The 111,081-nt window shown below is 40.6% G+C and overlaps 5 protein-coding genes and 1 non-coding gene across 16 annotated transcripts; 3 read left to right on the forward strand and 3 right to left on the reverse strand.

Moving 5' to 3' along the window:
• Window positions 1–1,536: 1,536 nt before the first annotated feature.
• On the reverse strand, window positions 1,537–4,974 carry mlnr (motilin receptor). The gene is made up of 2 exons (XM_044354547.1): window positions 4,145–4,974; window positions 1,537–1,961 (listed from the first exon to the last, which is right to left on the reverse strand). The coding sequence occupies exons 1-2, from the start codon at window positions 4,926–4,928 to the stop codon at window positions 1,654–1,656; spliced, it is 1,092 nt and encodes a 363-aa protein (XP_044210482.1). The 5' UTR covers window positions 4,929–4,974; the 3' UTR covers window positions 1,537–1,653.
• Window positions 4,975–8,531: 3,557 nt separating this feature from the next.
• On the reverse strand, window positions 8,532–61,885 carry fndc3a (fibronectin type III domain containing 3A). Of its 4 annotated transcripts, XM_044355010.1 has the most exons (26): window positions 61,208–61,883; window positions 56,639–56,782; window positions 39,806–39,881; window positions 27,819–27,895; window positions 27,482–27,728; window positions 26,986–27,285; window positions 26,330–26,388; window positions 24,895–25,061; window positions 24,740–24,799; window positions 24,514–24,652; window positions 23,265–23,318; window positions 23,043–23,167; window positions 22,641–22,815; window positions 21,902–21,988; window positions 19,727–19,865; window positions 19,067–19,135; window positions 18,813–18,931; window positions 17,355–17,460; window positions 16,943–17,118; window positions 16,665–16,778; window positions 15,992–16,141; window positions 14,856–15,214; window positions 14,258–14,470; window positions 13,788–13,954; window positions 12,612–12,736; window positions 8,532–11,125 (listed from the first exon to the last, which is right to left on the reverse strand). In XM_044355010.1, exons 2-26 carry the CDS (start codon window positions 56,747–56,749, stop codon window positions 10,802–10,804), a joined length of 3,738 nt encoding a protein of 1,245 aa, XP_044210945.1. In that variant the 5' UTR covers window positions 56,750–56,782; window positions 61,208–61,883; the 3' UTR covers window positions 8,532–10,801. The 4 variants fall into 4 exon arrangements, with proteins under 4 accessions (XP_044210945.1, XP_044210946.1, XP_044210947.1 ...); XM_044355011.1 differs by lacking the exons at window positions 56,639–56,782; window positions 61,208–61,883 and adding an exon at window positions 45,361–46,171; XM_044355012.1 differs by lacking the exons at window positions 39,806–39,881; window positions 56,639–56,782; window positions 61,208–61,883 and adding an exon at window positions 28,990–29,091.
• Window positions 61,886–64,156: 2,271 nt separating this feature from the next.
• Window positions 64,157–74,224, forward strand: rcbtb2 (regulator of chromosome condensation (RCC1) and BTB (POZ) domain containing protein 2). Of its 3 annotated transcripts, none has more exons than XM_044355015.1 (12): window positions 64,157–64,179; window positions 65,878–66,012; window positions 67,846–67,996; window positions 68,507–68,673; window positions 68,769–68,927; window positions 69,176–69,283; window positions 69,383–69,525; window positions 69,741–69,931; window positions 70,588–70,714; window positions 72,051–72,190; window positions 72,290–72,420; window positions 72,534–74,224. In XM_044355015.1, exons 2-12 carry the CDS (start codon window positions 65,887–65,889, stop codon window positions 72,672–72,674), a joined length of 1,584 nt encoding a protein of 527 aa, XP_044210950.1. In that variant the 5' UTR covers window positions 64,157–64,179; window positions 65,878–65,886; the 3' UTR covers window positions 72,675–74,224. The 3 variants fall into 3 exon arrangements, with proteins under 3 accessions (XP_044210950.1, XP_044210951.1, XP_044210949.1); XM_044355016.1 differs by lacking the exon at window positions 64,157–64,179 and adding an exon at window positions 64,270–64,612 and having other exon boundaries at window positions 72,518–74,224; XM_044355014.1 differs by lacking the exon at window positions 64,157–64,179 and adding an exon at window positions 64,349–64,612.
• Window positions 74,225–85,022: 10,798 nt separating this feature from the next.
• On the forward strand, window positions 85,023–87,624 carry lpar6a (lysophosphatidic acid receptor 6a). Its single transcript, XM_044355179.1, has one exon. It carries the CDS (start codon window positions 85,932–85,934, stop codon window positions 86,976–86,978), a length of 1,047 nt encoding a protein of 348 aa, XP_044211114.1. The 5' UTR covers window positions 85,023–85,931; the 3' UTR covers window positions 86,979–87,624.
• Window positions 87,625–98,515: 10,891 nt separating this feature from the next.
• On the reverse strand, window positions 98,516–104,093 carry nek3 (NIMA related kinase 3). 6 transcript variants are annotated; one of them, XM_044355325.1, is made up of 15 exons: window positions 103,990–104,093; window positions 103,686–103,809; window positions 103,217–103,310; window positions 103,006–103,103; window positions 102,829–102,912; window positions 102,372–102,439; window positions 102,194–102,280; window positions 101,258–101,312; window positions 100,815–101,015; window positions 100,395–100,509; window positions 100,050–100,217; window positions 99,824–99,955; window positions 99,550–99,667; window positions 98,677–98,928; window positions 98,516–98,644 (listed from the first exon to the last, which is right to left on the reverse strand). In XM_044355325.1, the coding sequence occupies exons 2-14, from the start codon at window positions 103,800–103,802 to the stop codon at window positions 98,862–98,864; spliced, it is 1,404 nt and encodes a 467-aa protein (XP_044211260.1). In that variant the 5' UTR covers window positions 103,803–103,809; window positions 103,990–104,093; the 3' UTR covers window positions 98,516–98,644; window positions 98,677–98,861. The 6 variants fall into 6 exon arrangements, with proteins under 6 accessions (XP_044211260.1, XP_044211259.1, XP_044211262.1 ...); XM_044355324.1 differs by having other exon boundaries at window positions 103,984–104,061; XM_044355327.1 differs by having other exon boundaries at window positions 103,923–104,003.
• A 684-nt stretch (window positions 104,094–104,777) lies between these two features.
• trnak-uuu lies at window positions 104,778–104,850 on the forward strand. The gene has a single exon. It is a non-coding gene; the product is annotated as a tRNA-Lys (tRNA).
• The last annotated feature ends 6,231 nt before the right edge of the window (window positions 104,851–111,081 follow it).

The raw sequence follows: 111,081 nt of genomic DNA on the forward strand, positions 1-111,081 counted from the left end.
GAGTCAAAACAAGCAAACTAATGCTGAGTGATTTGAGGTGGTGTGAAGATGGCCTGAGGGAGGTGTTGACAGCTCTGGACGAGCTGCTCGCGGCCACTCTCTTCATTGTAAAGAAAATAACCAACAGAGGAGCCGTGCTGCTTATTGATCTTTCCCCGGGTGATGGCAGGATGGTCTGTGAGAGATAAGCTTTTACTCGCTGCTTCAGCTCATCTGGCAGAGATGAATGGCTCGGTGAAAAAAGTGTCATGAGGATGAGTCAGCCCAGAGCGACTTTGTCTCTTTGTATCTGTGCAAACCAAGGCCCCGGTGATTCATGGGTAAGATCACGACAGTTCCTTTTAAAAGAACAAGATGTATGGCTGACAGACCCTGAAAAAGTCTTGGGTTTATTTTAGGATTAGACATTCTTCAGGTTAAAAATACATAACTTTGACGTTACTTTTTCTCGCATGAGTGCATGAGGCGGAAAAGTGTACGATTACTGATCCAAAATGCATCATCAAAGAGGAATTGTACAGCGGTTTCAAGATTATGCGAGTGGAAGCAATAACAGCAATAAGCTCTGCCTCTGCTGACAACCTAATATCCTTTTTTTCCTCTTTGAAATGCACTTAGAGCAGCCATTACTTTGAATATGGTGATGCAGGGACGTTGGCTGCCAGCGTAAATCCAACTCAGAGCCCAGGTAATATAATAGCCGTGTCAGATTACATGTGATGGTCGGCACGTACGCAGCCCCGAAACCTCAGGGCTCAGGTGGCTTCTGTATCAAACACACAGACAACAATTGGCCCATTTTCATACTGATCTGCTTTTATCAAGTTTATGTTCCATCTATTCACTGTGAAGATGGCACACAGCCCCTGCTAACATCACACACACACACACACACGCACACACACACACACACACACACACATGCTAGAATACCCGATTTCAAATCTGCACAACTAATGGCCCACAACTAATAGGTTTACTTGTTTTTTTTTCATGACTTACGAGAACAGCAAACAAACAGTATGATAACAATTGTTCACCACACACTGAATAAATTCAATCTTGTGACAGAAATATAGCTGAGACTATAATAAAACATAAATGAACAGTTTCAAGTGTTGGCCGTTAACAAAGAGGGATGACTTACTAGTCAGTGCTGCGGATTGATGATATTTGTGAGTTGAAATGGTTTATGTGTTCAATAAGACGACAAGCAAGAAAAACATGAAGCAGCACACAATGAAGAGGTAAGTACTTTTTTGCACGAGGTATGTAACACTGAAACAGGAAAATGTAAATGACATAAAATCTGTTTTCTTGGAAAGAACATTTTTGCTCAGAATCCACTAATATCTTCATGACAAAAAAAAACAAAAACAGAATGTGAGATGGTTAAAAATCATCATCCAGTCTCTGTGAACAAAATGTCACTGAGTAGTAATAAAACTGACTTTGCATTGAAGTGCAGTGGAGCTTTTAGCCCTGGTTTGCCCCCCCCCTCCCCCTCCTCAAAGATATAGACCACTTCAACAGCGTTTCTGTTTCCTCTTCATCTGCAACTCCTGAACATTAAAGAAGCCTGCAAACTCTCCCCCTTTGGTGGTGAAGCCCATAAAAAAAACAACAACGCTCAAAGTGCTGTGTTGATGCCCCTCACACCCCAGTTAGGGTTTCATTTATGGTGGAGATGTGGTCAATTACAGAGAGCTGTCTCTGGCTGCGGTGGGCCTGTCTGGGCCGCTGGTGCAGCAGGAAGAGGCGTTTGGCTGCCGCCCTGTACTTCCGAGACATCAGGTTGTAGACGACGGGATTGATGGAGGCGCTGAGGTAGCAGAGAACCATGGAGGCCATGTTGAAGTTCTGGCTCAGTATGGCTGTGTCGTAGTCATCCACCTGAGCGAAGAGGTTCCTGCCGATGTGGTAGGGCAACCAGCATATGATGAAGGCCAGCACCACCACCACTGAGGGAGAAATAAAGTTAAGGGGAGGAAATTAGTTTCATTTAAAGGGGCATTAAAGGAATAGTTCCACATTTTGGAAACATGCTTGTTAGTTTTCTTCTTGAGTTAGATAAGATTGATACTACTCTTTTCATGTTGAGTAATATAGGGCCAGTTTACCTCATCTACAAAAATGAGACTTGAGATTTCTGCCTCAACACTAAGACACTGGAGGTTAATCCTTTAGTTAGATGCCACTAAAAGTAGGTTAACAGGTTTGGTAAACAGACTCTTTTAGTATTTGTGACTATGTACATAACAATTCCAATCAAAAATTTAAAAATATATATCTACCTCATTAGGACTGTGTGGGAGCTGTTTAAACAGATTTAATTTACAGTTCTTACAACCCATCTTAGGATATCTTCTTACCCAACAAATGTCATCAGATACTGATTGTAGTTCTTGTTAAATTCTGGTAGGTGTGCAAAAATACCCTGTCCATGTCAAAGCAGTGAGAAGAAATGTCTTATGTAAAATAACCAGTATTGTTCTGACTTTGACAGATAACAGTGTGTTTTTGTTGGGGCTTTATCATTTATAGTGAGAGGCTGATTAAGAAAATAGGTTTCCAGGGTCTTTAACTAACCAATGATCTATGATCACCCTTGACATATATTAATGACCAGCAGCAATTACAGCAACATCAAAAGAACATCACTCTAAGCCCACGCACAAACACTCTCACTCAGGTGCACAACCTCTCTTGTTCCCTTAAGTGATGGTGACCTGTGATTGGCTTCAACGGTGAAGTCACACTTTCATAATACAGGCAAGTGAGCGAACTAATTAGAGCATATATCCAGCAAAAATGTCCGCTGATAGGAAAACATATCACGATTTCAGAAAAGAGCAAAGCTTAATTTAGCTTTTGAAAGCCAGAAATCTTAGTGGCTGGGTGAGTCACTGGTATTGATCAAAAAGCCCCTGCGGATAAAATTATCATAAATCTGTGTGATGGGGACAGCCATCTCTGCAAGGATAAAACATTTCAATTCAGTAATTAAAAGAGAGGTATATCAGTAAACAGTTAATTGTAAATGGAGGAGCTACATTGTGGATTCACCGTGAGAAGGTGACGCAGTTTTGTCCACGATCGATCATGTCTTGCCCTACTGGTGCAGCTATCAGTGACTCAGTGACACCGACAGATTAAAAAGATGCCGGGGACTGTGAGAGCATGTAAATTTCCATTAAGGTGATTTATAGAGATGTCTGATGACAATCCAATTTGGGATTCAACAAATGTGGATACAAACGGCAGCAGGTCTGACAACATGAGTTCTGTGCAGTGTGTGCTCAGATAATGAACAGCGTTAATATCTTAATGGAAGCATCATGATTAAATATTTGGTTAATACAGATTGTCCTGGCTGCTGTCTTTTACTGTAAGACAGGGTTTCCTGCACAATATGCCAGGGCTGCAAATTAAGCCAATCAGTATGTGCAGTGGTAGGACATGATTAGCCTCAGACAAAACAGAATCATTTTCCCAGCTGATATCAACAACAACACATATGGAAGCAGCTTTCTCCTCTTTAAACTTGCGGGACAAAAAGCAACACAATGGCCTGTGATAGAACGTACAGACAGCTGGATATTTTATGATCCACAGAATAGGTGAAACTACTACAAATCACGTCTTGAAATATGTGAAAACAATAGTTAATTTTGCATTCGCAAGTACACACAACTCGGCTAATGCAGGAAACCAGAAATCCCACGTTCAGATCTGTCAGTCTGCCTTTTTGCTTCAGCAACAATGAAAGGCAGACAGACAAAAGTCTGATGGATTTCTGGTTTAAGCCTTTAACCAATAGAGAGAATTCTGTCTTTGTTTTTTTGCTGTCATTCCTGAATCTGAATTGTCTGTTATAAGTCAGGGGCAACAAAAAAGCGGAGAAAGGTAGAATCAGAGGAAATCCTTCTGGGTGATGTGAAATGTCTCTGAGCTTTCGTGAATAATTAGGGATGAAGTTTAATTGCAAATTGAAAATGTGAAACTCTGAGTCACAGTGCTGTAAGAGCTGTCTGTTAATTTAACAGTTTGACAATCTTAACTAAAAGGGGCAAAGCACAGTATATGAAGGTCTGCCGTTCAGTGGTAGTATTTAAGGTGTGTTTTTAATCCATTTTCAACTCACCCAGGATCTTGACTGTTTGTCTGTGTGACCTTTCTCTTGCCAAGGCGCAGGGGCCTTGCAGGTCATTCTTGCTTTTCCACAGCTTGCACCCAATGGAGCCGTAGAGGAAGATGAGGCAGAGCATCGGACAGAAAAAGTAGGTGGTGGACACCCAGAGCATGATGTGCAGCTGTCCAGAGCTGATGGCGTAGCTGGTATGTTTACACTGGCCCGTGTTGTAGTCCGGGTGCGTGTCATTGTCGTACTCCACCCCGACCAAGAAGAGCGTGGGTGCCGCAGACACCAGGGCAAAACCCCACAGAGCGAAGATGATGTACTGGACCCTGCGTTTGGTCACCAGAACCTTACTCCTGAGGGGGAAGCTGATGGCCAGGTAGCGCTCAATGCTCAGAGCCGTGATGTGAAGGATGGTGGCCGAGGTGCAACCCTCGAAAATGTAGTGATAGAAGCGGCACACCGCCTCCCCGAACAGCCAGGGCACGTACTTCCACAGGCGGTAGAGGTCAAAGGGCAGGCAGAGGAAGATGATGAGGTCAGACACTGCCATGCTGGACAGGTAGAGGTTGGTCGTGGTCTTCATGTCCTTGAAGTGCTGGATGATGAGGATGGTCATGGTGTTGCCTGTCACCCCGACAATGAAGATGAGGATGCAGATGACAGTGACAGGGATGAGGGTGGAGGTGGGGAACAGGGAGCCCTCGTAGTGGTGGTCGTCTATATTGTACTGGTCCATGGCCTCTGCTCCACCAACATGAAGCTCCACCTGGGGTCTGGTCCAGGGCATGCCAACCTCCACTATGTGCTGGCAAACGAAGTGTGAAAGACTCAACAGGCAGCTGTGGAGAGAAGAATGAGCCATTAAAGGACCAAACCTGTGTTTTTGAAAGTTTTATTTTTTGAGCTACAAATGATGTAGATTTTATATTATATATTATATTTATATGTTGACATTCTTTGGGGATTTTTAAATCTCAGGCAGCTGTTGGTTTCCATTCATTTATGTATGTTACAAGCATCTTTTAGCAGTATCTTGAAGCTTGCTCCAGATGATACAGGTAATAATCCATCACAGCGTAAATAAAATCAGCAATCATTTTTGTCATTATTGTTGCAATTTTATGTTGTAAATGGAGACTGATTTGAAAAGATTGCACCTTGTAGAGATAATGAAATGTGACAGAAATGAACAGAAAACAGAGGCTGTCTGGAAAAAAGAGAGCAAGACGATTTCTAAAACAATTAGCTGCAACATAAATCACACATAGGTTGTAGTTAACGGGCTAAAACATGCAAAAAAGCAGACATAACATCTTGATTGTGACTTTACCTTTGAAACTGAGCTGGATCTCTCAACCTTTCAACTTTTTCTCTTGGTCTCTGTTACTGTGTGTGTCGATGAAGAGCAACAGCAGGAGAATCACATGAAGTGGCAGAGCCGGTCCCTGATGCTCAATAGCCAGTCAAGCTCTGGCGAGAGACGAAGAAAAGAGCACCTCCTCCACAGCACCCTGAGGAGTCAGGGAGCAACCGGGAGGTTGTCTGTTGTGTGTGTATCTAAGTAATCTTCTTAATCTAATGATGACGGGATAGATGACGCTAAAAGGCATAAGATGGAGAGAATAAGATTTGAGGGAACCCCCTCCCTCTCTGCTGCTTCTCTGGGAGAATAAATGCAGATTGAGGATCATACTAATCTGTACCGAGCATAAATACACAAGAAATATACTTAAAAAGAGGGATATAACTTTAATTAATTAATACATCAATCACTTAAATCCCAGCGTGTTTGCCAAGCTGTCTGGAAGTAGTCACTGAAAAATGAGTTCTGTGTTTGCTTAATTGTCCACCAGCCCCATCTGTCTCTGCGCTCAGCTTCATCACTCCACACTCCCACCCGCTCATCTCTTCCTCTTCACCCTCAACTTACCTATCAGGCTTGTTATAACAAACCTAACTTCAACAATGCTCCGATGAGTAAAAAGGAATGCCATGTTTTTTTAGAAAAACATAAAGTTTGGGTGTAACCGGGGCCTAAAAGGGTCAAAAGAAGTCAAAATCTTTATGTCACTTTGGTGTAAAATGTTGCAGAGCTTTATAGATAATGAATGGATGTTTGAATTGGGGCACTGGATTTGTTGATTTAGGAGATTTTTGTTTCTTCTTCTTCTTTCTCCTGGTTGAGATTGAAAGTCTAGTTTTATATTAGAATTTGGTGTCGTGTGAAATTCATTTTGGTACTTTATGATCTCTTATTGTGAGTATAGTGACTTCATATCCAACTGAATCACAAACTCAAATGTTTTCTGTTTGATTTTAAAGCTCTGGAGTGAGACAAAGAGTGGTGCAAACTCTGCAGATCAATAATGAGAACTGGATAACTGATGCCTCTGTGTGAAGTGAATCTCCCATATTTTTTAAATGGACGGCATTCCCCAGTGAGTGCATCGCACATCATCACAGACCTACGTCACGGACATGCACGCAGGTGTATTTTTAGTTCCTGATCTACAGGTTTTTTTTTTTTGTGTCCAAAGTAACATTAATCACAGCAGCCTGGATGACCTGCTTGGATGACCAACGGTGTGCTTTGTTGGTTCAGAGCCACCATATCCATTAGATCTAAATGAACCTTTGCAACAAGAGTCACACTGACATCGGGGTGTATTTGTGTGTTTACACTGAGCTGACCCGCAGCCGGATGCAGCACTCAGACCTCAGAGGGGCAGCAGGAATGTCCCTCCTCTGTCATTGTTTACTCCTCTCAAAGCTACGCGACAGGGAAAGCTTGTTTGCCTGTTTGTTTCTTTTAAAAAAAAAAGGGGGTTTCCAACCTGTCTCTCAACAAGACCGATGTTGTACACTGAGCGTCGACCAAGACGAGCGATCCCACTCTCACCCTCATTAATCATGGCTTTTCTTGCTAACACCGCTTAGGTGTGCTTGCACAGTGGACAGGGACTCCTATATCTTACTTTAGAAGCTTTCATTCAGCCGTATCTCTCGACAAGCTTTCTCGTCTTGAGAGAAACGGGATGGAAGAGGAGAGAAGTCGAGCAGACAAGAGGAAAGAAGAGGATAAAAGATTTTCTCAGACTACGGCCAATCATCTGAGCTGACAGAATGAGAAGACAGGTGTATATCTTACTCACAGATCCTTTGACTAGACAAATGTCAGCGCTGACTCACCATCACAGATTCAGCTTTGGGCCTCAAGTCTTGCCTCTGAGAAAGCCTTTGGTATTTTAATACTGGTTCGGGAGATTGACTTTGTGACTACCTGTTTTTATCATCTGTGAAAATACAACAGTAACATTTGAGCGATGTAGATGTCCTTTATAAAATGAAAGCAGTTGACAGGTTCAGTCTGTTTGTTTACTTTCTGTGTGAAGACTCCATTTCCTGGCATTGTGGGTCCATAATATATATACATCTTACTAAAATATGGTCAATATAGATAAGACTTTCTTTACGTGAGATTTTAATCACTGGTCAAACCGTTCAACTGCCTGCTCAGTCAGAAGGAAATGAAATGTTTAGTGTTAGCTTACTGCGTCAAGACTGAGACATGATTTTCCCCAAAACTTTTCAGATAATTTGCCTTATTACAAAGGTTCTGAAGACAGAGAAATAAGTAATATTTTTTATAATGTTCCCAATCTTTCCAGACCTGTGTGGGAACACGTTCTGTCCGCCAGATATTAAGTTGTTAAATATGAGATAAGGTTCACTAATATATGAGACTAACAAACAAGGCATAAGCCCACCATCCCATAGAATGACAATACTTTCTATACCAGTACACCTCAGTGTGTATTATCACACTTCTGCTGTACAACTATAAGAGATGTGATGCCCCCCCAAGTTTGTTTGGAGTCAGTGTAACTCAGGGTTAGGTCTGTTTCACTAGTGAGGGTTGGATTAGTAGTCTTTGCGAGTCAATTAATTAAAATTTTGATTAATTGATTGAAAGTTGAGTAATTAAAAGTCTATTTATATTCAAAAATTGTGAAAAATGTCTATCACAGTTCAACCAAAAACACTAAATATATAAATATAATATAAATATACACCAAATATACAATAATAAAACTAAGAAATGCACCAAAGCCTCACATTTGGTAAGTTGGAACCAGTGAATGTTTCGTATTTCTGCTTGAAATAGGGGTTGAATAATTAATGGATAATCAAATAACTGACAGTTATAACTGATCAGTTATTGATTTAGAACAGGTGGTTAAACTGTTGATTGGAACTACAGATTGAGGTGTTGTGGTACACATGCCAGCCAATCAGAAACAAGTATTTCATGACCATGTATGTATGTATGTATGGCCATATAAATGATGAGTAATCCGAAGACACACATACGTCCAAACTTCAAACATGATTAAGAATTATAAATCTTTTATTGTGCATGGATCCTTTGTAGATATCATGGCTATACAGATACACTTTAGATACATTTCTATGATTATACATTTTTTTCCCATAACGAACATTTTAAAGTGATATGTCTGGTAGTATGTATAGTATAACAAATTTTCATTTTGGAATGTACGGTGTATGAGGTAACTGCAAACATTAAAATTACATAAAAATGGTCTCTATTTTTGTGCATATTTTACTCATTTTTGTAGCATTTTCTTAATCTCCCCAACCAAAGGTAGTAAGCCCAGGGTGAAGAGGTGTTAAAATGGCACACATTGCAATTGCTATCAAAAATAGGAATTTGAATTCTTTAAATGACAAAGAGAAGACATTTGCAGAATGTCTGAAAGACCAAATCATGTAATTATCCAAGACGTTTTGCAAGGTACCTGTATTTCATTTTTACGGTTGCAACAGCGGTTATCTGCCCAAAACCAAACAACAATAGACCCTACAGCAGATTACTACTGAAAAAAATCAGCGTTAGCAATCTGTTACGAATACTTAACACACAGAGAAAAAGGTAAATTTAGATTCACAGGAAGTACATGATATAACACATGTTGTATCTGCCATTTGCGTTCCATGATTCATGAGTACTCAGGATTTATTATTTTCTCTGGAGAGTATTAACTTATATTACTTCAATATTATAAAAAAATATACTTCACACATGTATAACCTGACAAATCAAAATAAATCATAGTACACAGAACTACTTTCCATTTCGCTCATGATTACGTATATTTACTAACATCAAATAAATGTTGAAAAAAATAAAAGTAAATAAAACACGTTTTAGAGTTTTCTAACACTAAAAAAAAAAACATGAAAACTTAGAGAAATTAAGAAAATTCTCCCGAGATTTTTTCCTCTCCAATTAAGGCCTCTGAAACAACTGGTACATACTTTTTTTTTTCTCCGTTTTTTTTTTTTTTTTTTTTCTCTTTTGCTGAGATAGATCAGCTGTTTCAGTGACATATTAATGTGGTACTACAACTTTTAAAACACCCAAAACACAAGTAGGGCTCGCACAATCTCAAAGTGTGTTCTATAAAATGCATCACAAGACCAAGACGCAGTCAGTCGAGGTTTTTTCTTTCACTAAGGTGCAAAATCAATTACTGGGGAAAAAAACCAAAATAAACCAAAATAAAACAGAACATACAGGTAAGCATACATTTTTTGTGCTGAACAACAATATTTCGGAGTAAAGCAGCTGCATGATTGTAAAAACAAGCTACAGTATAACTATATGATAGTAAAAATAATTAGAATTCACTGTTAGTTTGGTTTTTGTTTGTTTTCTAACTTTATACTGAGCATTTTTTTTTTTTCTCAAACTTACAGGTCCTTGTGTCTTCACTGTACAAAAATATACTAACATTTCTCCAGTCATTTTTGCATCCTTAAACATTCTGAACATCAAAAAGGTTGGAAAGTGCTAAATGAACGTTCTATAATGTGAACAAGAATTTCATTTTTCGTTTTCTTCTCTCGCTAGACCCCTTAAACTCCAGCAGGGGGGTTAAGTCCCTTCATCTGGCCCTGAAGCCCTCCCAGCCGTGTACCTTTTTGTGGCACCAACTACATACAGTATACACATCTGGACACACACACACACACCCCAATGTGCAAACACTGGCCCACCAGGTCCCAGGATCAAATAGCACATAGGCTAATGACACACCTACGTACTATTTTTGGAACACATCTATCAAAAAACAGTTTCATACTGGACACGTAAATGGAAATATAAATAATGACTATCTCTATACACATATATACTGTTTTATATATATATACTGTAATCAACAAGTACATGAGTCGAAGCGCCCCTTCCCTCCCACCCTCTCCCCCGAAAATTAACCGTATCCCTGCTCTTTCTGAGTTCCTTTTTGCACAGGAAAGCTGATCATGATGGAACAGAAATCTCAACTGAACAACAAGATACCACAGAGTCGGGGCGGCAGGGTGACAGAGGCAGGAGAGGAAGGTATCACAGATGCCAAATAAGGTGTTACATCCTCAATTTTTAAACTGCTATTAAGCCCACGCTCACCGGCCCTCCCTCCCCCTGAAGCTAATGCGATTACTCTGTTGACAAGAGAAAAAAACAGTAAGTACAAAAATGAAGAAAACAAAACAACAGAGAGAGAGAGAGAGAGAGGAGGGGGGGGGTAAAGAATAAAGCTATAACCCTGCAGCTGGGGGGGGGGTGCGCACTGCTCATTTAATGACAAAGTACTGGATGACAAAAGCGATGAGGATGGCGATGACTGCGAAAACCATGAGGAGGAGGAAAGCGCACTGCTCGTCCGTCAGGCTCCGTCTGGCGCGGCTGGACTCCGCGCCGGCTCTGGACCCCGAGCCGGCCGCGGAGCCGCCCGCCGCCACGTCGTTCCGCTGGGGGGAGAGGGTCACTGTGGGGCTGTAGGGGCCGCTTAGCTCCGGGGCGTCCTGGCACTGCCTGATGGCACACACCCGGAAACGGTAGTCGCTGTTAGGCTGCAGGTTCTGGACGTGGAAGGATGTGGCAGAGCCTTTGTAGGCCTGAGAACGGGAGAGAAGAGGAAGTGTGATTAAAAAAAAAAGGGGATACAAGACAGGAAGAGAGTGGGGAAACGGATAAAACGACAACAAAGGAGTCAAACAGTCACTTGGTTTACCATTTTCTCATCTACTTGTTCTCCCATTTATATCCTTAATATCCAATTCAGTCATATGAAGATCTTGACTCTATGGATGTCGGTCGAACAGTCGATGAACCACGCTGGTCCAGACTGAATTATCTCATTTGCTACTGGACTGCCGTGAAATTTTGTACATTCATTGTCCCTAGAGGATGAATGTGAACAAACTTCATGCTGCTGAATTAATGCATTTCCTTGCATCTCAAATACTGTAATTCAGCTGCTTTGATGAGGAATCTTATATATATATATATATATATATATATATATATATATATATATATATATATATATATATATATATATATATATATATAAGCCTAAATCTGGTTATCAATACTGGTGAAATTGCGTTTATTGAAATGTGTGTTGAACCTGTATTGGCCGGTAAAGCTGATGAAATCCTTCCCGTCATTGTGCTTCTGAACAAACGGATGTTATGGCCTTTCAGCTCTTTCGAGTGTCAGGCGGAACGTAAAACATTAGGCGTCCTCTCTGTTAGCTCGGAGTAGTTTTCAATTTACAGACTATTTTTCTGATTTATTTGTTAGAGTTGTGTTTGTTGCCTTGGACGAAGCGGGAAGCCATCTGCCTTAGCTGTTTGCCCAGCTGACACACACAAACACACACACACACACACACACACACACACACACACAGACAGAGGTTTTTAGAGCACCGTGTCAACCTGATCTGTTTGGTTGCTAGAATGGTACTTTTTTTTTTTATTATTCTCTTTATTGAGTGATAAAACTTCTCATTTAAATTGTAAAAGTGAGACTAAAAGTGAATTCAACACATCCCCGGCTTTTCTTGTTTATAAATTGAGAATCCATTGAAAAAAAATACTGCAACCAATAATATTGGAGGAGGGTCTATCTCAACCAAACGAATAATCCCCTCTTAAACAGAGCAATTCGAATCCCAGCCGGAGAGACGGACGATAAGGATGGACACAAACTCAAACGGGATGGCAGCCACATATTTCAACTCACAGACTCGACGTCTTGATGTGGTGAGATTAGCATATGCCTGCGGCGGCCATTACTCCACGTTAACGCGGCTGAAGGCCACCGAGAGGGATGAATGTGCTAGCAGGGGCCGGACACCTGGGATACCCTCATAGATCAATGACCTTTTGCATAATGTGCAATTTAAAGCCGGCGGTGACTAATACGGAACTCTGCAATGCCGCGGTGAAAACATTAAGTCCCCTTGGATCCATCTGTGTCCTGATCTGCATAAAAAGAGCGCTGTGATGAATGGCAGGTCAGCTGCGGGTGAGGAGTGAAGGACACTAAACACAAAAAGGAGTAGAAAAAACCTTCACGGAGTAAAGTCTTTACCTGTTTAAAGTCGGAGTTTCCCATCATGCACTGCAGGGTGTAGATGACTGGGTCCCCTTTCATGGGTGGCAGGGCCTCCCATGTGACTTCGCAGGAGTTGTCATCCAGACGCTCCACTTTAGGGACTGGAAGGGAAGGTGGGGGTGGAGTGAGAGAAGAGAGTGTAGATGGAGTGAAAACTACACTGATGGCAGGAAGTAACCGCATTAACTGAACTTCTGCCACAATTTAAAACAAGAGATCCAACCAATCAGAACAATTTGCATTTCTAATACTGAGGAATTTCCTCCATGTATCATTATATTAATAACACTTTTTTTGCTTTGACCTCAGTTTAACATGCATTGTAATCTACAAAACCTCATTGGAGCTTTAAATTCTTAAAAAAAACACAACATAAAAGACAAAATTGACATCCAACTTCCCAAAAAATGTCAGATATGCTGTGAATATGTGGATGTTTTTGAAAGTGGGACTGCTATAGAAACCGTTTTAATAAAAATGTACTTACTTTGATATGTACAGTGACTCAGCTGACGGATTAAGTGTGAATTCTACACAACTACATGTGACTTTTCCCCATTAGCGGAGTGCAGCAACTATGAGTCATGCTCTTCTTTAGGTAGGTGGCATTTGAAGTAAAAACAATAAAATATACGGTTGTATTCGACAGTCAGAGTTCCCTGGTAATCATGAAGAAATACAGCGGCGAGGGAGGATTTTTAATTCTTTGTGGCATTATGATATCAGTCTTTAAACTTAATTATTCTGAATTCAAAACGGTTTATATGGTTGAGAGTCCACTTCACCGTGTAGGGAGACAAACACTGACAAAACCGGCGACTGACGTGATTCAAGAAGAGGTGCTTCTCTGAGAATAAAACCCACATCCTCATTACTGACTTCAATATGTAGGATCAAAAGAGGCTTTGCAGAGGCTGGGTTGAGACCGGACCGCTGAGCTCAACGAGGCCGACTCATGATGACAGCCGACGAGTGAATATCTGGCTTCTTGCCGGGTCTTAATCAAATGCGAGTCAAACTTGGGTCGGCTGAGGTTAAAAGCTGAGTACTGGTTGTATGTATGGCGGGAGTGAGTGTTTGTAAAGATAAATAGGAGCTGAAAGAAAGAAAAAGAAAGAAAGGAAGAAAGAGAGTAAAGGCTGCCAACTGTACCTTTCACAGGGGCAGGAGGAGAGCGTGGGGTGGTGAATGTGTAAACATTGGAGAAGGGCCCTTCGCCCGCCTCATTAAAGGCCTGGATGCGGAACGTGTAAGAGGTAGACTCATTAAGCCTCTGGACTTTGTGTGTGTGGCATGGTCCTTTATACAAGGATATAAATCTGCAATGACAGGAACATGAGAAAAAGAGAGAGAGAGAGAGAGAGAGAGAGAGAAAGGATTTAATGAGCAAAAGGGTAAAGATGACAAAAGCAAACAAGACGAGCGACTCCTCCGTCAGGAAATGTACAGTAACATAAAGCAGATCATCGCTTCCTGTCTCCATATGAGGTTGCTCCGTCTGGTGCGTTACTTTCTATGTACCCCCGCCCGCCTCTATACAGTTATCTGAAGCTTTTGTCTCCTCTTATCAGTTTCTCTCTTGTCAGGTCGCTTCCCCTCTCCTGACTAATGGGGCCACCGACCTGCCGCTCTTATCCCCCATCTGCAGCTGATACTGGAGGGCGTCTGAGGTGGCGGCTTTGGCTGGACCGTCGCCCCACTTGAGCCTGAGGGTCTGGTGGCTGAAGGCGGTGCACTCCAGGCGGGGTGGCAGCGGGGGCAGAGGCTTCGTCTTCAGCTTAAAGGTGTGACTGAATGGGCCTGCTCCCAAGCTATTCAGGGCTTGGATTCGGATCCTGAAGGAGAAGAGAGAGAGAGATGTCAAGATCGGAGCGAGGACTGAGCTGTGGCCGGAGCAGAAACACTGCAGTGACTATTAAAGTGGTATTAACAGTATTTTATCTCTTCAGCCTCTGTTCATGTAATATCATGTGATATTTATCCTAGGAAAGAGACGTTTTATGTTGTTTTTGGCTTCGTTTCTGGTTCTGAACAACTGCCTTTTGATTCAGTTGGCGTCCTTGAGTACAAAGTATCACAAATGTGGTGTGTGTGTGTGTGTGTGTGTGTGTAATTGATTTGCATTACATCTGTTGACATTTGAAAGATGCAAAAGGTGTGCGGCGCAACTGTAAAACAACATTTCATAATCTTTTGAGTTTCCGTTGAGGAAGCGCCGACCTGTAGCTGATGTCAGGCTGCAGATGCTGGATGATGTGTCTGGTGACGGGGCCGACGACGATGGGTTGGCGTTCTCCCAGATCGATCAGGTAGGAGGTGATCTCGGAGCCGTGATCGCACGGGGGCTCCCAGCAGATACCCAAGCAGGTGGACGGAGAGTAGAGTGGTTGTGGCTGGGAACTGCTATCCTCCTCCTCGTCCTCTTCCTCCTCGTCTTCTTCTGCTTCCGCCGGGGTCTCGTACCTTTGCAGCTCGGACTCCTTCAGCGCGCTGATGTTGCTGACGGCTGCGGGCACGGAGCAGGGCGTCTGGCACAACACCGCCTCGCTGAAGGGTCCCACGCCGGCCACGTTCATGGCCTGCACGACAGCGAGACACGAGAGGGGTCAGTTAATCCAATCATGGTGACCGGACAGGAAATGTGTTATCATCGTGTTTGACCACAAGGTGGAGTTCTGATGTAAACAGAACCGGTACGGGTTTCAACATTTCCTGACAGGTATGTGGTGATTTCTAGTTTCTAGGCAGGACATAATTTAAAAATAAATGTATGTTTTTAATCAGTTGTTTCTGTGGAAGTCTGCTTTTATAGCCTTTAAATTGGAAACTGTTAAAACTTGTGTCTAATGGAGTTTATTTTTCTATAATCTTCTCTGATGTCCTTTACCTTGGAGGCACTGTTTTTGAGAGTGTTTTTAATAGTTTTTGGTTAGCTTTGCATTAACTGATGCATCATGAGGTATGTTGTGATTTTTTTCGCCTTCGTTCCCACTGAATAAATTAAACCTCCTCGTTTGATTAAATTTAATTCCCACTGACGTAAACGGGGATATTTTGTTGTTGTTTCGTTCGCTCTTTGCTGTTCTTATCGAGCAAACTCTAGTTGAGATGCTAATCAAATAAGTGGGAAATTAAACTATTAATTTTGTCGGGCGCCTCCTGAATCTTTACCAAGTCTCTACAGAAATCATCACGCTTAAATGACTCAAACAAGGGGGTTGTAAGGTGAGATGTTATCATTTATTCATCGTACGGGTGAGATATGATTCTATTTTCAGGGTGTATTTTTCACGTATGTCCGGGAGCAACAGATGAAAATTAGCCTGGGCTAGATAAAATAAAGTGTTAGTGCTCACCTGTATCCTGCAGAAGTAGTTGGTTGCAGGCAGCAGCCCTTTCATTTCGTGGCTGAGCCCCGGTCCGCTGTAACACACCTGCATGCTGCCCTCAGCGGCTCCCCACTCCAGACGAAACTCTGTCACTGGAGCTCCGTTGCAGGGTGGGGCCTAGAAGACAAACATCAAATGTGGTTGAACTCTGCTTTGACTAATAATTTGTGTCCGATATGGTTTTTCCACAAACGTTTTATTATCACTAAAAATTTACAAATTACTCCTTCTATCCGTTTATCATTTCATAAGTTTAACTGCTGCACAAAAGATGTATCTTACTTCACTTCAGCGTATATGCACTGGACCACGATTCGCTCCCAGACTAGTTGTGATGTCACGCTCATATGTACACTCGAGTAAACTGATTTAAAGTGAGCACAGAGAAACTTCTACCCCTTCAGCAGATGAATGTGAATACTTTCTAGTTTCAAACTCTGCACATACATCACTCGGTATGCACAGTGAGGCTTAAACATCCGAGTGAAGTAAGTAAGTATTAGGCAAAATGCATTTCTGAGTAGAGGGAGACTAATATATTCATACGTTTTCCAACTTATTCTCAGGATGATGTGAGCGCTATTAGAATTTGTGTTGGTCAGTGAGGGAATGTAGATGAGGTAGATGAGTGGGGTCTTACCTCCCAGCTCACCACGACACAGCTGGGGGATTTGCATGTGGTGGACGGAGCCTTGCATTGCTCGGGGGCCCCGGGGCCGGTTGTAACCTCGCAGCGCTCCGAAAGGGGCCCGAACTGTCAGCACGACAGAACAACAACAAAAAAAAAAAGTTTTACATTTGAGAAACTAAATATTTAAATCATATTAGGTGAGAGAGGAATGAAAGCATGCAGCAGAAAAACAAACAAACAATCTCTTCTCCTGCTATTGATGGATCAGTTTTGACAGTCTTTCTCACCCCAGCTTTGTTTGCCGCCTTGAGCCGGAAGCTGTAGGTTTTGCCAGGCATTAAACCTCCCACAGAGCAGTCCAGCTCTGGACCCTGGTAAACCTCCCGGCTCTCCTCAGACTGCGGCCCACTCACTTCCACGCTGTAGCAGGACACTGGGCTGCCCCCGTCTACCTGAGGGGGACCTGGGAAATTTGTACAACCAGTGTTTATACATCAATACACTTTAAAAAAAAAAAAAAAAGGGGGCTTTCCAGGAAAAGAAAAAAACATACAGTATAAAAAGAGAAATGTACAACAAAATAATACAAACTGCATTATCAAAGCACGCTGCTTTGAGGTAGTTCACCAGACAAATAAATGCATCAACAGAAGCTAGAATACATCCCACACAGATCTGAGTTGAAGAGGAATGACTCACCCCAGCGCAGTTGCACCTCCCTGGCTTTGGGCTTGCCCACCAGCCGAGGGGGCTGGCAGGGACCCGGGGGCACTGCAGGAGTCTGGACCTGCAGGGTCTCCGACAGCTTGCAAGAAAGACAACACTCCAATTAAGACCCAGAAAGAATAACAAATTGACAATCTCATCCCCCCCCCCCCCCCCCCTCCTCTCTTTCTCTCTCTCTCTCAAACAACACAGAGGATACAGATTGTTATTTTCACCAGCTTATCAGACTAAATCAGGCAACAACATGCCAGAAAGGAGATAAATGTGAAAGCTTCATTCAAAAAAGGTACATACACACACAGAGAAATATCCTGCATTCCTTATAAAGCTGTGGATAAAGTTGGAGAGATTGTCTGGCGAGCAGGGGGGAAATAAAAAAAAAAAAAAAAAAAGACCCAAAAAACGTTTTTTCTTTTTCCAGACTACTCCTGTGACAAAAGGCAAACATGTGAGTGTTATGTCACATTGATGTCACATTGTGCTACACCCAAAAAAGGCTGCAGCTTGCCACCGTGAGTCATGTTTCTTTTACAAGCTCCGTCATGAATAAATGCATGCGCTAACAGCTGATGAAGAAATTAATGAAGAGCGTCTGTGAACTGAACTAATTAAGAAAAACATCCTCTGACACATGCGGGGAGGGGTTAATCGATTAGCAAGCTTTGTCTTGTACTTACACACCAGGAAGCATAGTCTAATCTCTCAACATAGGAGACTGGCTGAATGACAATTTCTCATTAAAACTTACCATAAATAGAGCGCATATCTAGAATTATTCATGTAAAATTTATCAGATCAATCGTGGGATGTGGTGAGATTCGCGGCTTGCTTGCCCCTAACTGTTACATTATATGCGACAGCCGAGAAAAACGTGTCAATAATAAGGGAGCAGATAGGAACACAATGCGCAATTATCTGGGTTTATATAGCTGCATTGTTGTGTGGACTGTAATAGCCACCATAGAGGAGAGTTGACCCTGCTTTGTAATGACATTGTAAGTCCATTTTAAGTTAGATAAAGAAATGATTAGTAATTAGATTTGTGTCATTGTTATTTTTATTTAAAGTCACTTTTTTGGCATTATTGCCTTTAATGGACAGTTGAAAGTGAAGAGGCAGAAAATAAGGGGAGAGAGAGAGAGAGAGAGAGAGAGAGAGACAGAGAGGGGGGGGTATTATGTGCAACAAAGACCCCCAGCTGGAATCAAATCACAGACATCTCGCTGTAACCTTTCAGCTAACGGGGTGCGATTCGCTTTCAACTTTTAACCAGCAGTCTTTGTACTTGTCTATTATATTATGTATTTAATAAGACAGGTGAGATTTTGCGCTCCCCCCTTCTACCGGCGGATCAAATCGAATGGTAACTGATCGGCAAACTCTTTGAATTCCTGTGTGAGGGACCACGTGTGCTGATGCTGAATGACTCACCGGGCTCTGCCCCCCCTCGCTCATGCAGTAAACTCGTGTCTGGTAGGAGCAGCCGGGCTTCAAGCCTTCGCACACATGCTCCGCAGCTGGCCCTGAATACACCAGCTCCCATGACAGACCTTAAGTACAAACACATTTCAAAAAAAAAAAAAAAAATCATTTTTAAATTATTGTGGGTCACTTTCCAAAAACGTAATTTTCCTTTTTATTTCAATAACTGTCAAACATTTTCTTTATCACCGCTTGTGACTTACCGCTTAAGCCTTCAGACAGCTCCACAACATACTTTGTGACTTCTGCTCCGCCGTTATCTTTCGGGGGCTCTAAAGTGTAAAAACAAATTTAAAAAAAAATCATTATCAAACAGCACTGACCGAGTTCTTTAACTGGCTATGTCAGACTTCATGTTGCAAGCTCAGTTTCTACTATGCTATGCAAGTCTGGAAATTGGGAAAAAAGAAGCAATTCAGCCCAATTAGTTGTGTACTTGACTAATAAACGCACTATGAAACACGGGGAGGGATTAGATAACATAACTTGCTCCATCTCAAAACTCTCAAAACACTGGACACACTGAGAAATTTGACAATGTTTTCACAACTGCAGACATATTTTTTTTCATTTTAAAAACTGGAGGAAAAGTCCAGGCACAGCAGTGAGTGATGTGTTTGTTCAGTGAGGTGTAGGAAGGATTCATGTTGATGTTTGAATTAAGGAGAGAACTGTCATTCATCCATTGTACAGACTGTTTGGTATGTCATCCGTCTCAGGCGGACTCATCGATGGTCTCGCCGGAGCACAATGAGGAAAAAGTGAACTGTGCGCTGGTGTAAACTGGCCTTGTCAGGCTGTCGGCCGCGTGCGAGACTGAAAAGTTTTGATAAGGGAAAGGGCAACTGGTAGAAGATGCTCACCCCAGGCCATCTTGAAGCTGTTGGGCAGAACTCTTCCCCTGATGACAGGTCGGCAGGGACAGCTGGGTCTATCTGGGTTTGTGACAAACTCTACCACCTGGCTAGGGTTACTCTTCCCCTCGGAGTTGTATGCCGCCACCTGGAGGGGATGCATGAATACAGACAGCGAGGAGTCAGATTTTTCCTGTTGGAATCGGCTAGTCGATGAGGACAAGTGTATAAATGTCGTTAATGTTTCTAGATAACAAGCTGGACTCAGAGAAGGGTAATGAAGGGATTGGGGGAGACGCAGTGAGTATAAGAGCTGAAATATTTCAGGCACGGATGCAACGAGCCACACCTCCAACACCAACTGCGTCTTTGTCGTGTGAGGTTGTGTGTCAGCCGTTGAGTTTTGCACTTGTGACTATTGGAGGAACAACTCTGCCCCACCGCTCCGTGTCGGTACCTTTTATACAGAACAGCGAAGCGGATTAAAGGCGCAGTATTCCCGCCTTGAACAGGCTGTGTTAAAAGGGGCTTATAATGTCCTATAATGTCCGTTCTGCTGCAGCAGATGTGTTGCGCTGGTGTATTCAGGCCGTAACGCTCTCCGCCTGCAGCTGTAATGGCCTCAGAAAACATTATCAAAGAGATACAGCTCCCTAAATCGACAGATATATTTCAACAACATTGTTTCGATACCACAAATACTGCAATCAAAAACAAACAAAACAACAAAAAAAACAGGCAATAAGCTTTAGTGGCATTTGCATTTCAGCGTGGCACATCTGCGATAATATGGTAAATAAATCTCTGTGAGCCTGCTGAGTACAGCTCATCCACACGCTTTACCAAGACGAACCTACTCAGCAGCCAGCCTCCCCTCACCCTGTGTGGCTGGATGATTGGAAATTAGGGAGGGAAGGGAGTCTTGAGAGTGACTAATAAACATTTCTATAATTTATGCATATGGTGGTTTGTTTAGGTAAACTAAACAAACTTGTAGCAGTTTGTTTAGGTAAACTAAACAAACTGCTACATTTTCGTCAGTCTCATGTTTAGGGGGTGCTGTAATATGGATTTTTCCAGCACCTGACGTTATCACTTAGTGCAGGCAAAGGACGACCGTTAAGTATCGAGCTGCTTCGAATGACTGTGACGCAGCTCTCGGCTTCAACAGATGACTCAGTTTAATAGTAGCACAGCTTTTTAGCCAAACTGACTATGACAAAGTTGTGAAATATATATATATAATTCATACAATTAACTTCTATAATGAAATATAACTCTACTCTGTTTTTAAAAAGGGATAGGTCTATACATAAGTATTGATTATGTATTCAGCATGAACGGCCTTAGTGGGAACTGAACCACGAACCCTGGCAGCGTTAGAGTCACATTTCTAAAGAGTACGCTTTGTTCCCACAGTCAAACTCTGATTGCAGACACATTGCACAGGCTACCTGCGGTTTCACCGAGCCGAGAATTTTTTTTTTTTTTTAACACCTTTGAAAATCTACCTGGAATTGATCTGATGACTCATTTAAAAACTAGCAAAACTGTCAAGATGGTTCACTTTTGCTTGAACGTTTCTCGTCAGAGCTTTGAGGAAAAGGAAAAAAAGATGAGGTGTTTGTATAAATATACTGACTCAATCTATTTTTTCAACTTGATTGCATCTGTTCAGATTTTATTATGAGCATCATTCTTGCAATAGTCTTTACTACAGGTAAAGGATGGTCACCTGTGATTCGTCAGAGCCATTTAGTAAGTAGTCCATAGTCAGACGGTTAGTAGAGAAACAATTTAGAAGTGAAAATGTGAGAATAAGAGAAGAGGGGAACTGAGGGAAAGACAAAAGAGAAAAATAAAAGTGACATGGAGAGAAAGACAAACTCATTACAACCAGCCAAAAAAAGCTACTGTGGCTCCAACATTTTTGCTTGACTAGCTTCTCACTTGTACCCTGCATGTGATGAGCAGTGGAGTCCTCCTGTTTATGCTTTCAGTTGCCCACCGCCATGCTGGCAGAATCCTGCAAACGGATGAGTCATAGGACCACTGTGGTCCTCAGCACCCTCCCTGCCTGAAGCCTGTCCCCTCCACTCATACACACACACACACATTGCTGCAGCCTAAATTGAACCTGTGGATCACCGGCTTTGACTGTAAAACATCACAGGGCTCCCTTACCCGAAACTTGTACTTGGTGCTCCTGTGGAGGTTCTTGATGGTGCATGAGAGGTCATCTCCATCGTAGCTTGGCTGGAAGCCATATCCCTGGGACCAAGACAAATGATAAAAGAAAGAAAGAAAACAACCAGGTGAGCGATGACTTACAAGACAACCACTGTAGCACAGAAAACAAAGTGGTCTGCAGGAGAAAAACAGCTACAGGGGATAGGGGGGGGGGGACTTTTTTGTGTTTTCCCTGGCAGGCACTATGTCTGCAGGAATCTGCTTGAGAGAGCACAGGCAGTGGTGACAGTAGCTATAAATGTCACATAATTTTAGAGGGAACTGTTTTAAGTGTCACAAAAAATAAGATGTGGATTAGATTTTTTTCCCTTTCGCTGGGTGTAAATGTATAAGTGAGCTCCTCAATGCGGTAAGTAGCTACATGAGAATGTGAATCGACCAGGAAAATAGATGTCTAACATTGAGAACTGTATGTGTTTTGTTAATGGTGTTCATATTTCATGTTGTCTGCATATAAACTCAAAGAAATACACTGTGAAATACTGCTCTCCAAGAAGTAATGGCTCTGCAACTGCAACAGGCATCTAACATAGAAGGGACACAATCTGGCCATTTTACAGAAAAAACTTTTAGCTGCAGATACTAATGCGTCATTTATGCATTTCAATGTCAACTTCTTCTATTTAAAAGGAGAAAAAAAAAAAAGAGTTCATAATGAGGTAGTGAGTCATACCGAGCCTTCCTCCTCCATCTCCAAAATATAGTAGATGTCATCCTCCTTCGGAGAGCTAGTGGGCCTCTGCCACTTCAGACACAGCCAGGTCACCCCCGCCATCTCCAGCTCTGGAGGGAAGGGTGGCAATGGCACACTGCATGAGGTGAACAGGTCCACCACTTCACTGAACTCGCTGGGGAGGGCAGAGAGAGAGAGAGAGAGAGAGAGAGAGAGAGAGAGAGAGAGAGAGACAGAGGATGGGAGAGAATGGGAGAAAGAGACAGGAGAGACAGGAGTGAGAGACACACATGTGCACACAGATGGGAGACGGTGAATGGAAGAAAACAGTGACATAAAAACAGACAACAAGGGAGGGTTGCCGTCCGAGAAATAAGCCGTAAGCGTGTAAAAGGCGCCCACCTTATACCCATGTCGTTTTTGGCTGCGAGGCGGAAGGAGTATCTTGAGGCTGGTGAGAGCTTGGTAAGTCTGTACTGCTTATGAGAGCCATAGTAGCACTGTTCATAAGCCCCAGTGCCCTTCCCCTTCAGAGAACAAGAATAAGTCACTAAAAATCTCAACTGCATATAAAACATCAAAGCACATTTATTTCATGTAGAATAAAAAAAAAAAAAAAAATACCTCATCCCACTGAAGAATGTAGTTTTGGATCTTGGAACCGTTGTCACATGGAGCCTGTAGATAAACCACACGTGGTGTGATTATTACATCTTAATCAGATAATAAATAGTATACACATACCACTTCATAGACCAGTCTGTGTATGAAACCTTCTCTTTTTCACTCCGTATGCCTTTAAAAAGTAAAAACTTTAAGGAAGGATTAAACGCCTATAACTATTATTATTACTCATATCTCTATTATTATTCTTATTGTTGTTGTTGTTGTTGTTGCTGTGCTTCTCTGAGTCTCTCTGCCCTCCCTTTTTCTTTCTCTCTCAACCCAACCCACCTAGAGCCCGGTTCTGCTTTAGCGCTCTTTCTGTTAAAAAGGGGAGTTTTGCCTTGCCGTTGTCGCCAAGTGCTTGCTCATGTTGGGTCTCTGTAATGTAAAGAGTACAGTCTAGACCTGCTCTATGTGAAAAATACCCAGAGATAACTTCTGTTGTGATTTGGCCATATATAAATAAAACTGACACTAGCTACAGAGAAGCAATCTTCAGTAACACTAATAACAAATAAGATGCATCCAGGTGTGCACACATTTTTTTTTTTTAAAGATTATTTTTTCAGGCTTTTGCCTTTATTTGACAGACTGTATAGAGACAGGAAATGAGGGGTATGATATGTGGTATGCGCGTTAACCGTTAGGCCACCAGGGCACCAGTGCAAACTTTTTTTTTAAGGTTTAATTAATCAAGTGAAGGTTTGCTGACCGTGTATTGTCGTTCTTGCTAAACCCCCACACGTCTACACTCACACCTGGGAGGTGATCTTTGCAACTACTTTTTACTGCTAGCAATTAAGTAACTTTAATTAAGCTACAGAAATACCACACTGAATGAGATCTCAGTAACAGCAGCGACATTTGTTGACTGTTTCTCAATCAATGTTTACTCTTTTTATCAGCCGTTTTATATCATTTGTAAGGTGTGACCTTTTAGTCATTAACCAATTTCTCCTACATTTAAGCTATTTAAGAAGACAGATGCATGTGTGGCTAGAATCAGACGTTAAAACCTGCATCAAAAAAGGCGCTATGGGTACCACTATAATTAAACAGAACACTAAATTATATGTAACACCTTGGTATGATTACTGTAAACATAGAGACCATGCTATTTCTAGTGTTTATAATGAATCCTGTTGATTTCTGTTATATTGCTGGTTCTTCTCCATCCTCCTTCCATCAATCACCCTTCTGTTTTTACCTTCCACTGCACTGCAATTGTGTTCTTGGTCCCGCTGGCCTTCCTGGGAGGATTGGGAGGATCCGGCTCACAGCTTAATGTGGTGAAGCTCACAGCCTCTGACGGGCTTCCCTGTAAACAGTTACACATGGCCTGGACCCTGAGGAAAGAAGACCAAAGTGGTTACATGTTCCTCTGTGTATTAACACTGTAGCTAAAGCAAAAGCAGGTGGATGGTTGCACCAACCTGACGTGATAGTCTGTTGCTGGTCGAAGGTCTTCTAAAGTTGCACTTAGTTCTTCCCCACTGCATCAAAGGACAACAGGAAAAAACTTTAGTGTTATTTCAACTAACTATCAATGTAAAATCTCTACTCATGGCATCTTGCTGGTAATGCTTACCAGTACATGCTCTTGTACTTCCCGTCTTTGCCGCTAAATGAGATGGAGACCTCGTAGCTGAAGGGCCCGGAGGGGCTGCAGTCATCCTCCATACTGCCGTTCTCACTCTCTGGTCTGGTGGGAGCACTCCAGCTCACTACCGCTCCTCTGGCCTGGATGTCTGACACCTATCATACGAATATTTCATTTGTCACTATCGAGTCTACTTAACACCATCAAAGCTTTTCATTGAATGAAGCTTTTCCCCCTCCCTCTAAAAACACAGCACCTGCTAAATCCCAAAATACTTATCACACAATTTTACTAGCCTAAACCTGAGTCCAAAGAAGACCATGTCATGTAATTATTCTTGTACCAAGTTTCAAAGTCTTATAAGTATAGCAAGACAAGATATTATTCTTAAATTTCCAAAATCCTGACCAACAAAAAAGAAAAAAAAAAAATCACATAGCTTGGTAGAGGAAAAGACAGGGATCAAAATATTCAAACTTATGCCACTTTGGGAAAAGGTTTTCCAGCACTTGGCAGGATGTGCTGTGCAAGATTTTTTCATTCTGTTTTGAGGAGATTTAAAAATAGCCTGAGCTACACTGCGGGGGGGTGGGGGGGGGGGGATTCATATATGGAAGAACTCAATGAGGTCAAGTCTGTATCTCCTCCTCCTCCCCTCTGCCCCGGGGGCCCACCTTACCCCTTTGCTCCCTACAGTTCACTTCTCAGTCCTTTAACAAACCAGTGTGACAGCAAAGAGGGGAAATAAATAAATAAATAGCCTTTCCACTGTATTAGACCCCCCCCCCCCTCCCTTACAGTTTATCCATCATCTTTGCAATAGACTTGTTTTGCTACTTTTACAAGGAGTTCAGACCTTGGTGACAGTGTATGACAAATCCCATCTTATATGAGGTCAAGGAAATACTATTTCTAGTTGTACTGATTCTCATCCAGCTGCTGTCCAGATTGCTGCTGTGAACTTTCAAAGAATAAAAACACGTTTGTTGACTTTTGCATATATGCATATTCCTAGCTGATTATTGCCATGAGTCTAATATTCTAATCTTATATTTTTGAGCTAAATAAATGCTTGTCTATGAGCTGACCTGCAGTAAAATAAAGATATGAGACCTTGGTAATTGTCAAGTTAAAAAAAATCAGTATTTCATAAATTTTAGTAAGTGCCTGCATAGATGTTTGGCACATGTGGGAATAGAAACCCCCACATGGATGCTAGTCAGCAGGTCTGACTCCATTAGCGAGATGTCAGCAAGAATTCATCATGGATGTTAATAGAATGTTTAATGAAGCGACACATTTGCGTCATTACCAGTTTTCATGAACACAGCGCTGATAAGAGTCACATAAAAATCATGCGAGTTGTATCAATTAGATAAAAGAAAAGAACAATTATGATAATATAGCAGAAGTGAATACTAACCACTGCTTTACTGATGGTACTCAATAGCGCTTGCAGGGCCTGAGCTTCCTCGTCCAGCTCTGAGGAGAAAAACACAGACATAAAACGTCACCGACTTTATGAAATTGAGAGAAAAATCTTTTTTAAAGTGCCTGTTTCTGTTTAAATTCAACTATTTCTTCAGGACCCTATGTGATCTGCAATATTTATCTCACTATTGTAACGTTTCTGAGTGTTATTTCTGTGCTGTGTGCTTCTTCTTGACAGTTTAGTAATGGCTCTAAGTTTGCACCATCTACAGCATCAATGAAATAGCCGTTGAAAGAAAAAAATAACCCAAAACATTTACATTTTAGTAGCATATAGCTAACATTCTTGTGTTCCTAGATTTTAGCATCTTCATTGTGGTGAAGTTTCTTTTTCCTCCACTTTCAAAATTGACAGTAATACCTTAATTATACACTTGTTTCACCAAATAGCAGTGTCCATGATTAATGAGTAGTCAGAGTTCACGCAATCAAGAATAATGTCGGCCGTGTTGCTGATCCCTCTCTGCCACCAGCCACTGTGGCGCCATTCTCGGCGCTTAAAACACAACACAACATCCCAACATCCGTGTTGGTTGTAGGGCCCCGATAGTAAACCTTGACGAACCTCTAACCTTCTAACCTCCTTACCTCCTGACTCTCCGTTTTTTCCCCTGCCTGTCTGCTTATCAGGGCCGGCCGCCGCGTGGCTGGGCTGTCCCTGCTCCGCCTCCGGCCCTTTCCCTCCGACTCCGTTGTGAATGTCCTGCGTCGGCGGGCTGCTGCAAGTCTTCTGCGGCGAAGGGGGAGGGCTGTCCTTCACTTGCCCTCCTCCTCCGCCTCCCTGACGCTCCTTCAGCTTCTTCTGCAGACGCTCGTACGTTTTGCTAGTTCTGTCGTCTCTGTGGACAAACGATGGGCGTCCGTGTTGGGAGTGAGAATCTGCAGAGACTGAAGCGACAAAAAAAGGTTACTTGTGAGTAGGATATACAAATAAACAGGGCAGTACCCTCGGTGATTAAGAAGACTAAACAGATTGACTCAGTTGATTGTAGAGGTCACCTGTGCCAATAAAGTACTGGAGACAAATAAATAACATCTTAATATAGCGATACAACCCAGACGCTGACTGCTGGCTCCGACTCACCCTGCTCTGAGTAGATATGAGCCGGATGGTACTGGGAGATGTACTGAGAGCTCATGTCGCCCACGCCCCCCGCCATGCCCGTGTACAGGTGGGGCGGCGGGGGCATCATGGCGGGGTGTGGGATGAAGGCAGGCAGGTGGGCGTGGGGTGGAGGTGGAGGGTGGTGGAGAGGGGAGTGGCCCCCTGGGTGGAAATCTGGTTGCTGAGGTAAAACCAGAACCCGCCGCACTCCGTTTTCTTCTATGATCTGAGAAAACAAAAAGGACAGAAAGTGGATATCAAAAGCTACTCTTGAGTTCGACGATCAGAAACGCCGGACTGGAAACAGAACGCGTACCTGTGAAACGTATCCAGGAGGCACATAGATTGGAGGCACTGAACCATTTGGAGACATCATGGGAACCTGAGCAGGACCTGTGGAGGAGGAAGGAGAGAGATCAAACACTTTCCCCCCCCGGGGCAAACACCTGCTTCATCTGTAAATGTGCTGAAGCGTTAGAGCGGTGTGCTGAAATTTCAGTCCGACCAGGTTCATTCAAGCCCTCGCCTCAGTCCAACTGCTAACAAATGTTCTCATACCAAACCTAATTATTATTATTATTGTTATAACTCTCTCTCACACACACACACACACACAAATGAATAAGTTTTTTCATCTGTTTGGTACAGTTAATGACTAAACACTACAGTGGTAGTATTTAGAGTCTCTAAATACTTCTAAGTACTTCAGTAACCAAAAGTCTCAGTGGCTGTTGCTATGGAGAAGATGCCAACCAGAAACTCAGAGCTGTAGCACATTCATAATGCTTTGTTGTTGTAGTCAGGAACAAAACACCACACATTAGTTGATGAATTGATTAAAACTGGCTCAGATTCCAAAGTTTCCAACAGTATGTGAGCTTTGTGATGGCATGAGTCGAATTCTCTTCTAAGATTTGTACATGTATACAGTTTTTTGAAAGTACTTTTGACTTTTTAAATCAGAGAGCCACTTTTCTACTCAAATAATACATTGAGTTTTACTTCCATAACCCTGGTCACTCAATATAACTCTTCCCACTTTGTCACTCTACGGTATATAAAGACTTTTCTACCTCAGAAAATCCCCACGTGGCTGATTCACTCTTCTGAACCAGCTGCATTTTCACTGATTATTTCATTATGACCAAGAAAAAGACAAAGAAATGCATTTTTTTGGGGGGGGGGGAAATCTTGGCAAATGCAAGAAGACCACTTTACAAAAGTGCTGAGAAACAACAAATTTTCCTGCATGGCTGAGTTGTAGTGCAGCGGCTTAGCTCAGCTCAGAGAACTGACAACTCAGCAAAAAGCCTGGGAGAGAGAGAGAAAGAGAGAGAGAGAGAGAGAGAGGGACCTCTGGCCAAGTTTGCACATTCGCACATTTCTCTTTTTTTTTTATAAAACTAAGACATAAATACTAGGACCCCGACTCCACATGTCTCGCAGGCGAGCGAAAAGATCTACAACACACACACACACACACTGACCTCCCGGCGGCCCGCTTGAGGAAGAGTTTTCCTTCATGTTGTCAAAGCTGGTGCAAGCGGAAAGAAAGCACTTCTAAAAATGAGCAGCCATACTGGGCCCACGAATACAGAGGCTGGCCTGTGTAACGATACATTAAACCCTCCCACTCCCGGACCCTAGCGCCGCCCCCCTCAGGTGCTGAGGTCCAAAAGCACCACCTCTCAGGGGAGAGTTGATATATTGCTTATGCAGCTGCCAGTTTGTTACTGGCTAAACTAATACGGTCTAGTACGACAACACCCTGCAGTAAATCTTACCTTCTGAAGTTTGAAAAGTTGTTGAAATTGGTTTTGAAAGGTTCAACTTTATGATAATTTTGCAGACTATAGCTTGTGGTGTTGTTTTGATTATATTGCTTTATACTGTGTTTAGTATAATTTCAGGGTAGACTAAAATATTTGCAACACGTCTCTATAATAAAAGCATCAAACTAGAAACATTAAGACGTTCATGAAGGTGGGATTTATTACAGGGCTGCATTAGTTTTATCTAAGTATATCTGATAAATTAGCGACCCGAGTGTACACGTCAACACAGAACGACACCGGTCCAAAGTTCATGCCGCACGTCATAGCTGAATATAGAGACTGTTTGCAAGGTTTACATACACAGGTAGTTGGGTTTTGTAGATGATGTAGTGATGCAGAACACTCAAACTCTATCCTATTATTTATTATAGGCTGTTTGTAGTCCTCTCCCACTGACACACTATAGCATGCTATGCCACGACCGACTGATTTGACCCAGGATGTTGCAGGAATAAACAATGACATATTCTACTCTCAGCCGTCTTATTGGTCGGCGTTTAACGTGTGGTAATGCACACAACAAGAGAGCACCGCTATTTAAAGTTTTGCTATTTAGGCTTTTACATATTTTTGTAGATCCTGTATAGGTTTCTGTGGTTTCTGTGGAGTTTAGTTTTATATCGCTGGTCTTACTTTCATCTAACATACAGCAGCCACACTCATCCGTTCTGATCTGCTCTCCTACATCCTACTGAAGCTGTATTAGCTGTGTTGGGTTAATAACGATGCAAACCAAACACTTTTTGCATCCGCTGCTTAAGATTAAAGCTTTCCGGTTGTAAGCCTCGATAAGGCTTTTTTTTTTTTTTATTGTGATGAAGCTACAGTAAATACAGCGATATTTTCCCCTGAGTGTGGTGCCCAAATGCTATAATCTATACAATAACATATCAACATTTCTCTACCAAAGTTTTAAATATTTTAAAGGGAGGAATTGATAAAGAAGCATTTACATTGAGCTGGTAGATGAGGAGTACAGTAGAGTAAAGTTTTAAAGCCTCAGCGGGGCAATTTGGTTTACAGGCAGCAGTCCATAATAATAAATACACAAAGAATACAACAAGTAGTAAAACCTGTAGGTGACAGACACTTATTGCTGTTTTTATGAACCAGAGGACGTCATCAAACTAAGAACCACCTTTTTACCATTGTGTCTTGTTTTATTGAACACTACTCATACCATGCTCATATAACCCACGATTGCGCACTTCATGGCTCAGCCCAGGTATCCCGGCCATATGGACAAATGCCAGTATTGAATTACCGTGCCCATAATTTACCAGACGCACGGCACAGTGGTCGGCGATGGTGAGGTGTGACTCAGGATGACAGGGCCGACGTGAAGTAAAAAGAGATGAAATGTTTGGCCCTGGTGTGTCATTCTAATGTAATATATCTGTAAGCAGAGGTTAAATTGTATTTACTGTTTTTGTTTTTCATTAGGATTGCAATAACCTAATAAGATGGGTCGTCTCGGAAACTTAAAAATGAACAGAGTTCAAGTTGGTACAGGCCTGGATTAGATCTTGAGACTGTATCACATATCAAGCACACAATAAGACTCTGTACAGTTTCCCAAAACTGTGTGTGTACTGTGAGCTACTAGATGCACTCTTCATGAAACTTTTTTTTAAATTGATCTTGCAATATATTACTTTCTGTTGGTCGAAAAAATTTGTAATTCGTATATTTGCTAATAAACTTCATTGGACAGACGGATAGTAAGTATTCCTCTTATACTGAAATCAAAAAAGGGCAAAGAGCTTTGAAGCTCCTCTCAGCAGACTAATAGGCAGTGAGTCATTTTCCTACCTAAGAACACCGTGTGCAAGGACAAAAATCTCAATTCAGGGAGCATGAGAGAGCTAAGCCGGGAATTGAAGGCAGTCACACTGGCTCAGCCCTCAAGATTTCGATATAATTCGAGTGAGGGTTCAAAATATGTACCGTAAAACTCCGCTCACTTTTAAGACCAATAAAATGTTGAGTTTATGCCACGCGGAGCTCTGCTGTGCACCTGCCTGGTGACTGATTAAGGCAAGTTAATGCTGCCAATGCTGACTAACAGGAAATCTGATGAATCACATTAGCATCCTATATGCCATTGTTTGCCAGTTTAGAATAAAAGGCTTTTGTGTGTACTGACTTGGAGAGTGTAGGGAGGAGAGTACCAGCAGAAAGAATACGGGTGAGGGAGGTAGGATGATGGACCCACACACATTGAGGTGAGAGAGAGGAAAAAAAATAGAAGAGAGTAGGGTGGAGAATTGGGGGGGGTGAGGGGGGGGAGGGGAACACCCACTCTTTTACATCAGACTGACGCACGAGTGCTGACAGAGATCAGATAGAAAAGGCCACATCCCCCCCCTGAGTCAACTGGAGCATTGGTTGTGCTGACGTGGCCGTGGAGTGCCAGCCTTCCAGAGGAAGCAGCCACGGGAAAAACATCAGTTCTCCTCCACAAAAAAAAAAAAAAAAAAAAAAAAACGGCAGGCTGCCACTGAGCCAAGAATAGCCACGCAAACAAGCTGCCCATTCTGGCAGAGTAAACAGAGGCTAGGCAACACTTTGGGAACGCCATCATCTCCCGTCAACATCATATAACCTGTCCTCACCTCCCCCGCCGCTTGGGGGCAAGGCGACGGGATCAACCGGTGCGGCGTGTCTGAGTCGAAAGGGGGGCGGCCGAGAGGTTATGGCGGGGGAGATAGGGATGATTGTTTAGGTTGGGTGAAAAAGCAGAGAGACTTATCAAAAGGCCAGGCGCATGTCCGCACACATACATACATACATACACAGATCCGCGAGGGTGGTGAGGCCACTTTGAGCACCCACCTGTTTCCTCTCTCTCGTCTGAAAACGGATCGAGATCATAACAAACAAACTGGAGAGGGACTTCACGCGGGTCTTCTAAGGCGTACGGCAAACAGATGAAACTTGGCAGACAGTGGCTCTGAAATAACGGCGACGATCCGAGCGACCTGTCGGGTTTAATCGGGTGTACAAATGAACCTTCGATTAGATAAAGAGAATAAAAAAAGAAGCAGAGGAGGTGAGCTAGAGAGAGGCTTGCTGGATTAAGAGAAGGATGTAAGAACCGAGAAATACACACTGACGGAGGGCGAGAGTGACACAGGTAGATGGAGGGACGAGAGAGAGAGAGAGCGAGTGGTTTCATGTGGGAGCTCTCGATAAGTTCTCAGTGGCGACATGATGAACTGTAAGCCTATAAAAGATGAAGCAGACTTGATTATTAATCAGAGCTAATAAACTGAGAGGATAGGCAAGGGAAGGCAACTGACAGAGGCTAATAATTACAACCGAGCATGAGAGAGAGGCTAAGTACTGAACTGGCAATAAAACAAAAATACCTATTCGACCGAGTTAAAACCTTAACCTTGATTTTTTTTTTTTTTTAGATAAGACACTGTGGCGAATGTCTCTCTCTCTTTTCATGGCTTATTTTTCTTGGAGGCAGGAAAGAGTTTCCATCAATTAAGAGGGTAGTAATTTGTAATAAGCATAACATTCTATTAGCAGATTACGGAGCCTTGTCCATGACCGGCCTGCTTCTCCACAACATTCCCATTAGCATCAAGTCACCACCACCAATCCAGGCAGATAGAGGAGGGTTAAGCAAGAGGAAATGGGCAATCTGTGCTGATCTGTGTACAAACCAGAGCCTGGAGGAAGGAAGCTACTGTTTTTTTCATTCATTTTTTTTTTTTTTTTTTTTTATAGGCATTAGTAAAATTTGTCTGATATTTCAAGACATCTGTGTGGTTCTTGCAACCCCCACCGGCATGAATGACGTTTACAGGAGGGGGGGGAGGCCGTCAGTGATGTTTCATGCTTGTGCTTGTTTCAGAACATCACACTGTTGCTGCTGCTGCTGCTGCTGCTCTCAGACAGACGTATGCAGAACGAGAGAAGGGATATACCCACGGGGGCCTGATTTTTGAAATTATTAATTATCAATCCAGGATATGGAGATTCCACTCTCAAACCACTGTCTTCCTGTAACGACAAGCTACCCTCACAAAGCCTGTGATGTTGATAATTGAACAAATATATATATAAAAAAAAAAAGCGGAGTGGACATGTCATCGCCCTGCTCCGGACATCCTGCCCCTGATTAAATTAGAAGAAAAACAAAAGTTTTTTTTTTATAGTGATTTTTTATATATATATATATATATATATATATAAATAAACACCCCTCTCTCATCTTTCTGTCATCCTCTTTACCCTTTCTCCCTCCCTCTCGGTATCAACGTAGCAATGGGAGAATGAGTCACGAGCTCAGTCATTCTTAGAGCTCACTCGCTGCAGAAACTGTGAATGAACGGGTGCCTGTGTGTGTGTGCTTCTACACGTACATGTTTGTGTACGATGTCCTTGGAGTTGGGTGGGGGAGGTGGTGAGTATAAAAATAATGTGCTAATGGGGCTAATGTGTCTGATATTTGCCGTCCCGATTATGTGAACCGTATGTGACGGGTATTGTTTTTGCGAGAGAGGGTACTGGGGGGGGGGTGAGGAAACATGCGACCGTGCCACAGTTGAGATGAGTTTTAAATTTGGATATGATCATGTCTAAATAATAAACTGATCACTGGAACCACCATAGCTGTGTCACCTGCCCCCACTGGCAAGCCCAGGGTCTCATGATGGTTACGTTGTCCTTACTGCCCAAACACCAGCTACAATGAAACTCAATATCAAGGCTTTGAATAAATAGAAGGAGGGGAAACTGAGGGACAGTGTCCACAAGAACATAATGAGAGATTCTGATATTTTTTCATTTGACCATTTAGTTGAAAATAAATTGGAAATAATATAGTTTTTGCCTGGATTTTTGCAGTTTATAGCCTGTGTTTTGTTTTGTTTTTTGCTGTATTCATGTAGCGTCACCTGTAAATCATTCTGAAATGTAAGGCTCTTGAAAAGATGAACTTATTATTAATATACACCAGCTCTTTTCTATCAAGTTCCTCATTCAAAACAAAGACAAATACATTCTGGTACATAGTGTCTCAAGTGAGAGTGACTCTGTGTCATGACTTTTAAACCTTTACTGATTAGCAACGTGTTATAAAAATGTTTTCCAATCACTTTGATGCACTGACAGGGCACCGGATACATTTTCTTCCAGTTGTTTTGACGATGCCACTGGGACTGTTTTACCCGAATCCTAAAAACTCAAACTTTGTCTCAAACAGATAAATGACTTATGTTGACTGGGAAAATGTCTATTGTAGCCGTAGTGTCGGATGTTCAACAGTGCACGTCCTTGCTGGTCAGTTTCAGCCACAGGGGACATGACAGTCTCAAGTCCCTCTGATAGAAAATAGACTAAGCACATCTGCAGCACCATCAGGAATGAGATGAAGTGTTTCACAGCTATGGCATCGGAGATAAGGGACAAGTGGACAGATGGGTTGGCTGACCAACCGGTATCAAACAGAGAGAAAAGGAAGAGGACACTAGAGCAACATGGCCACAAACTGAGCCAGCTGTATGCATGCACGTACAAATGTGTAGACACACACATGCGCACACACACATACACAGACACACTCTTTAGTTCCCTGTCCAGATGCCAGAATGCCTGTCTTGGCTTTTGTGGGAGAAGGCACATCTCTATCAGGCTCAATAATCCCAGAGGAACTACACAGTGCTTTCAGCCATAAACCAGAGACTGAATCACACAAAGTGATGTGAATCATTGGCGGGCTAGGTCAGAATAAGAAGAAGTGGATCTAATCAACCCGATGGTCCTAATGCTGACTTGTCTCATCATCAGTCACAAAGCATATCGGGGTGGGCTATCGCTTGGTGTGCCAGTGATACAGCTCTCAGATCTACAGTGGCAGACGACGAGAAGGGGCCGACCCAGGGAACGCTGGGAGTTTGGGTTGACGCTATGAGGGCATTTCCACTAGCGAGCAGAGCTGCCCTTATGGCAAGTAGGATGATGCTAAACGGTCAGTCTAATTATCCTCTGTTGCTAAAGGCCCCTCCTCCGAGCCACGTATAAAAAAAAAAAAAAAGAGGCAAATGCCGTCTATAAACAGCATTTTACAAGATTGTCTGTTCCTATTAAGCAGGCTGTCATGGGCTAACACGCAGCAATTACGCACATCCAGCTGCTAAAAATACATGATTGAATACACAAATTGCTGTGAGATGGAGAAAATTCTGAAATATATATTTGTATACCTGATGATCCCTGGCTTTGTAACAGTGTCACGTTGTCCCTTTACAAACTAGGGTTAAAGGTGAAAGCGTTACTGCGCAACAGACACTTACGTGAACAGCGATAGTCTGTTGTTGTGAACACACACACACACACAACAAACCAAACCACATGCACAAACACACACACACACACACACACACACACACATACACTCTTCTTTCTCCCTCCTTGCACCGCAAGCGGTGAGTCATCCCTCTATTCACGTCACTGAGAGATGAGTGCACCCTGTGACAGGCCAGTTAGTAGCAGTCACACTGATCTATGTGGCACCTCTCAGCTCTTTGTTTCTCCTCTGATGGAGAGACTATGTATGCTCGCTCCCTATTAGGAAGGTTTACTCAGCTTGTAATGGGGGGACGGTGCGGGAGCTCAGTCAGACAGGAGTAGCGAGAAGAGCCCCGGCGTGAGCAAACTAATGGCTTCCTGCCTGGGCAGCATCACTTTATGTCATTGCTTTTGCTCCTTTGTCATCCGGACCTGGATGCCTCGGGCATATCGTACAGACCTATTGTCTCATCTTTATTTCAAAATACGTCACAAGGCATAGTCAAGGGCTACAGAGAAGAAATAGAAGTGTCTTTCAACAGTGAGATACTATGTACAAGTCTATACAAGGATCATTAAATTTATGCTAATATGTCTGAGCGCCTGCCTGCTGTGGCCACGACGGGTAGCAAACATTATTCATTCACATACCTTTATTATGCTGACATCCTTTATTTTTCTTCATTAAATCAGATTAAACATTTAAGAGAAAAAAAAAAAAGAATGGTTGAGAACTTACAGAAATTTCCATACAAGGAGGGATGTCCATGGAGCGAGCCATAAACAAAGCCAATCATTTTCAGATCAATATTTTCCTTGGGCGACTACATTTTATCATAATCGTTTACGATTATGGCCCCGCGGCTCTACCTCCTACAAACTACTCCAGCTGTCTTCCGTTCACAATGTCAGCGACGTGTTGGAGCCAGACTTCATTGTTGCTGTCACAAAGCCAGCACAATCACCGACAATAGAGAAAAAGGAAATGACTGCCATCAGAATGTGTAACACATCTTACCCAAACAATGCCTTTCTGCCCTGACTCCTCTACCAACAAGGTATGCCCACCCCCACCCCCCCCCCTCAGCTCTGAATCGGAACCGATTCTAAATGAGTGTTTTTAAAAAGGTTGGTTCTTTTATCGGTATTTGAAGAAACCATTGAGTGTGATTAACAAAGTGGAAAATATGGTTTTGGTGTAATTTACGGGCGCGCATGCATCCTCGCCTCCGTCTTTCTGTCCACCGCTCTATGTTAAGTTTGCAGGAGGGCGGGGCTGAGGTCTTCCATGACACACACAGACGCGGAGTGGGCAGCGGAGCAGCGAGGCCACGGCAGTTTTACTCAAGATAGCGATTTGGCTGGCGATTTTCTATATTTTTCTTCAACAAATCTCATGTGCAGAACCAAACTTTCAAATTTCTTATCCTACTTACACGTATTGTGTGTGTATCTAAACTCTGATATATCATATTCCTCTGTGCTGTAGACCTCCATTGTTGTCCAAAAACTACGAAAAACATGCGAGAGAGCGAGCGTGTGTCGTTAACAAAAGTGAAGTTATATGCCGGAGTGAGTGTGTGTGTGTGTGTGCATTCAGATTTCATCTACCTGGGCAGGTCTTAATCTATGGATCATGGAAGAGGTGTTTACTGTACATTTTATGTTGATGCAAGATGAATTTAGCATGCTCAAGTGGTAACATTTTCTCTTTTTTCCCCTCTGGAATTTACTTATCTGTCTTACTTTGGTAAAATATTTTCAAATGAGAGGCTTTATGGGTAGATAACTATGATAAATCAAGAAGCTGTTTTAAATAAAATGGTGACCCCAATCATCATGAGATTGGCGCTTTAATCAGATCTTTTTAACAAAATGTAAAATCATAATAGGTGTAAACATATTCAGATTAAAAGAGCTAGATTTTTGCTTTATTTCCCGTAATCACTTTTACCTGGGTTCAATACAGCTTTTTTTTCAGTGCGTGCGGTGAAAACCGGAGGTGGGTTGGACAGGATGCATTGACGCATTTTTACAGAAATGACAGCAGGATGACAGTCATGTCTCACAGCTCTCAGGTTGCTCGATAAAATAATTGCAACTTATGGTTTCTGCCTATATAGAGAATAGTACAGCTCCAAAGAATGTGTTAGTTGAGTGCATCAGTATGTTTTAACACATTATCGCATTGAGTCACATACATTACACGAGCTCGATACGCATGATAACTATAACTAAAAACAAAGAGATTAATGATGTATCCTAGTAACAGATATAGACACAAAATAAAATGAGTCAGTGTCCCAAGTGGCGGCCCGCCACAGTGGGAAACCCCTGCGCATCATCTTTCAGAAGTTAACTCAGCATCTCAAACCTATTGTCATCATTAGTCAAGTGTATTATTTAAACAGTCTTTGTATACGGACATATATTCTTACAGATGACCAAATTCATTTTCCAAATGAATGATTCAAAGCAATTTGTAGTTTTAAAAAAAAACAAACCGAAATCAGTTATCCAAGTTTTGTTTTACATGTGAAGCGTTTATTCTGATGTAAAAGTGCAACAGTTTATTGCACTGACCATCAGTTTGATTATCTTTCTATACGATTTTTCAGATATTTGCTAAATTGTATGTCCATATCAGAAAAATATATGGCTGCAACTAATCATTATTTATATTATTCATTAATCAGTTATTTCCTGGATTATTCAATTAAAAAAAAGTGTCATGAAAATGGTGAAAAAGTACCATTTCCTTGAGCCCATGGTGGCATCAAAGGATGTCATCAAAATGTTGTTTTGTTCGATTCAATGGTCCAAAACTCAACTGTTGGGACGGGATCCTATTTTAAAACGAATTCAAATTCAGAATTGAATCCAGTTATCAAATTCAAACCCTTTCGAATCACTTACTGAACGTTACTAGGTTTAGTTTTACATACTTGCATGTGACTAAAAGCTAAAATAACTTCAACCCTAACATGTCTAATAACCATGTTGGCTGAAAGAGCAGAAACATTGCTGTTTTTAGTGGCAGCCTCATTAATGTTCAAAACCCGTATCTACAACCTGAAAATTAGATGAGCGGCATAAAATATGAAAGGTTAATTATCTGTATCTGACACATTTAATTAACAGTTATGGCCTACTGTGATTCAGGAGCTACTTGCTCCAAATAACAAAGGTATCAGCTCATTTGCGGCGATACAGTGGTGTTACAGAGTGATGTGTCTTTTCACTCACGAACCATCTTAGACTGAATACAGACACTGGCTGCAGAGAGCACATCAAGCACGGAAACAGCCAAACTTTGTATTTTAGTATGAATTAACATTAATTAGCTACAGCTGGTCTGATGCAATGATGTCTATCATTTTAACCAGCGTCAGCACTGGTTGGCAAAAAAAAAAAAAAAGTGTCTGCTACCTTTATGTTTTCTATTCTTTGCTAATTAAAAAAAGAGTGAGGAAAGATGAAAGATTTGATAAAAGATTCACGAGCATCGGAGCTGAACAAATCCAGGTATTCTGCTGACTGGGAACCAGGTCCAAAACAGAACCAGCTATCAGAACCCAACCCTGCTCAAAGATATACAGTTTACTATGATATAAGACAAGGAAAAGCTAATTCTCACATTAGAGAATGAGGCATACATCAGCCCTATGAAGTGTGTAGCCAACAAGTCCTTTGTTTTTCCACCCACAACACCCTGAAACTGACACAGCGACTCAATGCTATGTTGTCTTCTCTTACAGGAGCGCCACCTGAATTATCCTCCTCTTCCTTCATTTTTTAAATTTTTGCATGAGGTGTAAAATGTCTAAATCATAGAAATTGAATTATTAAAATGTGCACAAAAAGGTTATTTTCAGTCAAAACGTAAAACAAAGATGATAGCTGGCTACATTAGCTTTGTTGAGTCACAACAGTTCTATAAACTACGACGTGAAAATTATGCGTTCACCCTCAGCAGTTTACGGGACTATTGTGCCTGGTTTCAGGTGGCTAGCTGGCTCTGGCTACCTCGTGGTGAATTTAACGGTTGCATCTTTGAGGTTCCTCTCACTGGTCTTCAGTCTCAGTGAAATATGGTGTTTCAATCGTGTTCGTCAAACTGAAAAAAGATAAACGTACAATAATAAGAGAACTGCTTTCTTACCTGTGATACACTGAAACTGACCATCCTCTCGTCGAATAGTGAAGGCCTCACCTGGGTTTACCTGCACCAGGATTACCTGTGGAAAAACAAGGAGAAAATTCACTTGACTATCTAAAATAAGTGTGACATTTGTTCTACAGCGACAAGTTAATTAAAACTGAGGCCACTCTTGTACGTGGACAACTTGGCATGTGTGAACAAGAGCCACAGTTTATTTTCTGGAGGTCACTCTGACATTGGAAGAGCAAGATTTTTAACATTTTTAGAAAATTTTCCTCCATGGCTCTCGTATGAACAAAAGGAGCAACATTATACTGAAAAGCACACAATGGTCTTAACACAATCTTTGGTGTGACAGTAAAGATAAGATCATTTGAAAATCATAGTGGGGGAAAAAAATCTGATCACATCTCCCTCTTGAGAACATTTCTGTGCTGCCTTGTACTGTATATTGGTTACATTGGCAGAACCAGATACAAACAACAGAGATAACAGCATAAACATTTTGATAATCGATTACGTCAGATGTCTTGGCGGAGCTTGGGACATTGATGCCCCCCAGTGGTCCGCTGGTTCCTCTTCTCAATGGAGGTCAGAATTTCCACGGACTATATTCTCCACATGTCCTGCTGTACAGTGCTCTCCCTGGGCAGAGGGATGGCTTCTACAGTGGTAGCACAGTGACACCTGTGGCTGACTTTCCCCGACGTTCCAGATAAGCACAGGGCTATTTACTTGGATGAGCCACTATCTGCTAAGGGTTTGTTTGGGCAGTCACTCAACACTATCCAGGCGAAATTTGAGCTGAGGAAGAAGCCGACAGAAGCTCTGCGCAGCATCATTCCCAGACGTGATGTGAAACCCAAGTTCAAAACATTCAGATGGCTACTGAACGCGATCAGCCCAGGGGATTGGTTTGCAGCAATGCATCTCACAGATGCTTCCTTTCATGTAGTGATACACCCGGACCACAAGCAGTTTCTAAGGTTTGCATTCAAAAACAGCCTACAAATACCTGGTGCTAACGTTCGGCCTGTCATTCGCCCCCCGCACCTTCACCAAATGTGTTGCAGCTTTAGTTCCCCTTCGAAAGAGGTGTTTACATATTAACCTATCTGGACGATTTCAGTTTCAGTTGCGAAGCATATTGCGTTTCTGGATGGCACTTATGATCGCTGTAGTGAGGCTCAGGCTGTTAAGATGCAAGCATTTCAACACTGGACTCGATCTCATCAGCTGTTTGCGCCATGCCATCTCCAGAGGAGGCTGACGATAACCTGTTCTTGCATGTTGGCTCTCCTCCCTTGGAGGGAATCTGGTTTACTAGGTCAGGGGTCCCCTATAGGGAGGGTGTCTTTTTGCAAGGTGATGTCCATAGATGCCTCCCTGAGGGGAGGGGGGCTCTGTGCCACAGTGTGGCAGTGAGAGGGGTCTGGACCTCAGTACAACGCAAGCTTCACATCAACCACCTGGAGCTGCAAGCAACTTTCTTAGCTCTAACGCAATTTCGTCCGGTTCTGATGGGCCAGAATGTTCTGATCAAGATAGACAATACAATGGTGGTTTCCTACATAAACAAGCAGGGAGGGAACCGTTTGCCTCCCCTGTTCCCCTGCCTCTCAGAGCTACCCATGTCCCAGGCTGCCTGAACCTGGGGGTGGACCTTCTCTCTAGGGGGGGGACCTCTTGTGACAGAGTGGAGATTGCACCCATTGGTCGTGGCTCATATATGGAATTGTTCTGGCAGAGCAGAAGCGGACCTCTTTGCCTCCAGAGCAAATACCCACTGCCCCGTTCTTTTCCATAATGGACCACAACGGAATTCTGGGAATGGATCAGCTAGTGAACCCATGGCCCAACATGCTCCTGTATGTATTTTGCCTAGTGGAAATGATACTGCCTGTTCCTGAGAGGGTGTGCTGGCAGGATCTGTCCCTGATCCTGGTGGCGCCTCAGTGGCCTGCAATCATGGTATGCTGAAACAATCAGTCTGCTGGCAGCGACGCCCTGGCAGTTTCCTCTCCGCAGGGACCTCCTCTCTCAAGCGACCAGAACTGTGGCGACTGCATGCCTACCTGTTAAGAGGTCCAATTTAATAGTTAAGGGTCTGCCCCCAGGTGTGGTGGCAACAATCCAAAATGCAACGGTATCATCCACTAGAGGCCTATATGCCTATAAAGGGCAGGCTTTCGAGCAGGGGTGTCAGGACCGAAATGTACTCCAATTTCAGTGCTCTACTGTGGATGTTTTGACACTCCTTCAGGAGCTGCTGGCTTTGATTAAGTGACGCCAGGCGCTCACCCTTTTGCCATGTGTTTCTTAAGGGAGTCCACTGGCCGAGTCCTGTCGTTAAATCCAGCGTCCCCTCATGGGATTTATCTTTGAGCTTTTGAGCTCTTGACCTTTTGTCCCCCTCCTTTTGCATCTGAGGAACAGAGGAGGTTGCATTCCCTGTATACTGTGCTACGCACGATTATTTTGGTCAATACTGAGATCACGATTACTCATTGATCCAGAAATCAAAACAGAAATCCTTCCATTTTATGAAATGTATCAATCCACACAGACTCCGAGACACGTGGGAGTGACGTGCATCTCACGGAAACCCACGTATTTTTTTATGGTTCCAGTCAATTTACGTTGCATTTAGTGAGGCGTAATCTGCACAGACAGCTGTCTAAATCACACCAAATATCCTGCAGTATGTTTGTTTTGTTTATTAACGGTATACAGTGAATGATCAAGGCTCCCAGTCTGTCTGTGAGCTTGTCTCTTTCATTACAGACTCCCCTCACTTGCTATGGTGGGTGGAGAAATAAAATCAATGAATCAATAAATACAAACACTGTCCATTTCTTCCCGTGGAGCCGACATGAAAACTATTTTGGTTGAGTAAATTTCTGCTGTCAGTCAGCCTGGTGGAGGCAGTTTGTCTGGCCTCTGAGCTCCACAGGAGCTACTGCTGAAAGATGGCTGGTTGTGTGGACAGAGATACTGAACACAGGTCGGAGTTGGTGTGGAATTAACGGACAGAGCGCGCTTATGTGTCGTTCATGTCTCACTTATTATGTGGATTCCCAGTGAGAGTCGTTCCCAGTAATCGTTTTATCCCAATCATCTTGTTTTCATAATCGTTGGAAGCCAAAATCGTGATTGAAAATAAAATTCATTGATCGCCCGGCCCTGACTCAGAGTGCGTGTATATGTGACCAGTTGTTCGTCTGTTTTGCTAATCCAGGTAGCGGCAAAGCGCCGTCTAAACAGCACCCTTCTCACTGGATCGTGGAGGCTGTCTCCTTGGCTTACAACGACAGAGGTCTTCCGTTGCCTTAAGGTGTGAGGGCACATTCGACCAGGGGCATGGCAACATATTGGGCTTTGATCAAAGGAGTATGTGTGAGCGATATCTGTGCGGCAGCCAGTTGGTCATCACTGCACACCTTTGTTCGGTTTTACAATTTGGATGTGACAGCCCTTTCGGTGGCTCGTTCTGTCCTTTCTGCTGTGTCTGAGGGATGAGGGATGACAGTGGTGACGGATGTATATATGTGCAGGCGGGGCCTCACATAGGTCACCACAGATCATCTGCCTTAAAGGTGTGAATAGAGGTGTCTTCAATTAGGCCACACAGTGGTGTGATATCCCATACTATATATGTTATAGTCATAACATTTCGTTTTTCCCTTCTCATATGGCTATTAGACAAAACAAGCAAATTAAAGGCATCACAGTGGACTGTGAATGCCATTTTACTGTTTTTGGTCAAGAAAAAAAATTGGTAGTTTAATTGAAAATGAAAATAATCATTAGCTGCAGAAAACAGCAGGAAAAAAATGGGAATGACACTAAGAGAGTTGGGGGTGAGCAATTTAGCTGTTGGGATACATTCATAAAACTACAACATAAGTTTTCAAAAGATAAAATTCTCCTTCCATATGGGAGATTTAAGTGTGATTTAAGTGCCATATCTCAATAATTCGAAACATCAATAACTGTGACTTCACAAGCTCATTCTACATTAACTTTTATAGTCAGTTTAATTTTATATCATCCAGATAATCCAGAATTGTTTGAAGCAGTATGGTATGATAAACGCAGCTTTGATTTGACATAAAACAGATTTTGGCCTTACAACCCATATAATAATCTTCATGAGACTTTCTGGAAGCCTTTAATGAACCAATAACTGTTACAAGAAGACAAATAGAAAAACATAAATTTGGTGTGCAAACCTTTGCTTTTGCAAAGATGCTTACAAACATGACTGCTAGCAATAGCAAATGCACAATGCCTTCCACATCACAATACATTTATACATATCTGAAGCTGCACTGTGTGTGAGTTATCTAATGAAATGTTCATTTTTTTTAACTTGATAACCTCAAGTATGTGTTACCACAATGTCATTGTTTTAATCCTTTACAAAAGTGTGTAATTTTCCCTACTGTACATATGACATAAGAACTATAACAACCTGTACATTTCACTCCATGTGTTGCCTACAGATCAAATAAAAAAAAAAAAAAAAAAAAACAGAAAACACAGGATCTGATTGTTACTTCAATCTACTTTTAACATAGTAAAAAATAACAATTAGCTTCTATGTCAAAAAATATTGATTGTGTCAATATTATAAATTATAAATTATCAAAGAAATCATGATTTTTAACCATTTTTCCTCACATACCTAATTGGTATATAAATATACTATAATCTATTGGCATTATCAGCTTTACATGTGTTTTATTTTTAGTTTTAACCATAGATCCAAGTATTCTAAACTATTGATTGGAAATATCACATGCACACTGCTACCCTACACTGTTGCATGCTACTTCTGTCGTTACAAAAAAGACTGGAGCATCAGAATCGAAAATTATTAAGAGAACAAAAACAATTATGACAAAACAATTTCGGAATTTAATAAACTCAAAATACCATTAAAATACCATCAAAATCATCTTCGTTTCATCATTTTCTTAACTTAATCTTACAGCCTTACTAACTAGGTTTTTGTTGCCCGGCACAGTGTGTGGGCGCTTGTTACCTCACTCTTGCGGAAGTCGCTGTCATAGAATCTACACTCCCCTGGCAAAGGGCTTTGGCTATGGTTCTCTTTGAGCACAGAAATCATCAGCACCTCCATCTCTGACACTGCTCCCATTCATGTGCTCAGCGGGGAGACGGACGAGTCCTTTGACTGCCACACACTGAATGTCATATGTTCATAGACACCCACACAAGCAGCGTCAGCACCTAGTGTAAATAGTGGGGAGGGTGAGGGAGGGAGGGGGGGGGGGGGGGGGGGGGGGATTCTGGGGCAAGGGAGGTCTAATTGAATCAAAGTCTAGGCACTTCACAGTCGGGTGCATGTGTACATTTGTTGTCCACTCCCTTCTGTGTGAAGCAAACATTGGAGGATTTTTCTTGTTTCAAATTAAAAAAATTTTAACCTTGGAAGTTTACAATTGAAATCAATACTGTGAAATTCACTGCATGTTGATAACATTGAAAGGAAGGAAATCTTGCTTGCAAAAGCTCTGACTGCTACTTACTGTTGCCCGCATTGCTTTTTCTCATTCAGGCGTTGCTATTCACGCAGTCACAGAGAAAAGGAAAAGATGCTCCAGGGTCTACCAGACCCTCCACCACTTCACCCAACCCTCCTGAGAGATCACATGACCTGCGATGCTAACACATCTGGCTAGGCTGGAGTCTTTACAAGCCTCCACTTCCACCAACTCCTGCACAAAATCCAGGAAGAAGCTGGCGAGACACAAGGAGTGCAGCAGAAGCTATGTAGGCGTGTGGGGCTTAGTCTCTTGCGCTGGATGTAGCCTTCACAGAAAGTGTGCCGTGAATCTCATGTTTGCTTAGCCTGGTTGAGCCTCATCTGCTCCATAGCGGCAGTCTCTGCAGCGGGCGGCTTGTTCACTCTTGCCTCTGGCTCCAGTGCAGCCTCCCTACCGTCAGTATCCACAGCAACCCCTTCAACAAATAAGCCACGGCGATGTCCGCGCCAAACCTTCAGAGAAAGGATTGAAACCTTATCAGCAGTGGCCACTTTCCGGAAAAAGGAGGCGGATGAACCCAAGACAACAGGACCAAAAAATGAGGAGGACTTGTGATGATGATGCCTCAGTTTTCTATTCAGTTTCCTTCTTGTCTCTGTCACTGACTGTGTGCCAGCTCAGTTAACGCCTGCTGTGCTCCTTAATATGGTTAATTTCAACAGCATTCCATCAGGGTGTGATCATAGCACAGCTGAGCCGGCAAAGGTATAAGGGTTCCATAGCGTGGGGAGTCCTTTGTTCTGCCTTTTTTCACAACAACAACAATGGCGTGAGAGAGCTGAACGACCCACGCAGCCTCTGAGGCTGACATATACGACTACGCTACAGTCCCTCTCCCTCCCTCCCCTCCCCTCCCCTCCCCTCCTTCCTTCCCTTCTCTCCCTCCCCCTCATACTCTCTCTGGCTCTCTCTCCCATTCACAGAGCGACATGCCATACACTCTCTCTTAATACTCCGATCAATGTGAGAAGAGATGAGGTGGTGGGAGTTCAATTGCGGAGCTCGAGCTCTGGCGACAATTGCAGCCTTGAGTTCTCTACAGTCTTCAAAGACACACAAAGCATCCCACTGACAGTCAAAACAGAGACGGCATTCGTACGGCAACACAATAAACAGAGCTCGCAAGTATTCATTGCTTCTGTAACATCTGTCCTTATTCATTCTAAAACGGATCATTTCTTAAAGCGACAGCGCTGATCACTTGATCAGCATGTGCCAAGTTAACAGATACTCTGCGTCACTGATACTGCTCGGTAAGCAGTACAATAAAAACCATCCACAAAATTAAATCCTACTGTTCATTTTATTCTGTGTAAAATGAAAAAAAAAAAAAAGATGGATTTAAGGAGTTAGATAAATAGAGCTGCTTGCAGGGTCCAAGTACAATAGGCTTATGAAGTAAGATGACTTCAGGGAATTATGAAGTAAAATTAATTCTATAAGAGGAAGAAGAAGAATGATAAGAAAACGAAAACACATTACACAGCACACTCATTAATAAAGGGATCCAATTTTGCATTGATCAAATAAGAAATATGTTATGGGCACCGTGCTTAGAATCTGTTAAAGAAATTTTCTTTCTACAGCTACAGCCTAGGAGTTACGGAACAAAGCACAAAGTGGATCAGGAAAGGTTTTTTTTCTATGCATCTAAAATATGCGTTACAATAAACCAAGCATGCACAGTCTTTTGTCTTTTTGGCAGGGAAAAACTTAAAGTAATAGAGCCTGACTGATTTTATGAGCCGATTTAAGCTTATTGTTGGTTAATCTAGTATTGATATTTATAATGACTGATAATTTACAAGAAATTACAGTAATTGTGTTGCTATTGCGTAGTTTGTCCACCAGAGGGCGCTGTGTTTGTAACACACTAATCCCTGTGAGTTCACCAAACACATCACCACTCGCTGATCACTGCAGAGCGTAACGGCGTCGGCATTCGTGCATCTGGTACATGTCATTCACGGTAAGGTGCTCATTTACGAGTCAAACATATGACTTGAATTATAATTGTTGAGTGGTGTAAAAGCTGTTGACAAACTTGGTTTTATGTTTATTTCTTAAGCAGTTAGTAAGACAGTTCTAGCGAGTAAATGAACGGCATTCCTGACATTTTCTCTCATCAATATAATGCTCACAAATGCTATAAAAACTCATACTTGCAGTTTATCTGCTGCTAAATCAGTTCTCTAGTTAGCCACAAAGCTAGCTAATGTCATGGCAGTAGAGAAAAGATAGCTTAGAAGTGGTAACATATAGTGTTATATTTATTCTGCCTGACGGCTGAAATGGGAACTATATCCGTGACTTGCATTTCAGTACGTGTTAGTATAATAACAGTCGCTGCATTGGAAACACGTTGTATTTCATGTCTCACCCCAACCAATGCAAATGCAATACTGATGTAATAGCATACATCTGAAGTGTGTATGCTGGTAGACCTCTATCATAAAAAAAAAAAAAAAAAAAGACATAAAAGGCAACATTTGCTTACAAAAGGCAAAAAGCACACAATTTCTGAATTAAAAATTAAAAATTGATTTAATTGGCCTCTGAAATAGTGCTATGACACTGCAAAGGTTAATTTTCACACAGATGACTAAACATTATAGTGTGCACTGGTTTCCTGGTCACATTCAAAGAAGGGAAAATCATTTTAACAGCACTGGATGGAAGAGACCATGCATTAAGAGAATGGGAACAATAGAAAATCACAGTGACTGCCACGGATTCATAGAACAGTATGTGTGAAAGTTAAACAATATATCTTGTTCCCACCATTGGAAAAATTTTGCGTCCATGCATGAGCCCTATGCAAATAGAGTGTAGATCAATTAGCACACACTGTCGCACAGGTGGCCAACCGCTGTGTTTTATTACCCAGGAGAATGGGCCTGCTCTGTGCGTTCATGGCTGTTAGCTCTGACGTTTTCTCTGCCGTTGGTGACTCAGAGTTCAGGTTTCTCACTATTTGTTCCTCTTAATTGTTTACTGTGCGTTTATGTGACATAGCAGCTGGGTGGACAGGAAACAGGAGCCAAATGACACAGGGAAAATCCTGCCAGTGTCGGAACTAGCCAGGAACTGACAATCTCCTAAGCATCTGATGGCATATGCTTATGTGTGCAAAGATAATTCGAGGCAATTTGATCCACCCTCCAGGATCCCCTGGAAATGTCGCATGACAGAATAGTAGGATAAAAACAAGAGAGGAGAAAGAAAAATCTTTCCAAGAGGTGCTCGTGCTGTAGCGGGTTCTTGTAAAAATCAGTTATGCTCATCTAAAGTCACAGAGGAAATAAACTGCATTTGTCAGAGGAACTGCCGACATTATCAAAGCACGTAGTCAAGAATATACATCAAAGTATAGTCTGAAACTTGAGCTGCATTTTCCACTAGCTTTCTGTGTACCATGTTAATTAGCTCCCATTCAACTGAGAATATGTCTATGAACTCATGAACAGTCACCAACCAATATTGACCTGAGGTGACTTCAGGCTTTGTATTAAATAAAAACTCATTTATGGTATATTATGTTTAAAAGAGGGGCCATATTATGATAAAATGATGTTATATCATGACATCTATACATTTCAGTTACATGCATGAATGAACAATGAATAAGGACGATAAAAACTCAAATTTATGACATAAAAGGCATCTGTTTGGCACGATGGACTTTCCCCGTTGTTTCCATTTCTTTCTAAAGAAGGCTTTCTGATCAGTCTTCATTTGCCTACTTTTAAAAAGAGATTTAATATAGAGTCAATTAAGGATTCATCTGGTCTTGCTCTGTTGCTGTTCCAGTATTGATCTGGGTGTGTGGTTAGGATCACTGTCCTGCTAAGAGTCAAATCATCATCTAAATAAATAATGGCACAGTGAGAATGATTTTACTCATGACTTTGCCTGCATTTGGTTCAGGTCTTTGTTCCTTCTAACCTACTAAAAAAACTGCACTGAAAAGCCCACTGAGAACTTAGTGTGACACTGCCACCACCATGCTTCACAATAGAGCTGGTGTTAGATGGGTGATAGCTTGTGGTAGTCCTGATACAGAGATCTCCACTCTAAGCTGAAGTGTTCTTTTTTTTTTTTTGTTAAATCAGACCACATTATTTTTTGGCTCATGTCCTCTAGAAGGTTCACATAATTTTCTGTAAACTCCAGGTATGCCGTCATGTGTTTTTTTTCTCCTCACGAGTACATTCCATGTGGCTTATCTTTCACATAGAGCAGATATGTGAAGTGTTGTACTGAGTGTAGTCTTCCCAGAGCAATCTCTCATAGCTAGGGCACTTTGTACTTTTGTCAGTCCTTGAGTTCTAGGTCAGCCCCCCCCCCCCGGCCAAGGTCCTTCTAGTCTGACCAGTCTGTTTGGTCAGTCAACCTTCTCTACTGAAGGTAGGTAGATTACATCTTCTCTAGCCAGCCCAAGATGTAATTGTGATTTCAAAACAAATAAATTATTACTATCACACAAAATGCCATTTTAAGTTAAAAAATCTGCTAATTTTCTGTTTTATTAATGTTTGAACTGGTTGATTAAGGTGTGACAGGAAGCTGTCAGGACAATCTTGATCAACTGTAGCGCTTACTTCTATGTCAATGGACCAATTCTAGATGTTTGAAATGAATGGTGATCGAGTGGTGCTCAGATCAATATATGTATTATTAAACAATATTATAACCATCAATGCCATATAAGGGTGGGGGAGAAAATCGATTCTTAGATGCATCGCGATTCTCTCTTGAAAGATTATGTCTCTTTCGTGCATTGTGGCTCATGTTTATGTTCCTTACGGCTGAACCAATTGGATGGTGAAACATAACGGACGTAAAACATGGTAAACTAAACCATTTTGGGAACACAACAAACATGGGAAACCATATTTCACATTTCCGCTCGGAGTTGGAAGAAAAACAGCAGGTTGTAGCTGCTGCAAACCAGAGAACAATCGAACAAATGATAACGAAGCTTCAACATTTATGCCCCTACTCAGAACCAGAGCTTTTGTGCTATGTTGCCCACTTTGGAGCCGAGACACAGCATCCCATCTTGACGTTTTTTTTTTTTTACTGACCCAGCGATACCAACACTCTACAACAACACCAAAACTGAAGTCAAGGAATCATTGAGGAAAGCGGGTAGGATAGCAGTTAACATGTGATATGATAGGACATCCACTGCCACAGAATCTTATGTCGCCGTAACTCCGCACTAAATTTACCGATGACTGGCGGCTAGTGTCTCATGTGCTCCAAACAAGAGCAATGTACAAGAGCCACACCAGTGCAAATGTGAACGTAGCAGAAGAATATCAGTTCACTACCAAAGATTTAGTTTTAGTGACTGATGACGACTCAACGTGGTCGTTGCTGCTCAACTGGGTGAATTCCTACGTGTGAGATGTTATGCCAACATACTAAATCTGGCCTCTCAGCGAGGACAGGCGCATAGGACGGTACTGGAGAGTCATCAGTGGTCTGGGAGATAAAGCAGGCCATCGACGGACACCTCAGCAAGAGGTACACCAGTGAGCGGGAGAGAAACATTCCTCATATAGCCTTTCCTCTTGACCCGCGTTTCAAGGGACTGCCTTTCCTTTCAGAGGAGGAGTGAGTGGAGACATATGGAAGAGTGATTGCTGAGGCTGCATCACTAGAGTTAATTCTGCCGTTTAAAACATGTAACATGTCACTCTGGGCTTAAGACATTTATTTAACTTATCCAATTGACACAATAGCAAATATTCCATAAAAAAATACAAGGATTTTGATACTGAATAGTTCAAATGTGGTTTGGATTTCAAATATTGAGATTGTGATTTAAAAATGTACGGCTTTTGTGTTTACCTATTCTCGTTGTGTTTACCTACAGCAGGTGGTGAAAGTACAAGAAGGGGAAAACCCAGAGAGCACAACACAGTGAAGGGAAGAGGACACCCGTCATCCCGAGATCACTGAGGAGGAGCAACGCCGAAGCCCTTCTGCTCCCAAAAAGAAGGGCTTCATCATCTGTTAGTCAATCTCCTGGGGCGGATCTTCACTGATGCTAGAGTTCAGCGGCCCGTGTCAGCCTATGCCGGTGGCTGAGGAGGAAGTGACCGAGTACTGTAGCGCTCCATCACTCACTCTCTTTCTGGAGGACCCTCTCAGCTGGTGGAGTAATAATGAGGTGATGTTTCCTCTGATTTCCGAGTTGGCCAAGAGATAGGCTACTTGTGTATTCCAGGCACCGACGTCTCTGCAGAGAGTCTTCTCTACTGCAGGGGATGTGGTTACTGCGCGGCGGAGCAGTATGTAGACCGGCTCCTGTTCTTACACAAGAACTTGCACATTCCAGCGTTCGCTAGCTGAGCACGTTTGCTATGTTGCACTTCCATGCATTGTCATGATTTCATTGTGACCTATTATTTATATTATTTCCATTATTTATCGTTTTACCACATGTTCCTTAAGCTTTATTTTTGTGCGAGAGCTGCTGATACAGAATTCTATATCGTTTTTTGTATGAAGGCTGTTTTTGATTTTGGTAAATGTCTTGTTTTGTTTTTTCTTCTGAGTGGTTCTATGCTCATCGCCCATAACAGGATGATTTTAGTTAAAGAGAAGTCTTTATTATTTATTTGTGAATAAGGGCAGCTTTTTATGTTATCAAGTGACTCAGAATATGCTCAAGTCCGTGTTAACACACGTGTAAACACTTTTTGTTTCTTTTCTTGTTGGTTCTTTGCAATGCTGAGTAATATGTTGGCACATCTCTTCCACTTCTTGTATTAATAAAAGATAATGGAGGTAAATTCACCTGTTTATTTTCTTTACGGATCATTACAAACACACTGTGTTTTAAAAGTAGCAAGTAGTCACACAGGGAGCAAAAAAAACAAATCACGTATAGAAATCAACATTTTTGACGCATCAAGACGCACAGATCATCATTTCATCATCACATCGTAGCCCTCTGAATCAGAATCTAATCGAATCGTGAGGTGCCTAGAGATTCTCAGCCCTAATGCCGTAATTGTGTTTGTTCTAAAAAAAACGGTTCAGTAAAATGGCATGGTTTGTCTCACTGGCTTAGAAGAAAAGTGTCCTTAACACTGCTGAGTCACGCACTGCCCACCTCCTCACAATAGTTGACTAACAGTGGGCTCGGTGCATCTCTACATATGATGCAGTGAATGACCAGGAGACAAGTAGAGTGGGTTGCGTTTTTTGTCACAACAACATCTCGAGTCCCTCTGGCAAGCTTTCGAGGGTCACATGTCCAAGGCCGTGGTCTCTTGTGTCCGGCTATAGCATACAAGGCTATAACACTAAAAGATGGCTGAGTCAGGAATGAGGTCTCACTATCCCGCAGTAACATTAGCCCACGCATGGCACGTAGCCACGAACAGGGCACACACACTCACGGCTGTGTGTTCCCTGTTTAATGTGTTTAGTTACTACTTAATGCCGTGCGTTCCCCTCACACACAACCGGTGGAAACGGTGGGTTCTTGATTTTTTTTTTTTTTTTTTTTTCCAATCTCAGCTCATGTCATAGCAGATTACCAGAAACTGCACGGCAAGAAGTCTGTACACAGAGAGTGATAATCCGAGAATATTTTGGAAAATAACTGCAAATGAACCATTTCTACTGATGACTTATCATTTTTTTCTCAAAGGTGTTTTCATCACTTCTCTTGTCAGGTTACAATAACAGACCTAAAACCCATCAAAAAAAGAGGAACATGGAAACAAGCACAAAGCACATGAAAACATTAAATGGCAGATCTAATGAAAAAAGCAATGCACAAAATGGTATAAGATATATATATATATATATCCATCAGGACAGAAAACAGCTAAGTACCTAAGCCATTAGCAAGGCTTAAACATTGACAGAAACAGACACAATCATCTGTTACCAATTTAGCTACCAACCAAACAACAAGAGCAGGAAAAACTTGCAGGGAGGGGGAGGAGGAGGAGGAGGGGGGGGCCCTAAATGGATGGAAGCAGTGAATCATGCTGGAGCCAAAGTCATCTCTAAAAAGGAATCATCTCAGGTAATGACCCCAAGACAACAGCTTCCTCTCTGACTCAGAATAATTGGTCCAACAGAGCGTTAATACCAAGCCGAGGCTGGGATAAAAGAAACCAAGAACAAAGAATGAGGTGTCCTTGCTGCTTCTCCCGAGTAAAAGGTCAGAAACGGAGGGGTCAGCCATCGCCGTGAATCCTCTTCACCGTCACCACGGTCCTGCCTCGCTCTGTCAGGGCCAGACCCCTCCAGTGGTTCGTGCTCCTCACTCTGCAGCTGTCATGATATTTACACACCTCCTCGGACGGCACAAACACATGAGCTGCATCTTTATTCGCGGTAACGTCCTAGAAACAATCCCTGAAAAGCTCTGCGTCGAATAATGCAAAACTGAAGTCAACCCAGGTGATGGAGAGACACCGATGCCGCAAAATAAAAATCACACAATATCTCCTTTTGGAATATGTGCTTTTCATAAGGTACTAAAAAACTCCCTCGATGGGAGAAAGCACTGTGTTGAGTGCCGGTTTCCAATGAGAAAACTAACTCAGCTGAAAGGTTACTGCAATGAAAAGGTTGCTACAATCAAAAATCACAGACGCTGTGAGAGAGAGAGGGGTGCAAAGAGGAGCCAGATTGATTTTAAAGTCTAAGATTTAGCTACATCAATTCAAAGATCTGATCTTTATCCCGGGAGAAAGTCATCAAAATTGATAGAGATGTCAAAAACCCAGTTAGGACAAATTTACAACTAACTAGTCTGAGCCTCTAGTAATGTTTTGCTTGTGTGTGTGACCCACGACTCTTCTGTTCAGTCCTTCAGTCACACGCCTTTTCAAAGTCATTCACTTCCTAAAAAAAATAAATCCTTTTTTTTTTTGCAGATGAAAATGACAGGCTGCACAATAAACAACACGGCAGCCAGCAGGAAGCTCGGAAGTGTAATTCAGATGCTGCAAAAAAAAAAAAAAAAAAAACAATGACGCAAATCTAGACAAAACAATAACATGCAAAACATGAAACAATCATAAAATACTAAAATATATCACAAACTAGCATTAGAAACCGCATTTGCACAGCACACACACACACACACACACACACACACACAACTCCTCGAGGACAAAAGGTAATAACTGAAGTAATAAGCCGTTTTATTTGCAAGGACATGCAACCGTACAGCATTGTTGAAAATGATGGATGCAGATGGATGATACTGACCCTGAAACCACAGTACACAATATCAAGTTCTGGCAGCGTTTCGGTGACAAATACATCCATAGGAGCAGCCCAAAAGGTTGCCCTGTGTGTCTCTGCCCATTGTTTACTATTGTTGGTGTGACAACAGACGTATTTCCTTTTGGCACACAAGGTTCTTAATACTTGATGTTTTGTTGTTTTTTTTTTAGCTACCATCAAAGAATTAATTTAATGTACAATTAAAAATATAAAATCATTTAAAATCTCAGCTCAATAGAACATTTAATCTCATTTAAATCAATCAGATTGTAATTGTAAAGCAGGTATCTAGGTATTGACATGTCTAAGAGGGATACACAAAGCATAATGCAAAAAAAAAAAAAAAAACAACCAAAGTCTGTGTTGGAAAAGCACAGTAACTGCTCTGTGTTATCAGATACTTGTTATTCCACCTCATGAGAACACATTTCAGTACATTTCAGTGATAATGAACATGCAGTGACTAAAATTGGTCTGAACAGGAGGGCGGTAATGCCGTAAGCCAGGAAGGAACAGCTGCATTTTATTCCGCTGGCTCACATAAACCACTGTAAACACTGACATGGGATGTGTACAGGTAATCAGGTAACCTTTGTGGGAGTCGGTAAGGCGACTGAATTCCATGAGAACAACACTCGCGCGGCCCAAAACAACCAGCAAAATTTGATCCCTATGTGAACAAAGCCTTATTCAGGAGAGGGTTTTTCCACTGTGGAAAATGACAAGATGGCTGGGGAAAGGCATGTTTATAGGGCAGTGCTAATATTAGCAAGTCTTATCTGGACAAACTGCATAAGACTGAGGAAATGACGGAAAAGATATCACTGTGGGTTCCATGCCGTCCCCCAGGAAGTCACGGAAACTAAGCAAATCGAACTGATGACCATCAAAATGACAGGGAAATCACCCAGGCTTGTCATGGCCACTCAATCTCACTCTGTAATTGACAAGAGATGATGGGGGATATCGCCCTATATCCTGTACCCATAAAGGCCGCTATCAAGACCGAGAGAGAGATGTGGTTCATAAGTAGCACACAGCTGTTGCCTATGAAATGTAGTCATGAACTGCTGAGGTGAGGAGAGCTGACCCGTTTGGGTTGTTTCAATACTTTTCTGAGTAAGATCTGCGTTTTGTCACCAAACGCGTGAGGTTTCACAAGAAGTAGATACTTCAATACTGCAATTATGACACTGTATCAGCTGTTTTTATAGCGACACAATAGGGTGAAAGAATCCTTGAAAGTATATTTGGGTTTCAGATATCATAATCTTGATGATTCCACTACTGCGGTAAGTTAAGGGAAGAGATAAATATAAAATAATCAATGTAAAATGAAACCGATTCATACAGTCATGTCTCAATTCACTACACAATTCTACAAGCCGAGGCTTCGGACACATTTTGGATTTATTAATGATTGGTAAAATCAATCCTGGCTCGAGCTGTTCTTGACTACTTATCAGGTCTAATAGCACATTAATGTTTCCCTGCTATGCTGGTCAAACCGTACGCTATGTCATTGCCTTTAGTTATTACTTCTTCAGTAAGTGCTAGAAATGTGCCCGCTAAAAATGTCTCATTTTCACTCGTTACGTCCCTGAATGTACAATTTTAAGGCGCCGATATCCCAGGCTCTGCAGTGCAGTCTACTGTTGTGCATATAATGAACAGATATTCCTGACTTTTCTCAGGCCAGAAGAAAACCTGATATTTCAGCAAAATTGCAGACAAACAGACAACATGTGGTATTACGCCTTTGTTTTTTTTACATTGCAAATTTAGCTACAGTCTAACAGTCAATAGTTCAACGACTGAGCAGTCACAGCTAAAAACAGACGAAATAAGCCAGAGGCACCGTTTCTAACAACTCCCCGCAACTGTAATTACAAGGCACGTTGCTGAAAGGAGAATTCTGACACAACAGACTCGATGCAGAGAATGTGACTAATAGCAGAGAGCCAGGAGGGCAGAGGGATGTGAGCGGTACCTGCTGGGGGCCCTCCCCGTTGACCATGGCTGGGGGTGGCGGCGAGGCCAGGATTGGGAGTTCAGGGCTGAGAAGCTGGCCGGACTCCAGAGGTGGGGTGTGGTCTGCCATGTCTCCCTCATTCACACCACTGAAGAGGTACTCCTGCAACAAACACAGTAATCAATGCAAAAGTATACCACAAAAGGTCTGTGGGCTCATTGTCTTTAGTCTTCCAGCCTTTCATTAGACATGTGCTAAGAACTACATTTACCCAGAAAGCATCCGGTTTTCTCTTTCCGCTCTAGTGTTCATTATAAGCGTATTATCACCTAACGCTGTATTTGTAAAATCCCGGGATGTGACTGCTTTCAATGGAAGACTGCTGAACACGCTTCCAATACAGGCTGAAGACAGCAGGTTGCCTTTGAGCTGGACTAAAGTTATTGTAAAAAATTAAAAAGGTACAGTAGGGACATTCACAAAAGTTACCCTATATGCTAGCTGTCAAATTAATTACATTGTTAATGCCAGTAAGAAACATCATCTGTAACAGATCACCTCATAGGAAGAACAGCACTATAATTACTTTAGTAAACATACACAAAAAGAATAAAATATTTAACAGCGAGCCAGTTAACGGTTACTTTGAATTTGCATTAGCAAAGCATTGGCTCAAGATAGCTAGTAAAGTGGCTGGCTTGATTAGCCCCAAGCTGAACAGAGAAAAACTAAAAAGTCTACAAATTAACAAATCAACAATCACAAAACAGCTGTAATGACGGAGTACGTACAGTACAGATGATGCTTTAATAATTGAATTTGTGGAGTAGGTGAAAAACATGTCTGTTAATATTTGCACAGATCCGACAAAAAGTGGATGTAACGATGTCAGTTAAGCTGCAACTGCTGTAAACTGTGTCAAGGTGTTCAACTGTAACCAACTGAAACCTACTGCTGGTGCTGGCTACAGTGTTTTAAAATTATTTTATTCTTCTCATTATTTTGTATCACAGCAAAATAAAAATCTGGGAATTCTCATTGTTTCTGGCTATAAGATCTCAGCAAGTTATGAATATGAACACGGGACAGGTCAAAGGATGGCTAGATGAAGGGATGGATGTGGATATTTGTATTGATCATTAGGAATTGATAGGTTTGTTCTGATTCCAAAACAATATCTCTATAATTTATATCAGATGTTACAAGCATTTATTTGTGTATATCAAAAACAATAATACAAGCATCATTTAAAATACTGACTTCAAAAGGAGGTTACAACCATTATAAAAGGACCATCTGTTATTCATCAATGTATTTTTTTTTCTATTTTATGATGACATCATGGTCTGTATTTGTCTAAATGAACAACTGTTTCCAGTAAGGACACAAGTGAAAAGCTAAATGCAAATAATTGGAATTTGACGTACATCATATGTCATTTCCAAACACAATGATTGTTTTCCACTGCCGGGTCATGAGCTCACATCACACAGGCACTTCTCTACTTTAAAAATTTGCACCTGACCACACACCTCCACACCTTTTCATGCACTGGAAGCCCCAAGTGGCGGGGTGTGTTCTCACACAGGAAATAAAGATTTGAGTGATCATTATACATTTCCAAATATGATGCGTTTTACTAATTAATTTCCAAACACGTCGATTTTTTTTTTTTTTTCCGTTGCCAGTCATGCATTCAAAATTCCACATTTCAATATAAAAGTAGCAGACTATATTTAGGGACGGCATGTGGATTTTCTGTGATGCAGGTTACTCTAGGCATGACTCCAAAAACAAGGATTCAAAAAGGCTATATAACAAGAGTAGCATACTAAATTTAGTTTGGTTTTCATGAGCAACGTGATCCAAATACTGGAGGTTTAAAACTATTAAGTCGATAAACTCAAATTATGTATATGATATGAATCAAAGTTTAACTGGGAGGAATATGATTCCTGGAATTGATGTGACATGATCGGGTAGATAATTTTACTAGAGAGGACGTATCACTTTGTTGGAAGTGCAGCAACACTCAGTCTGCTCGCGGTGGTGTTATAGAGTCTTTTCACTGACAAATGATCTTTGGCCGAGTACAGACAACACCTCCAGAGCACACAAACACGACAACAGCCAAGTTTAATTTTGGCCCGTCATCAAGTTACTCACGGAATGATTATCGTTATTTCGTTCTAATATGACCTGCTGACTGCAGACGTTCGTAATTTTAACCTGCAAAAGTGACGGTAAGTGCTGGCTGAAAATGGGAAGTTTGTACCTGAATGTTTTGTACACTGCTCTTTTCGCTAATAAGATAGCTTCGAATTAGGCAGATCTGTTTATTTTCCCCAATCAGGGTGTCACACACCCATACCAGTGTGACAAAACAATTTTTCAATACTCTAGTTTTCACATGCAGCAAAATGCTGACACTGGAGAGCCTGTCCGAGAGCAGCTTTGCAACACTGACAGGCAGAGGTGGACACAAGATAGAAGAATACAGAAAAGGATCTGCATTTGTTTGTAGTCTTTATTGTAGTCAAAACCAATACATAAAGTATGAACAGATCTGCCCCGATACTCTGGACGTCTTAATACACAAAGTACACCTTCGGTTGAGAAGAAAGAAAACATGAATTGCTGTGTAAGAGAAAATGTTAACCCCTTCAGCTGAAACAGAGCCACAGTGCCTGCCACATAACTACTACTCTGAAGAACAGACTCAAGCAAGTACTGTCCAATGTGTTCTTCACAGAAAAAACACACACTGATATCCGAAAGTTAACCATGAAGGGGTTTATAAGTTCAAGCGATCAATAAACGCACATCAACCAAGAGAGATTATACACAAGCTTGTGTAAAGTAAAGCAGTGTATCCAGGGAAGATACAGTTCCTTTCAAAACACTGCTATAAAATAAGACAAAAAAGGTCAACAGGGCCACACTGAGCAAGACTGACCACTTGTGACTACAGAGGTTACACAACTAACACAAATTCTGCAACAAAACAACAGAAAACCATGAGAGAAATGTAACATGTGTCCTTGAACCTAATTACAATCTAGCGCATGCGCCCCTAAACCTCACAGTGATCTGGCTTATCTGTTTGCTCTAGCCCCTCCCCTCCTTAAGCTTAAACAACAAAGTCAGTTTACAGTGTGATGGTCAATGAACTGGATTTGCGGGAATTATTGCTACATTGGAGGACCCACATTAGATTAGCCTACTGCTACTCGTGTTACTTGATGGCAGGCTCCTTCTGTGGTCACTAGGCCTGCGAGCACTTGGCATTTTACTCTTACAACATTACACAATATCAATTTACAATTACTTGCCAAGAACACACCTGACCACCCATCTCCCCACATTTTCACACACTCGATGAAGCCCCAAGTGGCAGTGTATGTTCTCACACAGGAAATGGAGATTTGAGTGATCGTTATTCATATCCAAATACGGCATCATTTCATTAGAGTGACTTTGAGATTATAATATTACAGCTATTGAGTACTTGGAGTTACCTGTAGTGGTACTTTTCCCTATAGGATGTAGCAAAAAAGAAGTTGCTGATAAATATTCATCTTATTAAATATCTCTGAAGAACTGGAGCTGACTCTGAAAAAAACAAGTCTGGGCTTAAACACCTGTTTTGGTTACATTACACCAAAACCTAAGTACAGCCTATTTTCTGTTGAAACATGAGAAACATAACCTCTATACCGAAATTGTGGTAACATCTGTTGTTGCCCTTATTGTACATCACATTTGACTGTAGCTGTGAGAGCAGTAGTTAAGGACACAGCAGCTGTTTTTCAGTTACAGTTTTGGTGCAATATGGAAAACACCACCGTTGGATAGAAAAAGAGTCTATTCTATCAGACTACATTACTGTAATTTATTCCTAATTGTTAAGTATTAGACACAGGCATAGACAAAACCATGATAGGGATGAAGCCTTCAAATGTATAACGTTTTTAAATGTTTGGTTTCTAATGATAAATATCCTGGATTTAACTTAGCATAAGCTCCAACACTTTAACGTGGCAGTTTCGCTATGACACCTGGAGAAATGTTTTTCCTGTGCCAGCCTGCCCTACACGGTGTAACAGCTGGCTATCCATTCAGTGCATTTATCTGACTTAACCTTAACGTTGCCCACTTAGCTAACTGGAAATCCTATTTCTTCATTCCTTACCTTATTGTAATCAGGTCTTATCAACTACAGACATGAAATCAGTTACATTTAACGTGTCACAATATTCATTGTGAATTAATATGCAATGTTCAGGGGTAATGTCCCTAAATCATTTGCCATAGCTGAGTAACTAGCTAGTTTTAGTTTGCTACCTTACAGCCAAGACAATTGTTTACTCTAGCTACAGGTGTGTGTGTGCTTGGCGTTATGTCATAATGTTAGCATTTCGTTATCTAACTATTGTAGCATAACGTTGTAGCAGCGAGTTAACAAACGACCATCTTATTAGAATTTATTTCGAGTTCCCTTATTAAAACACAAGGTTAGCAGCGTAAATTAATACACCTAAAAATGTCAGCAACACCAGTGAGTTATGACCAGCTAATGTTACTCACTCAGTCAGTCGGCAGCAGCAGCAGCAGTGTTGGCTGACACGCCGATGCACAGTGATGATTCCTCTGCAGCTCTTCCCGAAATGTTTAGCGATAACGTCAGCGAAGCTCCGATGACCAGCTACTTTGTGCACCACCTGAGAATGATGACTTGCTGCTAGCTACCTTGATGAACACAAGACAAGGCAAAATGTGACATGCTAACGCTAGCTTCCTAATGCTACCTAGCTAATAGTTAGCAAGATGAAGATATGCTTTTCTCGTAATACGAACGGCAACCGTTCGCAATTACTAGATCTCAAATAGGTCGAAGTGACTGGTGAGCGACAGTGACGCTGCTAAGTATCGATAACGTTAGCCTAATTGCCAATTTTATCGAGATAACTTTCCATCCAACCCTGCTCCTTGCATAAAAGGCAGGAATTTAGCCATCGCTTAAAGGCTCTCTGCGCATGCGTATTACAGCAAATCATGACGAATCCCAAATTTATAGATAGATAAGTTAAACATTTATGATGTTGTCAGGCAAGTTTAACAGTGTAAACAGTATCACTGACGTGTTTAATATCCAGTACAGTTGACATAAACTTCATCTGTCTATATTTTCATTACTTTAAGGCGGACCTTAAGGTTGACGTGTCTATGATCGGTTCGTCCAAGACTTGAAATTTTTCTGTATGTGGTGAAACGACAGAAACCACCTTTGTTATACGTAAATGTGTACCAATAAGAGATAAATATATATATATACATATATATGTATATATATACACACATTTAAAAAATGCCTTCAACTTTGCATTGTTGAATTAATATTCTCAAATTCCACTCAGAGTCCTGTCATAAATCCATGACAAACATTATAAGTAGGTCTATAGCCTATTCTAAATGACCACACACATCTGTACCTGTAGCCTATGTATGTATAAATATGTATAGGTCATACGAGTTTAATATATGCACTGTACTGCATATACTGCATTAACCATTGACTTGCTCTGCTAATGTACAGTATATGACTAGGCACTATCATTGTAGTGTACAGTATATTCAGCACATATTAGAGTCTTCTAAGATCAAATCACAGCTTTTATTATATTTATAATTTCATATTTTTTGCTTATTTAGGTTTTTCTTTAATTGTATTTTGTTTCTTACCTGCATCATTTGTTGTGTGTTTTTTTGTCATTTGTATGCTGTAGCATTGCAATTTCCCTTTGTGATTAATAAAGTACTCTGTCTATCTTTCTTACAAGACAATGTAATGTATTTCATGTATGAGATTATATGGTAAATGGTGAAAGTCTGATCACACTTTCTAGTTAATTTCTATGGCTCTAGCTCCTGATTATTACAATGTCTCAAGAATTTGATACTAAGGTTTTACAGTTAACATCACTGAGACAATCCATTAATCACTATCTACTACCAGTATGTAATCTATAGCATTTATTTGTCATGTGAAGCCCTTTACATCTCATGATATGCTGCAGTGCCAAACTCTAACTTAGACATTTTAACTGACATTTTACTGACATTTTAACAGAACCACCACAACACATGCTTGTTACTTTTCTTAAGAAACAAACATGCACACAAGTACTTGTAATAGGTCTTTAATCTATAGAGTTTCTATAAAACTACTGTATAATTTTATATCAAGACACTCATTATTTACAGCTACACATGAAAATATTCAAAATAGTACTTTACAGTTTATTTTCTAAGGCACAAAATATACTTCCCGAAACATGATTTTATATTCAAGCAAAATGTGAATATTATAACTCATAAGACTAGGCTATCCATGGCTCCACCTGCTGGATCTTATAAAGAAGTACATATTGTGCTGTGAACTTCTGCCATAGCAGTCAATCAAATTTGAAAGTGAGAAGGACTCTCCTAAAGATCCTTTGAGATTGATGACAGTAGGTTTCTGCATGTGTCATATTCTCCCATATAGCATTTGTTTATACTGTTTTATTTGCATTTCTCAGTAAGAACAGTTCGTAGGGGAGTAGAAAAAACAGATACAGATAGTGTTGAGGACTGCTAAGAAAATGAAATCTGTGTTTGAGATGTGTAAAACAAAACAAAGACGCAAAGTGACCTCAGTGAGCAAATACACATGTGTTTGAGAAACACAGAGAGAAATTCAAATAAAGTAGCCACCTGCATCAGATGCATCTGAGGACAGATGAACAGAACATATTTTTAGTTTTTACATAATGCTAGTTGTTCAAATGTGTAGCCTAAGATTCATTTCCAATCAGTGCTAAAATCAATACAACTTGAATACATACAAATTAAATAAACTACACAACCTCTCTCCAGTATTATCACCCAGACAGTTTCAAATCTCGCCCTCATTAGGATAGTAACCTATATGAGTTTTTTTTTCTTCGTTTTTTCATTTGCACTCAATCACTGACGTGATTTTACAAATGGAATACAATCAACTAATTTTTGTTATTGTAGATTTTTGTATTTGATCGTGTTAGCACTATGAACAACCTCACAAATACTAATTATAGGCCTATTACTACTACTACAACTACTATTACTACTACTAATAATAATAATAATAATAATATAACAATAATAGTACAACTAATAACAATACTATTATTATTATCATCATCATAATCATCAATAATAATAATAATAACAATAATAATGATGATGAACAAAGCCGCTGATGTTGTAAAGTTATGAAGTTCATTACTATAAATTAGTAAATGGCAATTAACCTTGATTGGAAATCCTTCAGAATCTTGGTAAATATGGTAAATTTTAGAAATTCCAAACTCCGATTGTCGGTGAACGCACCATCGCACTACACTAAGTAGTGGTGTCTATTTTTTCACTCGGTTGTGTAGCAAGCCAGATTAATCAAAACAACGTGCAACCCCAGCATCAGATGTGAAGGTCCCAGCGTTTCCCATACATAGACTCTACTTAAGCGACCCACCCAGGTAGATAAAATCTGTCTGAGATGCGAGTTGCAGTAAGTGAGTGGGGACTAAAGGCTTCTCTGTGCGCAGCCGCTTACCTAGCGTCTACCGATTGTCTGTATGTGAGGCGTTTAAGGAAAACTGGTAAATTATAGTGTCTACGATAGTCTGTAGTTGAGGCGTTTAGGGGACGTTGTAAATTGTAGCTATACAAAGTAACCTGGTTTACACTCTCCCCCCCTGAGTCTCTGCATGCACGTCGGTCACACACCGCGCCACCCACCACCACCAAGTAAATTCTCAACCTGTGGGAAACACCGGGACCCATACCTGACTGCGGAGATGATTCCCTCAGCGACCTGACTTGCCAAATATGTGGGTTGGCAAAATTTCAGTGTCACCGTCGATTAGAAAACGACATCGCGGACGAAATACTAGCTAAAACAACAGCAAGGTAACGCCGACAGTTTTCGCTTACTAGCTTCATGATTTGTGTTGGATAGCGCTGTTTTAGCTCATAGTTAACGCTCATGGTAGATGCAGCGTTAGCAACTTGTTATGTTGTTAGCTTGTTAACCTAAGCTGCAAGCTGCACAAAGCAACATGCCGTGTTTTTTATACGTTGTTTTGTTTGTATCCCCTTTGGCGTTTTGCCCTAACTTAAGGCGTTGTCTGTTCATTTGAAGCAGTCAACATTTTTTTTGAAAGCCGTGTTTGGGAAGAGAAGGGTTCATGCTAAGTGCTGTTTCATATTATTGGCTATATTTGGAAACACTCACTGTAGTCCTGGGAGATATGACAGTATGTCAAAGAGAACATTTTTAACAGCATTTTGACACTTTGGTGGTTGTTGTTATGATACAGAACCGCACGGTGCTTATCATTATAACTTAGCGTTCAATTGCTAAGAGTTGTCATATTAAGCACGTTATTCCCTTTTATGTGCAATTAGCTTTTACTTAGCCTAATATGAGTTTGGAGAAAGGCAGCTCTTAACAACAAGACAAGTGGGTTGTAGGGGTATATATTGATCCTTGAGAAACTGACGAGCTGATGAATGATCTTCATTAAATTCAAGGGCTTAGACAACCCATTTCAAATCCATTTTATGTGGTCTGGTTATGATGTAAATTGAAGAGGAGTGCACTCTTGACATGCCCTTCGCCATTGTGTTGGCAGTCTTGTGCCAAGATTTAGATATAGTAGAGCAATGAAACATTCAGGGATGACATAACATGGACTTCACTCATTCCTAAAGTAAATACACGGTAATGGGTTTACCGTAGTCAACAGGCATACATGTTTTAATCTGTCTACAAAACTGGGCTCAGTTGCTGTCTGTGCTGCTGGAAACACCTGTGGATACTTTATCCTCTCAGTTATTACTTCATGCATTTGTTGCTGCAGACTGGACAATATTTAACTTCCTATTTACAGTTTCTCACCTCGTGATATATTCATTTGTCCTTCTTTGGGTCTGATTTTTGTCAGACATGTGCAATAACTGCACTATAAAAACAACAACAACAGGAGTGGTTTGTATTGCCATTAATATTTTATTAATAGCTTTATGATGTCAACCGTGAGACCATATTCCTGTTTGACTCCTTTGCGGTATCTGACGTTGCCTTATGAATCTGTTCTATCTTTTCACACCCCATAAGTACTGGATGACTTATATTCACATCTGTTTGACTGTGTTTTCTCCTTATTTAACAGCTGAGTAGTATGCTGGACGTGGGGAAGTGGCCAGTCTTTGCACTCCTTCCTCCTGAGGAACTTCGGCTTATCCGGCAGGCTTGTGTCTTTGGCAGCGCTGCAAATGAAGCCCTCTATGTCACAGTTAATGATGAGGTAACGCTTGAGCTTTAAGCAACAGTGGTTTAATCCTCTTTACTAGAAGTTGTATTGCAAGACTTGATAGACTTGATTTTCCCTTATGATAATATTGGTTTGTTTATCTTCTGTTTAGAAGTAGGTAGAAAAATGCTGGAAGCCTCTCGCTCTCCGGTTGATACAAGGTGCAGTTCCAGGCACAGGGATAAGCAGATAGAATGAGGCTATCTTTAGCCATATAGGCCTAATACCCGAGCAAGCTCCATTTTTATCCTGCGGAAAGGTGTACTGCTGCATGCCTCATCTTTCCGCTCTTGCTCAGTTGTTTGTCCCTGGGGCCCAAACAGTTTATGTTTCAGCAGTAAAATGCAGTATTAAAAAAATGTAATCAAGTTGATTTCACTTAAAATGTTGGTGTACGTTACACTGAGTTTGGCCTGAGAGCACAGTTTTGACTTAAGTTGATTTTATACAGCTTACACACAGTTAAGAAATCAAAAGATTACAGATTGGTTGCAGCAGTAGTTCAGTAGGAATAGTGCTGAAACAATTATTCCATTAATCAATAAGTTAATTGACAGAAGTATCATTGTCAAAACATCCAATTGGAACAGGTTATCTTGGGCTCTTGTATTGAGACATTTTTCACTATTTTCTTAAATTTTAGGCTTCAGAAAATAGTGAAATTTTAACACAGATACTGTGAATGGATTTTTACACTTTTGACTTAACCATTATTACAATTACACAAATGATAATATTGTTTATTCTCCTCTAAGGATAAATATCATTAGGCTTTTATCCATACTACTACTCTTATCAATACTCTGGGTCTTTATCAATATTCTTATCAGTTCTTTTTCATTACAACAATATAAACAGTATATTATTTTAAAAAAAGAATAAATCCAAAACAGGATTAGAATGTCTTTATATTATAAATATAACCATTAAGAATTAATAGGGCAGCAACAGTCACAATATAAACTCAATAATATCTCCCTAGAAACAAAAATTTAAAAAAAACAAAATAATAATATTTCTGACATCACAACCCTGTGAAGTTTAGAAAGACTGAAAGACACTGAAATCAGTCATTATCACTCATTCATCCTCCCTCTGCTGCTAATGTGGATCCACTGCCTGGCAGGTAGCGCTAGCAGAGGGAGTGGGGACGGCCGTCACAGCCAGTAAGTTTATTAGGATTTATCTCATTTTTAGATATATGGCCAATTAAGCTAGCTTAGCTCATAACAATTCAGTCTTTCACGCCCACCAGACATGCTATGGTTGTGTAAAAAACATACCAGCGGTGGATGGGAGACTGCAGACAAAACAGTTGGAAATATTTCTACAAATTTATGATTTTTGTGCAGGTGTTTTTTATAAATTACTGTTATTGGCTTTTTACTCCCAAAGGTTACAGTAACGAGCATAGTTGCTCTCAACTGGAGTTATTTTTCACTGCACCTGGGGTCACTCTCTCCACCGCAGCCTCTCTAATCTGCTCGGTTGCCCTCGGTCGACACAGCAGAGGAGAGAAAGACAGAGAGGAGAGGATGCATGTGCGATCATAAATTACACCAAACCATGTTTTTCGATCTGCTAATCTCGTTCTTCAAGCACAGACAAGAGAACCAAACTTTAAAAAATGCCCCGCTTTCTTAAAACATCAGAAACTGTTCCGATCCCGAACCATCCCGAGATCATCCCTACTCTCCTCCCAGTGTGTCCTCTCACCAAATATGTTGTGTTTACTGGGGAATAATTATATAAACATCAGAATGTTGCATTAACTGTATCATTTATTAGCATCGGTAGCATTTCAACAGTGATTTCTGGTCTTCGCAGGTCTTTGCTTTGGGCACCAACTGTAGCGGCTGTTTAGGGCTCGGAGATCTTCAAAGCACTATCGAGCCGCGCAGGATTGACGTCCTGTGTGGAAAGAAGATTGTGTCCCTAAGCTATGGAACAGGACCACATGTGGTTGTCGCTACTTCAGGTAATCCAGTTCAGAAAATTCATATTTGTCCTTGAGGGGGAATTTCCTCAAGAGGCATCGGAATAACATTACAGACAAACATAATGATACATACTAAAATAGGATGCAAGTGTAATTTAAGTGTGTTTTGGTAGGAAAAGTTGCCCTTTTGGTATTTTGTTGGTAAACTAATAGCACAGTGTCACATTAAAAAGTAGACAAAATGTATTTAATGTAACCCTTAAAGGCACATTCAGTGTTTTCTGACCATTGAAATTAATATTATATATTAATATGATATACACGTTTCAGTTTAGTTTCTCTCTCTCACTCTATTTTTGCTATTTTCTCTTTGTATCAAGCTATTATTATGTCATAAACACCGTTCAAACAAAATTTCCATCCCTCGTGATATCTAATAACAGCAGTGCTGAGCCTCTGCTACAAATCATGTGAGGTCCACTTCTTATCTGTTCATAAAATATTAACTACTGAGACAACATGAAAGAGAGTTTGCCTGCTGCTGTGCAGATGGAGAGGTGTTTGCTTGGGGCCACAACGGCTACAGCCAACTTGGCAACGGGACCACCAACCACGGACTGACCCCCGCCCTGGTGTCCACCAATCTCCTTAGCAAGAGAGTGACAGAGGTGGCCTGTGGCTCCCACCATACTATCGCCCTCACAACTGATGGAGAGGTAATTCATCTTCACTTACGTCCTCTCTTTAGTCGCTGTCGGCTTAATCTGTGTATTTTTTTTTAGGACGGTGAACATTTTATCTCTGTATTCAGGTGTACGCGTGGGGTTACAACAACTCAGGCCAAGTCGGTTCAGGGTCTACTGCCAACCAGCCAACGCCGCGCCGGGTCAGCAGCTGCCTGCAGAACAAAGTGGTGGTCAACATAGCCTGTGGTCAGCTCTGCTCTATGGCTGTACTGGACAATGGAGAGGTAACGGCTGACATCAATCTGCAGATGTGGATCAGTGCCGTCAGAAGGCCAAAAATTTGACAGTCAGCAGCCTTTAGTTCTTTTTGAAGTGGGTTGGCTGATGTAAATTTATATCTCACTCAAGCATAAGATGTTTGTGAGACAATTTGTGCACAGATTATATAAAAATATCAGATCACTTTGAGCTGATTTTCACCCAGATGTCCCCATGCATCCAAAAGTTGCACCAATTTGTGCTCCTTTTGTAGATCTACGGTTGGGGCTACAATTGCAACGGACAGTTAGGTCTGGGCAACAATGGAAATCAGCAGACCCCATGCAGGATCGCTGCCCTCCAAGGTGTCAACATCATCCAGGTAAGAGCCTAGCGACGGATGAATCTCATAAACCTTTTTTTTTTGATGATGTATTCCGGTTATCATTCAGCCTAATTACACTCTTTCCTCCATATACAGGTTGCTTGTGGATATGCACATACATTGGCACTTACAGATGAAGGGTTTGTTTACGCCTGGGGAGCCAACTCATACGGGCAGTTGGGAACGGGCAATAAGAGTAACCAAGCTCTTCCCACCCTAATAAACACAGACAAGGAGAGGTTAGTACTTTGTCTCTAACACCAGCCTAAATTAGCAATGACACCTCTCTACCACTACATCAGGTCACTAAGGGCAACATGACACGGTCCTGAGAGATGAATCCTAAATGCCTTTGTCCATCATCTTTATACATTACAACATACAGTCTATGTAAAACACTTGTACATTAGTAGTAGTTTGAGGTCTGGATTCTGTTTTTTTTTTTTTGTCACAGGATAGTGGAGGTAGCTGCATGTCACACCAGCCACACGTCTGCTGCCAAGACCCAGAGCGGCCAGGTTCTGATGTGGGGTCAGTGTCGAGGTCAGGCTGTGGCCAGCCCCCACCTCACCCATTTCAGCAGCACAGACGATGTGTTCGCCTGTTTCGCCACACCAGCAGTCACGTGGCACCTCCTGTCAGTAGGTAAGAGCGTTATAGGAATATAAAGATTTCTAAAACTGAAGAAGAGCCTGACATCTCAAACTTTTTCAGTAATTATGTGGGAATTTAGACCATTCGACATTGTCCAGTTTACCATCTGACTGACCGCTCAGATGGAATTTGGGCACATATCTTTGTGTCATAGGAACGGATCCCGGGAGCCTGTCTAACAAATAAACAGGAAATTCTGTCTACCCATTGATCTAATTTGAACTCAGACTAAAGAAGCATAAACATGTCACTTAAAGATTTCCATTCTTTGGTAATGCTCCAATTTAGGAAGTGAATGACATCTCTGTGAGAAATCTGTTCATAAACATACAAGGCATGCAATGTCTAATCTGTATAGTCATATCTGGAGGGTCTAAAGGCATTATTTTTAATTGTCATGTCTGAGATTGTGTATACATTTTACAAAGGTGTGCTATAGCTTAAAAGAAGGGTAAGAATCAGGAAATGATAAAGATATGTCTAAGCTACTCATACAAGTTTTTCTTAATCTTTAAAGCTAAATGTAGCTATTGTTTACAGGACAGTAAAATAGACATAATCTAGCACTTACCCAGTTACAAAGACAGGCCTCATTTTTATTCTCTCTATAAAAACAAAACAAACTACTTTTTCTGTCTTTATACCAGATGGTGATGACTACCTGACTGTTGCCCAGTCTTTGAAGAAGGAGTTTGACAGTCCAGAGATTTCAGACCTGAAGTTCTTGGTTGATGGGAAGTGTATCCATGTTCACAAAGCCCTGCTAAAAATCAGGTACAGAAAACCCTCACCCTGAAAGAATATAATGTGAACTCCTGCTCCTTTTTTATTGTGATTATTTTGTAAATAGGCATAAATCACAAATGTTCAGCTAAATAATGCAGGTCTGATTATATTCTCACCTTCAGTTTTTGCAACTTAATGTATACTTTTCACTGTTTAGTGCAATGTACTCCTTGAAAAATGAACCAGAAACACACTTCCCATCAAATAACGTGACATTTCGAGGAACTGGTATGTGTTTGGTGAGGTGTGTGACGTGTGCAAAATTTTGAGCCGGACTTACTCACAGACAAACAATATTTTTATTTTGTCAAGAATATACTTCCCGGCTTACTGTGGTCCTTATTTACAGAAAGTGAAAAAGTTACTGCTTCATTACTTTGGGTGCAGATGATAATCTTTCAGGTTTTCTTCTCTGATGTTGAGCCACTGCGCTATTTTCTTGTCGACTCTGATTATACAGCATGTGTTTTTTTTTTCTTTTAGATGGTTTCCCTTTCTTCCTCACTGGAGCAGTCCATTTCTCCATTTTGACTTTCATTTTGATCACATGAGTGTATTTTTCACATTCAGAGGCTGTGCTTGGTCATGAGTAATGACGGCGCTCGGTGCACCGCACTGGGATTTTCAGGGGAACAGTAACACGCTTTGATGTCGCAGAATTGCGTGATTGTTAATTATAGAAACACAAAATCAAGACAGAAAATAATTTTGTTAATTGTTCATTCATGATGACACACTGAGCTGTTTTTCCTCTGTGATAATGTATTAAACATATATTTACTGCCTGCTCCTCCTATAGTCCTATATTTAAACACCATCTGTTAGACAGTGTTTCCTTGTCTTTCCTGTAAATGTCATGTGGAAGCAAAGACAGACCTATTGTTTCCCGTTTTTCTTTTTATAACCACACTTGGACACAGAGTATCTGCATTCCAGTGCTTTGCTCTTTTGCACTGTCAGTAGGAAGGAGCCAGACTGTCTGCGACATCAACCTTAGAGCACGCACTCACACGAATACGCGGCGGCGCAAAACGCCTGCTTTGCCAAGATCCCATGCAAATGATATGTTTGAGATGCACTCAGAGAACCAAGACTCGGTTGTTTGTTCGACCGTGTCCTCAGAAGAAACGATAGAGAGGCAGTCTTTTGAGCCAGTGGAGGTTAGCAGTTAGGAAAATTTGAAAATATGGTGAACAGTATTTGTAATTCAGAAGGCTATAAGGAACAAATATAGGACAAATAATAGAAGTTTATCATGGCCTACATTGGCATTCTTTTAGCATGATGTCATGTGAGTTGCGTCCCCTTCTTCTTTCCTCTCCAGATGTGAACATTTTCGTGCACTGCTGAATGAAACAGATGAGGACTCCATAGAAATCCATCAGTTCTCATACCTGGTATACCGAGCCTTTCTGGAGTACCTCTACACAGATACCATTAACCTGCCACCAGAGGATGCTATTGGTAAGCCCAGCCGTGGACCTCGGTCCTTTACACACTGAGAGCACTAGAAACAAGTCAGAGCAGAAATCCTAAACACAATGTTGTCCTTGTGTCGTGCAGGGTTGCTAGACCTAGCTACGTTTTACAGAGAGACGAGGCTGAAGAGGCTGTGCCAGGAAACAATCAAGAGAGGCATCTCTGAGGAGAACGCCATCACTCTGCTCTCTGCTGCTGTCAAGTATGAGGCGCGGGTAAGCTTATAGCCCCTGACACACAATCAAACACCATGGTGTGGTGAGGGGCTTCTCAGTAGCTAGTCAGTTGTACTCATTAGCACTGACCAGACAGCCCTCTTCATTTTTAGGACCTGGAGGAGTTCTGCTTCAAGTTTTGCGTCAACCACCTAACAGCTGTGACGCAGACCCAGGCCTTTGCAGACATGGACCACGAGCTGCTCAAGAACTTCATTAGTAAAGCCAGCCGCTACGGGGCCTTCAAAAACTGACTAGGGTGCCCTCGTAGCGATGGATTCAACACGATGGGCTTAAAGCTCACAGAGGTCCTGAGAGTTGACCCATGACCAAAGTAAACAGCAGGCTGATCAGCTCTTCAAAGCCTTGTTGCTGTGGATGTAAACACCGGAAAGGCAAATGGTTTCAGGTTTCAACCTCTAACCGATGCCTCTGTGTTACTGTCCTAAACCTAGCCCAAACAAAACCGTTGCTTGGGGCGTAAATATTGGGTTACATCACTCATCTAGTCACATGCAAACTGTGAAGAGGCTGAACAGAAAGATGTGCAACAGTGATTATCTTACTGTTGTATTTTTATCACTGACAACGTGTTCATCTGCCTCACAGTAACAAACCAGTTATTGGAGACAGGATGAATGGAAATGCTGTATACTAAAACATAATCCATTGCAATGTAAAGGGTTTGATATTGAGGTATATGTAATTCTTATCACACTGCCCTTGTGTCAGTGAAGTGAAAAAAAAATTGAAAATCAAAGCGCATTTTAGTGCTGTAGTGTAATACGTCTGATCAGTAGTGACAGGAAGTGATCAGCAATAAACAATATTCACATTGTGCTGCTTTCTTTGAAGCCTTGATTCTCAAACGTTCTGGATTGAGAAGTAGTGTTACATGAGGAGAGAAATGCAAGCTGTTCCTCTGTTTTAGAAAAGTGCAACTTAATGTACTTATGTTTGAGACCTTTTTTTACTGAACTTTTAAAGTTTGTATTTGATCAATGATAATATCAGTTGTCTCTCATAAGTTTTAGTTGAATTTTGCCACTCACGCGTTCCATAGGGTAGTTATTCACCTTTGCCATCCAAACTTATGGTTACTGTTCGATGTTTGTATTGACTAACATGTGCACAGTTCTGCTGTAGACAGTTGCTTCGGCTCGTGTCAGCAGACTGAAAAAAGGTGCATCCAGTCCTAAGTCATACTTTATGAGAGATAAGGACATCCTACTGCATGTTTACTTGTGTTCAGATTAACCCTCTGTGCAGCTGGAAACAGTGTCCAACTTAAACAAGCATATTGGTTCCTGTGTACCCTGGCTGTGATGTTACAATATAGATGCAGCTGATTTTACAGTTGGGTTTCCTTGCAATTCGGTATGTTTACAAAAGTTTTTTTTTTTTTTTTTTTTAATTGTTAATATGTTGGCAGCATACTTCTGGTTCTTATTACATGTGTTTCTTTATATCTCTCCCCCTGATAGCACCTTGTGGTAATGAAAAACAATGCTGGTTTAGTGTAATTGCAGACCGCCTGTGTTGAATATGACCCAAGTCTCATAGGAACTCAAGGTTTAAATGTAGTTAGCAGATAATTCCCATTCACATTAGACTTCCAAAATCTGTCTGAATAGAATTTAACAAAATGCTTTCACTTTAACAAGCCAATTATTGTATTTTTGGAACATTTTGATAATTAATAAAAAAACTGCCTGTGTTCACATTTTGTATGGAAAATGCTGTAAGCTGCTTCTGATGGTAACATTTGACAATCTAAAATGTAATAAAATGAAAAACTAAATAATTTGATGTATGTGTTTATTGCTGTGATTGATGGTCTGTGTTCAAAACACACCAACTTTAAAACTGTGATTTAGTAGTCGAAGCAGCTGGAAGCCGTCGCAGGACAGTGTGTTGCACTTGCTTGCTCTTGAACGTCTTTTCATGCACATGCATTCCTGTGCTGCAAGATTGTGGAGCACCCTTTGTAGAGGTTGAGGTTTTCACACCTGCCTTATCTTTTCATCAAGGTTAACACTTTAATGGAAGTTGTTTGCACTCATTTAAACTCATTCTAAAAAAATGTGATACATATTACACAATATATAAGTGAATGAAACATATGTAAGACTTTTCTAGTGTTATATAATTTATATAGGAAGTGGAGGAAATGATTTGAACATGTGTACAATGTAATGTAATCTGACTCTTGCACATTGAGATGTAACAGTCACGATTTCAGTCTTCCTGCAAGAGGAAGCTCTTATTATTCTCCTTGTGTGCCTGTTTATTTCCTCTAGTGCAGCTTTATAGTTATCACATCATTCAGTCTGATATCTTCCAGATTTTAAATACCTGCCAGAAAATTACCACATGTGGTCAAAATAACAGGGACATCTTACAACATAATTGAATCTGATACATGTGTTGTGTGAATAAAATGTGTAAATATTTGTGAAGTTGAAAATATATATGTCTTGTTGAGACAATATCAAAAAGTGTGTTAATTGGACTCAATTTCACCATTTCAACAAAAAGTGGACATTATGAGCCTCATAGCCTGTATGTTTGGGCCTGATAAAAAGCCACATCAGCAGCTTACAATGGAAATTACTGGCTTCCTGCTAACAGCTACTCCCGAATTAAGTATTAAATATATGTGCGTGTGGCTTAGTGTGCACTGTGATATTCAGTGACTTGGTGTAAGATGAATTTCAAAACTTAAGCCAAAACATGAAGCAACTCAGATGATTTAGGTTGTTTTTTTTTTTTCATTTCATTTCCTTTTAATTTTGCAACACAGATACCAGAGAAAACATACATTTAATTTCACCTCATTCACAGGTTTCATTTAGGGGAAAATGAAACCTGTGAATGATATATATTTATATAAAGAATTAAGCTGTCTGCCAATCTAATATGTCATGGATGTATGGATAAAGCCTAAAGACTAGACATGCAATGTCACACAAAGTTACTCAACACACGCTGACACGCAAGTTAAACAGTTTCACATGGCATATGAGGAAGTAAACACAGCTGCCAACGGTAACTGATACAATGCCACATACAGAGAACTGTGATAAAGTGGAACTAATTTGACCTTACTTACTGTTGTGCAGCTTACTCAATAACATTTTATAAGGTGATCATACATTATGTAAGTCAGATATATATTTAGTGGAGAAAAAAGTGCAATACTTATCCAACATAACTAGTCGCATTAAGTAGTACAAGTACCTCAAATTGTACTCATGTACAGTCATGGGTAAATGTGCATATTTTTTTTCCACACTAAACATAAGAAATTCCCCGAATTCAACTTTATTTTCTGTTATCTGAGTTGAAGAATAGTCCGCATCATTTCTGTTTTTAGGGAAAGTTTAGTCAAGGCTAAAAATAAAGCTGTGGTCTGTGTTAACGGTTCAGTAAGCAGGCATTGCATTGATAGAGATAAACACTTCATTAGTTACAGGTTGGCAACTCTGGCTTCTCTCTGTGGCTGCTGAGTGGTTAGTCCTCTACTTGCTGCTAACTTCGAAGGGTAGAGAGCGGTAAATGCCACATCCTGTAAAAGCACATATTTCTGCCTGCAATATGTTAGTTCACATTTTTGAGTTTCATGCTCCAGTATCTGTGAAGCCTTTAAACTAACACCAGCTGACTTTTACATCCCCCAGAAATATCCTAAATACCACTCTGCATATATTAAAGCATGCAGTATGGCTTGGTATTCCCCTTGAGACAAAATTAAAATCAGTGGTCTAACAGTCAGCTCAGGCAGGGTGACAATATGCTCTAAAACATGTAAATGAATGGTGCAGCAGGAAGATGAAACCATCTGTACAGCTATTTCTGGTTAGAGAAGTATTACAATACATATAAAGCAAGCTTTATCCACAAAAAGGGAACAACAACCAACGTTTTTAAATTACATACATGGTGTTTGAGCCGGGTGGTGCCAGGAAATTGGACGACCCCATTCATGTTGCTTTTGAACGAAGCAGAGCTTAATTTAAGACTTTGTTAAAGATTTTATTCACATGATTGTAAATATAGGCTGAAAAAGTCTAATCAAGTGTGCTCCCACAGTCTGTGGTTGATGACCACGTTAGTTATCGATGAGACCGTTGGGTCTGCCATGCTGCGGAGACTGTTTGGTGAGAAGATTTTGTTGATTTAATTTGACACTGAGTAGGTGGGACATGTGTTGTAAAAGCTTTTTATAACACTACATTGCGGTCAGGGTGAATAAGTGTGAAATGTTAAGTGAGAGTGGGGGTTATTTGCTTTGCAAAGGTGTGAAAAGCTTCAAGTTGATCAGGCGGTACGAGGGAGCACTTTGCCCGACAAAGACTCACAGCGAGACATCAGGACTGACAGGAACTAAATGGTTGGTGCAACTAAACACACAGATCAAATGGAGATAAATTCATTATTTTTCTGTATTGCTGATATAGCTCATGCAGGCATGAGGGGTTTTCAAATCTGGAGGATACTGTCTCAATGATGGAACCTCTTTTACTTCTAATAACAGCTTAATTAAGGTGTGTTTCAACTATTCTAAACTAACCACCCCATTTCTCATTTGCCTCAGAGCTTCTAAGCTCATTGGAAAAACATTATTTGATATATTTACATTTTTATCCTCATTGAAAGGCTGTCTTCCACTGAGACTTTGTGCTGCTGCGGCAGTCCTGGAGCGCTTCCTTGGCCTCAGTGTATGGACTACAGTTCTTTTGGGTTTGGTTGTTTGTTTATAGATGCCAACAGAACATTTGTGCAGTCTCTGTTTCCAAGGTGAATGTGAGAGAAAGAGCCAAAAGCTCTTTGAGTCACAGTGAAGCCATCAGTGGTCCAGGATGTCCTTTTGCCAAGTCAGACATTTGTTCAGCATTTTTTATTTCGGTTGCTCATTTTTTTGTCGCTGTGATCACAAAAACATTGAGACCTGGTGCTGAAATATGTGTTACTGTAGATACTTTAGCCTCTTTTAGCTCTTGGTTTGGTTTTGTGGCACATTTACTGCATGGCTCAGTCGCTGATAAACACACTTAGCGCTACCTGCTAAATCAAAAAAAGGTAGACAAACAAATTAGCAACTAGCTGGTGAAGAAAGTCGAACATTTAGACAAAATACACAGATATTTCACAGTTTTAACTTTAATATAAGACACATTTTCATTCTTTATGCCACCTCAAACATAACTCTCATTCTTTGCATGTTGTACTTTTATTTATTTACTTATTTTTGATGTCAGCATGGAGCAGTTTGTAGGTGCAGTTTTCCTGCTCTGTCTCTGACACCAGCTCAGACTCTTCTGCTCTGGGTTTCAGATGTCAGTTTCATAGTAGAAGTAAGTGAAGAGTTCGTTTACCAAAACAGACATTTCTGTTTTTATTTATTTTCTTTTTTTCTTTTTTTTAAATTGTGCATTCCAGGTAATATTAATCAAACTGCAGTTGGGTTGTTTTGATTAAGCAAAAATAACTCAACAAAATACAGGTAACTTACAGAATTTAACTTTATTGACTTTATTATTTCTTTGGTAAAAGTAGGTAACTCCAAGTCTTTTTGTTTATTTGTTTGTTTGTTTATGCAAAAGCAAAAGCAGATAACTCCACATTCATGTTTCAGAGTTAAACAAAGCCATGTAATGAACGTTTTGTACGTTTTTAACATAAATCAAGTAGGTAAAGTGCTGAAATTTGCAACAAAAACAGACCATTAATGGGCCATATTACACATTTACAAGATCATACCTTGGAAAATTGCAACCAGACCACAAAACCACTGACCATGAATGTGTCAATGTGTTAACATTGTGTCTTTACAGACCACAGCTGTCCTCACTCTTTCACAGTATTCAGTTCAGTACTTTATTGACCCACTGGGGGGAAACAATGACAATACACACAAACAGTACAACAATAAAATCAATAAAATTTGGGTTTGTATCAGATAGTACACACTAGGGATGTACTGAGGGCCCAGTATCTGTATCTGTATTTGTTGAGGCGGCAAAATTATTTGTATTTGTATTTGTAATTGAATAAAAGTGGAAAGAAGCTTAAAAATCCTGTTTGATGTCCAAATTAGGAAATGTGCATCATGTAGCAGGTGGATGTGACTCCCCTCGTTGAGGCCTTCTGATAGACGTAACAATGGAGCAGAGGAGAGAGACTGAAATAGCAATGTAACCGACTTGCGCACTGGTATTTGACATGTTTTTTTCTTTTCTTCCTGAAAACAAATAATTTTTTAAATATTTATATGAAACAAATATTTAAAAAACAAAACAAAACAAAAAAAAAAAACACCATTTGTGCTTTGCCAAATAATGTATTTGTATTTGGGCACACGCCTGGTACACACATGACAGTACAACAATAAAATCTATAAAAAGAAGGATTTTGTAAAGGATTGGATAAGATAAAGTACTATGGTGTGAGCAAAAAGTGCAAAGGTGCAAGGTAACAATTACCGTTTGTGGCAGTTAAGCATGCGTATTGCACTATAGAGACAAAGGAAAACTGAAATCTATTGCACTTTGCCCTGGGAACCCTGTAGCTCTGCCCTGAAGGGAGAAGATCATATGTGTCAAATAGAGGATGGACAGTGTTTCACGGTATTCAGTGTTTCACAATATTCACTGTAACTCAGTGTTGCAGTATTCCATTTAACACCGCGTAAATAGGTGTTGCACAGAATTCTGTGTTAGTCTGTGTTTCACAATATTCAGTTTTTATCAGTGTTTCACATTATTCATTCAGTGTTACTGAGTATTTCACACTATTCAATGTTAGTGTTTCTCAGTATTGTCATATCTGTATTCAGCCTTCCTCTTCTTTTCACGCCCTGAATAAGGTAACATCACGAGACCTCAGCAATCTCTGAACAGAGTCGCAGCCACATTGCGTCACCTGACCCGAATACTGCGCGCTGATTCGCTGAACGGATCGATCGTGTTCCGTTCAAGAACAGCACAGGAGTTTAACGTTTTCTGCTGTAAAACGTGAACTGAAAATGCAATGACAATGGACAGTAACGGCGTTCGTGACAAAACGTATGAAGGGTTGAGAATGTGCTATGTGGAAAGAATAACTCACGACAGTCAGTTTGGTTTGTTAAGGGACGGCGTTTATCGGTTTTTGCGAATGAATTCTTCAAGTTTAAGTCTATGTGAAGTCATACACTCTTATTGTTTTAGTCAAATTCATGTTTTTGCTTGTTTGTTTTTGATTTGCCACGGTTGAAGCCATCATCAGATTTGTAACTGGCGTCTGACCACACAGATGTCTGCTACTGAGAATCATTACACAACAACATCATGTCACCCACTATCTTTCTCATAGATTTTGCACTTGTATTTGAAAGCCTTCAGTCTTGGCCTTGGGGGTGCCAGACAGTTTCCTGGCATTGTGAGAAATTTCACAGTCCAGGGATTTCAACCACATGTTTTTGTTTAGCAACCACATTCTTGCATGTGAAGAGCTTGTTTTTATGTGCTGGATGGAACTATTTTGCGAGCGAAAGACAATAGTACAGGTTTTTCTATTTTCTTGAACATTTCACTTTAGCCTTGATGTTGTTTATTTTGTGGTGGAGTGACAAAGAGAGGCACACTGGCCATAAAACACCCACTGTCTCTTTGATTCTCTGCAATATTTTCCTTCATTTGTTTGGCTATTGTTGGCAAGTCTGTGAAGTCAAAATGAATCATCATTGGATTAGTGTCATGTTACTAAGCAAGAACACACGTTTTTAAGTAAGTAAGTCAGTAAGTAAGTAAGGCTTTATTTATATAGCACTTTTTTAAAACACACATGCACTTTTTTAAAACACACTTTTTTTTTTTTAAAACAAAGTGCTTCAAAATATGAATGAATAAATAAATAAAGCAAAATGAATTACAATATAAAACACAGCACAATGCGAAACAGACCAATGTAGAACGAACTAAAACATACAACATAGCACAATGAGAAACAGACCAAACTAAAACATATAACAGGGATGGAGATATATAAAAAAAAGGACTATAAAGATGGGGTTTTAGAAGCCACTTAAAACAATCCAAAGATTCAGCAAATCTGACTGATTGGGGAAGATGATTCCAGAGGGTGGGGGCTAAAATTGCAAAGGCGCGGCCACCTTTTGCAGGGGATGGATAAAAGGCTGTTATTTGAGGAACAAAGTGGTCAAGAAATGCAATGAGGAATGAGGAGATCAGAAATGTAATTGGGGGAAATGTCATGCAGGGCCTTTTATGCTATCAAAAGGTTCTTGTAGTTTATTCTGTATTTTATGGGGAACCAGAGGAGGGATGCAAGAACAGGGGTTGTATGGGTTATAGTTCTAGTTAATAGCTTCTGCATTTTGAACCAACTGTAAATGATTTAGAGTGGCTTGACTGAGACACATGTAAAGGAAATTACAATAATCTAGATGGGAGAAAATGAAGGTGTGCATTAATTGTTTGAGATCTGTAGAAGACAAAATACATCTGATTTTTATGATATTTCTTCGCCAAAGAAAACAGGAGTGGACAAGCTTCGCAACATGAGAGTCAAAAGTCATATACTGGCCAAAGATAATATCAAGATTCTTAGCAGTAGAATAAAAATAGAATAAACCGATCAACTGCAGTGATAACGTTATCAGCTCCAATTACAAAACTTATGTTTTACCAGGGTTTAGGTGGAGGAAAGAGACAACCAATCTTTGGTGGCGGCTAAGCAATCAAGGAGGGAGGACAGTTGATTCAGGTTATTGGCAGAGAAATAGATATGTGTATCATCGGCATAACAGTGAAATGACACATCTTGAAAGCGGCTGAACAAATGACCTAGAGGAAGCATGTATAACAAGAAAAGAGAAGAGGGTTGCTCCAAGGACTGACCCCTGAAGGACTCCACAAAGTAGGGGAGCTGAGGAGGACACATGATTATTAATACAAACATTAAATTATCTATTAGTCAAATAAGAATGAAACCAGTTTAAAGCTACAAAGTACAAAGAAAGTACAAGAAATGTCAACACATATATGCAACCTATCAAGTAAAATGGCATGACTGATGGTATCAAAGGCAATGGTTAAATTGAGTAAAATAAGGATGAAATATTCACCTTTGCATAAGAATATCACTGCTCACTCTTAGTAAGGCAGTCTCAGTACCATACTTGTGGCGAAAGCTGGATTGAAATTTGTCAAAAATCAGCAGTCACAGAGAATATGACCCTCAACCAACTTCAATCTTTTTCTAGGATTTGGTATAAAAAAGTTAACTTTGAGATTGGTCTATAATTCTCTAACTGGAATGGTTTTTTGTGGTTTTTTTAAAGGAGTGGCTGAACACTGGCAATTTTAAAATAGTCAGGTAGAGAGAGTAGTTAATAATAGAGAGCAGGCTGGAACCTAAGACAGGAAGCATGGATTCTAGAAAGTTTTTGGGAACTGTATTACAGGGACTGAAGAAGGGATGCATATGAGCAACAGTGTTTAAAAGGAACTGCAGGGAAATAGGGGTAAATTCAGACAATAAAATAGGATGGCTGAGTGGGGCAGGGGGTAAAACAGTCAGGGGAAAATTGGACCTCAGACCATGGATCTTGCCAACAAAACACATAAAAAGTTCTCACAGTTGTTAGGAGATGAAGTGAGAATGGCAGGAAAAGAGGGGTTTCAGAGCTTGTTGATAGTACTAAACAAAAACCTAGGATTGTGTTTATTACTATTAATCAAGCCAGAAAGGTCGGCAGCTTGCACATATTGAATGGTTTGGTTCAGTTTAATAAGTAACCCCTTCATATGGAGGTAGTGAACTGCAAGTTTAGATTTTTTCCCAACTACATATTCTATGTTGTCCAATGTTGTCATTGATCCAAGGGGTTGTATTAACTGGGACAGCCCTGCAAGTGTATGGAGCAGAAAAGTCAAGGGCTGATGTACACAATTAATTGAACCAGGTAACTAGGTCATTAATATTGGTGAAATGAAGAGGGCAATTGGCCAGACTAGAAAAGTAGCAGGAGAACATGGCTGCGGACTGCTCATTAAAGATGCGAGAGTGAATTATATGTTGCTGAGTTATTGTAAGGGTGCATCAAAGGTAATACATTTGTGGTTAGAGTAAAAACCAAATCAAGAGTTTGCCTGCGGTTGTGTGTGGGGCCAGAGACAGGTTAAAATATTTAGAAATGTTTAAAAAATCTGTGGCAAATGAGTTAAAAGGATTGTCAACATGAATGTTAAAGTAACCAACTATAATGGGTCTATCAAATTTAAGCACCGTACAGTAACTCAGAAAATTCATTGAGAAAACCCATATTTGAATTGGGGGGTCGATAAATAACTACACAGCAAATTGGGTTATCACACACAGTTATGAAAGTTAAGATTTCAGAACTGTTTAAAGAACCAAAACTGAATGGAGCACAAGTGAGATTATTTGTAAAAACAGCTGCAATACCGCCACCATGGCCTGCTAATCTAGTTGCATTCAGAAAATTATAACTGGGTGGGCAGACCTCCACTAGAGGGGAGCACTCCCGAAGGTTTACACCAGGTCTAAGTAAAGAATAGGAAATCAAGGTTATGGGACATGATGAGATCATTGAGAATAAAAGATTTATTAGACACGGACTGAGAGTTTAAAAGAGCAAAGACAACTGGAAAAAGGGGCTTAGCTGAACTGGAATTAAATCTAGGCATAATCCTAACAGGAATACTGTATGAAACACTCAGATGGGCTCACTACAAGTCAGGAGGTAAAAACCTCACAGGAGTGCAAAGTCAGGTTTGATGTTGGTTAATAGAGGGCATGAGCTTTCCTGGGAAGGACTGAGGCCATCTAGTTTAAAAAGCTGAGTCATATTTTAAAAAAGCAGTAAAATTGTCAACAAAGGTAATATCTCTGTCCATGCAGTAATCCTTTAGTCAGATGTGGAGGTGGCATAGGTGACTGAACTTCACATCACCAAAATACAGGGCGGCAAATAATTACCTGCTTCCCGGTGTCCAGCAGACTGTCCATGAGGCACATGAACTCCTCTTTGAGAATCTGTGACTGCTGATTTTTGATGTTATTGCCGATGTGGACAATGACTGGAGAGGTAGAGTTATGTTGTTGAATCAGCTGCAGAGCGGTGGGTGTCATGTCCTTTATACAGGCACCTGGATAGCAGAAAGTTTGTATCAGTAGCACAAAGTTTGTATGACTGGAGTCAGTTCCAAATAATAAAATATTATTATAACCAATTAACAGCAGCTGAACAAGTTATCTTTGCATGGTTTTTTTTTCAAATGTGAACTACAAAGCGTAGTTCACATTTGGATTTGGCAGAAAAACACTTGATCCGCCTGACATGCATTCGTTTACTGACGGGAAATCCAACCCGGTAGTATACTTCCTTTGACACAGTAACAACCATTCAACACAAATACACTCAAACAATTTACAGTATTCACTCACCACTCTGCCGATCAAGAAGCTGAGAGGACTTTCAACTTGTCTGAGACTAATCATTTATAAACTTCACATTCCTCCCTGCTAAGCTACTTCACTCGCAACAAAGGCCCCAATGTTTTTACTGACTGCCAAGTGGAGAGTTTCTACTAAAGGAGAACTTGAATGCTATTTCACAGAGCGCTAAGAGAGAAAGCTGTTGGCATGGATTGACAAGGGCAGCTGAAAAACCAATGAATAGAGAAAGCTCTCTGTTCGGTCTCATTTCCAATGTCCCCTGCAGAATAAAACGCTTCTTCTTAAGCAGTGCTACTGCCCACACAGGCTGTCAGAAACAACAAGGAGACAGTTCAGTTTTCCAGTACCTCCCATCAGACCTGTGGAGGCAGCCACCTCAGGCACTTGCAGAGTTTTAGTGAACTTCTCAGGCACTTTTAACCTCAAGCTTTTATCATCAGTTTGAGTGATGGAGAAAAACAAATTTCTATTTGAACTTCACCAGAACTTCTGTTTAAGAACTGGATTACCAAGAAATGACGTGTCTGTTATGTTATGAGGGTTTCAGAAGTGCCAAAAAACACAAAAATAAATTCAGAGACCGTTGATCTTCACTCATGAGTCACAAAGACTTGGCTGTTTACTATGATTATTAGAATTGTATGTTTCAATATTAAAAAATTGCTTTGGACCAATATTGGTGGTATATATTATCCTTTAATATTGCATTTTTGACTAATATTCACTATTTACATTAGTGCTTAAATTGTTCATTGGTTAAGTGTAAACTTCCCAGTGAAGCTATAATCAGAGCCTCTAAGGAAATTCAAAACTTAAAACTAAACACATATTAAGACCCATATTGTTTTGTTTTATTTTAAATCATAAAAGTCATAATCAAATCATTTATTTTAAATATGTATCAATGCATCAGTATAAAGTTCTGATACATACTAAGAGTATTCCAGCTAATTATGAGCACTCAAGGTAAAGTCTTGATGAATTCCCTCACAATGAAATGTTGTTTTGGTATATTCCTACTTTTACTGTAAGAGCAGACAAAAGAGTAGGAGGAGTTGGATAGGAGGCAGTGGGAGGAGTTACTACAGCTGCTCTCCCCTCCACTCAAAGTACAAAAACTGTCTCTGATACCGGCACAAAGAACAAGTTGGAGCTCTGAGATGCGTGCTGAGCAAAAGCTCTGAGGCTGTCAGAGGCAGAGACAAACTGCGAAACGAGAAAGAGAAGTAGATACTGAGTGACTCAGTCAGTTTGTAATAGAAAGAGAGAGAAGGAGTGTGGGGGGGGGGGTCGGACAGGAAACAGACCCTGAGGACAAACTGTGAAACACACTCACATTGTCACACACAGCCGGAGAGAAGCTAAACTTAACTACAGTCCTGCTTCTGGGAAGAAGCCTGGTGGTTTGTGGTTAAAACCTTGTGAGACGTGGAAGGCTGATGACAACCCTGATGCTTTGTAACTGAAAAGGACAAAAACAGAAGATTGAGTTTTGACAAAGAGTAGGGATTTTGCCATGAGGACACCTTCCTAACGGACCTGGATGTGGATATACCATCATTCCTTTTGTGGACTCAGCAACTCATGGTGGTGGGGGACCTCTTAAGTGAAAAGGACACGCATTTGTGTGACAGATTTATCTGAGTAAGTACAGCTCAGCCTGCAACTTGTGGGGTGCAGCCTGGTGGAGAGACATCGCAGGGGGAGGGGAGGACGCTCCAGCCTGGTTCTCTGTCCTCTGGGAGGGGTCTTTTCAACATGAGGAAACCCACAAAATAACTACATGAGGATCAGGGGTGGGAATGATGTTGACCATGTGCTGCACTCCTCTTTAACATGGACAGTTGTGCTCTGTGCTAATGGCCTTTAGTCTCAGATGACAGTGTCTTTCAATGTATCCTGAGACAGGACTGTTCGTTGCTTTACTTGCCATTCACGGTGGATTCATTGTGCAGAGCAGCCCTTTCATTATATAGCTATTACATAATAGACACCCCTCATCACTCCGCTCTTTGTCTCTCAGAATGAGCAACACTACATTAAACTGCTCCAAGAACGATGGATTCAAATATCCGCTGTACAGCACCATCTTCAGCATTGTGTTTGTGGTGGGACTGATCACCAATGTTGTGGCCATTTACATATTCACCTGTTCTCTGAAACTGAAAAATGAAACCACAACCTACATGATGAACTTGGTAGTATCTGACCTGCTGTTTGTTTTCACCTTGCCTCTGAGGGTCTTCTACTTCATCAACAGGAGTTGGCCTTTTGGAAGCACACTCTGCAAGGTCTCCGTCTCGCTGTTTTACACAAACATGTATGGCAGCATGCTCTTTCTCACCTGCATTAGTGTGGATCGCTTTTTGGCCATTGTGCACCCTTTTCGCTCAAGGACGCTTAGGACCAAGCGCAATGCTAGGATAGTGTGTATTGCAGTATGGGTGCTGGTTCTTTCAGGGAGTCTCCCCACAGGGTTCATGTTGAAGAGCACCTCCAACAAGACAAACAATGACAATACCACATTCTGCTTCGAGAACTTCTCCTCCGATCAGTGGAAGTCTCACCTGTCTAAGGTGGTGATTTTCATAGAAACAGTGGGCTTCATCATCCCGCTGCTACTCAACGTATGTTGCTCCATCATGGTGTTGCAGACCCTGCGTCGCCCCCAAACCATCAGTCATGGAGGGAAGCTCAACAAAACCAAGATCCTGCGCATGATAATTGTGCACCTCTTTATTTTCTGTTTTTGTTTTATCCCCTACAATGTAAACTTGGTTTTTTATGCACTGGTCCGCACTAAAACCTTGAAAGGCTGTTTTGTGGAGTCAGTGGTCCGAACCATCTACCCAATAGCCCTCTGCATTGCTGTTTCCAACTGCTGCTTTGATCCCATTGTGTACTACTTCACCTCGGAGACCATCCAGAACTCCATCAAGAGGAAGTCTCAGGTCAGTCGTTCATATGACGTCAAGTTCTCAGAAGCCCTGCAGTCAGAAACCAGCTCCAACCTGCAGTGCAGCCTGAGGAATCTCAAAGCTAAAGTGTTCCACAATGAGTCTTCAGTGTGACAGTGGGGTTGCTAAACTCAGCATGAAAGGTATTAAAATCCGTTCTATAGAACCCCAAAAACTCCATGAGAAAACTGGAGATGGATTTTTTGTGCTTTATGACCTGCCAAAGAAGTGTTATATGATCTCAGTCTTCATCTCAGGGCAAACATACGGACCTGTCATTGACAGCCTCTGTTCTGCAGTATTACTATCTGACACTTTGTTCACATCTGTGGATTCATTATTACTGCTTACTCGTACCCATCCTTTTCCTGTGGAATATACTGTAATTGTGTTAGGTGCAATTACTCCGCCAGTGACCTGGAAGGGAATGTGATCACTGAACAGCAGGACAGTTATGATATTGAATGCTACATGTGCTTGTATATCTGTACATTTCTGTGGTAAGCTGTGGTGCTAACTTTAGGATAGTATCTATTAAATTAACGTTAAGTGATATTGAGCTATAGATTGTACAGGGCTTTGTTTTTTTGTTTGTTTGAATTTGTAAGTTACAAATAGGTCACAGAAGTGCCTTTTTTGTTCTGGTCGCACTTCATTTTAGACTCTGTCATTATTGGCAATTTAATGCACTGACACAGAATTTCAGATACTGCACTCATTCCACAGTGATGAATAAAAGTCATGTACCATCTAAAACAAACCAGTTGTACTTGAAACCTTTTGTCATTTAGGTTCAGACCTTTTGATTGTGGAATGCAAATCATTTTAAATGTTGGAATTTTGACTCAAACTCAAAATGACTTGTTGGTACAATACCTGTTTATTTACAGTATAAAATCCGCAAGAGAGACTTTTCATCCCAGTTTACGTAGCATGCTACGGTAAACAAGTGTTATTTTTACACCACTGAACCTTGCTTCATCACACAATGTCTGTCCTGCATGCAAATGAGGAGGTAAAGAAGTAGAAGAAGTAGGAAGTCTTTATGACTCCCACTGGGTAGTGCCAGCTTCCTGTGTGGTAACCACTGGTGGAGGAAGTCTTTATTAATGACAACTGCCTGGAACAGACTATTACATTTGCACAACAACAAAATAAAAATGAATGTAAATGTGATGCAAGCTGTGTTGAGAACAGCATAATTATGCTGCATGATGTCTGTTCAAACACACTGAGTGGATCAGTTGAGACTAGATGGGAGTTAAAGCAGTCTAGTGACTTTTATGTTTACCTTAACCTAGATAGGAATTCCATTTTATCATCTTGTAAGATTTTGTTTTCCTCCTCCACAAGGACATGGTGTTTATAATATCGTCACTGGCAAGGCTGGTCCTACTCATCAGAACAGTACAGTCAGTACAGCCTCAGAATAAATCAGGATGTCTTTGATCAACAAAGGATTAAAATTCTGACATACTTAAGAAAAATAACTGCTCACACCCTGTATGAAAACCATCAAAAGTAAATTTCAGTCAAGTAAGTCCTTTTTGCACTTTACTGGAAAAACAGATGTGTGAAATATTTGTTCGGCTGTGTACAAATTTACAAATGATATGGCATCAGTGAGGAGTCAACACAGCATGAGAGTGAAAAACAGAAAGCACATGGTGCTCCAACTTTATTGACATAGCCTGAAGGTCACTCAGCGGCACTTTATTCATACAGCACCTATAACTCTGGTTCTCAGGCTATATGAGCTAGTCAAGGACAGGGTTAAAGACCCGGGCTGTTATGAAAACAAACACTGAAAGCAATCTCTAAGTGGCATCTTCAGTTTATAAACTGCAACTTGGCCACATGCTTACTGAGCATCATAAACTAGAACTTGTTCAGACATCTTAATGACTCCTTCCAAGAAGATAAATACAAATTGTTGATCAATCATTATGCATAACTGTATGAATGAGTCAGGCAGTCTTCAGGTTGTGTATTCACACAGACACCTTTATCTGACCACCAGGTGTTCATGGCTGTTATCATCTGGGCCAAAGGTCAGGGCAGAGACAGAGAGGAACAAACAGCTTAAATACACTTTAGATATGTAAATACATTGATTATTTAAACCTTTTAAACTGTAATTTTGCACCAAGAGGGAATCTAATTGAATAAGGGAAGCAAGGGAAGGGAAGTTCTTATGAATATTGTCTCTTCTTCTCTGAAAAAGAGCCAGCGCCTTCCCTAAACACGACGTCTGGTGTAACTTCTAAAAGTTTCTAAATTGTTCCCATTTTACAATGAGCATATTGCTTAATATCAAGAACATGAAATTTGTGTGTGAACATTGTGTGTATACACTTAAGACTTATGGTTGTATAAGGTCTCTGTATCAGGGATCGGACCCCTCACGTGAGCCCAGCAGGCTCCTCTGCAAACACAACAGTTATCTAATCAGCCTGACCTCTCCTTCCCAGCAGGCTGCAGGGTGAGAAAGCACAGACGCTGCACTGCTTGTCATCACATACATTCTGTTCTGCGTTGCTCTAGTAATTTTAGATGGGCGCATGCATCAAAGCGTTGTTGTACAGTACAAGATGGGCTGAGGATCTGTGAAATTTTACTGCCAGTGATGTGAAGAAAACATGACACATTTCACACTCATAAACATTTCTAACTCTAAGGTTATGACATTCAAAGAGGGTTTGACACCAAGTAGTTTTATTGACTTTTTGCATAAATCTGCTTTATATAAATAAATAACTTTTAAGTGATAGCTGGAGTCCTCTGAGGTCACACAAAACAAATCCAATGTTTTGGCTAAGGAGCTGTCTTCATCAGGGTCATCACAGTCAGTACCATCTTCCAAGTCTTAGTGGAGACAAAAACAAGCCCGGATACAGCCTTTAATTTATAGCTTTAGGTTCATACTCCCATGTGGTAATCCCAGCATGTTTTCTCTAAATGGGCACTTTGAAGTTCTGTCTATCTCAAATGACTGAAGATCCTCTAGTGTGTTGAGCACTTGTGTCAGGAGTAATTTCTGCTGGGGCACTGACAGGGACCTCACTAAGTGTGTGTCTTCGGGGAGGAGCAGATTGGGTGGGGTGGGGGGTAAGATCGGGGTGAGGTCCTCGCCCTCAGAATCACTCCACAACTCTGGATCACATGACAAGGGAAGGGCCTATCTCACTAAATGGATATGGGGGGAAGGGGGTCTCTGTAGAGGATAATGAACCGTTTTCCCCACATGACTCACAGGATAAATTTAGGAGGAAATGGCTGTCATTACCCTGATATGGCCAGTGCCAATTTAGATATCTACATTATTTTTCCACAATTACTTCACATCTCTGGTATTCACAGTCCCACCTTGGTTTTGGGGTAAACAGGTATTATTATTGCTCTATAAAAAAAAAAAAGGTCACCCTCTACGGGGGCAGATTACTTGCTTGCAAGGCAACTTTCCCGACTGGGAAGGAGAAGGCAATAAAAACACACAATGCAGGAGACAGAACATCGTGTTAAGTAATCATTTGTCAGGATGTGGTTTGACAAAAAAGAAGGACCTCGCTTGTGCCAGCACAACAGTCTCACTCATTCCAAAATCAGAGACAGCACTGAACCAATAACCAGCGGTGGAAGGAGCTCAGTGTCTGCAAGGAGGGAGGTAGGCTAAATAACTGCACCAACCAGTCACATGTAATCCTCCTTAACTCCCTGTCGCCTTCGGACCATAAACAGTCCTTATCAATCCCTGGAGGAGTTATTTGACCACATCAGCTTTTGGTTTCATAACATCTTTGGAATGAAACAGAAAGCATAAACAACATGCTGATTAAACACTCCCTTCTTTGAAATATCATGATGTTTTCAAAAACAGTTATGCAGCACACAAAGTGTTCATCCTGCTCAGAACAGCAGAGCTCACGTTGGTTTCATATAGATTACAGCAATGCAGCCAGGAAATGACATTGGGGCATTTTAACTACTTTGATAAATAGAGTGTGCACAATGCCTGTCATTGTTCTTCTCTTTATGGACCGGATGAGTATTTACCTTAAGGCAAGAATTCAGTGTGTTTATGCCTGAAAATGGTGACAGGAGCACATGGGACAGTCGTGTAGGAGCCAAGAATTTTCTCGTATCGTAAAATCAGACAGAAGATGAGTAAAGTCGTTCATCGGGTGACTTTAAGGGGGAGTTTAGTGGTTATCTTTTTCCACTTCGTGTGTTTGTGTGGGCATGAGGATGTCATTGAAAATGATGAAATTCTTCAGAAGTGTATCCATAGTTTCATGTTGACCTGAGAAGCCACAAGTCCCAGCATGCCAAGGGACTTGTGGGAAAGAAAGGTAACAATTCCAACTAAATCCAGTCTGTGACTCATGCAGGGAATCTCAATACACACTCACTCACACGCACAAACTGTATAAACATTGGCACACTCGTGTTTTGGGGTTGACAGTTTTATATCCTGGAAACACCCTTATCCATCAAAGAGCTGTTAACTGCAGGTTGTCTGTACCCCCAGTACATACATGTGAGATACAGCCAATCTTCTGCCTTTGCTTTTAATCTGAGTGTTTCAACCTCTGCCTGAGTGGAAAAAAAGCATCATGATTAGGTGCGTTCTGCTTGATGGAACAGGTTGGGGTTTCCTTCGCTGGGAGTCCTTCCTATGGAAACTTCTGTGAATTTGAACAATGTCTGACCAGCCAATGTGAAGACATTAATCCTCTCTTGTAGCAACAACTTCTAACCAGAGAGGACAGCCCACTGGTCCGACTGACAGTCTCATGAGAGAAAGGAAAGGTCACTGGGTCGCACCCCACAACAGCCACGTGTCCTGCACGTCCTGTCAAAGTACTGTTGTAGTAAAACATAATGTAAAAACAGAAATGTTTGTTAATTTATGCAATAAACTGTTGCATATAACATCACATTATTGATGTAAAATATTCATAACTGATCATGTTAAAATGATATTGTCTCAAAATGTGACGAATTACAGGAATAAGAGTTTAATGCATTAAGTTACTACTTTATTACACAACGTTTTATAGGATTCATTAGTTGACAAACCTATTGAGATGAGGAAACAAACTTATCAGTGTCATAATTTGGCATTTTTTTGTCACGTTTTTTAAAGTTATGAGCTTCATATGGTGGCTCTTGAAGTCATTACTTGCTTGTTGACTGTACTATGAATAAATGTAAAAGAGACACCTAAAATTTTAATTGAAAAGTGAACAGCAAATCTTGTACTGAAGCTTGAAATCCACCTATCAAGTTTTACACAACGGCTCCACTGAGCACATGGCAGGATTAGTGATACCTGGGCCCCAGTAATACTACAGCACAGACTCATAAACAAACGTCCATAACACACTCCATAGCACAGCCACACATAAAAGCTGACGCTTACAGGTCAGACCTGAGGTCAGCGTGTTCCCGATGAGGAATTTCCACAGAGATTCTCAGACAACACAATACTTTCCCTTTCTTTTCCAGCACAATTCTGTCTCCTTTTTCACTTTCTAATTCCTGAGTAAGGAGATCTTATCTGCTCAACCCATTCTGAAAGCCTTTAGTGGGATTTAATCATGTTTGTTTTTTATTTCATAGTTTCTAAAGATGGATTGATCTACTCCAAAAAAAAAACCCACTGCAAGTTCCTGCTCAAACTTGAAGATGGCAAGTTTTAAATATGACCTCCACATCCTTTTGAACCGGTGAAAGGAGCCAGGATCTTGGAGAGACATCTAATTTATTGACACTCTGGCCTCGGGGTAGGAAGGACACGGCTCATTGATACCCCCGAGGTTATCTGCATCACTTCAAAACAAACCACACAATTAGCTCAGTGTAACGGACAGATAAGACCAAGATAATTCCAGTTGACACAGAGGTGCCATCACACATGATAACTGATCAGCTGATCAGTTAATTAATGTGATATCTGATCATTATAAATTGACTGTGTTTAAATTGACCACTTTGCAAACCATGCTGTCGAGTTTCAGATTTTTAACATCTAGAATACACTTTTCCTTTAGCTCTTTTACCTGTACCCAAACATGATTATGTAATATTAAAATTACTGCAGACTTGGCATCCACTGTGATGGATTACACAACTTTACAGTCAAATTTAAGCTTCAATAGTCTGCCAAATGATTTCCATACCATACGAACGAATGCAAATCAACGGCAGGCTTGACAAAAGACATGAGAAAATGTGAAACACTGAAGCTCGGTTTTCAAAATCATTAGCAATAATAACATAATGTGAATGTATTTTAGTATCGTCTGATCACATCACGTTGATCAACACTCATGTTTTCAGCCCACACTAACACAGAACAGTGTATTCATTGGTTGGCACTGTGTGAAACTTTCCAGTGACATAAACAGCGTCATATGTGCTTGGAAAGTCCAAGTGGTATATCGGATAAAGACATTAACTATTAACTCGTCACCAATCAGTCTTTCTTGTTTGATGTTTTTTCAATGCGTATGCACAGTTTTAGATCACTCACTGAGATATAAATTAACTGAGGCACAACACAGAAATCACAAGACTGAATGATTTAATTTATTCTGGAGCCTGGACTTTTGCTACTTGTTTCATATTTTGCATATCCAGCAGTTGTGAGCTTGAATCAATCTGTGTCTAACTCATTTTGTGAATTAATGAATTGAAACTGCCACACTCACATATGCTTATTCAAAGACAGATAAATCTGTCTGAGCAAGATCACACCTTAAATATAAGCATACGCTTCAGCTACTTTGATAAAACGCTGCTATATTTTAAATGTTTAAACAATCTTTCATTTTCAGTCTTACAAGAAAAGCTATAGGCCGCCTGTAAGCCTCTTCACTGTGTTCATTTTCAAAGTTCTTCTGCGAAAAATATGCGCAGCCTGTGCAGCAAATCAAACTCACATCTAAACCAAAATGGAACACGTTTCTTTTTGAAGAATATAAACAGAGATAAGATGGCGGGGGTGAAATATTTAACTGAAAAAGCAGAAGAGCAGCTGAAGCATAAGGTGGGGGAGGAACCTGTGTGACTTGAGATTCACGTTGAGATTAACGTGTTGCTCAGTGTGACACTCAAATTCATTTATTTCCTCTGACACAAGAAGAGAGAGAACAAAACTGTAAGTTCAAGAGTTCAAGCTGGGACACGTTTCTTTTGAGGCATAGGCTGGAGTTTCATCATCACAGTTTGTTAGATTATAGAACAGGACGTCTACAGCGATGCTAGTGACTCTCTGAGGCTGTAGTTAGGCACAGCAGTGCTTTGATCTAAATGCTATTGTCAGTATGCTAACATACTCACACTGACAGTACTAAGAGGGTGCAAAGTTTACCCTGTTCACTCTTAGTTTAGTCCATTCAGCAGTTCATAATATATATTTCCCTAAAAGCCAAATTTGCCAACCTCATGGTGGCACTAGAGGAAATATCAGGGGATCACCACAGTCATTAAGAATGTACAAAATTTCATGGAAATCCACCCAATTGTTTTATTTCATTGAACTGAATTATTTCAATCTGGTCTAAAAACATGATATCTGATATCTTGTTGCTGCCAAAGTCACACAATTCTAGTCTGTGTAATCTACGAGAGGGAACATTTATTAGATCAGTGCAGCTGTGAAAAAGGATCAACTAAACTTCACAACTTCACACTGACATCTGACATGAAAAAGCAAAAGATACACCAGTTTATTATATTTAAACGCCGTACTATACTTTTAAAAGCAGAGAAAATGACCAATCAATTTTAGTAGACTGTGTGTAAACTACAAGAAGAAAGCTCTTAATGACTGTTTAAACTCTTGTCTGCTATTGATCTATTATTGGCTCAAAGGAAGGATGGTAAAGGGACAGGCTAGCAGAGCCTATGACCCTGCCTAAAGGTGGACGGGCCCATCAGTAGTCAACAGGCATGCGAGCCACAAACAATAGTAGTGTGTAAAACTGCGAATAGCCCAACAACCTCCATGGAGTCCCACTTCACATAACCCGGGATCCAAATTTAACTGTTCCTGACCTTTTTACTGTGAGTGCCTGATGGACTATACTGTTCCACGACAAACCCTGCTTGGCCACGCCGGTCTCTATTGTCTGATACGGAGCAACAAAACACTGGCAGCAGACAATGGAGGGTCACTGCAGAGGGCTTGAAATAATCATAACAATGACAGCTCCCATATTTATAGTTGCAAAGAGACTCCCAACTGCAGCGCCTAAGTGCTTTGTTATTAACAGGAAGAGCTGCTCCCCGTGAAGAATAAACAGCAATTCTCTTTACTGGGTGAGTCATGGTAGCAGGTTTCATTGTTTCCCTCACTGTATGTCGATAGCAGGGAGGCTATAATGTCTGCTAAAAACTCAAGTACAGTGCAGAAAGAAATGGAGCTGAACATCTTTAAAAAAAAAAGCATAGTAGAATTGTAAAAAACTAAGGCTCCCTCAGTTTGCTCTGAATAAGAAAACTGAAAGGGGACTTTGCTAGAAAATGTCTTTCTAAGCATCAGTAGCCAGACAGAGATCATTGGGTCATCTTGCAGCTGCAGAGCTCTTCCTGAGTGAAGCTGAGGGCACTCAGAAAAAGAGGCCACAAAAACAGGCTTCACCAATGTGACCGGAGGACAAAAAGAGGAACAGAGATTGACACAGATAACTAGCATCGATATTTCATCAAGGTTGATGACAGAAGCAGAGGGTCGAGGTGTACGGGTAATCTCCTGAAAAGACAAAATGAAAGGCCTTCTGTGCATCATTTGATAAGACGGGAAGTTACTTGATTGTTTGCTATCAGGTCACCAGGATGAGCGGAAGAAAATCAATGAAGCACTTAAGATTAGATGTCCAAGCAGTGTCTAGATATGCAACCTCAATGTGACTCAATACCGAAATACAGGATGTAGCATGTTTTAAACTGAGTAGGACGATGAGGAAAGATGAACAGCGAAAGAAAGAGCGGAAATGCTATATCAACATGTGTGCCTCAGTTCCACAGATTTCTTGTGTGTGAGCTGCTCGGCTTGCACATGAGGCAAAACACCAAGGCACTGTGGTTTTATCTTGTACTTGTCAACAAATAGTATATAGGAGCTATCACATCAGAAAGTGACATAAGTATGGCAGCGCATTTCGTTTCTAAGCGTTAGTTTCAGTGGCTTCAGTGAGTGTATCATCAGTGTGATTGAAAGTTAAAGCTGTGTTTCTTTTTTGATTGGCACATAACCCAGCTTTTAACTATGAGTGTAAGAGTGTAGCTCAAATGAGGAATTCATTCAAAGAGATATTTCTTTTTTTTTGACCCATTTATAGCCATTGAGATACAACAGACACGACTTCACATCCTTCCTGCAAGAGGAAGCTCCTGTTCATTTACTGGCTTGGCTGTGTATTTTCTGAAGTACAACTTCATAAAATTGTTCAGTCAGGATTTTTTGACGGGCACATCTTGCACCCTTGACACGACAGTTAAAAAGGGGTGGACAAAATAGGAACAACTGAACAAGCAACAGCCAACTTGCAATAAATCTAATCTTTGTGAAATTTATAACGTTCAGTTTTTTGTTGAGACGGTGTCAAAGAGGCTCCATGGTGATGCCTGGAGCTGTATTTTATGATGTTGTTTTATTAGACCGCAATATAATAAAAAGGTGTCGATGTTTTATGGCATTTTTTTCATTAAAGGCCTGAAAAAGAAAGAAAAAGTAAACCAAAACACACCACCGACAACAAAAAAAGGATGTAGGCCCATATAAAGAGCATAGACTGATTTATATCAGAAAAATATCTGATCAAAGAATGAGTAACCGAGCCTAAGAACCCGTCCAAGCATACAAAACAAAAGGACGCATACAAAAATACCTAGCAACACACTATAGTACGTCACATACACCCAGGATGTCAACTAGAAATGACTAATGTATGCTTGCTTTCAAATTTAATGCAAGATTATTTCCTTTCATGAGATTAAAAGTAGAGTTAGTGGTTACAGAAGTGAGTAGCTTTATCAGACTTTTTTATAACTTGATTTTAAATGTACTGATGGAGCCGCAGCTCTTCATTTCATCTGATGAATTGTGGCTTTCACAGGAAGAGCTGACTGCTCAGATGCAGTGAGATGAAATGGTATGGTAAAATCTTTTATAGAGGATATTCTGGAGGATCTAATAAAATTTACTGACTGAGTATACACAGTGGAGAAGGGGGCCAAACCATTTAAAATTTTATAAACCAAGCACAAATTTGAAAATAATGTAAAATTCTCAAAGCTAAGTAAATTGTCTTTCTCCAGTAAACTACAGTGATGGAAATGCATTGGCTTTTTATCCAGAGTTTTTTAGAGTTTGGCCCCTGATGGGAGACCCTCCTATCTACAGGACACACACATGATAAGTGTTCTAGCTCAGCTACTGTACGCTCCACCGCTTTATCTGTAGCTTTACTACACATAGTGGTACTGGGGAAAATACTGAATGGTAATAATACAAAAGCAGGGGGCTGGAGAATGAACCCTTGAGGGGGATTCAGTGTGGCTTCAAGATAAGGGCCAAGCTGGGCTTCCTCAATAAAACACATCTGGCATAAGACTCTAATCGTGGAGTCCTCCTGTCAGCCAATGCCACTGGAGGAACTGGAGTAACTGGCAGCAGGATAATCCATCCCTGGTGTGACTGTTGGTGAATCAGCATCATTATGGTTTTATTGACTCAAGGGTCTGTAGTATCTATATCCTGTTGGACCCAAACCGCCATGGGCGAGGCTTGGCTTTTGTTTAACTGTTGCCAAACGTGGGGTTAAACTATTGTCTGCTTTTATTCCATTCTGGTAAGCTTTTAATTTAGCAAAACAAAGAGAGGAACAGGCTTTACTTGTTCTCTTATATTAGAGATCTTTATGTTATTTAAGGTGCCAATAACCAAGAACATAACCCCCTATATACACATATAAGCAGGGCGAGCTCTCACAGATTTTCATCTTTCTTTTTTTTATTTAATTAATAGCAACTTTCCATTTGGATACAGATGAATGAAAAACTGTCTTAAATTAATGTCTGAAGCATTTGAGTTTGTCAGTGGAAAACTCATCACCAATTCATCTGCAATTTAGTATTGAAAGGATTTAAAGAAAGGCTTAATTATATGCTTTCTTTCTCTCTTACTTGTGCTTAGCCTCTCTTACTCTTCCTGCTCAGAAGACTTCACACCAGAGATCTCAACTCCACCTAGTGGTACGTCATCAACATTTGTCGTATTGGAGACCGGCAATGCAATCTCTTTGTGTCTGTACCATTGTGGTCACAGCAAATTAAAAATAACAGCTACAGGGGCCAGATGTATGGTTTGTCAGTGTCTCGCCGAGAGAATAAAAGATCTCAACGACTGAGTGTGTTTAGTCTACTTTTGATATTGCAGAGGAAGTGGACATCAAAATGTGCAGGCAGGCTCAAAGTGGTGTGACCCCAAGGAGACCCAGCTGCTCTGGGCCTAATATTTCCTGCTTTCCCGACAAGCCAAACAGGAGCTTCCAGACGGCCTCAATCTACCGGGAATGTTATCATTGGTAACCTGAACAGTGCACAGCAGATGTTCTAATCAAATGAGAGACAGAACACGCACACACAACTCAAACATCTTTATGTAAAAAAGGTTTTATAACAAGATGAACCATATTCAATTCAAATCTTAGTGTTTTGTTGCAGCCATATAAAACTGTATGATATTGCTCACAAAAAGCAGTGCAGAGATTGTAAAATACAATATGAAAAACTCACTGAGTTTAACTAGATCTCTGTCTATTTAGATTTAACCTGATGTAAAAACTGGTCCTTCATTACAAAACTGAGTCTTACACACATCATGTGAAATGATTTTGGCATGTACAAATAGTACAATCTGTTTTTAGCAAATGTAAACATTAATAATCACTGGCCTTGTGAATGTACAGGCTCCGAATGAATGAGGCTCTAGTGTTCTGAAAACATTTTCTCAACTTCATCTATCCAGTCACATGAAGATTCTTCCTCAAAGTCCCTGTGAAGAGGACAAACAGTACGTTAGCACTTTATTTTCATATAAGGAGTTCCCATATACAAATTATACAAAGCCAGTACATTCCGTACATTTCATCAGATACCCAACAGAGAGTAATGCAATACTCTCTGTACATATTAATATTTAATGTGAATCTTGATGTGAACTGTGTTTATTTTGCCAGGTGCTGTGATTTTTTTTTGTTTTTTCATCATTCCCTTTACAGCCCACACTCTCTGCTTTGGAAGCCTAAAAAGTAAGTTACAAAGCATTTTATCATTGTTATTTTTTTTTGCCATATATCTTTACTGAGAAAAAAAAAAGAAAAACTGACCCATGTGGATCAGATCATTCCCACTCGATACAAAATTAGTAAAACTTTCACACATCAGTCCTTAGTATCTTTACATGATGTGTACATAAAGGACTAAACCAGTGCTAATGACCCTTAAAAGCTACATTAAGAATTAATAAAATCATTTGAACATCTGAATATAAGCATGGAACAGGTATTTTACATTTTTGTCCTGCTGATGCACTGAATGATGAGTCAGATTATACAAAATATGTTCCTCCTTGGTAATATCATGTTAAATAGAGCAAACGGTCGGCTTTACTCACGTGTCCTCGTCATCGGAGCGTGGCTGCAAGCGGTCCTCGTCTATGCACACTTCCTGCTTAGGGCCATCAATGTCGTCACCCTGTGGCTGGGAGAGGGGCCCAACCAGAGGATTGTCACCTGAAAATAGGAACCAGAACACCACCAGAGAGGGCTATTATATAATCTACTACACTTTCAAGAAAAACGACAAAAACATCTTCTAAATTCAGCTGGTTTGTTGTGCGCTACAGCAAAGTTACTTCTAATAAAATAACATGTATTGAGATATCAGACCTCCTCTGTGGATTAAAAAGGTGCTGAAGGCTCTGCTAAGCCCGGCCTTCTCCAACACACTCAGAAGCCTCTCGGGAGGATCTCTCTCCCATCTTCTCCTCTGCCTGCCGTTCTCCGGCTCCTCTGATACACCTGGATCAACAGGGATATAACTGATACACTCTGATTGCATATTTCGGTCTTCAAACTTGACTTTTGTACATTTATGCTGCTGCTGCTAACATACTTCCATGAGTAGAACTTGTGATGGCCTGGTCAGGTGATGCCATGCTGTCAGATGAGATGAGGCTGGCATTGGCCAACATCTGCAGCACAGAGTCCGAAGGCTTAGCGGCCCACTGCTTTCGAGGGCCAGGCTCTTTGCTTTCACAGCTAGCCTCAGATAACTCCATGCCTGGGGCGAAGGGTTATTTAGTTAAAATTCTTGTTTTAAAATAGTGAAAACACTGAAAAACACTTGCTCACTGACAACAACATGTACTACTAGTCTTCACAAAAAAATCAGTTATGTGGTTCTCCAAGAATCGCAGCAGTATAGCCTTGTTTTCATGATTGGTAACTTTGACACTACCTTCAAATGTTGATGTTTTTATTAAACTCTTCTCTCCCAGCACATTAACCACCTTCTTTCCCTCGTCTCTGTTCCATCGACCGGTACGCCTCCCTTGTTCTTCCATCTCTATCGCCTGTAAAAGATTCAAAGCGGTGCAGTAAATCAAACACATAACATGAGCTCTGCGGCCATCTGAACTAACAGCTGCTTGTCAAAGGTCAGATTCCACATAGGTCACCACAGCTGGGGAGATTGTGTAAGAGTTTAAATTCTCACTTTGACACCATGTCGTGACAGTATGTCGATCTGATGGATGGGCCGCCATAAAATCAATTCAGGTTCAACTGCATTAGAGACTGTCATCATGCGGGGAGCTCAGGCAGTCAACCGCAGTGAGCTGCACTTTAAGTCCACAAGTGGCTGTGACTGTCTTTTTACCTGGGAGGGCAGATGCGTACGCAGCAGTCTGGAAACACGGTGAGACGTCAGGATGGTGTGCAGGGATGGCCTGTCTTTTGGATTTGTCTTAAACATCTGCTTAACCAAATACTGCAGCTCATAGGGCAAGTGGTTCGGCAGGGGAGGGTACGCACCCCGACACACCTTAAGAATCAGGCTCTTCCAGCTGGACGCCTGGAACTGAACACAAGAGCCAGATGTGAGGCATGAAGATCTCCAGGAACGCAAACCACACCAAAACATCCAAGCCATGAAAAATACACAGCAGTTGATGAAACTGAGCTTCCATCCTTTCACAATAAAGATTTTGCAGTAACTTGCTGTGCAGCAGAAGTATTTTATATAATGATTCATTGACAATATTTGGAGAGAGGCCCACAGTCGAACCCGTGGTGCATGGAGAATGGAGGGAGGGGAGGTACCGGGTGTCGCAGGGTGCAGAGCTCATAGAGGACACAGCCCAGAGACCACACATCGCTGCAGAACAGATAAATATACAGACAGTTATTCATTTACACCAGACATTCGTCATGTACTGGCACAGCCAAAGCGATACAACACTGACCAACCAACCCACGCATGAGTTATATAATCTCTGCTGAGCCGAGAACTCAGCTGAGAACAGCGACTGTTTTGAAAACTTTTCTTTGTTGGTGCATTTACTGACACTCCTATTGACACAATCGTCCACTGAAAAGCACTGTGTTCACAAGTTATGTCATCAGAAAATTAAGTCTAAAATTGTAAGCAAACACGAACACTGAAATGAGATCACAGGGATTTTATTTAATTAACAGGTTTGTCTGTTGTCTATTTGACCACAGATACTCAAGTCTCAGGTTTCCCACAACCTTTTGAATACACCAATGAGGAGAGTTTTCAAACCATGCAGTGATAATGTAACTTTCACAAGAAAACTGTGAGCCAAGTGACAGATTTTCTGCATTCACTCTCTAAAATTATACTCACATACATTACATGTTGTCATTTTTCTGTACAAATGGCTAATCTATCCAAGGGTTCATGAGCATATCCATGTTTGCAAATTCTGTGGGTATGTTGGAAACATATGTATACAATGATATATTGACAAGGTGTGTAACTTTCTTCAATGCACTGTCTGTGTGTATATGGCTCTTTGTAGCACATTTTGTGCATCATATATATTCATACAGTATCTGTTTTTTCCCCATTAGTTATTCTTATGTACTATGAAAGGTAATACTCTTTGCTTTATCCAGCTAATACTTCCTCTTGCAATCATCAAATTACATCACATGGACAAAATCATTACAGTTTTTTTTTTATCTTGAGCCACATCAAGTGGAGGAACCAACGCAACAGACATGTTAGCATACCTCTTATTGTTGTATGGTTTGTTGTCCCAGATTTCTGGAGCGACATAATATGGGGTCCCAACATATGTATGAGCGTAAGCCTTTGAGCTGCAACACAATTGAAAAGTTGAAAATGTAACTGCTGCGAATTAAAAAGTGCATTAACTTAAAAGAAACTGCTGACTTCCTCTTCTCGTACCTGTTCAGAATACATGCAGAGCCGAAGTCCCCGAGCTTGATTGTTCCATTATCTGTCAGGAAAATGTTCTGGGTAAGGAAATGAGAGAGAAGTGATGACTTGGCATGAAGCAAAAATAAGAGCAGTCAACCATGGGAATATGGTGATATGACGCATAAGTGGGAAATAATGTTTGTGATCTTATCTCGATCGGCTATTTCATCATTGTTCATTTCACTCCACAGCGCTCACGCTGAGATTCTATCGACATGGAACCGACCAATAAACAAAATTATCGACCTCTTGTACTGATTCAGAGAGCAAACAAAGAGAAAATCTGATCTCTCTCATGAGTTCGTAAAGCCTTTTTTACATACAGCTGAGGACAAATTTAAATAGTCTGTTTCCCACAAAGCAAAATCCAATAACATATATATATATGGTGATTAAAAACTATTATGTTTAGAGACTACTGTACCTTGGACTTCAGATCTCTGTGCAAAACCCGTTTATCATGGATATGCTTTGCACCAGCACACATTTGAGAAAACCACCTCAAGATCTGGAGAAAAAAAAATGGATGAAACAAAATTTAAAAAAGGATCCAAACAGTGACACAGAATTGTGAAAATAGTTGCTGGTAGTCCAGACCTACATCATCAACACAGAACTGCACAGTTTTCTGTTGTCGGATCCTCTGAAGCAGGTCTCCTCCACCGCAGTACTCCATAACAATACATAGGAGGTCATCAGCTGTTCAAACACAATCACAATGCCTATTCTGCAATCCAAACAATAATAACTAATAACAAGAGACCAAAATGTGGTGTAATGAGTTTTAAAGGGAGCGTAGCGCGTGTGAATACCTTCAAATGCCTCCCTGAAGGCCACAATATTAGGATGCTTCATTCTGGATAGCAGGACGGCTTCTCTCCTCGTATTCTCAAATTTGGACTGATTCTATAAAAATGCAAATATGAGCACGAATGCGTTTCTCTATTATGCAAAACAAACAGCCTCCACGTCTGTGTGTGGGCAACAATCTGGTATGTTATCAGCACAGTGCAAATAACATTTCCATATATCCGACCCCAGGCTATAACATAACAGGCTGGATTCAAATATAGTCTTATAGCAGCAGTGTGCTTTTTCTACACATAGTACAAATCTAACATGTTTTTATATGTAGTTCGCTGTTTTATTATGATTATTATTATTTTACCAGAAAGTCTTTTTGCATAGGGAATCCAGTTCATGTCCCTGTTACCTGTACCACCGCACAGGTGAGGATAAAGCTACAGCACGTTACATCACTATCTTTGTTTGCATACCTACCTTTGGCAGCTGTATTTCCTTGACCACATACTTCTCCTGAGTGCTTTTACACTGGACTAACAAAGCCCGACCGAAAGACCCTTCACCGATGACTTTCTGGACTGAGTATCTCTCCATAGAGCTCCTTTACAAACCACAAAGAGAGACCACATAGGACAAAAAACATCTAAGACAGAGAGCTACAAAAGCCAGTGGAGACGTCACTTAATGTTAGTTCTTCTTACTTTTAGTATTCACCTGCTTACATTTAACGTTTACAATATGTAATGAAAGATAAAATCAGGTAGAAAGCTTCTACCTCTACCTGCGGCCGCTACTTCCTTGTTATTGAATGACGTAAGCGAGGCGTACCTGTAGCGCAGCGGGCCGCCGCTAGATGGCGGTAGATTAAAGTTCCTAAACCCAAACTAAGCCTACTAAAGCTTCTCTAATGACCACAATAATGTTATAATAACTTAACCTGTTCCTTTAGTGGTTCTCAAACTTTTTCACGTCAGGGGCTACTAAACTGACGAAAATTAGAGCACGTACCCCCATCTGATAAGATTTTTTGCTTTTACATGTTTTATTACAGTACGTGTATGAAACCCACAACCCATACATTCTGTCATTGTGTTACTTATAGATGGAATTACAGATTATTCCCCTTTTTGCTGGGGACCCCCTCAAGGACCCCTGGGGGTCCCCGGACCCTACTTTGAGAACCACTGCGCTAGTGGCTTCATGTTGAGTATTCTGTCCTCGAGCGCTTGTTTAATACATGTAGCTGTCTCCTCTTGTATGAGTCTTCAAGTGCGCCATTATGTCTGCAATACACTGAGGGCTGTGTTCATAATGTTGCCGCCCTCCTCTGCCGGGTCTCTACTGCACAAAAGCAAAATGTATTTAAGAGTCTGGACAACTCCTTCTGAGCTTTGGGACTCCGGGTCAGTGTAGACAGGTCAAGGTATGAGTGATAGAAGTGAAATGTGGTCATGATGGGAAAAGTAATAGAGCAGCGTGACACAGGGACTGCAGATGAAATATTTCCGCAACAGAAAACAATCCCCAGGTCATGATTGTGTAAAGATGCCACGTCATGAGGACTTCAGAGCCCGGATAGCTCAGTCGGTAGAGCATCAGACTTTTAATCTGAGGGTCCAGGGTTCAAGTCCCTGTTCGGGCGATTGAAGTTTTAACTATCTTCAAGTGCTCCGTGCCTGAAGACGATTCTCTGTCAACGTGTAAATTACAGCAAAAATATTCTCTCACAGTAAAGAGTTGATGGAGTTGACTGAAATCTGTGGTTTCTTCAGACATAAAATGAAAACTGCAGCTTTCGCTATCAGAAGGCTACTGAAGTGCAAAGATGAAGCGCACAGTGTCTCAGCCAATTTAAAACAAACTGTGTGTACTTAATTTGCAATGCAAAGCGCTGTTTTAGAAACGTCTGAGTGTGAATGCAAATACCGAGGTCATGAGTCCTAATTCCCCCATAACTCAACCTTGCTTTTTAAACACAGCATGTGTAATTTGTGTGTAATTGAGGAACATATCGTAACACTTTCTATGACGCCCATGTCTATTATGTATTAAAAATATACTTATAATACATTATAATCTGCTTATAGCAGTGTATAATTATAGTTATAAGCACTCATGAATATTCATAAGGATTTATAACAATAATCATAATACATTATAAAGCATTTTATAATGACTTATAAGGTCAAGTATCATAATACTTCGAAATTGCTGGTCACTGGCTGACATGTTTGTTTTTTCAGCGTATTATAATTCTCATAGTTGTAATACAATATAATCATATGTTATAATGCAATATAATCACTTATCACTTACCAAGTTTTTTTTAAGGAGTCACTTTTGTTGATCAAATGTTTACATAAAAGTAAAATATACAGCAACAGGTAAAGTAGAAATTGTTTCAGTTATTACCTAGAAATTGAGTCATTTGAGTCTTTACATTAGTGACGTAAATGTCCATCATCCAGTTGTTCATCATCAAAAAGTTGTGTCAAATTTGAGTACTCAATTCATTATCTGTTATGATCCGTTAAATAAATAAATTCATTTTACAACATTTTGTGTTGTTCTTTAATGATATTTTTTTTACTTTACTTAAAGCAAACAATAACCATTTATAGTGACTTATAACCACTTCTATCTACCTATACCTCAGGAATTTCATTACTTCACTTAGGAACCCAATGACTTCTTAGAGTAACTTATAATCACATTATAATGCGTTATAACAGTGATTATAATGCATTACAACTATGAGGATTATAAGACACTATGATCCTTGTCAAAAAAAGTCAGTTAGTGACCAGCAATTATGAAGTATTATAATACTTGATCTTATAAGTCATTATCATAGCAAGTCCAAATGTCTAATATTTGCCTCATTACCTCCTGTTTTTTGCTCTCTGGCAGTGCTTTGGTTGCACCTATCAGCAAATAGTCTTCCACAAGAGGAAAATAAAGGCAATAATGAGGTAAATATTGGTGCACCAGTTTGTCTGTACAGCTCCTGGATCATGCTGTGCAAGCTGTTTTTGGGGAAATGTGATGGACTTCTTTTTTTTTGGAGCTGTAAAAAATGTCTCTGTTAACTTAATTTGACAGTAAGCCCTGTACAAACTTCAGCTGAGCTAGCACTGAGAAATGGATAATTGTATTTTCATATAGTTTGGGTGAACAATTGCAATATGTAATTAAATAGTAGTAAATTGGATGGTGGAACAACTATGATTTCCAGTTGGTGATTTTCATAAGACAAAAACATCTGGAAAATGTTTCTGAGAAGATTTTCATACAAAGAGTCATACAGTCTGACTTAACCTATCCAGTCTTTAAACGTAAGCAAACTTATAATTAAAATCTGTGTATTACATCCCGAACCTCTGGTATCTAAAGTATAGTACGTACATATTTCTTTTACCATGAACTAGCAGCCAAGACTGCAGGAGCTCAGCCCGTTCTTTTACACAGCAGAAGTGGAACAAGACTGTGTTTATACACCAGTAATTGGCTAAAGTACAACAATGTCAGGCGGTTAGTTTGAGATCAGCTCTGCTTAGTGCACAAGTGAGGAACTCTCTCAGGGCTAGCTAATCATTAAATGCTGGTTATTAAAGATGGCCTCTGAATGGCCAAGCTGTGCAAGTTTTTACCTTAGATTTGAAAATATTTAATTTTGTGAGGTGAGAGGGGTGAGATCAAGACAATGTTTATACTAAAAAAAAGGCTTTGCTGTGGGTGTTTGTTGTGTAGACAGAGCATTAAAATGCAAAAATCATAACATATGGTATCAGTCAGGTGTTGTGACACTTCTCTTCTAGTTGTGCTGCTTCAAAAGTGACAGATGACTGACATGAAGCAGCTGTGGGGCAATAAAAATTCAAACTGAATGACACTAAGAGCTTCTAGTGTAGACGTTTCTCAATGCTGGGGTGGGGCCCCCATGTGGGTCTGCTTGATGTACAGACAGGGTCATGAGATATTTCAAGGACTGAAAGACTTATTTATTTTTGTTTGATATATTTTTGAATAAAAAGTCATTTTCAAGGATATCATTGCTTTTATACAATTCATACTTATTCTAAACACAAAAAACATACTGACATTCACATGACAGCTTGATGACTCTGCTGGGGACGTGAGAATTTTGGGACCAAAAAACATGGTCAAGGTCCAAAAACGTTGAAAAACCATGACCTGATGACTTTAACTGATGTCAAAATGTTTTTAGAGAAACTTGCCCTGTCATAAAATCTGACATTTTAAGCTTCGCTTAGGTTTTTATGCTTGAGACTATCAATGAAATACATCTCTTGTCAGATAAAAAGGTTGACATCTTGCCAGTCTAATTCCTAAGAGCAGCTTACATTATATTAAAAGCCATCAAATGGTCCTTCATGGGGACAGTTAGAAATCTTCTCTCTGAGAGGGTGAATAGCTCAGACCACCAGAGACCCATTAATAACAAAAGAAAGATGTAATACTTAATGGTTAATAGGAAGAAATTATGCATAGATCTATGAGATATAGTGGCAATATTCTGACACAGTAGTGGCAAATTTTAGTGTATCAGACATATTAAGACTGCAATGTTAAATCTTCAAATTTATGTCCTGAGAAGTAGTTCAGTCTGATTATCAGGCTATTAAAGATGGACAACAAGAAACAAAACTATAATCTATTGTGTCATGTCAGTGAAGCTGCTTTATGGACAGTGAAGATCACTTTGTGGACTGATCCAAAGTTGATCTCAACTTTAAGGTCCATTTGAGCTTTATATAGCAGAGGTTTTATCACTGTCCTCAACCTGAGAACATATGTTGATCCGCAGATAATTATCTTGGATACTGTCACCTTGTCGCTCTTTCTCGGTTCATTGTCTTCGGCACTGTTTATCGGTTTTTCCTTCACAGACTCTTTACTTTGTTTTCAAAGACACAAAAGTTACAGTTTACTTAAACAGAACAAACTTTAATTTATCTTGTACCAACAAATAGGATGACATAGAAGACAAGAGCTTGTTTGAGAGGACTAAACAGTACATGACAGACCCACAGGAAGTGGGAAAAGAGGCAACAGTATGATTATCAATTACCTAATAATGTTCCAGTCATACAGCTTCAATCCTCCCTGGAATGCATTAGAGTGTGTGTGGTTGGATATTGGACTGTTCTTCTAGAAAGAAAGCCTCTGATTATTTGAGGGAGGATGAAGGGCAACAAAATGTGCACTGCTTCTTTTAAAGCTGACAGAAGAGACTCAAGATTGGAAGAATAAGTAAAACAAATCCTCAATAAAAACTAAAATATTTACATCTAAAGACAAGACATGAAATATAACTGCATGTAAAAGAAGTAACAGCAATCCTAATAAGATTACTGATGTATATAATAAGAATGACTTTCCAGGTTAGACAACAATATTGATTTTCTCATAGGTGAAAGAAAAATGACTGCTGTGCCCCTTTGTACAACCTCAAATGATTAACTGTCAATAATCATCCTCAAACGTTGCTACTCAAATTAATATTACCAGACAGCCTGATGTGGTCTCAATAATATGTCTGGAACTTTGAACAACAAGGATGGCATTTCACTTTGGTGGGAGATATAGCTGAGTGTGTGCTGGGGGATGACAGCCTCAAAAATGTCAGAATTTATTACCTTATTAGTTTTGGCCAGAGGACAGAAGAATCAAAAAAAAAAAAAAGCTGACTGCCACACAGCCCTGACACAATGAAGAATGAAGAATGAAGATGTGATGGGTATCATGCAGTCATGTTCAGACCACTGATGAGTCTAAAGTTGAAATATTCACTCTTTTAGCTCTGACCTTTCAAATAAAGTCCTGTGGTAAAGTACCTTATCTTCTGTGGTACTGGTATTCTACTACTGGGACATTTACCAATTGTACCACAGAACATGTGGTTAATTACTGCAGATATAATCCTGTAGCCCAATATACCACATGTGTCTCTGAGTACCACAAAAATATCAGAGAAAAATGTCACAAGAACATCAAAAACACCAGGGAACGAAGAGGAATTAACGTGAAGAACATGAAGTACCAGCACCACAGAACATGAGGTATTTTACCAAAGAAATTTAGTAAGAAAGACTGAATGTCTCTCATTTAGTGCTAGGCAGGTGGCTAACAGTGGGTTTATCAGAGCTTGTTTGTTTGAAACTGGGGTTGATAATCGTATCCTAAATACCCTAAATATGCCATAAGACAAGGGCAATGAGCTAAAAGAGGCTAAAAAGCGGTGTAGAGAGCTGCAGAGTTGGTAATGTGAGTGACCTCTTTAACATTACACATTTGATTTAATGCTGCTATGAAAAATATTGAAATCATGCAGCTTTAATGCCTTCACACACGCTGTCTTTGTTGAATGTGTCTCTAAAAATAGAATTTCTCAATATCAATATCATTTGTCTCAAACTAACTAGACAAAAACAGCTGTTTAACACTAGGTCTATGGTTACTGAGGATTAAAGGATTAAGGCTGGGTTTTTAAATAGGAGCTGAACTACTGTTTGCCTCAAACCAGATAAATACTATTGGCCAGAGAGTTGTTTATGACTGACAAGATGCTGGGATAAACTTGATTAAAGACCCTATGCTCAACCTAGACAACATTTTGGGGACAGGTGAAGTACTACGCACAACAACTTTTTGGAGAGTGGGTTTAAAACAGCATTCAAAATTAAGATTGGGAATCTAGTGCATCCAAGCTTTGGGTAAGGGATAAAAGAATCTGCATGTTTCTCCTGGGAGTCCTCTGTGCTGCAGAGAGCTGATAGCAGAGTTGATAACACTGAACAGTTGTGACAATTTTTAGATAGCAGCTCAAAGAATGCTGCTCTTGCATCTTCTCTGCATATACAGTACATTATCTCACATTGCAATAGGTCTTATGGTCCTGAGGTATTTGCTCTCTGTTGGTTGTCTGTTATGTTAAATTTCTATAGGGGTGTATAGTTAGGGGAAGACTGTGAAGAAGTTTTCTTTTCACTATTGCAACAGAACCCCATTCAAGTATTCAGTATTGGATGGAAACTGTGCCATCTCTGCAAGCTTTGAGAAGTTCACAGTGTGTTTTTTTTTTTTTTGAGACTGTTCCCAGAGGTAGCTATGATTGCACTTCATGGAAATTTATGAGACTATACCTTTGGTGTTTAGTAACTATACAGTTGGTGTAGCAGGTTGGTCCACCCTGGCTTGGAAATAATTATGCTGCCTGAGTTTGAACTGGAAGCCAGCAGTGGCAGCCCTCATCCTACAGTTTTTAATTGGTGCTAACTGCACACAAGGAAAAACCTCTCATATCTTACCAGGAAATAACTTGGAGATGGACTGCAGGAATGATGTGGTAAAAAGGGGGGAGTGAGGGAATGTGGAGGCTATTTGGGATTTGGATGTCTATTCTCTATGAAAAATTGACATCTGTTATTGATGAAGTGGTCCAGACATATAGCCCAAGCCCACAGGTTTATTTCATTAGTGATAGTCAGAATAGATAGGTCTCATATGCTTTTGAAAGCCAAAAGAAACATAAAATAGACAAATAATAAAAAGCATATTGTTATGCATGCAGATGACTGTCAACTTTGGGCTACACTCTCAAATTTTTCCTTCATTCTTCCACTTGTTGGATATTTGATAATCACATTTTACATTACATTCATGCACACCATTAGACGTTACCAGCAACACCTGCTGTTTTCCTATAGGAAAAGTCATGTCTACTGCTAAAAATTAAGCCTATTAAAGTCTTTTCTGGAGTCTGGTAACTCTACGCAATTGCCAGCATAGCTCAATCCACTCTTAACCTGAGCAGGGTTCTGATCAGAACCACTGAAACACACGTGTGGTT

Source organism: Thunnus albacares, chromosome 6, assembly GCF_914725855.1.
Source record: "Thunnus albacares chromosome 6, fThuAlb1.1, whole genome shotgun sequence".
In the NCBI taxonomy this organism is placed as follows: Eukaryota; Metazoa; Chordata; class Actinopteri; order Scombriformes; family Scombridae; genus Thunnus; species Thunnus albacares.

What these genes read in the sequence shown, in the direction of transcription:
- mlnr (XM_044354547.1), bottom strand. Translation starts at nt 4,928, where the DNA reads ATGCCCTGGACCAGACCCCAGGTGGAGCTTCATGTTGGTGGAGCAGAG. An exon ending in ACAAACAGTCAAGATCCTGG is followed by an intron (nt 1,962 to 4,144) that starts GTGAGTTGAAAA and finishes TTTCTCCCTCAG; the next exon opens with TGGTGGTGGTGCTGGCCTTC.
- fndc3a (XM_044355010.1), bottom strand. Translation starts at nt 56,749, where the DNA reads ATGGCAGACCACACCCCACCTCTGGAGTCCGGCCAGCTTCTCAGCCCT. An exon ending in CTCCTGGATACGTTTCACAG is followed by an intron (nt 27,729 to 27,818) that starts GTACGCGTTCTG and finishes TTGTTTTCTCAG; the next exon opens with ATCATAGAAGAAAACGGAGT. An exon ending in AAGTACAAGAGCATGTACTG is followed by an intron (nt 24,800 to 24,894) that starts GTAAGCATTACC and finishes CCTTTGATGCAG; the next exon opens with TGGGGAAGAACTAAGTGCAA.
- rcbtb2 (XM_044355015.1), top strand. Translation starts at nt 65,887, where the DNA reads ATGCTGGACGTGGGGAAGTGGCCAGTCTTTGCACTCCTTCCTCCTGAG. An exon ending in ATAAACACAGACAAGGAGAG is followed by an intron (nt 69,526 to 69,740) that starts GTTAGTACTTTG and finishes TTTTTGTCACAG; the next exon opens with GATAGTGGAGGTAGCTGCAT. An exon ending in GCCACCAGAGGATGCTATTG is followed by an intron (nt 72,191 to 72,289) that starts GTAAGCCCAGCC and finishes TGTGTCGTGCAG; the next exon opens with GGTTGCTAGACCTAGCTACG.
- lpar6a (XM_044355179.1), top strand. Translation starts at nt 85,932, where the DNA reads ATGAGCAACACTACATTAAACTGCTCCAAGAACGATGGATTCAAATAT.
- nek3 (XM_044355322.1), bottom strand. An exon ending in AGGAAATACAGCTGCCAAAG is followed by an intron (nt 103,311 to 103,685) that starts GTAGGTATGCAA and finishes GCATTTTTATAG; the next exon opens with AATCAGTCCAAATTTGAGAA. An exon ending in AAACCATACAACAATAAGAG is followed by an intron (nt 101,313 to 102,193) that starts GTATGCTAACAT and finishes TCTGTTCTGCAG; the next exon opens with CGATGTGTGGTCTCTGGGCT.